Source organism: Brassica napus, chromosome C7, assembly GCF_020379485.1.
Source record: "Brassica napus cultivar Da-Ae chromosome C7, Da-Ae, whole genome shotgun sequence".
In the NCBI taxonomy this organism is placed as follows: domain Eukaryota; kingdom Viridiplantae; phylum Streptophyta; class Magnoliopsida; order Brassicales; family Brassicaceae; genus Brassica; species Brassica napus.
Window position 1 is genome coordinate 49077940 of NC_063450.1, and position 134435 is coordinate 49212374.

A 134435-nucleotide genomic window follows, 5' to 3' on the forward strand; every position below is an offset into this window, starting at 1 on the left:
AAACGGAGTCTTTAAACCAGTTACCGGAACCTGTTGCAAAATCAAGATATGGTTTAAGAGGAGGTGTTTACTAACTGTGGAATAAGAGAGAATGTAAATGTGGCTTGTATCGGTTTTACTTTGTTCCTTAGCATCTCTCTTTCTGCTGGAGTCAAGTCAGCTATCAGATCCAATACAGCTTGGAGAACGTCCTCATCATATAACAAACCCACCTGAGGTTTGAAGAAAGTATCAAAACAACGGCCGGTATAACTTGAAAAGCAAGGTAAGCTAATAGATGTAATTACCCAAAAAGCTGGAAGAGCGCACAACCTCCTCCAAGGACCTCCATCAGCACCTCTCATCTCCAAGTATCTCTTCAACCGAACCTATTAATGTAATGGCTCAATATACGACATGGAACTGAAAGTCATTGGCTTATTAATGGGCTCTTTGAGGCATAGATGATAAACCTCTGGGAATATTGTTGTCAGATGATTTTCCCAATCATTATATGTTGGCAGTTCACCTGGGAGACAAGGAAGCTTTCCAGCCAAAAATTGCTGCAGTATTAAGAAAATGATTTGGTTATAAATGGCTCAAGAAGATCCCATAGTTTTCAATTTGTTATTGTTAGACAAGACTAAGGATAAGATTTTGACCCGAAATGTCATTCCAGTACAGTCGACGTATTTCTTGTTTCTGTAGGCAAAGTACATAGGGACATCAAGTGCGTAGTCAACATACTGCTCAAACCTATACCAACCAGAGAAGAACACAAGACAGAGTAGTACAAGTATTAGCCAACGCTTTGAATGAAATATATCCAAAATCATCATACTGAGAACCCGCAGAATAGCATACTGTATTAATCGATAATGCGAAACAGAGTCTTATTATTTTTTACAAGGTTCTCATATTAAACTGACCAGTGTAACGTAATGGTTGTTCTTGGATAAACAGTTGCATACTCACCCGAAAGAGTCATCGAAAACAAAAGGTAGCATTCCTGTGCGGTCCTTGTCAGTGTCTGTCCATATGTGGCTGTCGAAACATAAGAGAGTTATAACGTGGAAGGGAAACAATAACTAAACGAGTATAGTGGATAGATATAGAAACCTTCTCATGCTGAGAAACCCGTTTGGCTTTCCTTCGGTAAAAGGGGAATTTGCAAATAAAGCCGTTGCTATCTGTTCAGTTTGGATAATATTGAGGCAATGGTTAATCATTAATCGTTTAAGAAAACAAGTTTTTGGTTATGCCATAAAAGAGCTCGAGCTTCTCACAGGTTGCAACGCAAGACCAGCACGGAACTTCCTGATCATATCGGCTTCTGAGCTAAAATCCAGATTAACCTGTCAATAAGTTTCAGTACAAGTTTATTGGTGGAAGCTGAAAGTTTAGTTGAAGGAACTTCTCAGTAATGAAAAGTCAGAATGTTCATCTAACCTGAACGGTACACGTTCGAAGCATCATATCAAGTCCGAGGGAACCAACTTTCGGCATGTAGTTTCTCATTATGTCGTATCTCCCCTGCACATATCACATTATATTAAGATCTCACTGCAAGATCCCACAAAAACATGATACTAGTATAACCTTATAGAAACAACAATAAGATTAACATAACGCTGAACATGTAGAATCAGAGATAGCTGAATTAGCTAAAAAGATAGAAACCTTTTTAAATAATGAGAAGAGAGAAATGCTTCATACCTTTGGCATGATGGGTATATCCTCCCTACGCCATTTGGGCTGGAAACCGATTCCCAAGAAACCAATTCCCATCTCCTCAGCGACAGCTTTTACCTGTTAATATCAATATAGAGAGTTGGTTTGTTTATCACATCTTAGGGGTAAGAGTATTGGCAACTACTATCTCTCAAACTACCTGATAAAGGTGTGAATTGACTTCAGCACACGTTTGATGCAGAGTTTCAAGAGGAGCACCACTAAGCTCAAACTGACCACCAGGCTCAAGTGAAATGCTTTGCTTCCCCTGATACAACAAAAGAGATAAGAATCATTTATATCAAAAGGAAGCAGCTGAGGGAGATGTTTTACCTGCTTGAGACCAATGATCTTGTCACCTTCCATGACTTTCTCCCACTCAAATCTCTCAGCGATACTGTTAAGCAGCTCAGCTATCTGATCATACTTCATAGGGCGCAGAGTGTTGACTTCAAACCCAAACTTCTCATGTTCTGTACCTATTCTGCAAAGTTAGCGAAATGGATAAAACAATCTGAGGGTAGCAGCAGTATACATCATAACAAACAAAAAAGTACCTCCATTTATCCTTTGATTTGCAGCCAGAGGCAAGATAGGCAATGAGATCATCTCTCGTCAACGGCTCAGCTGCAACAACAGCAGCCTCATCCGTAGGAGGGCTAGCCGCAACAATCAACTGATGATTCCTTCTCTTACTCCTGGAGTAGAAGCTATCTTTCATCCTCAACACATCCACACCACCAGAAACTGCTAAAGCTCTAGTCTTTGAGCATAGAGTTCCAGAAGGAACAGTGTACGCTCCTCCTCCCTGAGACAAGAGCGCCATGTCTATATAGAAAACTTCCTGTAACAACTATTACGTTTCATCATCATAAGTCATCTCGGTTTATTATAATTACAAATCAAAAATTTGGATCATTAAACCGGAGACGACAAACACAAACCAGAATCAGAGCAAAAACAATTCCGCAAAAATTCCAACTCCAAATTAATCAAAACAACAATAATTATGCAATCTGGGAATCAACGAAGAGAAAGAAAGACGAATCGATTCGTCACACCTGAATTCGTCAACGATGATGGCGATTTGAAAGAGGAGAAAAGAGATGGAAGGTAGAGCTTTTCAGCAGCTTCGCATCGGCGTCGTCTCCGTTTATATCCGACTGTGAGTGTCTGAGAGAGAGAGAGAGAGAGAGAGAGAGAGAGAGAGTCAAATAAATTAATAAATAAACAAAGTAAAAGTGTTGTTTACTCTCTCTCTCTCTCTCTCGAGCACGAGCCGATCAGTGGAGCTGAGCTGTCTAAATGAAGATTCTTTCGCATTTTTTGCCTCCTATTTCTCTTTTATTTATAAAATTGACCCCTTTAGTTATCAAACTCGATTTTCATCGTGTTTGAATTTGGATTGTGATAATAGTTTTTTTATATTTGTTAATCATATGCTGACACTTTATGAACTTATCACCTCTTATCAAATATTTTAGGTAGAAAAAAAAGTAATGGAACAAATGTGTCACTAACCACATCCTCTCAAATAAAATACTCCAAAACAGATTAACCATGATTAAGGAAAAAGACTATAAAAGCGTATCACTATTATCGTAACGCTTTTGGGTTGATTCGGTGGACAACAAAAGATTTTGTTTGATAATATTTCATACTTTGTAGTTGGTGGAATCAAACCAGTACTCTATATAGTTTTTCAGTGCGAGTTTTATGGAACTAAGGCAAATTTTAAAAATAAAGTTATTTATAACTGTAATAAAAATAATTTTCTAATAAGATATATCACTTTCACTAAATACACAAGTCTAACACTATAAAAAAAATAAGTTTATCATATAAATATGCTATATTATGTTATATATGAAAATATACATGAATTCAGAAGGTTGAGTTAGTCGACTCTCATGGAATTTTTGTTTTCAAATATAATTTTAAATCATTAGACTAGAAATTATTTTAAATTTTGGGACAGTAAAAGATCATATTAATTAGGAGCATGAAGCGAATGCTTTTTTCAATACATTGTAGGCACACCTCTATATATAGTCTATCATCAACACATTAATGAAAACATGTGAATGATATATAAAAAGTAAAATCAAATTACACAAATGATGATTGGTTGGACTTTAACTTAGGACTTTAGCTTTATTTATTTTTAAAGTATTAATCCTAAAAATTAAAATCTTGCTACAGCATCTACCGTTTTATTTTATTTGTTTGTTCATGTTTTATTTTTTTATTAAAACAACTATTAAAGTGCTTTAAAAATTGTAGTATTTTTCTACAGCAAAAACATAAAGCTATAACAATAAAAACTACTGCCTAAATCTTATAGCTACATTTCTACTTCTACATTGCAACCAATCATTCAACAATACAAATACTAAAATAGACTTACCTTTAGTTTTAATAATTTTTGGAACGGAGGACACCGGTAATGTGGCCTATTAAACACTTTAATGTAGACCTTAATGTGGCCTATTAAACACTTTAATGTAGACCTTAAATGAATAATGAATCTATATAGTTAAAGTCTTTTATAAATGTTTTCGAGAAAAATCAAAATTCAGTAGTCTCTAGTATTTTTTTATAGCTAAAATAGAATGCCTGATATAAAACCCGTTAATCCTAATACTTGGGGAAACCAGTCTTTCAATCCTGAAAGAAATATGAAGAAAATTTTGATTTTAAAATAATTAGAACCTAAACTAAAAACTATATCGATCAACGCCTAACATATATTATCAATTAAACAAACCAAAACATGTGAAAACTTTTTTTGTTGGTGTAAGGAAGCTCAAATAAGGATAAGCATTATCGTGTCAAATGGAGTATATATCATACGAAGGTTTGTAAATGTGTTTTTCACGCAGGCAAAAAAAAAACCTCAAAGTAATATTTATCTGAGAAATGTTGTACCATACGATCCATAACTGCTTTGCATATCGATGTTTTATGAAAATGTGCTGAAAGAACATGTGGTGTTGTTATAATCAGCAATCTACTATTTTATAAAATTAACTAGGGCTTGCCGGCTTAACTAGGGCTTGCCGGCTGCCACTAAAATAAAAAGCAAGTAGTGGCAGACTGCCTGCGTGTGCATCTACGTAAGTGAAAAAAAAAAAACTCTTTCTACGTAGCATATTATTTTATTTTTGTTAACATCATATTTAATTTCCCTTTTCTAAAACGCGCCCGTAGTAAACGATTACGCGCCGCTACAATGCTGATCGGAAGAGTTCCGTGGCGAATACACTCTACGCGGCCAGAAAAATCGGAGTAAGAAGAAAAAAATCTGTTTTTGACTTTTTCAAACTTGAAACGATGTCTATATCATAGATCTATCATAAATCGATACTTATAACAAGAAAACGAAACTGAAACGAAGCAAATCATACCAAAATTTGATGAAAATTGTTGAGGAATGAAAAAGCTGCGTGAAACTAGGTCTGGAGGTGAAGGAAGAAGATAAAAGCGAAATTACGATACCGGCCTTTATTAAATAAAAACAGGAAAAAAAATTAAAAATAGTGATTATGGTGTTCGAACTCAAGAAGGAGCAGTCATTATAACTTACCAAACCGTTAGGCTACATTGACTTTGTTGTCTTTTTTGCTAAAGTAAATATTTCATAGATCTAATAGTTAAATATATCAAAAATTTCGTCCCGCGTAATCCCCGAATTTATCCCGCTTTTATGTTAACTCGCTAGGCCTAGGCCAGCTGCACGCGTTGCGCCTAGCGAGTTTCCGAACAGGGTTTAATTTAATATCACATGAAATAGCTAATACTATATCCAGAACGAATGAATGAACACGATATAATGTTATATATATACCCATAGGAAAAGTAGGTGGACACGTGAGTAAAATATATGGCGGGCGGCCATGACTTTTATTCTCCACACATCAAGGCGTAAACGGAACCCACTTCAGCAGTTTCTTGCTATTCCTATCAAAACTCGTCACCAATTGTTTTTTTTTTTTTTTGATAATCCAGGTATCCGGACCTCTCACTTAGTCCGACTATCCCACCGCATCCAACCGGAACTGGCGATGAAAATCCTGGAGGTCAAACGGAAACCATGTTAAATCCGCTGTGGCCGGGGTTCGAACTCGTGATGGCGGACACCTCAGCCGAGGTTCTTTTACCACCAAACCACGAGGCCCGGTTACGTCACCAATTGTTTCACAAAACTTATCTTAATATATAGTTTTTAACATTTAACATTTGACGCAATCGAAATTTAAAAAGAAATATAACAAAAAAAAAAGAGATTGAGACAGCCAGTGGCAGAACCAGACAAAAAATTAATCAGGGGTAACATATAATTTGAACATAAAATCATGGGGGGGGGGGGGCATTAGCATAGATTTTAATACTTAATCATAAAATTTTCAAAAAATCAATGAAAATAAAATTTATTTGAACAATTCATACGGGGCAATTGCCCCCCTTCCCTCCACTCTACCTCCGTCACTGGAAACAACCGTAAGAATGTGAAGTCAGAAATACTAAAATGATACGAAATACTTTCAATCTTTTTCTCCTTTATACCAGAACCTCAACAGTTTTCAGTATATATTGGTTTACAGCGACAAGTGAATTAGAATTTTGGAAATCAATTGGTTTTGGTCTTTCAACTTAAAACTTAAATGGTTATAAGTGAATTGGTTTAAAGCTCTTACATATATTACTTATCTTTCATTGAAACTCTCGATATGGAAGCTTATATTATTACATACTCTTTAAAGATCAAGGCACATGGTCAACTAATGTATCCATAATCATAATAGCATGACCTATTAATTTCTACATAATCCCAATATCTTAACTCAAAATAATAGACCTATTCACCATTAATCTCATCGACCATCATTTTCGGGGTCGGAGAGCGGAATCCTCTTTTTGTCTCGGATTATAAAAGTGTAGATAGATGTACTAAACCTTTTTTAGTAGTAAAGTCTAGAAGCTCTCTAATACCATAGAACTGGGATGAGATCTACACTTTGCATGGGGTGAGTTAGGCATAAAAATTATATATTCAAAGTAGAATTGTTCAATCCGGATTTTGGTCTGGTTTTGGCTCAGTTTTTCGATCTTTTGATTTATAAAATTAGATACCATATTAAAATCATATTTATTTTGGTTCGGTTCGGTTTACATATTGTCGGTTTTTGATTTATTTAATTTTATACCAAAAAAATTAAACTATATTTATCTTCTATTACATTTTGTCAATTTAATTTTATATGATTAAAAATAAATTTATTAAATACTAATCTAATTCTTAAATAGAATTTTTTCTATTATATTTAACTATTAAAAATAATTATTAAATAAATTATAGTTATTACAGATTTATAAGAAAAAAGAAAAATGATTAATAATATATTAATTTGAAAAATAATAATATTTACCTCATACCAAATTGTGTATCAAAGCAATTATATTAGATATTTGTGCATACAGTATTAAGTTAATAGTATTTGTTTCTCAACTTTTTAAATGTTTCTAAATTAAATACTATTAACTTAATACTTGTCTTAAATATAGTATATTATTAATCATTTTTATTTTCTTCTTATAAATCTGTAATAACTATAATTTATTTAACAATTATTTTTAATAGTTAAATATAATAGAAAAAACATTCTATTTAAAAATTAGAGTAGTATTTAATAAATTTTATTTTTAATCACACAAAATCAAAATTGACAAAATGTAGTAGAAGATTAATATACTTTAAGTTATTTTTGGTATAAAATTGAATAAATCAAAAACTGACAATATGTAAAATGAACCAAAATAAATATGATATCTATTTTTTATAAACCAAAATATCGAAAAACTGAGCCGAGACAAGACTAAAATCTAGATTGAACAATCCTCCTTTGAATATATGATGTTTATGCATGTCTCACCCCACCCAAAGCGTGGACTCTCCTAGTGATACATTAAAAGTCTGAACCATAAAAGCAAATTAATTATTATGTAACCATAAAATTACTCACAGCATTTGGACGAATTATTTTATGCTCTTCCACAAGATGTAATAGTACTATTTAAAATTATTTTGTAAAATTAAATAAAAACTGGTTCGCAAAAATTCATTTTCCCTAAAACTAAATATTATTTTAACTCAGGGAATTCATTTGAAAACTGAACAATAATCGCCTAGGTTAACGTAGGCTTAAAATTGATGCCTAGGTTAACTAAATATTATTTTAACTTAGAGAATTCATGTGGAAATTCATTTCCTTAAAATTGATGCCTAGGTTAACTAAATATTATTTTAACTTAGATAATTCATGTGGAAATTCACTTCCTTAAAATTGATCTACGTACTCAATTTCTATATAGTTTGGCATATTTAGGTTAACGTAGTTAATTTGCTTTGGTGATAAAGATTTTTCTTAATCCCCTATTCTCGAAGTCTCTATCAAATCTTATATATTTGACATTTATTTCTTAATTGGTTTAAGGTAATAGTCCTTTATTATTTCTTTTAATAAGTTAATAGTCATTTAGTCGAATGGTTATTTTCTCACCCTATGTAGCTTACGGAAATGGCAGTAATGTGCTTTATTAACCTAGGTAAAAATTAAATATATCCCTAACGAAATCACCACCTATATTTTGGGCCAACTTTGTTCTTCAACTGAGTATGAGACTGCCACGTCATACTGATTGCTATGCTAATTAACTAACACCTAAACTGAGCAATTTTTTAATTAATATAACCTTCGGGTTATAACTTTTCAAATGTTCTTCTATTAATATACAGGGGATAAGATGTAAAAGAGCGTCTTATTTATCAACCAAGATAGATAGAGTATTTATACAGCATAAGTAACATAAGCCAACCAGAAACATGAATCTAGTAGATTAGCCTAAATTCTTAAGTTATACAATTCTATCCTTTTCATTATACATTTCATTAGACATTTTAAAACCCCCAATTGTAAGCATACTGTACCTGATGATCACACATTCATTAGTTAATTGCATTATAATGAGTTGAAGTTACCAAAAAATTATCCCTAGGAATTGAAATAGCCAAGTCTCAACACAGGTTGATTGTTGAACAAAATTATTTTCTAAAAAACAAATAACAAAACACCTCAAAAATGAAAACATAAACTCGACGATGTAATAAAAGGAGTTTCAGTTTGAAAAACAATATATGGGCCAGTCAAGTGACATACACAAAACCAAATTACATATGTCTCAAGTGACATACACAGGCCCATGATATATACATGTCCAGTTCAACAGAAACTATGCGTCTAGCCTTGAAGAAGCATATATATATATATATACCCTATATTATTAACCCTACATTATTTGTAATATTCAATTTACAAGTTAAAAAATAATAATTTCAAATTTAAGTAAAATATCTTAAGGATGGCTGAAACTTATTCGTTCAGACTACATACAGTGTAGGAAGAATTATCTAGTCATAGTCTCACATAAGCATCAAAGGGAAATATAAGATTTGACAACTTTTGAAAATATTTTTTTCTTTTTTTAATTATAAGAACAAATGGAAGTTTTCTTAAAATAAAATCTAAAAATATGAAGTTACATTGAAATGTATCTGAAATAAATATATACAGAATCTCTTAGTTGGCTAATTACCTTCAAATAAAACAATTATGGAAAAAATCTTATCCAGCAAATTTTATCAAACCTATATAGAAATTTTATTTTCTATTTTAAAAATTTGATACTATATTAGTTTATTGTAAAATTTGGTTTTCAGTAATAATTTTGAAAATATTCTAGAAATATATTTTCATAGCTATTTTGGACCTTTTTAGATAAATATTAAAATCCAAAATTTAAATAATTTTCAGAGAGGCACCAATGAAAGGATAACAAGATTGTATATAAATTTTAAACCTCTAGAGTCCTCCAAAGACACTTCTGTGCCCTCATTAACAATATTTATCCCTCTTTTCTCTTATAGTTCATTCTTTTGATATTTCAATACTCCAAGATCAATGAGTGATAAATTTATGCCTCCAAGGAAAACAGTTCGCAGAAGATCTCCGTCAACTGAACCATCTGGGGAGAGTTCAACAGATGATGACGCAAACGAAGTTGAGAGAAAAGTCCCCTTCAACGTTGCTCTCATGAGACCTCGGCCATTTAAACAATTTCTTGAGGATGATTCAACGGACAGTGAAGCAACGGACAGTGAAGCAACGGACAGTGAAGCAACATACAGTGAAGCAACGGACAGTGAAGCAACGGACAGTGAAGCAACGGACAACGAAGAGAACGAAGTTGCGAGAGAATCTCCCAAAGCTCCTCGCATGAGAGTTAGGGCACGAGAACCATCTGATGAGGATGATTCAGCGGACAGTGACGCAACAAGTCAAGAGGAGTTAAAAGTGAGTCCAAAGAAGAACAATGATGCAGTAAACGAGCCGCCGAACAAGAAGAGAAGACTGCATAGGAGGAAGATGTATACCCCTCGAAGATTTATTTCCCCAGAGGCAGAAGTTAACCAGACTGATGCAAAGCCGTGCAACAGTGGGGGATCAAAGGAGGGCCATTCTGATTAACATGTCGCCCCAGAAGAACCATAACCAAGACGAATCAGAAACAATGGCTTATCCAATATCTATGTTCTTATCTTTTATTTTATGGACTTTATTTCGTAATTTGAATTTTGCTTTTAAGTTATCTACATGCTGAAATATAATAAAATTTTTCATTTCAACCTCAAACGTCTTGATTGAATCTGAAAAATATTGTTTGGGTGTAATATCTCATCTTCAAACCACAAAATCAGCCCATGTGTTGTTCCTTCCTTTTCTGTCTTCTAAAAAAACAAGATCAACACTAACCAAACATGTGATTGCAAAAACCCCAACCCCTATCCAAATCTTCCGATCAACACCAATGTTTTTGTTTTACACAACCTAAAAACTGTCAAAATTTTCTTATCTTTAAGAGAGTTTTCCATTCACCTAACTCACCAACTCTCACAAACCCTAAAGAGTGGAAAATCTCTTGAACCTTCAATCTTAATAAAATCAATTGAAGTATCTGTGTCGTTTTTTTTTTTACTTTAAAAGTTTCAGTGTTTGCCTTTTCATAATCAAACTACATATTGACATTTAAAACCCCCTAATTTTAAGCATATTGTACCTGGATGATCACACTTGCAGGGGCGGTTCTAGAATCTATTTTCATCCAGGGCAGCAAGGCATAAGACAACACATCATAAGGGGCAACATAAAAATTCTTTGAACAATTACACTGCTTTTCACAAAATCATGAGAGGAGGGGGGGGGGGGGGGGGGGGGGGGGGCAGCTGCCCTACCCAAAACGTATATAGATTCGCCCTTGCACGCATGCATTAGTTAATTTCACTATAATGATTTGCAGTTACCCATAAAATTCTCCCTAGGAATTGAAATAGCACAGGTTGATTGTTCAACAAATTATTTTTTAAAAACAAATACAAAAAACACCTGAAGCTTGAAAACATAAACTGGAGAATGTAATAAAAGGAATCTCTGTTTGAAAAACAATATATGGGCCAGTCAAGTGACATACACAAAACCAAATTACATATGTTTCAAGTGACATACACATGCCCATGATATACACATGCCAAGTTAGGGGTGGGCGTTCGGGTACCCATCCGGGTTCGGTTCGGGTTTATTCAGGTTTCGGGTTTTCGGGGTTAAAGATTTCAGTCCCATTCGGGTATTTCTAAATTCCGGTTCGGGTTCGGTTCGGATCTTTGCGGGTTCGGATAACCCATTTAAATGATTTTAAAAATTTTAAAATTCAATATATAGTTTAAATTTCTCAAAATCTGTAAATAAAATAATATATTACATATAAATTTGAATAAAATATGTTAAAATACCTAAATTTAACAAATAAATTGGTTTGGTTTGAATATTTTGATAGAGAATCAGTAGATATTTCAAATATTTTTGGTATTTTGAGTATATTTTAGCTATTTTAGACATTTACTTCTAACTATTTATATATATTTTCAAGTATTTTAAACAACTTAAAAGTATCTTATATATTTTGAATGTTTTTAATATACATTAAATCTAAAAATAATTAATATATGTAGATATATAAATCTATTTCGAATATATTCGGGTACCTGATATACTTCGGTTAGGGTCGGATCTGGTTTCGGTTCTCTGGATACCAAAATTTTGAACCCGTTCAGATAATTAATCAATTTCGGTTCGGGTTCGATATTACTTTTTCGGATCGGATTCGGTTCGGTTCTTCGGATTCAGGTTTTTTGCCCAGCCCTATGTCCAGTTCAACAGAAACTATGTGTTGAAGCATAGATATTATTTATAATATTTAATTTACAAGTTAAAAAAACAATTCAAATTTAATTAAAATATCTTAAGGATGGCTGAAACTTATTCGTTTAGGCTACATACAGTGTAGGTAAAATTATCTAGTCATAGTCTCACATAAGCATCAAAGGGAAATATAAAATTTGACAACTTTTGGAAATATATTTTTCTTTTTTAGTTATAAGAACAAAAGGAAGTTTTCTTTATGTAAAATCTAAAATTATGAATTTACATTGAATTGTATCTGAAATAACAAGATACGTAATATCTTACTTGTTTAGCTATCTTCAAATAAAACAATTATGGAAAAAATCATATCCAGCAAATTTTATCAAACATATATAGAATTTTATTTTCTATTTTAAACATTTAATACTGTATTAATTTACTGTAAAAATTTTGTTTTAGTAATAATTTTGAAAATCTAGAAATATATTTTCATAGCTATTTTAGATCATTTTAGATAAATATTAAAATCTAAAATCGTAAATAATTTTCGATGTTGGAGAGAGATTACACCCCTCAACAAGGCTATTCAAATGCAATTTCCGGCCTAATTTGAACATGCAAATCAGGGAGAACTCGGGCCTATATAATCCGGCCCACTACATTGGGTCCAACCGGATTAGGTCAGCGCAAAGTGAGGGTTTAGAAGCGCCGAGTATAAAAGAAAAAGGAAAGCACAAAAAGAAGAGATATTCAGAAACCGGACATGACTAGAACGGCTAGAAATATGGTTTATCATCTTTAATCCTTTATTCTAGCCAGAAACATTGTCTTTTATCTTAATCATTACCAAAACTCTCTTGTAATATCCCACCAGATTGTTTAACAAAACGTCTTTCAAATAACTCACCATCGTGTTCGCTCACTCTCTAATTACACACCTAACACTGATTAAACAAGAGACATCAATGAAAGTATAACAAGGTGGTGAGCGAACAATAAAATTCTCCCTAGGAATTTTAATAGCACAGGTTGATTGTTCAACAAAATTATTTTTTAAAAACAAATACAAAAAACACCTGAAGCTTGAAAACATAAACTCGAGAATGTAATAAAAAGAATCTCTGTTTGAAAAAAAACAATATATGGGCCAGTCAAGTGACATACACAAAACCAAATTACATATGTTTCAAGTGACATACACAAGCCCATGATATACACATCTCCGGTTAGGAGTGGGCGTTCGGGTACCCGTTCGGGTTCGGTTCGGGTTTATTCGGGTTTTAGGTTTTCAGGATTAAAGATTTCATCCCCATTCGGGTATTTCTAAATTTCGGTTCGGATCTTTGCGGGTTCGGATAACCCATTTAAATGATTTTTAAAATTTTAAAATTCAATATATAGTTTAATTTCTCAAAATCTGTAAATAAAATAATATATTACATCTAAATTTGAATAAAATATGTTACAATACCTAAACTTAACATATAAATTGGTTTGGTTTGAATATTTTGATAGAGAATCAGTAGATATTTCAAATATTTTTGGTGTTTTGAGTATATTTTAGCTATTTTAGACATTTACTTTTGACTATTTGTATATATTTTCAAGTATTTTAGACAACTTAAAAATATCTTATACATTTTGAATATTTTTAATATACATTAAATCAAAAAATAATTAATATATGTAGATATATAAATCTATTTCGAATATATTCGGGTACCCGAAATACTTCGGTTAGGGTCGGGTCTGGTTTTGGTTCTCTGGATACAAAAAATTTGAACCCGTTCGGATAATTAATCAATTTCGGTTCGGGTTCGATATTACCTTTTCGGAACGGATTCGGTTCGGGTTCGATATTACCTTTTCGGATCGGATTCGGTTCGGTTCTTCGGATTCAGGTTTTTTTCCCAGCCCTATGTCCAATTCAACAGAAACTATGTGTCTAGCCTTGAAGCATAGATATTATTTGTAATATTTAATTTACAAGTTAAAAAAAAAACAATTCAAATCTAATTAAAATATCTTACGGATGGCTGAAACTTATTCGTTTAGGCTACATACAGTGTAGGTAAAATTATCTAGTCATAGTCTCACAAAAGCATCAAAGGGAAATATAAAATTTGACAACTTTTGGAAATATATTTTTCTTAGTTATAAGAACAAAAGGAAGTTTTCTTTATGTAAAATCTAAAATTATGAATTTACATTGGAATGTATCTGAAATAACAAGATACGTAATATCTTACTTGTTTAGCTATCTTCAAATAAAACAATTATGGAAAAAATCATATCCAGCAAATTTTATCAAACATATATAGAATTTTATTTTCTATTTTAAATATTTAATACTGTATTAATTTACTGTAAAAATTGTGTTTTAGTAATAATTTTGAAAATCTAAAAATATATTTTCATAGCTATTTTAGATCATTTTAGATAAATATTAAAATCTAAAATCGTTAATAATTTTCAAAGAAATATTGGAGAGAGATTACACCCCTCAACAAGGCTCTTCAAATGCAATTTCCGGCCTAATTTGAACATGCAAATCAGGGAGAACTCGGCCCTATATAATCCGGCCCACTACATTCGGCCCAACCGGATTAGGTCAGCGCAAAGTGAGGGCTTAGAAGCGCCGAGTATAAAGGAAAAAGGAAAGCACAAGAAAAAGAGATATTCAGAAACCAGACAAGACTAGAACGGCTAGAAATATGGTTTATCATCTTTAATCCTTTATTCTAGCCAGAAACCTTGTCTTTTATCTTAATCATTACCAAAACTCTCTTGTAATCTCCGACCAGATTGTTTAACAAAACGTCTTTCAAATAACTCACCACCGTGTTCGCTCACTCTCTAGTTACACACCGAACACTGATTAAACAAGAGACATCAATGAAAGTATAACAAGATTTTATATAAACTGTAAGCCGCTAGAGTCCTCCAAATACACTTCTGTGTTCTCATTAACAATCTTTATCCCTCTTTTTATCTTATAGTTCATTATGTTTGATATTTCAGTACTCCAAGATCAATGAGTGATAAATATAAGCTTCCAAGGAAAACACTTCGCAGAAGATCTCTGTCACCTGAGCCATCTGGAGAGAGTTCAACAGATGATGAAGCAAACAAAGTTGAGAGAAAAGTCCCCTACAAAGCTCTTCTCATAAGACCTCGGCCATTTGAACCATTTGATGAGGATGATTCAACGGACAGTGATGCAACGGATAGTGATGCAACGGACAGTGATGTAACAAGTCCAGAGGGGTTGAAAGTGAGTCCAAAGAAGAGCAATGATGCAATAAACGAGCCGTCGAACAAGAAGAGAAGACTGCATAGGAAGAAGATGTATACCCCTCGACGATTTATTTCCCCAGAGGCAGAAGTTAACCAGACTGATGCAAATCCGTGCAACAGTAGGAGATCAGAGAAGGCCCATTCTGATCAACGTGTCACCCCAGAAGAACCATAAACAAGACGAATCAGAAACAATTGCTTATCCAATATCTATGTTCTTATCTTTTATTTTATGACTTTATTTCGTAATTTGAAGTTTGCTTTTAACTTATCTGCATGCTGAGATATAATAAAGTTTTTCATTTTCAACCTCAAACGTGTTGATTGAATCTGAAAAAAAAAGTTTCGGTGTAATATCTCATCTTCAAACCACAAAATCAGCCCATTTGTTGTTCCTTCCTTTTCTGTCTTCTAAAAAAACAAGATTGCACTAACCAAACATGTGATTGAAAAAACCCCAACCCCTTATCCAAATATTCCGATGAACACCAATGTTTTTGTTTTACACAGCCTAAAAACTCTCAAAATTTTCTTATCTTTAAGAGAGTTTTCCATTCACCTAACTCACCAACTCTCACAAACCCTAAAGTGTGGAAAATCTCTTGAACCTTCAATCTTAATAAAATTAATTGAAGTATTTGTGTCGTTTATTTTTATAATTTGAAAGTTTCAGTGTTTGCCTATCATAATCAAACTACATTTTGGACAGGACATTTATGTGAAAACTGAAGTGCAGTGGTTAGTAATACTAAATCCAAAGATGCAAGGGATCTCTTTTACAGTTTCCATTATGATGAAGTGTTTGCTGACTCAGTAAAGCACAGTTGCATTGTGCATTTCGTGCCAGAGAATAAGCAAATTCCAAACCGTAAAGAGTACCCTGGCCTTATTGTGCAAAAGGTTTATAATATCGCTTTAGAAGAAGCTGTGGAAGTTCATTCATAATGATTTAAATGAGGATCAAAGAAGTGAGATTGATTTTCTTGTGGAAAAGACGATTTCATGAATTGGTGATCATCCGGATATTGAGAATAAGCAAATGGCTTAAAAAAAGAGTCCTAGAAGCTGTAATGTGGCAAATGCACCTTGTTACTGATAGCAGGAGTAAGTATCATGGAATGTAAGCTTTTTGCTCTATTATTTTTCTTGTTCTTTTTTTAATATATTAAGCAATTTTGTTTTGTTTCAAAAAAAAAAGCAATTGTGTTTATACACTATTATAAATAGGGTTTTCACTTGCAGGTTACATCATCGTGTAGAGGAGCAAAACTGTTTTTTTTAATACATCAAGCAATTTTGTTTATACACTATTATAAGTAGGGTTTTCACTTGCAGGTTACATCATCGTGTAGAGGAGCAAAACGGTTTTTGATGAGGACTGGCTAAGCTAGCGTTGATGGTGACAGTATGACATTTGTCATAAAACAGTATTTCAAAAGTTAAGAACAGCTCTTACACGAGAAAATGCTGGTCTCTCTCACTTATTTTTGTCTTTTTCTGATTTTTTTATACTTCACATACTGTCTTAGAGACATGCGTTGCGGATGCTCTTATGAGTCTTTTGCAATATATATACCAAAGTACTGGAGGTGCTAGTTCATAATATCAAGGTTAGTTTAAACACTTCTTTTTCAGTTTTTGGTATATATGTGGGCATGATGAACTTCTTAGAATCGTTAGGTATTGATAATATTTCACCCTTAGGATGTTAAATAGGGGTTTTAATCTCAGATTCTCAGCATTTAATTTAAGTTCAGCCGTAAATGAACCCTACTCCTTTTTAGAGCCCACCAAAATTTGCAAAAGAGGGTTAAACCCTTTTAACTCATTAACCCTTTATTTTTTTCATGTGAATATATTTCATATAATTTACAGCAAAATATATATATCTTCACAAATATAAAATTAGTTAAATCCATGTATACATAAATCAAAATAAAATATTCAATTCATCTATTAATCAATGTAAAAGTCTATTTTTTTTATGAAATATAAGATGTAATCTTTTAAAAGATAATTCACTTTTTCGGAAAACAAGATTATACGTTTTTTACGGGAAATTTACATTTTGCAGTTTGGACTTAAAAACCAATTTTGCAAATCAAACAAAAAAATCAATATTAGGGTTTTGTGGCCTTGGCGGGAACACTTTTTTTTTGTGGGTTTTGCAGAAAAACTCAGTTGTTCAGTTTTGGCGAAAAAATCAGTTTTAAGATTTTGGCAAAAAAATAATTTTCTTGCAGAATTAGCGAAAAATTCAATTTTCTGGTTTTGATGGAAAACTAAGTTTTTTTTTCTAGAGGGAAAAACTCATTTTTTCGATTTTGCCGGAAAGCTCAATTTTGCAATTATAACGGGAAACTTGTTTTTGTGGTCCAAACGGAAAGCCTCACTTTTACAATTTTGGTGGGAAAACTCAATTTTGTGGTTTTGGAGAAAAAAAAATAGTTTTGTGTGGGTTTTGGTGGGAAAACTCAATTTTGTGATTTTCACAATAAAACCTCAGTTTATGGTTTTGATGGATAACTTTAAATTTACGGTTTTGATGGAAAATTTTGATTACGGTTTTGATGGAAAATTTTGATTTTGCGGTTTTGGTGGAAAACCTTGATTTTCAGCTTTGTTGAAAAACCTGGATTTTTCTTTTTTTAATGGAAAACTTTTTTTTGTTGTTTTAGTGGAAAAACTTGATTTTGCGGTTTTGGTGGGAAAATTAGAGGGAAAGCTCAATTTTACAATTTTGGCAGGAAAACTCTATTTTGCGGTTTTGGTGGGAAAATTAATTTTAGTGTTTTAACGGGAAAAACTTATTTACGGTTTTGAGAGAAAACTTGTTTTTATGGTTTTGACAGGAAAACATGTTTTTACGGTTTTGACTGTTACGGTTTTGACAGTAAAATGTGTTTTACGATTTTGACAGTTAAACATGTTTTTGCGGTTTTGGTGTGCCAGAAAACCATATTTTACGCTATTGGTTGAAGAGATTATTTTTGCCAAACAATTCAATTTTGTTGTTTGGGTGGAAAAAATCGATTTTACTGTTTTGGTGAAAAAAATAAATTTTGTGATAAGCTTCAAATTTAGTATAAAATTATGTAAAGCAAAATATATTACATGGCTAGGATAACCATCTAAGCCCAATAGCTAATTATGTTAAAACTTTTTTTTGTCATGTTTTAAGGTTAAGATTTTGATAAATGGTTAGGGTAACCCTATTAGGTTGAGCTCATTTTAACATCCTTAGTCTTGGAAGTTAAAAAAAGACATTAATGTGTGACTAATCGATGATAAAGGTATTATATGTTATGCTTTATAGAGAGAAAAGACAACTGATTGTGTGAAATACTACATTGATATGTGATTATTAAACTTCACGATCCAACTTCCAAGTAAGGTTACACTAAAATTCTTGTTTATACTAAGTGTTCTCAGTTTGCTCCAAATTATCATTTTAAAGTAGTCCTTGTTTGGGTTGTTCAAAAAAAAAAAAGTAGTCCTTGTTTGTGTTTGTTTGTCGAACTCGTGAATGCTAGCTGAACGACATCTAACTGGCGAAACCTGAACAACTGATAAACATGAAGCGCTAGCTTTTTTTTTTTTAACAAACCTCAACTTTTATAGATTCTTACTCTCCATTCATGGAGAGAGTGTTTATGGAACATGAAAACAGAGCCATCCACGCTAAACAAACAAGCTATTACAAGAAAACAAATACAACATAGAAAGATAGGAGCATACAAAACGTTTAAACAACTAATGACGTCGAGAAGTCCTCTGATCTCAACGACCATCGAGCTGCAAAGTGAGACGAAGCCTTGGAAATTAGAGACCACAATCAGTGATATAACTCCCAGGATTGAAGCAACAACAAGTGCACAATCAACAATCTTCAACATAGCTACAAAGCCTTTGACTAGAACTTCAGTGTTAGAAGTATTTCTAATCTTCAACATTAGACTCCCTGCAACAAAACCACACAAGGTAGATGATGAAATTGGGAGAGGAACAACCTCCATAAAGGAGGAAACCAGACAATAACTGTCCAACAAAACCCGATTCACATGATGAATGGATATGTGAGGCATCACTCCATTAAGCTGCCACAACTGAACATATAATGACTTGAGTACCACAAAGGTAGAACTGCACAAAGCAGTAAAAGGACTGCATACTGCAGTAAAGGAGCACACCAAGGCCAAGCCGAGACACAGAGACAAACCACAAGAGAGTTCAAAATACCAAACTAAGGATATCAATTCATCACCTAAGGTTAAGTTAGAAAATCTCTGAGATAAAACCTGGATTAATGGACGAGAAAGAGAGACCAGTGTTGCAGCAACAACCAAAATGACAATCATGCTGGGAAAGGAACATTTAGAACTCCAGTCAACGCACCAGCAAAGAATCATATTACCAACGACGGGTACGTCAGGAGGGTCTGGTGGTTCTGGCGGAGAGCGAGCTTCAAGCGGCAGATCTGGTGGAGAGAGAGCTTCAAGCGGCTGATCTGGCGGAGAGAGAGCTTCAAACAAGTGTTCTAGCTGCTCCCTCGGAACCAGATCTGGAGGTTCCGGCTTAGAGGGTAGTGAAGGAGGGCTCTTCGTCACTGAAAGGAAAGCAGGGCCTGAGACATTGGAAAGGCGAGTTCTCACCGGAGGCAACAAACTAGGCGTGGAAAACGCAGAGACAGGTGAAAAGCTTGACCTTTGAGATTTCAAGAGTTCTTCACCTCTCCTTGAAATGCTTCGGGTTAACCTAGGTGGAGTCCTGACGAGGAGAAGCATAGCTTCTTAAATGGAGGTTTGGACGGAGACGATGACAGAGAAAACCTTGCAGTGTGAATCCATGGAGATCGGAGGGTGACCTTGAAACGGCGCCTCGGGCGGTGTGCCAGAGAGAAAAGGTCTAGGGCGAACTCTCGTTCGTTTCGAACTAAGGTTTCTTCATGAAGCGCTAGCTATGAGCAGGCAGTGTATCATATTCACACATTTCTTGATATGATTGATGGTAGAAGCTCATTGTATATTTTTTCGTTAAAGTAGAATCTTATTAGTTTTCACCGGTTGTGGCAATAACATAAAACCTAAATCTTCATGTTAATTAGCTCATAAATTGTATATAATCATATCTTCTGTGATTTTACGTGTTATAAGTAACTAATTTTGTTTTTCCGAATCAGAACGGCCACACTCTTGATGAAATGGCGGCTGTTATCGAAGAACCAAGATTAAAGATGAATGATAATCTACCTACCTCCAAAAAGTGCTAGGCACCGTTTTTTCTATTGACGATCAAAGAAGTTACTAAACCGGCCTGAATTGACAATCAAATATGGGTAATGGTATTTTTATCATCCTTGTTTATATAATTCTATAAAGAAGCCTTATTAAAGTTTCCTTTTCAAGGTGTGATGCAGATCATGACTTCTTATCTTCCTTTTTTTTTGCTTTGTTTCATCCAAATAAAGATAGGAGAGTTGGTTACATAATACCTTAGATAAAACTTGTGAAATTAAGTTACAAAAAAAAAAAAAAACTTGTGAAATAGTTAAGAGTCTTTGCGTTTGTCTTTACATCGTCTTCGATAGTGGGTTAATGATCTGGTTGCTTTGTGTTTTTTCCTCGTGGACCCATTTTTGTTTGTTGCAAATGTGAGTCTCTCTTGTCTACGAGATTCTCTAGTCTATTTTTTTGGGCTGCCATAAAATTGCAACATCCAGGGTTGACTCAAGATAAGTCTGCACACGAATCAATCCAAGAGACATTGATGGGATCGGTAGTAAATATGTATACTTTTATTTGCAGACCAAGTGAAATGAGGGACCAGGTACATTAGAAAATATTGACACACAATAATGCATATTGACCTCAAAGAAAGTAACATTATCCTATATTCTGATGTGAATCCAAAATTTGCAAGCTACTGTAATTTCCAAGATTTTGGGTTTATGAAACTTAACGAGGAGCTAAAGAAGTAATGGATGCTTGATTAATCGAACAGAGAGAAGACTTGTCCACTGATGAACATGCTTGTTCTTTATTTCTTCGGAAGAAAAATCCAGGTGGTCGAGGCACAGGGAGGGCGATCGAGCTAGTAGTAAGCATTTGGACGATTGCTGACATGGTTGGGCGATCCTCAGTATCTTCTTGGACACATAATAAGGCGATATGGATGCATCTAATTATTTCGTTGCTTTGATAACTCTCTCGAAAGGATGAGTCCACGAGTTCTAGTGGCGATCCATTGTTCCATACCCTCCAAGTCTATTCAACATTTTAAGACTTAATTATCTTTGTGATTGGTTTAGTAGAGAAGAAAAATTTGCAGATTTAAAGTTTTTATACTCACATATGTAACCAAGTTTCCTAAACTACCATCCATCTCATGGAGGCTGCTGTTCTTCCTCCAGCTTATAATCTCAAGAACTAAGACTCCGAAGCTATAGACATCTGACTTCATTGAGAATTGGCCATACATCGCATACTCAGGGGACATGTAACCACTGAAACAATACTATATTGAGTTATTAGAGGCATAATAAAGTCTGACATTCAATATATGGCAAGACAAAAACTTACTAGGTTCCGACTACTCTTCTCGTATTTGCTTCGGTTTGGTCCGTTTCGAATATTCTTGCCATACCAAAATCTGCAACTTTGGGGTTCATATCAGCGTCCAAGAGGATATTACCAGCTTTGAGATCCCGATGTATAATTGTGAGTCTTGAATCTTGATGAAGATATAGAATCCCTCTAGCAATTCCTCCTATGATCTTATACCGTCTATTCCAATCCAGCTGGCTCTGCATTCTAGAGTCTACACATCCATAGATAGAATGCAAAAACATTGGCTCGAAAATGAAAAATATTGTGGCTAATTAGAATTGGTTTAAGTTACCAAACAGGAAGTAATCAAGGCTTTTGTTAGGCACAAACTCGTAGACAAGTATCTTCTCTTCTCTCTCAAAACAATATCCGAGAAGCTTAACAAGATTTCTGTGCTGAAGCTTCGCCACAAGAACAACCTCATTCTTGAACTCTTTCTCGCCTTGTCCTGATGTCTTGGAAAGTCTTTTTACAGCCACTTGTGATCCATTAGGAAGTGTCCCCTAAAAAAAGATAGTGAATAAAACAGATCTCGTCACCTCATTTGAATCTCTTATGCACCTAATTAAGAAACATGGATTGGTAATATATACCTTGTAGACTTTTCCAAATCCACCTTGACCTAGTTTGTTACATATGGAAAACTTATCTGTGGCAGCTTCAATAACCTTAAAATCAAACTGCAGTGATCCAGCAGTTGTAATGTCATCTCCTTCTGTAAAAATATGAAAAAAATTAAAGGATCCAGCTTCATAAAACTTTAAGCAGCACACACATATTTATTTGAATTGTTACCATCATCTGCAGCTGTAGTATTATCAGTTTTCTTCACTTTCTTTGTTACTTGGTAGCTTGAAACAGCCACAAGAAAAAGAACAAAGACAGAGACCGGCACACAAGTTGCTAAGATTATCACCAATGAGTTTTTTACTTTTCCTGCCAAAGTATTATATCAGACATGACACATGATTCTCAAATCTTGAATGCAAGGCTCATCCTGAGATTTATGGGGCTATAAAACTTTTAAACTAGATATTAATAATTTTATTTTATTTTATTGTACAATTTGAAGACCATAAGATCCATGTACGTTATCTCTTTAAAATTATGGGTTAAGATGAATGTTTCATTAGGCTTTGTCCATCACACATGTCTGAACCCAAGTTAAATGAAAGAAAAAGACACATAGAGCTTTTTACCAGGAGGCGACGGAGTAGCTGTAACCGGAAGCGATGGAGAGGGAGTTGTCACCAAGGGTTCATTGTAAAAAGGGTAAATCTCGTACCTTGAGTTACAACTCGGGAAAACAACTCTCCCTCCAACTCTGCTGAAATTAAACTCCATCATGGATTGTTGCAGACAGTTTAAGCAACCTTCAGGTGAAAGATCAGGAATACACTGGACAAATGCATAAAGCGTCTGAGACAAAGTAAATCTCGATTTGTTAACCGCAAATCTCTTTTCCTTGCTATCAGCCGCTTCCACTGAAGACTTGTTCATCAGAGAAAACATTGCATCCTTGAACCGGTCTGGTCGGTAAATGTCTGGAACACTCTGATTGTTCCAAGTGATTATTGTAGGGGTAGACCATGTTCTTACACCATCCATGAAAATATTCCGGTCTGAGTATCCAAGCATGCACTCATCATACTGAATCAATAATTCTTTCCCTCTTAGACATCGACTCTGAGTGTTACTAGAAGCAAACAAGACGCACTCACGGCAAACTTCCGGCGAGAGATCGCCTCTGCAGAGAAATATTCCGAATACTGTACCGTTGTCTTGACCCTTTGCGAGAAAATTAAATCCCTCGGAGAATAAGGAAGCATGGCTGTTTGAAAAAGAGGTCAAAAGACTTTTGAGATTGGATAAGTAAACATCGTTTTTTGATATCTTGTTGCTGCAAATATGGCCGGCGTAAGTTGGGTCTTGTAGTTGCGCAGAAACTCTCAAGATTGCAATGAAGAAAGTGAGAAGGTAGATATCGTTTAATGAAGTATAAGCAGACATTATCCAACCTCTCCTCTTTTCCTCTCTGTTTTTTTTTTGTCTCTTTGTTTGAGTGGTGAGTACTAATGAATGAGTATGAAACCAGCCAGCCAGTCAAGAGTCAATGATTTTTGTTTCTGTAAAATATTACAGTGTCATGCAAGTCAAGGTCAACTAAACGAGTGACATGTAATTTGATGAATTGTTCTGTTAGGCAGGAAGACTTTGAGTGAAAAAGACACCACCGTTTTTACTTCCTTACCTAACAAGTAACAACTGAAGAGTTTATAGAAGACAAAAGAGTAATTTCACATTTCTACCCTTCATTGCTTCAGAACCAATAAACACTCTTAATGGAAGGTTGATTTCACATGGTAGTCGTTGACTTACTCAATTTTTGTATTTTACTTTGTAAACTTTAAAACTCTGCATTAGATGTATATCAACGACTAGTGCACAATAGCAATACATGAAATATATTGTTATATTTGATCCCAGAAAAGAGAAATATATTGTTATTTATATAAGATTTATGTTACCATGATTGTACAACATCTCCGAGAGCAACTTTAAACTTCAAATATAAAATTTTATCTATTTCAAAAACAATTTCAAAATCTCAAATTTTAAGGTTTTAAACACTGAAACTTTATATTTGAAGTTTCATATTTTTTTCAGTCCCATAGTTATATACATTTCACGTAATTATGTTAATTTTTGTATTTATCATTCTAATCTTTAATTTTTTTTATATTTAGTAAATATGTTACATATAAAAACACTATTAAATGATATTTACATATTTTACTACATGTGTATTAGATTTTCAGAGTCCTACTGGACTTGCCAAACTCTGAAATGAAGACTATACTAAGAGGATAGCAGAGGAACCAAAACTTTTGGCTACTTACATCATTTTCTTCTTTCTGTACCTTACAAGATCTATAGCTACTCCACACCATAATTAACTAGCTTCCAACAAAACTAACTCACTGTCAAAGAACAAGCAATAACTCCACTGATTCTCCCCCACCATTTTGTATCTTTCTCCTATATAAAAAAAGTATTGTATACTTGCTTGCTGAGAACTAATTATAGGCAATGAACAATAATGGAAGCATTTCAACTAAGAAAACCTTTCTTATTTTTCGATGCTTACTAGTCTTTGTGAAACGTTTTATCTTCAACGAGGAGTTAAACGCGTAATGGAAGCATCATCGACAGAACATAGAGCAGAAGAATCCATTGTTGGACCTGCTTCCCTGATTTCCTCATGTTTCATCCGTAAGAAAAATCCAGGTGGTTGAGGAACGGGAAGAGCAATTGAGCTAGTTGTGAGCATCTGGATTATTTCTGACATTGTTGGACGATCTTCAACTTCTTCTTGAACACATAGTAAAGCTATATGGATGCATCTTCTAGTTTCGTTTTCTTGACAGTTCTCTTGAAAGGATGGATCCACAACCTCTAATGGTGACCCATTTCTCCATAGTCTCCAAGTCTATTCAACAAATTAATAATAACAGCATTGCAGGCCACAACTAAATGAAGCAAAAAAAAAAGGGTTTAAAGGTTGCATACTCACATATGTAACCAAATTTCCAGCATGATCATCCATTTTATAGAGACTGCTATTTTTTTTGCCGCTTATAATCTCAAGGACTAAAATACCGAAGCTATAAACATCTGACTTCATGGAGAATTGGCCGTACATTGCATACTCCGGAGACATATAGCCACTATGACAAAACTCAAAGCTTGAGTTAATAGAAGGTTGTTACATGTCTAAACGTATTATGTGAAAAATGAAAAACTTACTAGGTTCCCACTACTCTTCTCGTACTGGCTTCTGTTTGGTCTATTCCAAAAATCCTCGCCATTCCAAAATCTGCAATTTTTGGGTTCAGGGAAGCGTCCAAAAGGACGTTACTAGCTTTGAGATCACGATGGATGATTGTGAGTCGTGAATCTTGATGAAGATATAGAACCCCTCTTGCAATTCCTCTGATGATATTGTGCCTTCTTGTCCAATCCAGCTGCCTTTTCATTGTAGAGTCTGGACCATTGGTGTTTACAATGTTATAGAACAGTGGTCTCAAGAATGGTTTGAATAATGAAAATATTTGGCCTGAAATGTTGTAATATATTAACTGACCAAAGAGGAAGTAATCAAGACTTTTGTTAGGCACATACTCGTAGATGAGTATTTTCTCTTCTTTTTCAAAACAAAATCCGAGAAGCTTGACAAGATTTCGGTGCTGAAGCTTTGCCACAACAATTACCTCATTCTTGAACTCTTTTTCGCCTTGTACCGATGTTTTCGATAGTCTCTTCACCGCAACTTGTAATCTATTAGGAAATGTTCCCTACAAAGAATATATAGTATGATGTAATCTATTAGGAAATTTTCCCTACTAATCAGGAAGCTCAATGAACTGGTAAATTTACCTTGTAAACTTCTCCAAATCCGCCTTGACCGAGTTTGTTTCTTTCAGAAAAGTTATTGGTTGCTGCTTCAATAGCTTTAAAATCAAACTGAAATGAGCCAGCGGTTGTAATATCATCCCCACCTGCAAAATTAAAATGTTTTAAAAGACTAACAGCTTTAAAATCAAACTGAAATGAGCCAGCGGTTGTAATATCATCCCCACCTGCAAAATTAAAATGTTTTAAAAGCATTAGTCTTCATAAAACCTTCTAAGTTGCAAACACTAGTGTATTTTGGAATTTTCTACCATCATCTGCAGTTGCTGTCTCATAAGTATTCTTCAGTCTCGTTGTTACATAGAAGCTAGAAATAACTATAAAAAGAAGAACATAGACACCTAGCGGCACAACAATTGCTATTATTATAACTTGCATGGAGTTCTCTTCTTTTCCTGCCAAATACATGAATTCAACAAATCTTTGAATCACTCAACCCAAAAAAAAAAAAAAATACAGGGAGAGAGACAGAGGGAGATCTCTTACCATGCATATCGTTAGAGGCAACTTCTTGATAGGTTTCATTGTAGAAAGGGTAAATATCGTACCTTAAGATACAACTCGGCGAAAGAAGTCTTGCTCCGATTTTGTCACGAGGCAAGTTCTTGATGGTTTGTTTCAGACAGCTTGAGCACATCACTGTTGTCAGATCAGGCATGCACTGAACTAATACATAAACCGTTTGAGATGGTGCGTAGTTCTCCTTCTTAAACGCAAACTTTCTTGGACTAGCAGTAGCCTCGTCTGCAGCTTCGTTCATCAACGAAAGGACCACCTTACTGAACCTAACAGGGTTGTTTGCCGTAGCATTCTGTTGGTTTACTACCATCAGCTCTCCAATTTTTGTTACAGGATCCAAGAGGATATTCCGGTCAGTGTATAAAAGCATGCATTCGTCGTAATAAATCAAAGCCTCCTTTTCATTTGGACAATGATTCAGAGTGTCCTTGACGGCGAAGCTGATGCAGTCACGGCAGATTTCGAACGATACATATGCGCGACAGAGGAAAAGTCCGAATACCATGTCAGGGTTTTGTCCCTCTTTAAGTCTTTGGAATCCATAGGAGAAAGATTGATTGTAACTAGAAGAAAGAGAGGACAAAAGGGTTTCGAGGTTTGAGGAGTATGTGCTGTTTTTGAGGTAAGTTTTCTCTGGCTGACAAACATATCCGACGTAAGTCGGTCTGTGTTGCTGTACAGAAGGTCTCAGGTTTGTAAGGAAAGTGAAAAGGAAGAGGAAGCCATAACCAGACATTTTTCCTTAAATGTTCTTGTTTGATTATGTTTTTTTTTCCTTTCCCATAGGTGGTCTTAAATAATCTGAAGCCAAGTAAGAGTGTTGCTTTCTAAAAACATAAGATTTTTCTAAGTCCAAGTCAATGCTTAAAAACCACAAGACATGTCTACTTGACGCATGACTGCACATCAACTTTCTATATGTTGTTTTAACCAACAAGCAAATTTCTGTTTGGTGGATGCTCTTTCTTTCCGTAGGTTGAATGCTTTATTTAATTTGTAAGAACTCAAGTTTGTAAGGAAGGCGAAAAAGAAAAGAGAGAAACATAATCAGCAGCAGAAATGGTTAATTACATGCTCAAAAAGGGTTAATTACTACACAATTAATATTTAATTTTAATAGTTTTTTCTAAAGCCATGTTTTAAATGGCTATAGGATTTGTGTTCCTAATCTTCTAAAGCCTAGTACGTTGATAAGTCTTTGTATATTCACTTCGTCTTCAGTGGACGAACCTTTCATTTTCGTTACCATTTTCTTTTTCTTTATGTTCTACTTTTTTTCCTCTGCTTTATGTTCTACTTCGTCTTGGCTATTCCTCATCAGGGGGAATCTTCTTACTTAGTTTTATTATTATTTTTTGGAATATGTTTTATTTTGTGGTCCCAAATGTGGAAGTGTAACATCATTTCTGCGTAGGAGATTGTATAACGTGTTTTCCGGTGCTATATATTTGTAGAAATCCACCGAATAGAAATTGCACGGGTCAAGAGCAACTTGCAACCGAAATGTAATGGACACAAGAGGTCTCCATAAGATACATGCTTGATGTCCTAACCCCAAACAACATACATGTATGATCTTGAAAACTATCAAACTTGAAGAAAAAATACTTTAAACAAAACCTTACTAAGAAAATCATTTTGATACTAGTCTACGTTTTTACACGAATGGAAACAATAATATTTTTTCATCTGAGAAAATATTTTAAAAAAAAAATAAATGAAAAAGAAATTCTCATACTGGATAAAATAACTTTAGATTTTAGTTATATAAATTTTATATATTTTTGTAATATTAATTGGAACTTCAGAAAATGAGTATAACCCTCTGCATGACGTGGGATAAACATATACTATTTGCAGGGAAACTCTCAACCTGTTCCGCCAACATTTGAATTCATTCGACTACCCATAAGGCTGTACCAAGAATTCAATAATGAATATGGTTGAAGAAATTAACACACTTACATTAACACACTTATTTTGCATGGGTCTTAGTCGACAAAAAAAATCTAAATCTATATTGTTTTATCACAGTATCTAGATTTTATATTGTACTTTCATAGATGTTTTCGTTGTAATATTCATAAAACGAAGGATCAAATTTTCAGTTTCTGACTTACAAATAATTGCCTTAGGCCTTACAACCTTTGCACGTCACTGATTATGGTCGTCACAAACCAAGTGAGGGCTTTTTTATAAATGGGACCTTCATAGTCTGAATCCCAAATCAGGGAATCCGAACCATGTCTTCTCGTGCCTCTTTCATCTTCATGTTTCTTTTCTCCTTCCTCAGTGGCTTCAGAGCTTCTGCTCAAGATCACGGTTACAAAAATACCATTTCTGTGGCAATACAACAAGCTATTCAGCTAACAGCACTTACTTCACCAATCTCAAAATACTTTTAGCCTCTCTCTCATCTGGCAACGCCTCATGCTCCACCGGCTTCCAAAACGCTACGGTGAGACAATCCCCGAGTAGAGTCACCGGACTTTTCCTCTGCCGAGGTGATGTCTCGCAAGAAACTTGTAGTGACTGCGTCTCCTATTCCGTCAAAGATATCTTAATCAAGTGTGTCCCACTCAGGGAGAGGCCATTATCTACTACAATCATTGTACGCTCAGATACTCGGACTGTTATATTTTCTCAAACCTCACAGTCAATGGAACATTTTTGTGGTGTAACAATTACGGCAAGGGAAATTGCCACAAATATCACGTTCATAGTACCACTTTTCATATTTACATTAATCATTTTTACCCTCACTTTTAATGAAGGGTAAAAGACACTTATATCGCTAGGGTTAACTAATATAGACTTATGGTTTAGAGTTGAGAGGTGGAGTTTTTGGAATGTGAAATTTAAGATTCTAATAAATATATAATTAAATACTTAAAAATATAAAATTTTTTAAAAAAATAGTTTCAAACATAATTTTCGATTTTCAATAAAAAAAATTCGAAATTTTTTTTTTATAAAACAGTTCGAATTTGAAAAAGTATAATTCGAAAACATAAAACATTATTTATATTTATTTTTTATTTATTTAAATAATAATTTATTATATATATATATATATAGATAACAAGAGTATAAAAGTATTTTTGCCACGTAACGTAGAAGATATTTTTGAAAATGTCTTTTTATTGGTAATAAAGACGAAAAGTGGTACCACGAAAGTGGTAAGCATAAAAATTTTTAGTTACAGTATTGGGTCCAACTATGAAGACCAGTTCGAAAAATTGGTGTTGACCACGATAATCGAAGCTGCCCTTGAAGCAGCGAACAGTTCTCGATATTTCTGTACGAGAAATGCCAAGGGGAAAGAATACGTGAATTTGTACGTCCTGGTTCAGTTCACTCCTGTTTCTCAAAAAAATCATCAACAGAATGCCTTTAAGAAAAATTGGAGCAAGACTTTCTATTCCCAAGCTGTAATTCTAGGTATGAACTTTATCAATCTTAAAAATCGAAAAAGAAAAAGATTTAAAGAGTAAAAGGAGAGAATCGAAGAACAAAAAAGTGAAATAAAAAAAAAATAAGGAGAAGGAGAGCGGGATGGAATAAAAACATAAAGAGGAGAAAGGAATGAAAAAGTTGAATGAAAAAAAAAAATCAAAGAAAAATACAAACAAAGAAGAAAAAAATCGAAGAAAAAAATGAAGAAAATGAAAGAGGAAGAAGAGATGGAAAACAAGGAAAATACATAAGCAGGGTCCGCTTAGATAGGGAGTGAGCAGTGCGACCGCCCAGACCCAATCCATTGTCCCCCAATTTTTTAATGGATAAGGGCTTGATTTTTTTTTAAAAAAATACATGTATTTTTATATTAAAAATAAGAAAAGGGGCCTAATTTTTTTTTATATGAAAATATTTTTTTATTTCCATAGATTTATTTTTAAAAATACTTCTGGTATTTTGAAAAAAAAATATTTTATAAACGTATTAATTATTCTCTCTTTTATAAAACTCTTTTATAAAAGAATGTCATTTTTTTTGAATGAATGTAAAATTTTATTCAATCAAACTGTAGTACATCAAGTGCTACTTCTTTATTTTTTGTACAAATAATCAAAAAATGGAGATTTGATTCAAACTACCAGTCTCATCTAGACCCAAACCAGACCATCAAACTCTCTTCAAAATGTTAGTGCCCTGTTCCTTTGACTGAAAGGAGCTTGAGCCTGACTGTCTTGTCGATAAACTGGACCAAATGAACTGCATCATGTGGCTGTTCACCATGCCTACATAAGTTTCTTTCTCTCCATATCGCATGAAGAGTTGCTTGGAGAGTGTAGCGGATGAGGAATGTCATCGTTTGGTTAAGACAAGGTTTGGATATAATCTCAACTAACTCTGTCCAATCTGCAGTGTATCCCTCCTGCATCATTCCTCCTACTAGCTTCTTCCACACCTGTTCTGAGTAGCGACACTCGAAGAAGAGGTGGGAGCATGATTCCTGAGAGTCGTTACAGAGGACGCAGGTGGTGTTGAGTCCCGTTATCCACTGTTGCATTCGATCCAGAGTTTGAAGTCTACCACGCAATGCAAGCCAAAGAAAGAAGGAGTATTTCGGAGTTGATTGGGGAAACCAAACTCCTTTGCTCCAGGTACAGGTATGGTGGTTGCCTCGGATCTGTTCCCAGGTTCTATTTGAGGAGAAATTGGTTGCAAATTTGTCGTCGGCTTGTCTCCACAGTGTGATATCATCTTCCTGGCAAGCACTGCTTCGAAGGACTCTTAATTCCTCTTCCACTTCATTCAGAATACTCAGCCTATGGCGTCTTCTTCTACTGTGTCTTCCCAATGCCTTAGCCACTGTCGCGTTCTCAGAAATCCCTAGATCAATAACTCCCCAATCTCCTATTCTTTCTTTAAGGTTACCATACTTCGACCACTGATCAAACCAAAAAGAAGTTTGTTTCCCACTCCTTATCTCTTTCTTTAGAAAAGGCTTTGCAATGTCTTTGAGCTTGAGTAGTTTCCTCCACACCCAAGAGCCAGAGATTGTGCTTCCCTTAATCGACCAAAAGGACCCCTTGCGTATCAGGTAGCAGTGTATCCATTGTACCCATAGGGAGGGGCCAAATGAACATACTCTCCAGATAAGTTTGAGGTAGTGAACCATGTTGATTTCCTTCAGTGGCCGGAGACCCAAACCGCCTTCACTCTTGGGTAGACAGACATTCTCCCATCTCACCTTAGCTTTGGTTGTCTCTAAGCTCGGTCCAGACCACAAGAAAGCAGAGCATAGCCTTTCTATTTCTTTCAAGCAGCTGCCAGGTAATCTGAAGGCTGCCATCCAGAAGTTCGCAAGACTAGTTATGACTGATGTTATAAGCTGAAGTCGACCCGCATGAGACAGAAACCTCCCTCTCCAGTTACTCATTCGTTTCCTGACTTTCTCAACTAGAGGCATGTAGTCATTCACCGTCATGCGTTTGGTTAGAAGAGGAAGCCCGAGGTACCGAACTGGTAGATCACCGGAGGAGAATGAAAAACTAGACAGAATGTCTGCTTCGACCGCTTCAGATATGCCTGCAACATAGAGAGTGGATTTCTCCAAGCTAATGTTGAGGCCTGAGATGGCTGCAAGCTCAGCAAATACTTTCAGCACTCCTTCGACAGATCTTTTGGTGCCATCAGTGAACACCAGCAGATCGTCTGCAAAACACAGGTGAGATAGGAGAATGTTTTTGCACCTTTGGTGGTAGCCAATGTGCTTGTTGATGTTAGGAGTTTTCAAGGCTTCTAAGACAAATAATGTAGTATAAAAGATTGCCGAACCAATTCTAAGGGATTTCAAAGCACTGAGAATGCAAGTACTCACTTAATCTAAGTGCAACCGGTGATTTAAAAGATTTCTAAACTAATGATTAATGCTAATGCAATTGCAGAATAATAAAAGCGATAAATGAAGTAACTTTCTTGACTAAGGGAAAAGAGAACCCATGGGCATAGGGATTAGACCTTGGGTGATCAAGTTTCGAACTAAGGATGACAAACGATCAATCAAACTATCAACCTTAAGCTTAGACACAGTTCTAAACAAGCTCTATGTCTAGATGAATGTTCATTTACTAACACATTTCAAACATCAAATGTCTTTGGTTGAATAATATGAAAGCAATCATTACTAACAAGTCTAATGGCTATCTTAGCACCTCTAACAACAAATGTCTTTGGCAAAGTATGCTAAAAGCTTAGAAGAGTTGTCTCAGGCATTTCATCAAACACCTTTTGGGTGGAAAATGCCTAAAGATCAACTTTTGAGAGGCCAACTCAGAAGATGCATTATGAATACTCTACTAGCAAGGACTAAGAATGATCTACACCTAAAACATCCTAGCTCTAACCTAATAACCCTTAATCTCCCTAACCCATGAATTCAAAAGGTGATTACTCACTAATCTCCATGATTCCTCTTAAACCCATATTGGATTTCAGATTAATCATGTAGAGAAATACAGAGAATCGATATGAAAACAACAGGACTGCAATAACAGAAATGACCAATTGAATCAAAGAGATGAACTTTCCAAGAGGTTTTTGGTGGTTTTCTTAAGATCAAAAGATGATCAGCCTCCAATGGCTTACAAAAGGTACTTAAACATAGGTTTAGAAAGTGTAAAACATGCATAACAAAATGACCAAAAAGCCCTTGATAAATCATAAGTTCAAGCAAATAGACGACGCGGAGCGACCTCGGCACGTCGCTCCGGGAGGTCGCTCTGGGTGCTGGGAGCGACCTCAGGTAGTCGCTGTGGGACGTCGCTCCCGGCTTGTAAGTCGCTCTCAAATCGACACAACCCCGAGCGACCTCTGGGTGTCGTTGTGGTGAGGTCGCTCTGGAGCTGGAGCGACTTCGCCCTGTCGCTCTAGGAGGTCGCTCCGAAGCGAAAATGGCGAGCGACCTCGTGTTGCCGCTCTGGTAAGGTCGCTCTGAGAGGTAGGGCACAACGAGTTCATGGCGTCGCTCCGGTAGGGTGGCTCCCATGCACTGCTCGTCCAATGATCACCTTTATCACCTCTTTTGAGCTCCAAACGCACCCAAATGTCTCCAAGAACTCCATGTGGTACTCCAATACCTAATAAAGACTTATGCATGCAAAATGCAACCTAAACATGGCTAAATCCTAGTCTATATGATCAAAATGCACATGGGTGAATGGATAACACAATGGAAATATGAAAGATATCACTTGTTCTCCACCGCCTTATCTAGCATCAGTGAGAGAACGTTGATGCAGATGACAAATAGGTATGGAGAGAGTGCACAGCCTTGCCTCAGACCTCTCTTGTTTTGGAAGAATCCCGCTAGCTCGCCATTGACTTGCACCGAGAAAGAAGCCGTGCACACACAGAGCTCAATCCAGTGAACAAATTCCTCAGGCATGTTTAGTGCCCTTAAGGTGTTCAGCAGGAATGGCCAGTGTACCGAGTCAAAGGCTTTTGCAAGGTCGGTCTTCATAGCGCATCGAGATGAGATGTCCTCTTTGTGATAGTCTTTGACTATCTCCATCGCAAGAAGCAAGTTCTCCACTAGTAGCCTGTCTTTAACAAAGGCTGACTGGTTATAGGAGATGCATTGGGGGAGTGTGCTCTTCAGTCTGTTTGCTATAATCTTGGAAATGACCTTGTATAGGACATTGCAGCAGGAGATTGGTCTGTAGTCTCGCATCTCCTGTGCATTGTCCATCTTTGGGATGAGTGCCAAGATTGTTGCATTGAGACCTTTGGGGAGGAAACCTTTGCTGAAAAAGGATTGAACCGCAACTGTAAAATCCTTAGCAATGATGGGCCAAGATGCCTTGAAGAACTCCGTGGTGAAGCCATCAGGTCCAGGTGATTTGTCGCTCGGCATTCGAAATACCACCTCCCTGATCTCGCTCTCTGTTACTGGCTTTATCAGCATTGCCCTTTGCTCATCATTGCAGCGGAAGGGTATGAGATCTTGGAGATCAGCAACTGACTTCTCCTCCATACCCGGAGGTTCCAAAGACAAGAACTCGTTGAAGAATCTCTCAGCCTCGTTTTTGATCTCCTCTTGGGAAGTGACAATGTTCCCTGAGGAACACTTGATTTCTCTGATAGCATTTCTGGTTTCTCTGACCTTTGCAGCATTGTAGAAAGCTTTGTTGTTTCTGTCTCCTACTTGCAGCCAGTGGAGTTTAGAGCGTTGCTTGAGGACCTTCTCCTCAATATTTGAGACCCTCTGCCATCTCTTAGCTGCCGTTTTCTCTGTTAAGATGTTTCCTTGGGTAGGGTCTAACATCACCTTCTCTTGTTTCTCGCATAGGTCCTGGTAAGCTTCTTTCACCCGCTTCGTAAGAGCTCCAAGCTTGTCTTTGCTCAATCTTCGGATCAAAGGTTTAAGGCCTTTGAGATACTTAGAGAATCTGAAGAGATCAGTTGTGGACTGGAACAGAGGTGTTGTATCTTTCCAATAGTCCGAGACTGTGTCCAAGAACTCCGGAGTTTCTGCAATGACATTTGAGAACTTAAAAGGTCTGCGCTTACCCACTGCCTCAGCCCGGAGGTGAAATCTTTCCCGAAGGTGATCTGAGCATCCTCCCGCCTCAAAAATGCCATAAGCTTGGGTTCGTTGGTTGAGCCAGGTCTCATTTACCAGAATTCTATCCAGTTTTTTGCAAACCGTTCCTTCGCCCCTCCTGTTGCACCAAGTAAACTTCGGACCCTGATAACCCATGTCGAGTAGTTTGCAGTGTTGAATAACACTTTCAAAATCCCGCATCCCTGGAGTAGTCAGACCCGAATCTTGGTAGCTGGAGTGCTCATCCCCATCTAGTATCTCGTTGAAGTCTCCCATTATTACCCATTCCTTGTTTTTGAACATTGGTGAATTCTGATGAGACTTGATATCATCCCACAACTCTTTTATCTTCTCTGCAGTGTTTTCCGCATAGACAAAGGAGCAGAGAATCTCCTCGTCTTCTCCTTCCACAAGAACTGAAACCGTAATTATCTGATCAGATTTGAAGACCGGAGTCACTCTGACTTGCGAACTCCAAAGAACCCATATCCTCCCTTTTCTACTAAATTCGTAATTATTTACAAATGACCAGCCTGGAAAATTTGTTGAGACAATTTGAGCTGATTTTCTCTCCTTGACTCGAGTTTCCAACAGACCACCAAACTGCAATCCCTTATTCTGTATCCATTGACGGACGACTTTGTGCTTAGCTTCCTTGTTAAATCCTCTCACGTTCCAGAAAAACCCAGTCATTGAGATGATTTGCGATACCGTTTTCCCTGAGTTCCAGGGTCAGTGTCCTTGTTGGTGTGCTCAGAAAAGATCTTGTGGTTTGTGTTGGAGCTCCTCGGAAGAGAAGGCCGTAGACAACTCCCTCCCCCAACACCAGTTCCTTGACGTTCCTCTTTCTCAGTATTGCTCCCATTCCCTTTGTTTTGCCCCACCGCCAAACTCTTGGTTTCTAGAGAGACCAACTGATCCTCGATCAGAGCGGTTTCTCTAGGTGTATTCTCTTTATCTCCCCCCCCCCCCCCCTCAGAATGTTTTTCCCAGACTCCTTGCCTTCTTAAGTCTCTTCTGATGTGGTATTAAACTTTCTTGCTTATGTGTGTCATATGTTGAAGTCTGTAATTTGTAAAAAAATTAAACTGTATGTTTTTTTTTTTTTTTTTTTTTTTTTTTTTTTGATAATCCTAGTATCCGGACCTCTCACTTAGTCCGACTATCCCACCGCGTCCAACCGGAACTGGCGAGGAAGGTCCTGGAGGCCAAACGGAAACCATGTTAAATCCGCTGTAGCCGGGGCTCGAACTCGTGATGGCGGGCACCTCAGCCGAGGTTCCTTTACCACCAGACCACGAGGCCCGGTTATTAAACTGTATGTTGCGTATGCATGAAGTCTTACCTTTTCTGTGAATGTATAAGCTTATATATTAGATATGAATTCTCATAAATATTTGAATTGTGATTCATGTTGAATTGTTGAAATCGTAATTTTCGTATAACCTCAAAGCTAGGATTGAGGTATGTACATCTCCGTACCGTGGGTCAAAAAAATAGATGGTTGATATACTATCATCTCAAAGTAAAATGAGCTTACGATATAAGGAAACCACTTTCTTGCACTAATTAACCATTAGATCATCACTAACATTGTTTGTTGAAACTGCAATGCAAAGCATCGAGTTCTATATTATCATCTTTTGCCAAAAAATGCAATATAAAATTATATATTATTATAACAAATTTTTTTTTTCAAATGTTTTTAAAGTGGAACATTAGTCAAGGTTGAATTTCCAACAAGCAAGATACCTACGAAACGACGTCAATGAAAAAGTAGTATGTTGACCATATGATGTCTAAGAACTTTCCGGATCAGCGGCAAAGCTTTTCTGCCTAAGAACGTTTCTTACAAGAATAATCAACAATTATTCTCGCATAATATTCTTTTATACAGTAGATGAACACAAGTTTGACAAGAATTATGAATACAAGAACCTTGACTTTTTCATCTGTTACTAATCACAAAACCATCCTCTGTTTCATTGTAATCGAGAGAGAGAAAGATAGAATCAATACACAAAGCTTGACGAGAACCTAGTTATGTCTTCTAGGGCCTCTTTGATCTTTCTCTTCTTTTTCTCCTTTCTGACTAGCTTCAGAGCTTATGCTCAGGATCCCAATTACGTATACCACAACTGTCCAAACACGACAACTTACACCAGAAACAGCACTTACTCCACCAATCTCAGAACCCTATTGTCCTCTCTCTCTTCCAACAACTCCTCTTACTCCACCGGATTCCAAACCGCCACCTCCGGACAAGGCACCGACAGCGTCACCGGACTTTTCCTCTGCCGAGGAGACGTCTCGCCTGAAGTTTGTCGCAGATGCGTCCGTTTTGTCGTCAACGACACCTCAAATAGATGTCCGAACGAGAGAGAGGTCGTGCTCTATTACGATGAGTGTATAGTAAGGTATTAATTGTTGATTCATTCACATTAATCAAAATATATAACCCTAAAACGGGTAAATGCTTTAATATTGTAAGTTTTTTTGTTTTATTCGAGATTAATTCAAGTTTTTTCACAACAGATACTCTAACCGAAATATTCTCTCGACGTTGAGCACTAATGGAGCATTAGTCGCTAGTAACGGCCAAAATATTACATCTAACCAACAAGCCCAGTTCAGAGACTTGGTCTTGTCGACGATGAACCAAGCCGCCAGTGAAGCTGCGGACAGTCCTAGAAAGTTTGATGCGAGAAAAGCTAACTGGACTGCACCACAGAGTTTATACGGGTTGGTTCAGTGCACTCCTGATCTTACAAGACAAGACTGTTTGAGTTGTCTGCAACAGGGCATCAATCAGTTACCCACCGATAAAATTGGAGGACAATCTCTGGCTCCTAGCTGTAGTTCTAGGTACGAGCTTTACCCATTTTACAACGAATCGGCCATTACAACACCACAACCGCCGGTTTCAGCTCCTCCGCCACCTGGTTCGAACTCTGTCTTTAACTGCTCCCACTATCTGATCGATATCAAAGCTAATGATGTTTGAATAACAGGGAAAGGTGGGAGTTCAAGTGTACTAGTGGTAGCCATTGTTGTACCTATTATAGTGGTTGCTCTGCTTTTCATAGCTTGTTATTGCTTCCTTGCCAAGAGGGCAAAGAAGACTTTTGGCACAGCATCTGCATTTGATGGTAAAGATGTCAAATGATGAATAATCTTTAGTTGGGTTTGGATTTTGATTTATGTCAGTGTTCAGATTCTCTTTGCTGCTTCTAAGATTTTTTTTATGCACCAGGGGATGATATAACAACGGCAGAATCACTGCAGCTTGATTACAGAACGATCCAAACTGCTACTAATGATTTTGCAGAAAGTAATAAGATTGGTCAAGGTGGATTTGGAGAGGTCTACAAGGTAATTATAGTTCCTTAACTGCCTTCAGATATGTTTTTTCTTTTCATTACCATTTTGGGCCAACATAATGGTGGTGAAAAACGGTAGGGTACATTGTCGGATGGCACTGAAGTTGCGGTCAAGAGACTGTCAAAGTCATCAGGACAAGGTGATGCAGAGTTTAAGAACGAGGTTATTCTTGTTGCAAAGCTACTACATAGAAATCTAGTTAGACTTCTCGGATTTTGTCTAGAAGGAGAGGAGAGGGTACTAGTCTACGAGTACGTGCCCAACGAAAGCCTTGATTACTTCATCTTTGGTTAGTTGCCCTTCTCAATGACCAATTCTTGGAAATATTTGAAGCTAATGCTAATCTATGGATGTATGCAGACCCTGTAAAGCAATGTCAGCTGGATTGGTCTAGGCGATACAAGATTATTAGTGGAATTGCTCGAGGGATTCTGTATCTTCATCAAGATTCAAGGCTCACAATTATACACCGTGACCTTAAAGCAAGTAACGTTCTTCTGGATGCAGATATGAATCCTAAAATTGCTGATTTTGGAATGGCTAGGATATTTGGAATGAACCAAACAGAGGAGAATACAAGCAGGATAGTGGGGACCTAGTAAGTTTTGTCTTTTACATTCCTTCCATTTAAAGAACTTCTTTTGGAAACATACTAAAGTCTTGTTGTGTGTTTAAGCGGTTATATGTCTCCTGAGTATGCAATGCATGGTCAGTACTCAATGAAATCAGATGTCTATAGCTTCGGAGTGTTGGTTCTTGAGATTATAAGCGGCAAGAAGAATAGCAGCTTCTACCAAACAGATGGCGCACATGACTTGGTTTCATATGTAAGTGTTGAGCCAATCAAGTTCCATATATACTTACCTAACCATAGTTTCAAGTGCTGATTGGTTAAAATAATATTCCAGGCTTGGAGGCTTTGGAGTAATGGGACACCGCTAGACCTCGTGGATCCATCTATTGTAGATAATTTCCAAAGGAATGAAGTTTTTCGATGTATCCATATAGGTCTTTTGTGTGTTCAAGAAGATCCTGTTGAGCGTCCACCCTTGTCAACCATTGTTCTGATGCTCACTAGTATTACCATGACATTACCCATCCCTAGGCAACCAGGTCTTTTCTTTCAGAGTATACTCGGAAAAGACCCTCTTGATTCAGACAAATTTACAACGACCAAGTCTCTTCTACGGTCTGTTGATGATGCCTCGATCACAGATGTATATACTCGATGAAAACCAAGGTTTACATTCTTGCATGATTTCTAAGTCAACCGGTGTTAAAAATAAGCTGATTACTAACTGTTTGTATTGTTATTGTAACAACGAGCGTGTATGGTTGTATATTATTTACACATTTCTTCTTGTCTGATTAGTTTTGCCAAATTAAGCCTCTAATTAGCCTAATACAGTGATCAACAACATCCCGAAAAAGAAGTGTTGGAGTAGCGGACAAGGCAACCGTGGGGTATTTGTGGGGTCCGTTTCTTACCAATTTAAACAGCAATCAACGTTTCTCTCCTAAAATATTGTTGAATTCGTCAAACACATAATTGCTGTCCTTAAACCTGCAAATACGGTCACGGAAATGAATCTCAAAAGTCAAAAGTCAATGCCAAAAGTCAAATATATTTTTCTTTGTTTAATAAGGCCCCATACAGATAATTCATATTGAAAACTAAACGAACGATGGAACTTGCATCAGACAACACCACAACCAAACTGGCTTACAAATGGTGTTATTTGATTTCAGTTTCTATAATGAACAGAAAAGACAAATTAAAACTAAACAACATTCGACAGCCACAATAGTTGTCAACTAGCTTGTTTACAATAATACCGGTAGGTTCAAACTTTAAGGTAAAAACACCATATTCAACGAGAATATATATCAGTGAGGGACGCATCGTCAACAGATGTTGGATCAGACTTGGTTGTAGTAGACTGCTCTGGATCAAGCGGGTCTCTCCCAGGTCTGCTCTGAACGAAAAAACCTGGTTGCCGAGGCACTGGCAAAGTCACAGTCTGACTAGTGAGCATTACAAAAATGGTTGAAAAGGTCGGACGCTCTACAGGATCTTCTTGAACACATAAAAGACCAATATGGATGCACCGAACCACTTCACTGTTCGGGCAGTTATCAATAATAATAGGGTCTGCGAGGTGTAACGCTCTACCGTTACTCCAAAGCCTCCACGCCTAGAATATTAATCAATCACTCAATTCTTGCAAACATCGCTTATTATTGAAAGAGAGCTAAATACAAAAAACACGATTGCCTAAAAAACTTACATATGTAACTAGGTCATGTGCGCCGTCTATCTCGTTGAAGCTGTTGTTCTTCATACCGCTAATAATCTCAAGAACTAACACTCCAAAGCTATAAACATCTGATTTCATTGAGAACTGGCCATGAATCGCATATTCAGGAGCCATGTAACCGCTGGAATCAACAACAAAACTATGGTAAATTGGCAAAATCATGTTTAACAAATTTCAATTAAGAGAAGTTAAGTGAAAGACTTACTAGGTGCCAACTATCTTGCTTGTGTTATCCTGGGTTTGATCCATTCCAAAGATCCTAGCCATTCCAAAATCAGCAACTTTCGGATTCATATCCCGATCCAGGAGAATGTTACTTGCTTTGAGGTCACGGTGTATAATTGTGAGCCTTGAATCTTGATGGAGATAGAGAATTCCCCGGGCAATCCCTTCAATGATCTTATATCGTCGAGTCCAGTTCAGCTGACCATGCTTTGCAGGGTCTGTGTGTGCACATCCATGGTATTATAGTAAATTCTAATAATTTGTAATCCCAAGTTTCAAGAATATGGCAAAAGAATAAGTACTGAAACAAAACAACAAATGTAACTGACCAAAGAGGAAGTAATCAAGGCTTTTGTTGGGCACATACTCGTAGACCAGTATCCTCTCTTTTTGTTCTAGAGAAAATCCTAGAAGCCTAACCAAATTTCTATGCTGGAGCTTTGCAACAACAGCAACCTCGTTCTTGAACTCTGTGTCACCTTGTCTTGATGATTTCGACAGTCGCTTCACCGCAACTTCAACCCCATTCGCGAATGTTCCCTGTCCGTTTTCATTAGCACCATCTCGTTATTCAAATGTGTTGACATAATTTTTCAAGAAAAAGTACAGAACGTCATGCAAAATTAAGGAAAATAGTACCTTGTAAACCTCACCAAATCCACCTTCACCAATTTTATTATTTTCAGAATAGTTATTTGTTGCAGCTTGAATAATTCCATAATCAAGTTGCAGTGACTCAATGGTTGTAATATCATCCCCTGTTGCACAATAAGTCGTAGCAATCAGATGAGACAACAAAAAAACTGATCAGTGACATAATCTAAACCTAGTTAAGGTTGTTATCATTGGAATCTTTACCATAAAAGGCTGGTGCATTATCTGAAGTATTTCTTCTCCTCTTTGCAAGGAAACAATAACCAGCTATGAAAATTAGAACAGCCACTACAATACCCACAACGATGGCTACTATTAACACTTTTGAATTCTCATGATGTTTACCTGCGTATTAAAAAAAAAACATTTTCTTGAGAACGGATAGTATTGAATATTTTGAGAAACCATAGTAATAAACAGATGAAGATAAAAGAGTTCACCAGTTCGTGTAAGAGATGAAACCGGGGAAGTAGAGGCGGGAGGAGGTGGTAGCAGTGATGGCGGAGGTGGTGGCGGTGCCTGTTGTTCTGGAGGTGTTCTAGTGTCGTTTTCGTTGAAGAACAAGTAAAGCTCGTACCTTGCATTACAACTAGGCCAGAAAAGTCTACCCCCAATTTTGTTAAGAGGAATTCCATCGATGGATTGATGCAAGCAACGCAAACAGTCATATCTTGTCAGATCAGGTGTGCACTGAACCAGGCCGTATAAACTCTGGAGTGCGGTCCAATTGGCTTTTATCGTATAGAACTTCCTAGAACTGTTAGCTGCTTTGTCGGCAGCTTGGTTCATCGTGGTCGACACCAAATCTTCGAACCGGTCTTCTTGATTAGATGAAATATTGCCGTTGAACATGAAAAACCCTCCTTCGTATACAAGGGTCGATAGAATATTTTTGTGAGAGTATCTGAGCATGCACTCGTCGTAGTAAAGCACGACCTCTTTCTCATTCGGACACCGAGCTAAGGTTTCGTTGACTGAGAAGGCGACGCAGCTACGGCAAACTTCAGGCGAGACATCTCCCCGGCAGAGGAAAAGTCCTGTGACCCTGTCGGGATCGCGTCCCACCGTGGCGTTCTGGAATCCTGTGGAGTAGGAGGCGTCAGGGGAAGAGAGAGAGGACAAAAGGGTTTCGAGATTGGTGAAGTAAGTGCTGTTCCTTGTATAACTTGTTGTATTTGGACAAGAATGGAATGTGTAATGAGGATTTTGAGCATAAGTTCTGCAGCTAGCGAGTAAGGAGAAAAGGACAAGGAAGATGAAAGAGGTGCAAGAAGACATGGTTCTGACTTCTGTCAGTTTGTGTTTACATCATGAAGCACTCATTTATATAACGAATATATTATTTCTCTCTTTGTGGTTTTTGTAGATTGCCGTGAAACGGAGTAGCGACGACGGCAAGTCAATCAAAGTCAAAGTAAACTCTTTTTTTCTTCTTAATGTAACTTGTTATACCACAAAAATATGAACGTATAAAGTGGGTTTTAGACGAAGTCAGACAAGCACAAGACAAGAAAAGCATAGCCTTTTGAACTTTCTTTTCATGCTTTCCCACTTCTTTCCTATACTCTTATTCACTAAATGTATATATGCCTCTTCTTATTTTTAATGTTGAAATAACACATTACCTGGAGAAAAAAAAAGCACTTTACCTGAAACATCGACAAGTTATTGAGAGTTATGAATTGGAAGAAATATTATTAAACTCTCATGAGAAATAAGTTACAATATGCTTAGTTTATATAGTTAATGATCTAACATAATTTCCTAAACTAATATAGGACTAGATCTTGACCTGTGCTTGCAAAGCGCAGATTATAGAGATGAAACGATGAAGATTGTTGCGACTCGTGATGCATAGAAGGCCCACGGTTCTTAGCTCGCAGCTCAGACCACACGGATCAAGCCTCCGGCTCAGATCATTTAGAAAATGTACTTAACGACTTCTTCCTTGCTAAAACATCTTGAGCAGACGTATCATATACATAATTGATAAGGAGGAATCAAAATTCTTTTGTAAACTAATTATTTTTTTAAAAGATTATTGCTAACGATCCGATTTGTATACCTTATAAGATATAATGTAGTAAGATAAAATGTTAATATGTACCAATGGCAGAAATTGTAAATTTTCTAGTAATCTAAAGGTTGTTAACTAAGATAGCTCAGAAGGAATGTGAGCATGCCACATAAGCTATAATGGCAAAATTGTTATTAATTTACCAAAGCAAAGTTTATTATTAAAAATGCTTGTGGATTAATATATCTATACTATTAAAGTAGGATTCTATTTTAAAAAAAAAAATGGATTTTGCGCTTCAATTTTCATTATATTTACATCTAATGTCATTTCTTTTTCACTTATAAATATAATTAATTTTAATAAATGAATTTACAAAAACATAATGAATATGAGTTTCCTTATAAATCATAGGTATTATATTAAATTATCTAATATTTAGCCAATTTAAAAGATTGCAATCTTTCAATTTAATACTTAACAAAAACGATTTTATAAAAAGCATATATATATATATATATAATCATATCTAATTTAAAATTTATTGAATATTCTCAAATCTAGGTTATAAATTATTGTGAATAATTTTTTGATTTTGTTTGATCTATGTGGAGGCCGGTTCACTTTCACAATGTAAATTTCCACATGTATTAATTTTTTTTACTAACTTTTCTTTTATGGTTTTTAACTAAATTTACATTATTTTGAACCCACTAAACTTGACAACTGTAGATATTAAGTTTTTTATTCATGAATTACATTGATTTAATTTTCTATTTTTTAAAAATAAAAAATCGAAACATTGTTTTCAATTTTTAGAAATGAACTAAACATTTCTTAAGAAAAATACGATACAAATATATATTTTTTAAAACTAAATGATTTTGGTCACTCAAAATAAACCCAAACCGGTCTAAATAGATGATCAATATCATGAATCTAAATATATAATATTATTGAAAACTTAACAGTAAATGGTTCAAACGGTCGAGACGTATATGTTTTCGTCGAATATGAGACGGATTTAAATAAGGTGGATCTACCATTTATCATTTTTAACAAAGCATTTGATGAATTTTTATTATACTTTTACAAAGTATAATATCCCGCAAAGGAAAATGAGACGGATTTAAATAAGGTGGATCTACCATATTTTTCTCAGTACTTCAAAGGCAAAGGAATATGTGTTCAAGTGACATTTTTTCTTTCTAAAAATGTGTTCAATTACGTTAGCCATACGTTGACTGATATCTCATATTTTTCCTTGGAACAAAATGATAACTGTTTATTGAAATGTTATCTGTCAGTGTAAACTTGATTAAAACTGGTGTAAATACTCTGTTTTTTTTTTTTTTTTGCGGTTCGAACGTGAGATTATATTCTAAAACTTGTATGATTTCACAAAATCAAATTATTAAAAGATATTGACAATTAACTCATTTGTGTTCCCTCGGCTCTATAACACTGACTTGAGTGACTTCGGCATCCTATCTCTCGTAAGGAAGTTGATATTGGCTCCAATCAAAATCTCTAGAAGTCTCTTGACTCGGACTGAGGATCTAACCACTAATATTTTTAACAGTACATCTCTTTTAGCTTCGCTTGGAGTCATTTCGTGTTTGACAGTAAGCTATACTGATGCATTGCAGCGCATACTATGGACCATGGGCTTACGAGATAAATGTGTTTATATTGTTTCTATTTTATTTAGCCATTATGTTAATTATGAGGATAAGTATAACTTCTGTAGATTAGTGTGTGGAGAGACGGTTACGATCTCGTTAGCCTAGTATATATAGTTTGATCTATAGCTTTGTAAACATTATTGATATATTGAATAAGAAAAACCCTAGAACTTTCAGTTCTTCTTTCTTGTCTTCGGTATTCTCCGATTACCAAGAACCCTCGTTTGAACGGCTATTCTTCGAAATCAACGGTCATCGTCGAACCGCCATTCCTCTTGGAATCAACGATTTTCGAGCCTATCCGACGCTGCCCCATATACACTTTGTTCTTTACAAAAAAATGTGACAGGAGATGCAATGTTATTTAACTCATAAAATGTAAACATACTATGTGAGTTAAACCTTGTAAGTTGTAACATCGTCAGGTGCTTTACCATAATCCTGAGTGACAATTGTGTTGGATTTATTAAACACCAGAAGAAGAAAAGAAAAACTCTGGAAACTATTGACATACAAATCTTCACAAAGTCAGATTCTTGACATTTAATATTTCAGCGGCTAATTCTCATACCGTAAGAGTCCGCGAATCAGTTACCAAAGAGGATGTTGAACAAAGAGTCCTACAAAAAGTGAATCATGCCTTATATTGATGATGAACATTATTTTACCTCTATCCACCCTTTTCTACTCCTGTAACCTGAGAATCCATCGTGATGGCCATGCTGCTGTATAGCAGCGAGTGCCATTTAAAGCTTGAGACGTGTAAGATCTAAGTCTATTCGAAAAGTGGAAGAGAAAAGGAAGTGAGAGGAAGGAAGAAAGGGGTTATCTGTATGACCTAATTTAATGAGTAACCGACAAAGAACTCCGAAGGAGAGAAGACCAATTCAATTGACCAAGTGGAGAAGACAGAGAAGGTTCTTGTAGTAGGCACAAAGATGAAAACGAGTTTTTTTTTTTTTTTACTTATACCGAAGAAAATAATGTTTGAAATAAATGCCAACAACTAAATTTATAGTCTCGTCAAAATGCCAACTACGAATAGTTTCTTCCTTTGCTAACCAATCTTGACGTGCATTTCTACTAATGAACCGATCAAAGGCTATGCATAAAATTTCTCGCATTTAATATTTTTTATACCATATTTTAATAGTTTAGTAGATGAACACAAGTTGGACAAGAATTTTGAATACAAAAACCTTTGACTTTTCGTCTGCCACTCTTCACAAAACCATCCCCTGTTTCATTGTAATCTACAGAAAGAGAGAGAGAGAATCAAAATTCAAAAAAATTATTTCAACAGTTATGTCTTCTTGGGCCTCTTTGATCTTCCTTTTCATTTTCTCCTTTCTCACAAGCTTCAGAGTTTCTGCTCAAGATCCCACTTACGTATACCACATCTGTCCAAACACGACAACTTACACCAGAAACAGCACTTACTCCACCAACCTCAGAACACTTTTGTCCTCTCTCTCTTCCAGCAACTCCTCTTACTCCACCGGATTCCAAACCGCCACCTCCGGACAAGGCACCGACAGTGTCACCGGACTTTTCCTTTGCCGAGGAGACGTCTCGCCGGAAGTTTGCCGCAGATGCGTCGCCTTTGTCGTCAACGACACCTCAACTCGGTGTCCTAATGAGAGAGAGGTAGTGCTCTATTACGACGAGTGTATAGTAAGGTATTGGTTGATCCATTCACATAATCAATATACAATTCTAAAACGGGTATTTGCTCTCTTGAGTTTCTTTAATCTTGTTTTGTTCACAAACAGATACTCTAACCGGAATATTCTCTCGACGTTGAATAGAAATGGAGGTGTAATCTTGAGGAACACCCAAAATATTACATCTAACCAAAATGACCAGTTCAGAGATTTGATCTTGTCAACAATGAACCAAGCCGCCAGTGAAGCTGCGGACAGTCCTAGAAAGTTCGATGCGAGAAAAGCTGACTGGACTGCATCACAGAGTTTATACGGATTGGTTCAGTGCACTCCTGATCTGACAAGACAAGACTGTTTGAGTTGTCTTCAACAGGGCATCAATCAGTTACCCACCGATAATATTGGAGGTAGATTTCTTGTGCCTAGCTGTAGTTCAAGATATGAGCTTTACGCCTTCTACAACGAATCTGCCATTACTACACCTCCACCGCCACCACAACCGCCGGTTTCAGTTCCTCCGCCACCTGGTTAGAACTCTGTCTTCACTGCTCCCACTATCTAATATTAAAGCTAATGTAATGATGTTTGAATAACAGAGAAAGGTGGGAGTTCAAGTGTACTAGTGGTAGCCATTGTTGTACCTACTATAGTGGTTGCTCTGCTTTTCATAGCTTGTTATTATTTCCTTGCAAAGAGGGCAAAGAAGACTTATGGCACATCATCTGCATTTGATGGTAAAACATTTTAAAATGATGAATAATCTTTAGTTGGGTTTGAAATTTGATTAATGTTAATGCTCAGCGTCTCTTTCCTGCTTCTAAGACTTTATTTATGCACCAGGGGATGATATAACAACCGCAGAATCACTGCAGCTTGATTACAGATCAATCCAAACTGCTACTAATGATTTTTCTGAAAGTAATAAGATTGGCCAAGGTGGATTTGGAGAGGTTTACAAGGTAATTATAGTTCCTTAACTGCCTTCAGATATATATTTATTTTCATTACCATTTTGGGTCAACATAATGGTGGTGAAAACGGTAGGGTGCATTATCGGATGGCACTGAAGTTGCGGTGAAGAGACTGTCAAAGTCATCAGGACAAGGTGATGCGGAGTTTAAGAACGAGGTTATTCTTGTTGCAAAGCTACAACATAGAAATCTTGTTAGGCTTCTCGGATTTTGTCTAGAAGGAGAAGAGAGGGTGCTAGTCTACGAGTACGTGCCCAACGAAAGCCTTGATTACTTCATATTTGGTTAGTTGCATTTCTCAGTGATTTTTTCGCCAAATCTTGACACTTAAGTTGCAAATCTTTAAAGCTGATGCTAATCTATGGATGTGTACAGACCCTGCAAAGCAAACTCAGCTGGATTGGTCTCGGCGATACAAGATAATTGGTGGAATTGTTCGAGGGATTCTGTATCTTCATCAAGATTCACGGCTCACGATTATACACCGTGACCTTAAAGCAAGTAACGTTCTTCTGGATTCGGATATGAATCCTAAAATTGCTGATTTTGGAATGGCAAGGATCTTTGGAATGAACCAAACAGAGGAGAATACAAGCAGGATAGTGGGGACCTAGTAAGTTTTGCCATTTACTTTCCCTCCATTAATGAACTTTTTTTTGGCAACACACTAAAGTCTTGTTGATGGTTGCAGTGGTTACATGTCTCCTGAGTATGCAATGCATGGTCAGTACTCAATGAAATCAGATGTCTATAGCTTTGGAGTGTTAGTTCTTGAGATTATAAGCGGCAAGAAGAATAGCAGCTTCTACCAAACAGATGGTGCACATGACTTGGTTTCATATGTAAGTGTTTAGCCAATCAAGTTCCATACTTACCTGACCATGTTTGCAAGGTGCTGATTGGTCAAAATAATATTCTAGGCATGGAGGCTTTGGAGTAATGGGACACCGCTAGACCTCGTGGATCCAATTATTGTAGATAATTGCCAAAGGAATGAAGTTGTTCGATGTGTCCATATAGGTCTTTTGTGTGTTCAAGAAGATCCTGTAGAGCGTCCACCCTTGTCAACCATTGTTCTGATGCTCACTAGTAATACTGTGACATTACCCGTCCCTAGGCAGCCAGGTCTTTTCTTTCAGAGTAGACTCGGAAAAGACCCGCTTGATTCAGACCAATTTACAACGACCAAGTCTCTTCTACGGTCTGTTGATGATGCCTCGATCACAGATGTATATCCTCGTTGAAGACAAACGTTTATATTCTTGCCTGATTTCTAAATCAACCCGGTGTTAAAAAATAAGCTGATTTGTAACTATTTGTATTGCTATTGTAGCCACAAACATGTATGAGTTGTATATTATTTACACGTTTTTCTTGTTTGACTTGTTTTGCCTAATTAAGCCTCTAATAAGCCTAACACGGTGACCAATAGCATGATCTTTGTCATCTTAACCAGTGTTTGTGAGCTTGTTTAGATCTGCTAATCCTGAAAAAGAAGTGTTGGAGTAGCGGACAAGGCAAAGCGTGGGCGATGTGTTGGATCCGTTTCTTACCAGTTTAAACAGCAATCGAAGTTTCTCTCCTAAAATGTCTAATGTTGAATTCGTCAAACTGGCTGTCCTTAAACCTCCAAATACGGCCATGGAAATGAATCTCAAAAGTCAAAAGTCAGTGCTAAAAATTAATTATATTTTTCTTTGTTTTACAAACCATACATAATGCAAAAAAAAACCCATATGTAATGCATATTGAAAACTAAAGGAAACTTGGAACTTGCATCAAACACCACAACCAATCTGGCTTACAAATGGTGTTATCTGATTTCATTTTCTGTAATAAACAGAAAAACCAAATTAAAACTAAACAATATTGAAAAGCTACGAAAGTTATTTAACTTGTTTTCAATAGTACGATTAGGTTCAAACATTAAGGTAAGAATACCATATTCACCGAGAATATATATCAGTGATGGACGCATCGTCGACAGATGTTGGATCAGACTTGGTTGTAGTAGACTGATCCGAGTCAAGCGGGTCTCTCCCAGGTCTGCTCTGAACGAAAAAACCTGGTTGACGAGGCACTGGTAAAGTCACAGTCTGACTAGTGAGCATTACAAAAATGGTTGAAAAGGTCGGACGCTCTACAGGATCTTCTTGAACACATAAAAGACCAATATGGATGCATCGAACCACTTCACTGTTCGGGCAGTTATCAATAATAATAGGGTCTGCGAGGTGTAACGCTCTACCGTTACTCCAAAGCCTCCACGCCTAGAATATTAATCAATCACTCAATTCTTGCAAACATCGCTTATTATTGAAAGAGAGCTAAATACAAAAAACACGATTGCCTAAAAAACTTACATATGTAACTAGGTCATGTGCGCCGTCTATCTCGTTGAAGCTGTTGTTCTTCATACCGCTAATAATCTCAAGAACTAACACTCCAAAGCTATAAACATCTGATTTCATTGAGAACTGGCCATGAATCGCATATTCAGGAGCCATGTAACCACTGGAATCCACAACAAAACTATGGTAAATTGGCAAAATCATGTTTAACAAATTTCAATTAAGAAAAGTTAAGTGAAAGACTTACTAGGTGCCAACTATCTCGCTTTTGTTATCATGGGTTTGGTCCATTCCAAAGATCCTGGCCATTCCAAAATTGGCAACTTTCGGATTCATATCTGCCTCGAGGAGAATGTTACTTGCTTTGAGGTCACGGTGTATAATTGTGAGCCGTGAATCTTGATGGAGATAAAGAATCCCCCGAGAAATCCCTCCAATGATCGTGTATCGTCGAGTCCAGTCCAGCTGACCTTTGTTTGAAGGGTCTGTGTGTGCATCCATGAATTACAGTTAGATCTACAGATTTTTAATATGAGTATTCAAGAATATGGCTAAAGAATAATTGAAATAAAGAAATAAATGCAACTGACCAAAGAGGAAGTAATCAAGGCTTTTGTTGGGCACATACTCATAGACCAATATCCTTTCTTTTTGTTCTAGAGAAAATCCTAGGAGCCTAACCAAATTTCTATGCTGAAGCTTTGCAGCAACAGCAACCTCGTTGTTGAACTCTGTGTCACCTTGTTTTGATAATTTTGACAGTCTCTTCACCGCAACTTCAACCCCATTTGGGAATGTACCCTATATGTTTTGATCAGCATCATCTTGTTATCCAAATGTATTGACATAAAATTTCAATAAAAAGTACAGAAGTTAAGGCAAAGTTAAGGAGCTAAAAGTAATAATAGTACCTTGTAAACCTCGCCAAATCCACCTTGGCCAATTTTATTATTTTCAGAATAATTATTTGTTGCAGCTTGAATTATTCTATAATCAAGTTGCAGCGACTCAATGGTTGTAATATCATCTCCTGTTGCACAATAAGCCGTAGCAATCAGATGAGACCCAAAACAAACTGATCAGTGACATAAGCTAAACTTAGTTAAGGTTGTTATTCACTGAAATCTTTACCATAAAAGGCTGGTGCATTATCTGAAGTCTTCTTTGTCCTCTTAGCAAGGAAACAATAACCAGCTACGGAAAGCAGAACGGCCACTACAATAGCCACAACAATGGCTACTATCACCATTTTAAAATTCCAATGTTTACCTGCATATAAAAAAAAAGACACTTGCTTGAGATTGGATAGTATTGAACATTTTGAGAAAACATAGGAAGACGAATTAGTTCACCAGGTCGTGGAAGAGATGAGACAGGAGAAGTAGAGGCGGAAGGAGGTGGTAACAGCCGTTGCGGTGGCGGCGGTGCTTGTTGTTCCGGAGGTTTACCAGTGCCGGTTTCATTGAAGAACAAGTAAAGCTCGTACCTAGCATTACAACTAGGCCAGATAAGTGTACCCCCAATTTTGTTAAGAGGCATTCCATCGATGGACTGATGCAGGCAACGCAAACAGTCGTATCTTGACAGATCAGGAGTGCACTGAACCAGGCCGTATAGACTCTCGAGTGCGGTCCAATTGGCTTTTATTGTATAGAACTTCCTAGAACTGTTAGCTGCTTTGTCGGCAGCTTGGTTCATCGTAGTCGACACCAAATCTTCGAACCTGTCTTCTTGATTAGATGAAACATTGCCGTTCAACCTGATATACCCTCCATCGTATATAACTGTCGATATAATATTCCGGTTAGAGTATCTGAGCATGCACTCGCCGTAATAGAGCACAACCTCACTCTCATTCGGACACCACCGAGTTAAGGTTTCGTTGACGGAGAAGGCGACGCAGCGACGGCAAACTTCTGGCGAAAGATCTCCTCGGCAGAGGAAAAGTCCCGTGACCCTGTCGGGATCGCGTCCCACGGTGGAGTTCTGGAATCCGGTGGAGTAGGAAGCGTCAGGGGAAGAGATGGAAGACAAAAGGGTTTTGAGATTGGTGAAGTAAGTGCTGTTTCTTGTATAAGTTGTTGTATTTGGACAAAAATGGTATAAGTAACCAGGGTTTTGAGCATAAGCTCTGAAGCTAGCGAGTAAGGAGAAAAGGACAAGGAAGATGAAAGAGGTGCAATAAGACATGGTTCTGACTTCTGTCAGTTTGTGTTTACATCATGAAGCACTCATTTATATAACGAATATATTATTTCTCTCTTTGTGATTTTTGTAGATTGCCGTGAAACGGGGGATGATTTGTGGAGTAGCGACGACGGTAAGTCAATCAAAGTCAAAGTAAACTCTTTTTTTTCTTCTTAATGTCACTTTTATTATGCAAAAAAAAATATGGACGTATAAAGTGGGTTTTGAGGAAGTCAGACAAGAACAAGACAAGAAAAACATAGCCTTTTGAACTTTCTCGTCTTTCTTTCCCTCTTCTCATATACTCTTATTTATGATGTATACATAGACAAGTGTATATATGCCTATTCTTATTTTTTAATGTTGAATAACACATTACCTGGAGAAAAAGAACACATTACCTGAAACATATTTTAACAACTTCAACGAGGAGCCAGATCTCTAATTATTACATCATTTATAGTATGGGATTTGGGCCGTATCCTAGACTGCCGTGAATTTTGGTTGCGACTAGTTAGAAAGAAGAATCCAAGAGATAGAGAAACAGATAAAATGACAGAGTCGATAGTGAGCATCGACATGATTGTTGACAATTTGGGACGACCAATGGGATCTACAAGGAATAGTGATAATTAATTATTGTGTGTGAGTGTTTAGTTATTGTGTCTCTTGTCAATTTAATAACGTGAACTTCGGTGTACATTAACAATGAAATTACTATTGGGTCTTGGCTTATGGAAAGACTATAATCTCAACGAGGATTAACACTTGTAATCGATGCATCATCGACAGAACAAGCAAAAGACATGATACTAGACTGACCAATTGTTAACCCCTCGGCTAATGGGTTGGCTCCATCCCTGAAGAAAAATCCAGGTGGTTGAGGCACATGCAGAGTAATTGAAGTATTAGTGAGCATCTGAAAGATTGTAGACATGGTTGGACGATCAGCTGGATTTTCTTGAACACATAATAACCCGATATGGATGCATCTAGTGACTTCATTCTTATCATAATTCTCTCCAACGGCTGGATCTAAAAGTTCCAACAATGATTCATTGTTCCAAAGCCTCCAAACCTATTTATTCATTTGTAAAGATATTAACAACCATGATCATAGTGAAAAAGGAGAACAATTTTTTTTGAGTTTACGTGTTGGCGTACTAGAACTCACATATGTGACCAAGTTTCGTAATGAGCCATCTATCTGATGGAAGCTACTATTCTTCTTGCCACCAATAATCTCCAGAATCAGTACTCCGAAGCTATACACATCAGATTTCATCGAAAATTGCCCATTAGCCACATACTCAGGAGGCATGTAACCGCTGCAAAACATATCAAAAATCACTATCAATGTTACCAAAAGGACAGACAGATTATCACTGAGTATGTGCAATTACTTACACTGTTCCGACTACTCTTCCTGTATTTGCTTCAGTCTGGTCCATTCTGAAATTCCTTGCCAATCCAAAATCAGCAATTTTTGGATTCATATCGGCATCTAAAAGAATGTTGCTGGCTTTGAGGTCACGATGTACAACTGTGAGCCGTGAATCTTGATGAAGATATAACATCCCTCGAGTGATTCCTCTAATAATGTTGTGGCGTTTTCTCCAATCCAGTTGACTCCTCTTTACAGGGTCTGCACATCCAATTTATAGAACCAGTAGAGTATATATACCTATGAGACTAAGAACTAAGATTAAATGAATATATTGTTTCTTACCAAAGAGGAAGTAGTTGAGACTTTTATTGGGCACAAACTCGTAGACAAGTATCCTTTCTGCTTCTTCAACTGAAAACCCGAGAAGCCTAACCAGATTTCTGTGTTGGAGCTTTGCGACAAGAAGCACCTCGTTCTTAAACTCTTGTTCACCTTGACCAGAATTTGTAGAGAGTCTCTTCACAGCAACTTCGGTTCCATTCTGGAACGTTCCCTGTGAATTCGTTTGACCTTAACACACTATCAGAATTTATTTTCTTTTTTGGCACCTGAGTGTATAACGTAAACAAGTAATTGAAGGTTTAAGAACATTATGCCTTGTAAACTTCACCAAATCCACCATGACCAAGCTTGTTACTCTTTTGGAAGTTACATGTTGCAGCTTCAATTTCTCTAAAATAGAATTGATATGAGCCTGAGGTTGTAATGTCATCTGCAACTGAAATCATAGATAGTGTTAGGTTGGATCAACTGTTTTAGCGGAAATATCGGTAGCCTCATACCAATATCTGGTGGTGCAGTACCATAAGTCGTCCTTGACCTCCCTTCAAGAGAGAAATAATTGAGAAAAACAGAGACAGAAGTAATATAAATATATAATTAACATTGATGTCGAAATATACTGAATCTGAAAACATTCAATTCATACCCTGAACTCATAATTTTATAGCGAGGTTATGGCTTCCAAGTTAAAACTAATTAAGATAGGCATAGGCTCAAATCTTTATATACTAGTGTTGAAATCATTTCCACAATTATGTGTCTTTGTGCCAAATAGTAAAGAACTCACTTTCAGTTTGCGTTTTTCTCCTAATACAAAGAGCAACCCCTAATGAAAGCAGCATACTGATCACGAAGGTGAGAACACCAGTGATTCCCACCACAACTCCAATAGGTATCTTTCTGTCACCTGAACAAAGCCCAAATCACCTATCATTATAGACGTTATGGCGAAAAATATGTTGCAAGCTATTAACGTATTGCTCAACCTACATTAATGAGTGTAACTCACGGAAAGTGACAACAAATTCAAGCATGGTTAACTAAGAAATTACAAAAACAAGAGTTTTTACCTTTTTCAGGAGGGGGAGTTGGATCTGGCGCTGCGTTATCCTCAAAAAGTCCAAAGAATGGATCAAGATCCCATCGCATGAAACAGCTCGGTCTCTCAGTAATGCCACGTTGTCTCCCACTGCAGCACGATCTGTAGTCATCCAGGTTCTTTCTTAAACATTGTTCACAGTTCGACGGAGAAATATCTTTACTACATTGCACGAAACCGTATATACTCCGCGAAGTACCAAGCTGTTGTCTGTCCGCCCCATAATACATGGTGTTGGACCCTGACGACGACGAGGTAGCTTCGGCTATCACACGACGCATCAAGGCCTCCCATGCATTATCAAAGTCTGTCAAGGTGACTTGGATAACTGGCTCTGCCTCTAGCGATTGAATAACTGGTACCACATCGAGCGATCCAAAGAACGAACGGTTGGAGTAACGTACCATGCAAAAAGTATCAAATTCTGCCCAAGCGACACCTTCTGTCTGGTTAGAGCATCTGTCTATCAACCCAACAGAAGCAAAGTAGATACAGTTGGAGCAATTTTGTCGATCAGAACCTGGGATGCACATCCCCAGACCATATGCCCTGTTCTGGTCTTGTCCCATCTGATCAGTGGTGTATAAGTCGTTATTAGCGGGGACATTCGAAGAAAGAGACGAGAGCAAGGCTCGGCGGTTTACGTCGTAGGCATGATTGGGTGTGAAAGAATCAGAGAAATTAAAGCATTGCAGTGCAGAGACAGAGACAGCACAAGAGCTTATGAGCACAAACCAGAAGACTACTGACAAGTTAACGGCCATCTCCCACTTTCCCATTGTGTTTTGTTTGATGTCTGAAACCTCCTATTTTGAGAGATTTAATTTTCACACATAATTGAATATTCAATCCTAGTGCGGATTTGACCAATCTTCATCGATTTTTTCTACGGAGACTTTGCATAATCAATCGATGGATGTGATGTTACCGTGAGACGTGAGTAGACCATATTCGATAAAGGTAATTGGTTTTATCATAACCGGTTCAGTGAAGACCTAGTCTAATGGTGACCCATTTCTTAATAACCGGGTCTAATGATGACCTGTTTCTCCATGAAGTAATGTTTTTGAAAGTGCAATTTATAAGCCATGCCATTGGAAGGAAGAGAAGAGAAGGTGAGACGGCGGTTTTTTTTTGTCCTAAGTACTATTGGGTCTGAAACTCCCCATGTCAGTCATGTATTATTGTGCTGTAACTGTAGATACAATGAGACTTATGAGGACAAAAACAGAGGATTGAGAAGGAACTCATCTGGATCATTGTTTTTTTTAAAGAGATTGTAACTATAATATTATCTTAGTATTTGTATTTTAGTATTTACACATATAGGCTACGCATGTTCTCATTTTTTACCAACTTAAACAGCACTTAAATTTCTGATGTTGACTTCCTCAAAGTGGTCCTTGAACCAGCCTACACGGTCATTAAATATACCAGGGTTGAATAAAAATGTAAGTTGGTAATTGTACAAAGATTGTTACAATTATATGAAAGCCAGCAAGATTAAGACGTTATAGATGTGCATTGACCAAATCTAAGAAAAGAGAAGGCCATATGACACATGGAAACGAGCAAAACGAATCCAGCAATCTGAATCCATGACAACCAAAATGCTAAATCCTAATTCCTAAATTGAGTAGAGCAAAGACAGAGAATGCACCGAGGGAGAACACTAATGGCATCTTCATGCTGATGCTTGTCTCAAAAAAACAAGCTAGTGGTGCTTTCTCTTTCATTTTTTTCTTTCTCTGGGAGCCATTTGAATATTCACTTACGTTGAATACAAGGTTGAAGATGTGACATATCACTCATTTGGCTTATTGTTCATCTTGGCTTTTTTCTTGGAATGTGACAACGAAATAACTGCTCATTAGCTGCTTGCTTCATATTTATTATCTCTTTAGTAGTTTCGTAAAAAGGTCTCCATTACTTGCCTGACCACTTTCTTTGAAAAACAAACAAAAACTAAATTTACAATGCGACAAATACGGAGAGGAGCACGCTGGTCAAAGATGAAGTATGTTTAATTTATTTCAATAAAACCAACTTAATACAAACCAGATCTGCAGCAAATGAATTATAAGGCCTTACCAGTTGTAATGGAGCCGAGAAACTCATATTTTTTTTTATCATACAAGAGGCGTTAGAACAGATTTTATTGTTCAGCTAGGCTTAAGATCGGTAACGAGATTAAAAACAGAGAAATTAGGGAGAAAACAGCAAATCTGATCGGTGCCAACGCACCTCTAGGACTATGAGGCAGGAAGGATACAAACCTCAGTTAAACTAAAGTTCTTGGGGAACTGGTAAAGTAACTGTGGTACTAGTGAGCGTCAAGATGATTGATAGCAACATTTTGTGTTATTATTAAACAATTTGGTATATTGATAAAACTATGAAGCCATTCCTTTCATAAAATAATATTACAATGTCGAAGGGATAAAGAGTTTGTATGACCATACCTTTGATCATTATCTCACTATTCAACATAAGTTTTTGAATCATTACATTACAGTTTCAGCTTAAATTATATTCATTAGAAGTTCCAATGACCCAAGGGAACATCTTCAACGAGGATCGAGGTCGGTGATAGTTATATCATTAATGCTCTGAGAATATGACCTGATTGTAGATTGGCTCGACTCAAGTTCCTCCAAACCTTGTTTCTGGTTGCGTCTATTTTGAAGGAAGAATCCAGGTGGCTGAGGAACAGGCAAGATGAGGGTATTGCTAGTGAGCATCAACGTGATTGTCGACAAGTTGGGACGATCTGTTGGATCTTCCTGAACACATAGGAGCGCAATGTGGATGCATCTTGTCACTTCCTCGATCTGATAATTCTCTACAATGTTTGGATCAACTAGCTCTAATGGTGACCCGTTTTTCCAAAGCTTCCAAGCCTGAAACAAAATGTTATTATCTGTCAAATTTCCATCGTAGGTTAATTTTGTTGTTGTTCAGTTTAGGTACTAACTTGGGTGACAAAATTCTCAGCTGTTGCATCTGACGTCTGGTGGAAGCTGCTGTTCTTCCTGCCAGATATAATCTCAACTAAGACGCCGAAGCTATACACATCAGATTTCATTGAGAATTGGCCATGAATCAGATATTCCGGGGGCATGTAACCGCTGCAAGATTAAATTTATATTGTGGTCAAGAAAAGATTGTTGAAACTTCATTTCATAAGCCATCAAGGGTATTAAGTATTTACTGTGTCCCAACTATCCTGCTTGTATTAGCTCCACTTTGGTCCATACCAAAGATCCTTGCCATCCCAAAATCAGCAATCTTTGGGTTCATATCAGCATCCAAAAGGATGTTACTCGCTTTGAGATCACGATGTATGATAGTAAGCCGTGAATCTTGATGAAGATAAATAATTCCTCCAGTGATTCCCCCGATAATGTTGTATCGTTTCTTCCAGTCTTCGAACTGTCTTTTCTCTGCACATTCAAAAGTAATTAGATACTCATAAAATATATTCAGAGAAATATGATGGATATAATCCATGAATCTATACATAAAGATATGCTTTTTCCACATACCGAAGAGGAAATAGTCGAGGCTTTTGTTGGCCACAAACTCATAAACAAGAATTTTTTCTTCCCCTTCAAGACAATACCCAAGAAGCCTAACAAGATTTCTATGCTGAAGTTTTGCGACAACAACAACCTCGTTCTTGAACTCTTGTGCACCTTGTGATGATGTTTTTGACAGTCTCTTCACCGCAATTTCTGTTCCATTAGGCAGCATACCCTACAAAATGGATTACAGCTTACTTGAAATTGTCCATTCTGAATTTTTCAGGAGATGTAAAGAACCAGGTAGCTAAATTAACTACATATAAGTACCTTGTAAACTTGGCCGAATCCACCTTGACCGACCTTGTTACTCATTGCAAATTTGTCTGTTGCAGCTTCAATTGTCTTGAAATCAAATTGCAGGGAGTGTACACTCGTAATACCAGCTGCATAATCAAATAAAAAACACACGCATATCTGATATCAACAACTTCTCATCATCTGCTAGTGTAATAATTTGTTCTTTCTTTTTAGGTTCCGGGGCGTTTATTAGGGAAAAGTAAAGCATATGAACAACACTCACATTGATCAAAATCAATTTCTTGAGTTGATTTTTTCCTCCAACAAAGTACTGAAAATCTGCCAGCAATCAATCCCAAGATGATGATGATGATGATGATGATGACAACAACAATTGGAACAAAAAGCGCCACAGTCTTCCTCGTTGACATTTTTCCACTACCTAAAAGAAGTACAAAACAAAACATTACAAGTTACTGAATCTTTCTATATTTATTATGATCATAGTCATGGCTTCGTAAGGACTTACTTGACTTGGTGACGTTGGATCTATTGGCTAGAGGTGGTGTTGGAGGAGTTGGGGGTTTAGACACCGGTTGTGACAACGGGGATCTTGCAACAATATCTTGAAAAGCTCCGAAAAACGGATATAACTCGGTCCGAAGAAAACAGCTTAGCCTCATTATAATCCCTCCTTCCTGCCCAAGAAAAAACTGCTGGTAGAAATTAACACTTTCCTGGAGACAAAGATTACAGTCAGCCTTCGACAGATCAGGCGTGCACTGCATTAGGCCTTAGAGAGTCTGAGAATCAGGCAAGGCTGCTACATCTGCCGCCTAGTATCTGCCACCAGACCATGTTGTGTCTTTATTTGAGGAAATTGCTTGACCCATACGGAGAGTTAATCCCTTCCATGCTCTAGAAAAGTTTGTTGCATTCATTCTGAGATCCATAGGGTTGGACACATCGATACTCGGCTCTAACTTGAGGGATCCAATGAAAGAAGTATGGGAGTATCTGATCATACAAAGAGTTCGGTTTGATTGCCAGAACGAAGCTTCTTTCTGGATCAGGCAGTTCTCTACTAAAGCATAGGATCCAGACATGATACAAGCTGAACAAACCTCTGGTTCAGTACCTGGGATGCACATCCCCGTGGCATAAACTTTGTTAGGAGATTGGCCTATTGAGGCGTTGTAGAAGCCTCGGTTAGCCGGGACATTAGAAGCAAGGGATGTGAGGACAAGGCAACAGTTTGTGTCGTAAGTAGAAAATGGTGTAAAGAAGCTGGTGTTCATGCAAGGAAGCGCAGAGACAAGACCAGTACATGTGAGGACAGACCAAAAGAAGAGTAAGGGCATGTTCATGGTGATTCTTGTTTTAGTATAGCATAAAGCTAATGAGAGATGAATTTTTTTGTTTTCTAACCAGTTTCATTTATAGGTAGGGACACAAGGTTCAAGATGACTGATCATTCCTTTGACTGACTAGTCGAGTCTTCTTGGCCTTTGTGAAGACTCTTTAGCTGCTTCACAATTGTTATCTCTTTGGTATTATCGTAACCACATTATTTGTGAATAGCTTAGAACAAATAAATATCAAATTAAAGAACAAAATTTGTATAGGACAAATACAGCGAGGATGAACGTGATGGCCAAAAACGGATTATTAGACATGAGAACTGATATCCACGAAACCAATTCTTCCACATAACAAATCTGCTATAAATATAAAGTTGTCATGGAACTGTCCCTTTAAACATATACTGTACAAACGAAATTTTAAATATACAACAAGGGTCTAGATCAGTAAAGAGAGTAAGCAGATAAAACAGAGAAATTTTCGTTGGGCTAACGAACTAAAACAGAGTTTCTGTACTTCGTCGTGAAGAGACACGGGAAGACAATTAGACAAACAAGGGTTACCTTAATCATTAACAAAAGTATTACGAGACTTCCAAATGAAAAAAACAAAAACAAAAACAAATGGCACAAATGCAACAAGCTTGTCACTTTCTCAAAGCCTGAACTTGTCAAGCGTTTCAAATTTATCAAACGTAACATCATTTCAAGGGCAAACTCGAATGCTGTACTGATGATCATTTGTATACTAAAAATGGCACAAATGCAACTACAACAACAAAAATCACGAATGATGGAAAATTTTCATTACGAGTCTTTTATGTAGTAAGATTATTAAATGATAAAAGAAAAAGAGAGAAACACTCATTAGGATTCACATGATCCCCATCTTGGATTTAAATCTCCCATTGTCAAGTTCTTAGGCCGAACTGGCGTCAGCGGAAAAATCTCAGGCGTCGACTCATTCTGATGGTAAGCCTACCCTGGTGGTGGCTGCGTATGAAGCTGACGTATATATGGAGGTGGAAAAGCACAACTTTGTTAGTTCGGTGGAGGTTGATACATCCAATATTTTTTGGAATATGATAAATGTACTGTTGATGATGCTATGGTTTGTAACCATTAGGAGCATTTATGTATCCCAACGAATAACATTTGTTCCATCAAATTATCTCTTTGACTGCCCAGCGTTTTTTGCGTGCTTAAATCGCTCCATACATTTTCAGCGTTTTGTCCGCTTTTATAATCATTTTGAGTATTGTCTTAAACCATCCTCTTGGAGATCCCATTATTGATTTGAAACAAATCACAATATGTTGGTAGCCAGACGCATTTGGTATATTTTTCGAAGAGGTAACTTCAAAAAAGTGAAACAAATAAATGAAAATGGGGTAACGGACACACCGTTGATTCTGTAGCTGAGTTTAAGTACCATTAGGGCTGAAAAACATAGTGTATGGACATCGTTTTACCGTAAATAAGTTGGAGTACCCTTAATCATTAACTAAAAACTTCCAAAATTCAAATTACAAAACTTGATTACAAATTTACAATCACACAGAATAAAAGGGAGATGGAGGTCTAATCTGAGAAAGAAAACGCAGGGAGATTCAAGTCCTAGCACCGGAAAAAGGACTTCAGAAGTATTAAAAGGACATCAAGATTGATCTTCAACGAGGATTTAACTCACTAATGGTTTCATCATTGATAGAGAGAGGGACAAATTTTCCAGTAGATTGACCTGACTCCAAATCTTCAGCTGATAAGTCTTGATCACGTGTGCTTTTGAAAAAAAATCCAGGTTGGTGAGGCACAGGTAAGGTAACTGTGTTACTAGTGAGCATCAAGATGATTGTCGACAAAGTTGGACGATCAATAGGATTTTCTTGAACACATAACAATGCGATATGGATGCATCTGGTAACTTCACTGCTGTCACAACTCTTTCTAACAGTTGGATCCACAAGTTCTAATGGTGAGCCATTTCTCCAAAGTCTCCATGCCTACACAAGGATAGATCGATTAAATACCTTGAAATATGATTGTAGTCAAAAGAAGATTGTTTTGATGTTTACTTACATATGTTACCAAGTTGCTACTATTACTCTCTGTTTCGAGGAAACTACTATTCCTCTTGCCATTAATAATCTCCAGAACTAAGACTCCAAAGCTATATACATCAGATTTGGTGGAGAACTGGCCATGCATTGCATACTCGGGAGACATATAACCGCTGAAACATAGAGTGGATTTTAGCATGTAAATGACAATCAAAGACTTCAATTCGTAGGATCTCAAAGAGGATGATAAATTACCATGTTCCAACTATTATTCTTGTATTTTCAATGGTTTGGCCAACGCTAATAATCCTGGCCTTGCCAAAATCCGTAATTTTCGGGTTCATATCTGCATCTAAAAGAATGTTACTGGGTTTAAGGTCACGGTGTATAATTATAAACCGTGAATCTTGATGAAGATATAGAATTCCTCGAGCAATCCCAAAAATGATCTTGTATCTCATTGTCCAATCCAACTGACCTTGCTTTTCAGGGTCTACACATCCATGCATACGCATAAAACACAGATTTCAAGAATAGTTATATCATTATTATTCCGATAAAAAATAGTACTAGTATTGACCGAAACCTACCAAAAAGTAGATGATCAAGGCTTTTGTTAGGAACAAACTCGTAGACGAGAATCTTTTCTTCCGACTCCAAACAAAACCCAAGAAGCCTAACAAGATTTCTATGCTGAAGCTTTGCAACAACAAGAACCTCGTTCTTGAACTCTAGTAGTGCACATTGTCCTGATGTTTTGGACAGTCTCTTCACAGCAACTTCAGTTCCGTTTGGAAGTATACCCTAATGGAATTGACATTTTTACAAACCCATATTGATTCGAAGTTTCAAACTTTCAAGTGAAGTAACAGAAAAAAGAAGTTGAACAAACTTAACTATACCTTGAACACTTCACCGAATCCACCTTGACCTAGCATGTTACTCCTCGAAAACTTATCTGTTGCAGCTTCAATAGTCTTGAAATCGAATTGTAATGAATCTGTATTTGAGATATCATAACCAGCTGCAAAGAAAAAGTGTACTAATGTTAATTAAGCTGAATGCTCAAAAACCCTTATCCCCCCCAATCATTGTCAACCATAATTTCACGGATTTTGAAAAAGACTTTTTATTTGGAAGATTGATTTGGAACCAAAATGGACATGGGTAGATACCAAGTTAACAACTATAAACTCACTTTGAAAATCAACTTCTCGGGACGATTTTCTCCTCCGGTAAAAAGCAAACGCAAGAGCGAGCAGCACCAAGACGATGGCAATGACACTCGCAACCACAATTCCAACGATAGCTCCCACTGAAAGGGAATCTCCATCTACACAGTCACCAGTTACCAAGTTAAAGAAGATTACAAATAAATAAATATATAAAAAAAGTTAGAGGATTTTTCTTTTTGGTCAAAAGTTAGAGGATAACGCCAAGTGAAAATAACATAAAAGATTACAGATTTCTTTCTTCTCTACATTTTTTGACAAATCATCTTCTCATCTTTTTACCTAAATTATGATTACATAAAAACTGAAACTTAGTACTCCTTAATCACACGTTTAGGAAATATTTCGAAAGTGTCATGTTCAATATTTTTTTAATTCAATAGTCATCTAAACGTTGTCAAATGTTTTCGACATGATATCTTATTTATATTCCTCTTTAAAAAATTAGTTTTATATAACGTTAAAAGGGTATACCTTTCTTTGCCGCACCGTCTCCGTCGCCGGTCAAAGGTTGCAGCGGAGGTGCTCCGGAGATAATATTATCAAAAGCTCCCAAGAACGGATAAAGATCCCACCGGAAAAAACAGCTCGGCCGCCTAGCAACGCCGCCTTGATTCCCACGGCAACAATCTTGATACCTCCTAACATTTGCTCGGAGACAAGCCTCACAGTTCCCCGGAGACAAATCCGGAGTACACTCCATCAAAGCGTAAACTCGCTGAAACGTCGTCAACGACGTGATATCCGCTGCATAGTACTTACCACTAGAAGACGATGAAGCTCCACTGCGTCCCGATGAAGCCGAATCTATCATACGAATCATAAACGCATCCCAAATTCTTTCGAACTCCGACATGTTAATGGTGATGTTCCCGGTGTTGTACCTTAATGAGTTCGGCTCAAGATCCATCGATCCGTAGAAGGAACTGTTCGCATAGCGGACCATGCAGAGAGTTTTGGTGCCTGGCCATGAGAACGCCTCTGTTTGGTTAGGACAGTTTTGTATCATCTTCGTAACCGCTTCAGTTATGCAGTCTGAGCACTCTTTTGATTCAGCTCCAGGGATGCACGAGGCCATCGCGTAGACTCGGTCTGGGTCTTGTCCGAACGAGGAGTTGTAGAAGAAACCGCCTCGAGCCGTGACGTTCGAGGCAAGAGACGAGAGGATGAGTCGACGGTTTGAGTCATACGTAGTGTTTGGTCTGAAAGTTCCCCCAGTGTTTCGGCAAATCTGTCCGGACACTGAAATGAAACAAAGGGCCACAAGGACGGATAAGAGAATTGGAAAGAGACTGGTTCGACACATTTTTTCAAGTCTATGTTTACTCTTTTGGTTTGTTGAATAGGTAAATGTTAAATAGGCGTATATGTTGGATTTGTCAATAGTGGAGGCTCCAAAATATTTCATGAGATCAACATTTGACTAGAATGTTTTTGGAGCCGATCATTAATTTGGGAAGTCAATGTTAGCGTTAGTTGAAATCGAATTATTTACATAAAAATTTGGAAGGTTTTAGAAGATGTTAACGTGTGTTACATTTTGTTCACTGGTTATTAGCGTACAAAATAAAGGACCGCAGTCACATAAACAACATTACTTCATTTTGTTTCTTCAAGTGGCATTAATTCATTTTGTTTGTTTTGGCTGAGAAAACGACGTAATATTTTTGTCAAGCGTGACGTAAATACACCAAAATTAGTCTGATTAAAATACACTGCATAATTCAGCAATTCTTATTTTGCGAATGAGATAAAGGTTTTGTCCACTAGGGCTTGACATACAAGGAACAAGTTTCAGGTCTTGTAAAAATCAGGTTCAACTGGAGTGTGGTAAGAGACTCCTCTGTTTTATTCATGTTCTCAAAGGCTATATTTGTAAAAAAATTTCTTTGTTATATAATACCTGAAGATAATCTGCAAATATTATTGAGTGGCCCTGAATCTTTTTTTATCCATAGACATAAAACAAATGACACGCCTTTGTCAAAGAAACACAATAAAACAGAGCCATATGACCTTTAAGCTTCGGGGTTTTTCGGTTGCTTATTTTCCAAGTTACTCCCTCGGTTTCAAAAAGATCCATATTTTAGAAAAAAAAATTATTTCAAAAAGATATATATTTTATATTTTCAATGCATAAATTAATTACAAATTGTAAACTTCAAAAAACATAATAGTGTTTATAAAAATTTTATTGGTTAAAAGTTGTGGGGAATGATTGATAACGGAAAATAATGCATTGGTAATTAAAATTTGATATGTTTTCTTATTAAGCGTGAAAAACTTAAAATATACATCTATCTTTCTGAAACCCAGAGAGTATGTGTTATTTGTAAAGTTTCTTTTATAACCAAACTTACTCTCTAAATTTTAATATCGAGTTTTATGCTAAATCAGTCAAACTGAAAGCGAACGTTCAAACTTTTACATATGTGGACCATGATTAACTCGGGTTCTTAGAGTGGGGTTCTTAACGAAAGTTAAGAAACGATTTCTTAATTTTTAACTAAAAAAAACTAAGAACTGGTTCTTAAAGTAGAAACAGTTTCTTAACTTCTGCTAAGAACCCCACTCTAAGAATCCCGGGTTAATCATGCTCTAAAACAATGTGACAATCCTTTGTGGAAACTAAAAACAAGTAAACCAAACAGAACATCTTGACTATTCAACGAGGATTAACATCAGTGATTGTTGCTTCATCTACAGAACAAGTATAAGACTTGCTGCTCGATTGACTCGGGTTCAATCCCTGGGATAACGTGGTCATTCCTGGTCTGTTCCCGAAAAAAAATCCAGGTGGAAGAGGTACAGGCAGAGTAATAGAGCTGGTTGTGAGCATTTGGTGGATCGTTGACATAGTTGGACGATCTGCAGGATTTTCTTGAACACATAAAAGTCCAATATGAATGTATCTAACGACTTCATCGATCTTACAGTCTTCTTTGATACCAGGATCTATGAGATCAGGCAATGATTTGTTCTCCCAAAGTCTCCAAACCTGTAGAAGTTACACAAAATATATATATTCAGAACTTTGATCATTTTTTTAAAAGAATCAATCAAAGTTTGAGACTTCCACTATATATGGTTATAGTTACTCACATATGTGACTAAGTTGTTAACTAAACCATCAGTCTGGCGGAAACTGCTATTCTTTTTACCACTAATGATCTCAAGAATCATTACTCCAAAGCTATATACATCTGATTTCATCGAGAATTGGCCATGTATCACATACTCAGGTGGCATGTAACCGCTGCAAAAATACGTTCTAATTAGCTGCAAAAGCGTATGTTTATCGAAATTCATCAGGTCCAAATAAAGTATATACTCACAAGGTTCCAACTACTCTTGATGTATTGTCTACAGTTTGGTTCATTCCAAAGATCCTTGCCGTTCCGAAATCAGCAATTTTTGGATTCATATCCGCATCTAATAGAATGTTACTAGCTTTGAGATCGCGGTGTATGATCTTGAGCCGTGAATCTTGATGAAGATATAAAATACCACGACTGATCCCACCGATGATGTTGTGTCTCATTGTCCAGTCCAACTGAACTCTCTTACTAGCGTCTGAATAGTCATGCATAATCACAAGTGGCTATGTATAAGAAGAAACAACAAAGAAAAACTATATAGAATTTATAAACAACTGACCGAAGAGGAAATAATCAAGGCTTTTGTTAGGAACAAACTCATAGACGAGTAACTTTTCTTCTCCTTGAAGTGAAAAGCCAAGAAGTCTAACAAGATTTCTATGCTGAAGCTTTGCAACAACCACAACCTCGTTCTTGAACTCTCTTTCACCTTGTCCTGCTGTTTTTGAAAGTCTCTTTACTGCAACTTCAGTTCCATTCATGAGGATGCCCTTCGTAATTATTACAAATAAGACATAATCATTAATTTCATTATTTCCTCAAGAAAGAAGCAATATATAGATGTGAAAACAGCTTATAAGTACCTTGTAAACCTCACCAAATCCACCTGCACCAAGCTTGTTCAGCTCAGAAAAATTGCTCGTGGCAGCTTCAATTGTCTTAAAACCAAATTGAACAGATTCCGCTTCATTTACGACCAACAGTAAGCTCGTCAAAAAAAAATTCCTAAGCAACAATGAGATTCTTATGATTACAATACCAATTGAAGCAACTCACTTGAAAGTTGTATATCTTGCTTTTTCTTTCTCCTCTTGAACATAAACATGCCTACATAAATCAATACTATGATAACAACAATAACTACAACTATCGCTGCGATAACTCCTCGAGAGACATTTTTATCTGCACAAAAAAAAAAACATTACACAACAAAAAAAATACATTACACAGCGAAAAAAAAACAAAACTGCTCTGGCATTGTTTTTAAAGTGACTTGCCTTTTTTGGTAATATCGGTCAGATTAGGTACAGAAGGACTGTTTGAAAGCGGAGGTGGATCATTAATATGATCAAAAGCACCAGAGAAATTATACAATTCCCACCGGAAAAAGCAACTTGGCCGCAACATAATGACACCTTTTTTCCCATGATACAATTTTTTATAGTAATCAACGCTTGACTTTAGACAAAGACTACAATCATTTGAAGAAATATCTGGAGTGCATTGCATCAGCATCAATATGTTCCCGTAAACCGGCACTGGAGCTACATCCTTTGCATAGTATTTACCAGACAATGATAAGGAAGTAGATGAATTGTTTCTCACCGAGGAAGAAACTCTTGTGATCATACGAAGCTTTAACCCGTCCCACACACTATCAAACTCCTCCTGGTTTTCTTTTCTTATGTCCATTACATTATGGAACGGTGTAATAGGCTCCAAGGCGAGGACCCCATAGAGGGACTTACTAGAGTAGCGAACAAGGCAAAGGAACTCGTCACCTGACCACACGAAACCATCTGTTTGGTTCAAACAGGTACTTAGTAAACTATCTGAGGCGTCCTGGATACAGTCGGAGCAAGCTTGTGGTTCAGCACCTGGAGCGCACATCCCCAAGGCATAGACTCTGTCAGGGCCTAGCCCGATGGAGCCGTTGAAGTAGCCGGCGTAAGCCGTGACGTTAGAAGCAACAGTAGAGTTGAGGAGACGGCGGTTCTTCTCATATGGACTATTGGGTTTGAAAGTCCCAGCAGCTTCATCACAAGTTTGTGCAGAAACAAAAATGGGACTGAAGCTTATGAGTATGAAGCAAAGGATTGATACAGAGCTCTTCTTTCCCATTTTTTTTCTTCTTTAAATAATAATTCAGATCGTTTGTGTGTTTTGGAATGTATGGATCCTTATCAGTTTGTCCTGAACTTTGAATATTACACCTCACTGACAACGCGCTATACTACTTTTTTCTTTTCTTTCTGTTAGTAAAATACAACACGCAGGACTACAAGATTGACTTTTTTTAGATTTACGTCGGTGACTTCTCCCACTAATATTATATTGGGTTCTGGTTAGAGTGAATTTTTTTTTTTGTCAAGACTAACATTTAATATATATTATTGGAACAAAATCGATGTGGAAACCATTTTCTTAAATAACATCTAATCTTCTATTCGTCAAAAAGCGACAACTTTGAATTTATTGGAACAAAAATGTGACAGCTCTGAATTTTTGGGGGAGACTTGTCAAAAAATGATGTATGTGAGTTAAAGTGAAACTCTAACACCTTAATATAAAAATAAAAATATTTTTGTTTAATAATAAATAGTTATGGTAAATATGTGAAGTAAATGACAGATTAATCATAAGAAATTAATTTACATATCATATTACAAAAGTTAATTGAATAAAAAATAATATAATCACTAATAACATTATAAAAACTAAATAGTAATATTTAAAAAAATCTTAATTAGTTTGGATGATATTTTTTATTTAACAAATGTTTTAATTAATTTGGATAGGTATATATGTTATTTGTAAAGTTTCCTTTTTTAACAAAATTTTACTCTCAAGTTGTGTTTTAAAAAAAAGAACTAATCTTTTCTCTCCAAATTTCAACAGTGAGTTTTTTTGCTGAATCAGTCAAACAGAAAGTTAACGTTCAAACTATTTTACATGTGGACATAAAACTGGTGACTAAATTATTCGTTTCGAAACAAAAAATCCGGATATATGTAATTCTACGAATAAAAACAAATATTAATATGAAATATCGGTAAAAGACAAAGCAAATCACAAATACTATAAAATTTAGGAACGAATATCCGATCCGATCAATTATATGTATATATATACATATATTTAAAAAATTATATATGAAAATTATATAATTATTTTATTTTATGTAACATTTTATTTATTAAATTAATTAAATTTTTAATTTTTATGTAAATATTTTTAATTTTTCTAATTATATATTATTATTTATATTATTTTGAACCTTTTTTATTATGTAATAATTATTAATTATAAAGCGGAGCGGATAATCCATGAATCATTTAAATAGTCCCGGATATTCAAACTAACGAATACTTAAAATCTTACAAAGCCAAGCCGACCGAAAACTCAAGTATTTGTATGGGGCAGAACAGATCACAGATACCTGAGATATATCCAGATATCCGCTCCATGTCCATGCAGCCTTTGTGGAAAAACGTAAACCAAACAGATCATCTTCACTATTCAACGAGGATTAACCTCAGTAATTGTTGCTTCATCCACTGAACAAGTAAAAGACTTGCTGCTCGACTGATTCGGCTCCAATCCCTGGGATGAAGAAGTCGTTCCTGATCTGTTCCCGAAAAAAAATCCCGGTGGCAGAGGTACAGGCAGAGTAATGGAGCTGGTTGTGAGCATTTGGTGAATCGTTGACATTGTTGGACGATCTGCAGGATTTTCTTGAACGCACAACAGTCCAATATGAATGTATCTAACAACTTCATCGATGTTACAGTCTTCTTTAATACCAAGATCAATGAGATCAGGCAATGATTTGTTCTCCCAAAGTCTCCAAACCTGTAGATGTTACATAATATGTATTCAGAACTATGATCATCATTATATAAAATAACTAATCAAAGTTTGAGACAATGTTAGATTCTAATTGCTCACATAAGTGACTAAGTTGTTAACTAAACCATCTATCTGGTAGAAACTGCTATTCTTTTTGCCACTAATGATCTCAAGAATCAGTACTCCGAAGCTATACACATCTGACTTCATCGAGAACTGTCCATGTGTCACATACTCAGGTGGCATGTAACCGCTGCAAATAAATACAAGTTAAATTAGCTGCAACAGAGTCTGTTTATCAAACTCCATCAGTTGCATAGAAGTATATACTCACAAGGTTCCAACTACTCTTGATGTGTTGTCTACAGTTTGGTCCATTCCAAAGATCCTTGCCATTCCGAAATCAGCAATTTTTGGATTCATATCAGCATCTAACAGAATGTTACTAGCTTTGAGGTCGCGGTGTATGATCTTGAGCCGTGAATCTTGATGAAGATATACAATCCCACGACTGATCCCACCGATGATGTTGTGTCGCGTTGTCCAGTCTAACAGAATTCTCTTACTAGCGTCTGAATATTCATGCATAATCACAATTGGCTATGTAAAATAAGAAGAAACAAAAAAAAAAAAAACTATATCTTAAGAGTTAAAATTTAGAAAACAACTGACCAACGAGGAAATAATCAAGGCTTTTGTTGGGAACAAACTCATAGACGAGTAACTTTTCTTCTCCTTGAAGTGAAAACCCAAGAAGTCTAACAAGATTCCTATGTTGAAGCTTTGCAACAACAACAACCTCATTCTTGAACTCTCCCTCACCTTGTCCTGATGTTTTGGACAGTCTCTTTACTGCAACTTCAGTACCATTCATGAGAATGCCCTTTATAAATGAGGCATCATCATTTCATTATTTCCTCAGGAAAGAAGCAATATAGGTGGGAAGATAAGAGTATATATACCTTGTAAACCTCACCAAATCCACCTGCACCAAGCTTGTTGGCCTCAGAAAAATTGCTCGTAGCAGCTTCAATTGTCTTGAAATCAAATTGAACAGATTCCGCTTCATTTAAGAACCAACATTAAGCTCGTTAAAAATTGTCCCTAGGCCGTGAGATTCATCATATCACAATACCAATCAAGAGAACTCACTTGGAAGTTGCATGTCTTGGTTTTTCTTTTTCCTCTTGAACATGACAAGGCCTAAAGAAATCAATACTATGGTAACAACAATACCTACAACTATTGCTAGGATAATACCTACTGAGACCTTTTTATCTGCACAAAACCACCAGTTCACAAGAAAAAAACATAAATACACAAAAAAAAAAATTCAATAAAAACAAGAACTGCTCTGGAATGGTTTCTAAAGTGACTTGCCTTTCTTGGCTATATTAGTCAGATTAGATACAGAAGGACTCTTTGGAGGCGGCAGTGAAGGCGGATGTTGACCATTAATATTATCAAAAGCACCAGAGAAATTATACAACTCCCACCGGAAAAAGCAACTTGGCCGCAATAAAATGGTGCCTCTCTTCGTATGAAACCATTTCTTATAGTAATCAACACTTGTCTCTAGACAAAGACTACAATCCTTTGAAGAAATATCTGGAGTGCATAGCATCAGCACCAATATGTTCCCGTAAACCGGTACCGGAGCTACATCCTTTGCATAGTATTTACCAGACAATGATAAAGAAGAAGTAGATGAATTGTTTCTCACCGAGGAAGAAACTCTAGTGATCATAGGAAGCACTAACCCGTCCCACACACTATCAAACTCCTTCTGGTTTTCCTCTCTTATGTCAATCTCATTATGAAACGGTGTAATAGGCTCCAAGGCAAGAACCCCAGAGAAGGACTTACTAGAGTAGCGAACAAGGCAAATGATCTCTTCACCTGACCACATGAAAGCATCAGTTTGGTTCAAACAGGTATTTAGTATACTATCTGAGGCGTTTAGTATACTATCTGAGGCGTCCTGGATACAGTAGGAGCAAGCTTGTGGTTCAGCACCCGGAGCGCACATCCCCAAGGCATAGACTATGTCAGGGCCTAGCCCGATGGAGCCGTTGAAGTAGCCAGCGTGAGCCGTGACGTTAGAAGCAAGAGTAGAGTTGATGAGACGTCGATTTTTGTCATATGGACTATTGGGTTTGAAAGTCGCAGCAGCTTTGTTACAAGTTTGTGCGGAAACAAAAATGGGACTGAAGCTTATGAGTATGAAGCAGAGGATTGATACAGAGCTCTTCTTTCCCATTTTTTCTTTCTTTTGATGATTCAGATAATGTGTTTTGTGTTAAAAGTATGTGGTTCTTATCAAGATATATCAGAAGTTTGAATTGTCTTACTTGAATGGCCCATGCACATTAATGAGAATGTGACAACTTGGAATTTTTGCGGGAGACTTTGGGACGCTTTAATTTCAACTTAGATTTTAGGCAAGGGAAACTAATAAGAATAAATATAGTGGAGCCTACTACTAAAACATAATAGGACATTTATCTTTTACCCCTTCATATTAACAGTAGCATCTAATAATAAAATACTATCGGTCTATCAATATATGAATTTGTTACCATAGTAATATCCTTCAGGGCTCATCAGTTGCTTGTCACTTAAGAAACAACTAGGTAATAATATGCGCTTTTCGCGGGATGTGATTATTAGTTTCATTATTTTTAATAAAACACATTAAATCTGTTTAATCTGGATAGCGGTTCGGTTTTAAGTTATTTTTTTGTTTTTAATCTCCTAAAATATAACTATTATTTTAAATTAATATTTATTTTGGTTTATTCGGTTAGAATGTTTGATTTTTTAGTCTTTTCGGTAAAAACCAAAAATTACTATTATTTGTTTATTTTCATGTTATGAATTTTAGATAGTCGTCATGTCGAACCAATGGTTTCATATCATAGTTTGTAAATGGATAATAATTCAAGAAAAAGAAAAGAAAATTATTAAGACAAATCATTTCACTACAATTTGGTCGGTAGTAAAAGAAGCATTAAGAAAAAAATATTTCAACATCCAAAAAAAAAAAAAATTTCAGTTGTGGTAATACTTAGTTACAAGTTGCTCACATCAAGGTTCACATGTATGTATATGTAAAAGTATATAGAAATAGTTGACAAATATATAAAGATATTGTTAACTAATATTAAATGACATTTTTGTTCTAAATAATACATGAAAGATAAAACTAAAATTAATTAAAAATTAAAAGGGCCTTGACATTAGTGAATTTTTTTCATATAAAGAAAAATCAATTATATCTGTAAATAGAGGTGGGCACAGATCGAATATCCGGGTATTTGGAGGTATTCATGTCGATTCAATTTTTAGCCACCTGAATAGTCGGTGACTCTGATATCCAAAATGATTTATAATTTTAAAGAATATCCGATTTGATCCGTAAATAAAATAAAATTTTAAAAATAATTGAAATTTTTAATAATAACAATTAATTACAAAAGAAATATTATTTAACTTTTTTAATTTTAATACCTAATATAATAAATTTAATTCATAAAAATATTGTAAAACTTATAAAAACTATAATATATATAACATATATATATATATAATTCTGTACATATATGTATATATATGCATATAACAGATCAAATTTAATATTCGTTCCTAAAATATTGGTATTTGTGATTTTTTTTTAATTCTATTTTAGTAATTGATTTGTTTCGTAGAGTTACGGATATCCATATTTTTTGGTTCAAATCAAAACGGATAACAAATCGAATCAAAATTTATAAATATTTTGCTCTACTTTATCCGTAAACAATAAAAATAATATATATATATAGTTTAGCTTTTTATTCGTTATTTGTTTTGATTCGAACCAAAAAATCCAAAATTTTATTGGAACCATGCATGTGAGTTTTATATTAAAAAATAGAAAGTATATAGTGTGAACACATTTATGAATATAGTGTGAACGCGTTAACATATTTATTATCAAATCATTGTAAAACTGTCACGTGTCTATTATAGTGTGAATGCATTTATTACAATGTTTTTCCTTTAATATATAAGGGATTTATCAATATATGAATTTGTTACCATAGTAATATCCTTCAGGGCTCATCAGTTGCTTGTCACTTAAGAAACAACTAGGTAATAATATGCGCTTTTCGCGGGATGTGATTATTAGTTTCATTATTTTTAATAAAACACATTAAATTTGTTTAATCTGGATAGCGGTTCGGTTTTAAGTTATTTTTTTGCTTTTAATCTCCTAAAATATAACTATTATTTTAAATTAATATTTATTTTGGTTTATTCGGTTAGAATGTTTGATTTTTTAGTCTTTTCGGTAAAAACCAAAAATTACTATTATTTGTTTATTTTCATGTTATGAATTTTAGATAGTCGTCATGTCGAACCAATGGTTTCATATCATAGTTTGTAAATGGATAATAATTCAAGAAAAAGAAAAGAAAATTATTAAGACAAATCATTTCACTACAATTTGGTCGGTAGTGAAAGAAGCATTAAGAAAAAAATATTTCAACATCCAAAAAAAAATAGATTTCAGTTGTGGTAATACTTAGTTACAAGTTGCTCACATCAAGGTTCACATGTATGTATATGTAAAAGTATATAGAAATAGTTGACAAATATATAAAGATATTGTTAACTAATATTAAATGACATTTTTGTTCTAAATAATACATGAAAGATAAAACTAAAATTAATTAAAAATTAAAAGGGCCTTGACATTAGTGAATTTTTTTCATATAAAGAAAAATCAATTATATCTGTAAATAGAGGTGGGCACAGATCGAATATCCAGGTATTTGGAGGTATTCATGTCGATTTAATTTTTAGCCACCTGAATAGTCGGTGACTTTGATATCCAAAATGATTTATAATTTTAAAGAATATCCGATTTGATCCGTAAATAAAATAAAATTTTAAAAATAATTTAAATTTTTAATAATAACAATTAATTACAAAAAAAATATTATTTAACTTTTTTAATTTTAATACCTAATATAATAAATTTAATTCATAAAAATATTGTAAAACTTATAAAAACTATAATATATATAACATATATATATAATTCTGTACATATATGTATATATATGCATATAACAGATCAAATTTAATATTCGTTCCTAAAATATTGGTATTTGTGATTTTTTTTTAATTCTATTTTAGTAATTGATTTGTTTCGTAGAGTTACAGATATCTATATTTTTTTGGTTCAAATCAAAACGGATAACAAATCAAATCAAAATTTATAAATATTTTGCTCTACTTTATCCGTAAACAATAAAAATAATATATATATAGTTTAGCTTTTTATTCGTTATTTGTTTTGATTCGAACCGAAAAATCCAAAATTTTATTGGAACCATGCATGTGAGTTTTATATTAAAAAATATAAAATATATAGTGTGAACACATTTATGAATATAGTGTGAACGCATTAACATATTTATTATCAAATCATTGTAAAACTGCCACGTGTCTATTATAGTGTGAATGCATTTATTACAATGTTTTTCCTTTAATATATAAGGGATATAAAGTTGTGTATGAAACGGCTTGAACGGTTGAACCACTATTGGAACTTGGAAGCAAGGGAATGGTACAGATGATGATGGACTCTTATCCTTATTTTTCTCTATAATTGTAGCAAATTGGATTTTTATGGAAGACTTGGATCAATCTTTTATTATGGTTTTGGGCCTTTTGGGTTTATGAAAGAAGATAGATTTTAATCATTAACATCAAATTCAACGAGGACTAACACTCGCGATCGATGCATCATCGATAGAACAAGCAAAAGACACGATAGGAGACGGACCAGGCAGCAATCTCTCGGCTAATGGGTCTGACGCAGATCTCTCCCTGAAGAAAAATCCAGGTTGCTGAGGTACAGGCAGAGTAATTGAAGTATTAGTGAGCATTTGAAATATTGTGGGCATGCTTGGACGATCTGCAGGACTTTCTTGCACACATAATAACCCAATGTGGATGCATCTAATGACTGCATCCTTATCATAGTTCTCCCCAATGGCTGGATCTACGAGTTCCAACAGTGATTCATTGCTCCAAAGCCTCCAAACCTATATATTCATTTGTCAAGAACAAATATTTAAAGCCATAATCACAGTTAAAGGTGTATGAAAAGTTTTAAGATTAAATTGGATTTTTAAGACTCACATATGTGACCAAGTTGCTTGCTGAACCATCTATCCGATGGAAGCTACTGTTCTTCTTCCCACCAATGATCTCTAGAAGCAATACTCCAAAACTATACACATCAGATTTCGTCGAGAAATGCCCATTTGCCACATACTCAGGTGGCATGTAACCGCTGCAAATATACCACATCAGTTTCAGCTTTATTGCAACAATAAAGGCCCATCATGTTTCATATTATTTTAAAATTCCAATGACTTACAATGTTCCAACTACTCTTCCTGTATTGGCTTCTGTTTGATTTACTCTGACACTCCTAGCCATACCAAAATCCGCTATTTTAGGGTTCATATCAGCATCTAAAAGAATATTACTGGCTTTGAGGTCACGGTGTATGATTGTGAGTCGTGAATCTTGATGAAGATATAGCATCCCACGAGTGATTCCCTCGATAATATTGAGCCGTGTTTTCCAATCCAATTGACCCCTCTTCAAATGGTCTTAACATCCCATATAGAACAAACAGCTTATGAGTTACGGTTTTAGTGGATTTAGTACAAACTAATCATTTATTTCTTACCGAAAAGGAAATAATCGAGGCTTTTGTTGGGCACAAACTCATAGACTAGTATCCTTTCATCTCTTTCCACAGAAAACCCTAGAAGTCTAACAAGATTTCTGTGTTGAAGCTTAGCTACAAGAAGCACTTCGTTCTTGAACTCTTGCTCACCTTGACCTGAAGTTTTAGACAGCCTCTTTGCAGCAACTTCTGTTCCATTCTGGAACATACCCTGCTAAATGATCATTACAATGAGAAGTAGCACAAAGATTATAATACAAACAAAGTAGTTGAGAAACATTATGCCTTGTAAACTGCGCCAAATCCACCATGACCAAGCTTGTTACTCTTCTGAAAATTATTTGTTGCAGCTTTAATTGCTCTAAAATTGAATTGATGTGAACCTGAAGTTGTAATATCCCCATCTGCACGATGAAAGCATATATATTAATAGTGTTATGCTAGAGAGAAAGGGACATTGATACATCTTAAAGCCCTTAGTCTTACCATCATCTTGAGGTGCCGAATCAGAATTGTTCCTTTTCTTTGCAGCCGAAAAGTATCCCCCTGAGAAGAGACAGAGGAGGCAACAACTGATTGAAGATCAAAGTCAATATATGTATATTAGAAATCTTCTTTTAACTTTCTACTCATGATAGTAATAGAATGTGTCTTCCTAGCAGACCATGAAAAAGCTTACGTTCACATGTAAATGCTTGATAACCTCTTCTTCTCCTCGAACAAACAAATCCAAGAGCGAGCAGTCCAGTGACCACAACGATGGGAACAACGACAATTGTCACAATTTCTCCGGCCGAAATATTTATGCCATCTGCGTGGAAAAGCTTGTCACTCAAATTTTGTTTTATCTTTTTAACAGGCACAATATTATTTATTGCAAAAAGGGGGAAATTTTCAAAATAACACTTTTAAATTTATCAAAAAAAAAACACTTAATGATTTTTTTTTAAGTTCCAGTCATTTGATAAGGAAAAAAACACTTAATGATAATTTTTTTAAAGTTCCACTCATCTGATATGGAAAATTATTCATCCTCTAAATTCTAAACCCGAAATCCTAGTTAGGTAACTCAAACCCAAATAAACAAAAAATGTCTTTTTAATTTTTAGTTAATGATATTTTTAATATGTACATATATATATATATATGAACTATTTTCTTGAGCAAAAGTTGTTTTCGTACTAGGTATTTCTAAAATACTGCACAGCAAAAGGTAAACAAATAATCGAGATTTAACTCAACGTGGCATGAACAGAGCCGAGACAATTCAGATGAAGGTTTTTACCTTTCGTGGTTGTGTTGGCTTGATCTTCAGGTGAAGCTGGAGAATCAAAAAGTCCCAAGAAGGGATATAATTCCCATCGCATGAAACAGCTAGGCCTCGCTATAGAGCCTCCTTGACTCCCGCGGCAGCACGACCTATATTCATCCACGCTCTGTCGTAGACATCCCGTGCAGTCCCACGATGTTAGGTATTTAGTGCATTGCATGAAACCGTATATATAGGTGGATACATTAAGTTGTTTCGTGTGGGCCGCGTAGTATTTGGGGTTGGACTTTGACGAAGCAGTGTCTATCAAGTTACCTATCAAATCATCCCATGTATTTACAAACTCCGTAGAGTTAATGATGGTATTACTGCTCTGCTTCCACATCGTTTCTTCGTCGAGATATCCGTTAAACGATCGGTTTGAGTACCGTACCAGACAAAGTGATCCGCTGTATCTCCAGTCTGTAGCTTCTGTCTCTTCAGGACAGTACCGTAATAACATGCCAGCTGAGGCCATGATACAATCAGAACACGTCCGTGGTTCAGTACCTGGGATACACATCCCCAGACCATATGTTTTGTTTGGCTCTTGCCCAATCGAAGTTTTGTTGAAGCCGTCATTAGCAGAGACAATAGAAGGAAGAATCGAGAGCATTGTTTTGCGGTTTAAATCGTAAGTATCATTGGGAGTGAAAACACCAGATCTCTTCTTGCATGTTTGAGCCGAGACAGCACTAGAGCCTATGAGCACAAACCAAAAGACCATTGACAAGTCGATCATCTTTTTGTTTGAATGTCTGAAAGCTCCAGTGAAAGATTTTAACTTTAACAGAGAATTGTATTTTCAAAGCCAGTCTCTTTCATGGGAAGCTACGTGGAATTACATGCACCCTTCATCTAATATTCAATGTAGTATTTGCATAATCAGTCAATGGCTCTATTTCGTGGTGTCATTCAATCTTCATCGAATTTTCTACGTAGACTTTGCATAATTCTCGACTATGCGTCATATTAGAGCTTATTCTTAGACTAGTCCAGTATGATTACATACTTGTCCTGTAACATGCCAGGTTCCGTTTCAGCACAAACATGCATGAAAACTGGAAAAGTCAATTTATGCATGTGAAAATTCAAAACTATTGACATTTGATTTCTGTTTTATGACAATCTCCGGAGTTTAAGGACTACTTGTCGGTTTGACGAATATACATCGAAAATTGCAGAAGAACTTCAAATCCTGACACATTAGCCTAATACTATTCTAACCTTCTCCATCTGCCTTTTCTTGGTCCAAATTTGACATTCAACATTCAATGTATTTGCAGGTTTGGGGATCCCTGGTATCAGTTTGACGAATTCAACATTAGAAATTTCGATTTTCTGTTTAATAGTAATAGTAAGAAACTACCAGATGCGAAAACATTAGAAAGACAACATTTTTGCTTTTTTGCTTATAATTTTCAAGGGAAAATGAAGCAGATGAGTTTGTTTCCAATACTCAGTTTTGTCGTCATAAGCTTTGGCGTTGCTTCAGTTTCAGCACAAATATGTTTGAACAATGGGAACTTCAGCTCCAACAGTACCTTTAACGCAAATCGTCGTATCATTCTCTCTTTTCTTCCGTCCAATGTCACGACTCAAGACGGCTTCTATTACAACGGTTCCATTGGAGAAGGACCGAACCGGGTCTACGCAAGAGGGATGTGTATCCCTGGATCAACTGCAGATGACTGTTCTGATTGTATCAAGACCGCGTCTGATGGTTTGGTACAGAGTTGTCCCAACCAAACAGAAGCGTATTCATGGCCAGGTGATCCCACTCTCTGCCTTGTCAGCTACTCCAACACTTCTTTCTCAGGATCTGTAGATTCAGACGGGCGTGTAATATTCACTAACACTGGAGATATAACCTCAAATATAACAAAATTCACGGAAATATGGGAAGACTTGGTTGTTCGTATGATTGATATAGCTTCTGCACCAAAAGACACACCATCCTCAAGTAATAACTATTATACAGCTAATATTGCAGCCTTAAACCCTTTCCAAGATATATTTGCATTGATGCAATGCACGCCGGATCTTTCTTCTGGTGATTGTGAATATTGTCTGCGACAAAGCGCAAGGGACTACCAGTCATGCTGTGGTAAGAAGCAAGGAGGCGTTGTTATGCAGCAGAGCTGCTTTTTCCGTTGGGATTTGTATGCATACTCTAAGGCTTTTGATAATATTATGGTGGCTTCTCCTCCTCCTATGACTATACGGTCCACACCACCATCCGCAGGCGCGCCGGCTAACCAAAATGACAATAGTAAGTCTCTTCCAAATGGAAAAAAAATATGATTGTAAGAAGAAATTCATTTACATATGTAATTAAGAGATGATGAAACAATAAAATACATTAAATAATAAGTTCATACACACAAATTAATTAAATTAGTATGAAATATAGATTTCAAAACAAAATTATGTTTCAATTGTTTTTTTTGTTCCAAAGATAAATATGTAATTGTTATAGTAAAAAATAATTTTAAAAAATTAACTTTTTTATTTTCTGTAAAATTTTGTATAGGGCCCAGTAATTCTCATGACCGAAATAGAAGAGGAATCTCTACAGGAATTGTTGTGGCGATTACGGTTCCAACTGTTGTTATCGTTTTGATATTGTTCTCTCTTCGATTTGTTCTTTGTCTGAGGAGAACGTCACTGCAAAGAACTAAATACGAATGTTAGTTTCTTGTGATTTTAAGCTCTCTATAATCTATTGTTTCCATTCCTTATACGCATATATTTCCCCTTAGCTAAGAGAGGAAAACAGAAGCATAACTAAAACACCCTTGCTTTACAGCTGATACTGATATTTCAACTACAAATTCGTTGCAATACGAATTTGAGGCAATTGAAGCTGCAACTAATAAGTTTTCAGTGAGTAATAAGCTCGGTGAAGGTGGATATGGTGAAGTTTACAAGGTATATAATGCTCTCTGTTTACTAGATTTGCTAAGTTAACGTTATGATTAGTTATGAAAGGAGACTGTTTAATTCAATGCTATGTAGGGTAAGTTGCCAAATGGAACTGAAGTCGCAGTGAAGAGGCTCTCTGAAATGTCAGGACAAGACACAAGAAAATTCAGAAACGAGGTTGTACTTGTATCAAAACTTCAACATAAGAATCTGGTTAGGCTTTTTGGGTTCTGTTTACAAGGAGATGAAAAGATTCTGATCTATGAGTTTGTCCCAAACAAAAGTCTTGACTATTATCTATTCGGTATAGTTCCCTTCAACAATGTGCTTATTCAAAAATTCCTTTAGCAGCTTTCAAATAATTGATTGTACATGGAGATGTGCAGATCCTGAAAAGCAAGGTCAGCTAGACTGGACTCGGCGATACAAGATCATTGGAGAGATTGCTCAAGGGATTCTACATCTTCATCAAGATTCACATCCCACAATCATATACCGTGACTTTAAAGCCAGCAACATACTTTTAGATGCAGATATGAACCCAAAAATATCAGATTTTGGAATGGCCACAATTTTTGGAATGGAGGAGACTAGAGGCAACTCCAAATGGAATGCTGAAACCTTGTAAGCTGTGCTAATAACAACCGAGTTAATTGATGTTCGTTGAATCCTTCGTTTTTTTTCTACTAACCCCAATTGTACTTTCAGAATTTACATGTCTCCGGAGTTTGCTATGCATGGCAAATTCTCCATGAAAACTGACGTGTATAGCTTTGGAATCTTGATTCTTGAGATTATAAGTGGCAAGGAGAATAGCTATCTCTATCAGATAGATGAAAATACTACTGCTGGAAACTTGGTCACCTATGTAAGCACAAAGATATGAACTTTAACCATTTTAATTAACTTAAAACACTTGACCAGAGAATCTTGTATGTTAATTCATTCTTTATTGTGCCAGGTTTGGAGGCTTTGGACAAGCGGTTCACAACTAGAGCTAGTGGATCCGGCCATGCGAGGGAATTATAAGAGTAATGAAGTCGCGAGATGCATCCATATTGCGCTCTTATGTATTCAAGAAAATCCAGAAGACCGCCCAATGCTATCAACAATCATCACAATGCTCACCAGTAACACAACCATTCTTCCAGTTCCTCGCCTACCAGGATTTTTCCCGCAAATCAGGCACAACTAAGTGATTTAGAGCCAAGCCAATACATGAAGTCTTTTCCTAGCTCAGTTCACAAAAGATGATATGAAGAAAAGTCATCATATTAGAAATGTTATAACATATATATGCTCAAACGATATTTGATTTATTACCCCACTAATAAGAAGCATTGTACGTTTTTATGCAGTGATTTGTAAACTTTATAACCCTACACACATGTATGTAACTTGGTTTTATAATAGCCGGTTCAGTGGGATCAATTTTTAAATTTAGGGCATATATGCAATGATAAAAGATTAGTGGGGTGAATTTGTAATTTCTTAATACATATAACAGAACAGATACAATGTTACTGACGCGAGTAGCCACCGGAATTAACTATTGGGAAAATGGACGCCGGAGCTGAAACTGAAGTGGATCAAACGGTGGATGGAGATTCTTCGGCGGCAGAAACGGTGGATCCCTCGCCGTTGAATCAAGGGGAGATTCTGAGAACACTTGCTACGGTGGAGAAGGATTCGAAGGCAATCGCGGAGAGCTTCTCGTCTCTCTTCGTTTCCCTCCGATCCACTCTCTCTGAGGTTACAATAAAGAACCAAATTTTGGGTTCTGGGTCATAGTTAATTTCATCAATGCCTTATTGCAAAGTTTGATGCTTTTGATCTGTTTGTGCTCTCATCATAAAGACTGTTTCTTTCCTTCTTTTTCAGGATGGCTTATTTTGCTTAAAGTTGTTTGTTTGTGTAGCTAATGAGGGTTCCTTGATGGTGGTTATAGGCTACAGGAAGCTCTGTTGATCACATGACTTGCTTTGGAGATGCAGCTGGACGCCTTCAGGAAACCGGTAACGTTAGAGAAAACTAACTGCTTTTCTTTTGTATGAATGAATGAACAATCATCTTCGAACTGCTTTTCTTTTCTTGTATGAATTTTGCAGCTCTAGATGCCTCCACTAAAGGGAACCGCTACATCAACTCTTGCCTCAGGTACTTTTCCTAGAGAACACCGAGCGTATGTTTCCATATCGGTTGTGATTTGTGAACAAGTTCTTCTTCGGTTCAAAATGTGCAGATTAAACGAGGAAATTAAAGGCCTTGAGACTCTGGCGCCTCGGTTGTATCCTTGATATGGCTCTTTGTTGCGTGTTAACCATGTAGTTGAGTGTTGTACACAAAGAGACAAGTACAAACCATGTTTAGCTCAAAAGCTTTGTTAATTCTGGTTTTAGTTTGGAATCTGTTGTACAATTCCTTGATAAATTAATCTGCAGAAAGCACCTGCGGAGAAATGTGGATGTTCTTGACACGGCTGTGAACAAGCTTATCCGTCCTCCATGACAAGTCATTATTAGCTTTCATGGACTTGGATCAATTATCTCTCGTATATAAAGGTTTTGATTACAACTGATGTTTTTCTTTTTCTTTTGTGACGCAATGTTTTGTGGTGAAACGTTTTTTTTTTACTTTCTTATGTTGACAAGCAATACGGTCCCTTCATTTGAGTTTTGATTATTCACTTGTCCAAATAATTTAAGAAATTGTTATGATTACTTTATTTATTTTTATCTTTTTGAGTGACAAGATTCTTTTTAGTTTATCAAAAATAGTTTTGTAATTAGCTACTATAAAAATTAAACATTTTCCAAATAATATCATAGAGATATTGAAATAGTAACATACGATATTAAAATATTTTTGAAATGCTTACATGTTTAATGATAATATCTACATTTTTTTTTTGTCAGAATTTGTGATATGAAATTAATGTATGTGTATATTGCAAATCTTGGTTCATTTTATAATAAGGAACCTAATTTTTCTTGTTATTTTTCTGATTGAGTCATCATTATAATAAATTGGGTTTATATGAGATTTGTAAATGATTGCACAATTTTGAAAATTTTAATTGGAGGATAAAATAATACATTATTTACCCTTTTTTATCAAATACATTATTTACCCTTATATTTTAGTAAAATTATCCTTTCCAGAGTTTGACATACTTTTTAAAAATTATATATTTTATTCTCTATTTTCTTTTTGTTTAAGTATTTATAATTTTCCCTTTTTATGTTAACATGTCAAAAATTAAGTATTTACAATTTTCTCCTTTTTATGTTAATATATTAGGTTAGTAAAGGTTACCACAACAGTCGAACAGACAGAAAGGTAACTCTGAGACATCAAAACCCTAGAAAACACGTTATAACTCTATAAATAAGAATCTCTGTGCCGCATAACTTATTGAATCCTAGCTTCTTCAGATTGATTTGGTTCGTAAATTTTGCATCGATTATAGACTACTTTCTGCTGAGTATGTGCTCCACTCCTCGCCCATAAACTTTTTTGATATTATGAATTGAGCTTCATGAATTGATCATAGCTCATGTTTTGTCCAAATTTCAACTTCTTTCTCTTTAAATTGATGTCGTTCTTACAGGTCTAAGTAAGAGCTTGCTGGTTAAACCCTCTAGTCCGAATCATGGCGATTTTTTTCAATCCGGAGAACGCACTAAAGCGTGCAGAAGGTAACTTACACATTGATACCTTGTAGCCCACGTCTTATAATATTTATTTAATCTTTGTTTGACCATGAAGTTTACTTCCGGCTGTATGAACTGAAATTGTGTTGCGCCATTGCAGAACTTATCAAAGTTGGGCAGAAACAAGATGCTCTCCAGGTACTTCACGATCTCATTACCTCAAGGAGCTTCAGATCTTGGCAGAAACCCCACGAGAAGATTATGTTTAGATACGTGGAGCTTTGTGTTGACTTGAAGATGGGACGGTTCGCTAAAGATGGATTGATCCAATACCGTAATTCTTGTCAGCAAGTGAACCTGACTTCCTTTGAAGAAGTAACCAAGAAACTCCTACGTCTTGCTACTGAGAAAGCTGAGCAGACCCTTGATAAGGAGACTCTTGATGTAGATGATCCATGGTTCAAGTTCTTGTGGGAGACATACAGAACGGTTCTTGAGATATTGCGAAACAACTCCAAGTTGCAAGCCTTGTATGCGGTTAGTTAATAGTACTCCTTGGCCATTACCATTTTTATTTGATTAGTTCATTGTTAATTATTGTTTCTTGTAGATTACGGCACATAAAGCCTTACAGTTCTGTAAGCAGTATAAAAGACCAACAGAGTTTCGTAGGCTCTGCGAAACTATGAGAAACAATTTGGCTAACCTTGAAAAATACAGAGACCAGAGGGACCGTCCTGACTTGACAGAGCCTGAGACTTTGCAACTTTACCTCGACACAAGATTTGAGCAGTTAAACGTTGCTACTGAGCTTGGACTCTGGCAGGTATGTTCATGTCTTTGTGTAATAGAGAGGATGTAATCGTTATATATTCATGTACCTTTCTTTTGCAGGAAGCTTTTCGCTCTGTTGAAGATATATATGGATTGATGTGCATGGTCAAGAAAACTCCCAAGTCATCTTTATTGGTGGTTTATTATTCCAAATTGACTGAGATCTTCTGGACTTCTTCTAGCCATCTTTTCCATGCTTATGCATGGTTGAAGCTGTTTAGATTGCAGAAGAGTTTCAATAAGAACTTAAGCCAGAAGGATCTGCAGTTACTAGCTTCATCTGTTGTCTTGGCGGCACTCTCTGTTCCACCGTTTGGTCAGGCTCATGGTGCTTCCCGTTTAGAGTTTGAAATTGAGAAAGGACGCAATTCAAGGATGGCCAACATCATAGGTTTCAATCTTGAACCTAAACACGAAGGCGGAGATACGGTAACATTGTTAAACTGTTATCATGTTACATACTTTGTTGCTTGCTTGCGTACTCTAATTCTATCTGTTTCATTTTTTCAGCTTTCTAGGGAATCACTTCTGCAAGAGCTGGTGAGTATCTTTAAATGGATAAATGGAATTGTTTCTTTTGTGACATTTTTATTTTATTGTGGTGTTTTGATATGATTTGTCTCTCAATTATTAGGTTTCAAGTGGTGTTTTGAGCTGTGCAACTCAGGAGGTCAAAGATCTTTACCATCAACTAGAACATGAGTTTCAGCCACTTGATTTCGGTTCCAACACTAAGCCTTTGCTGGATAGAATCTCCAAACTAGGTGGGAAGCTGTCAGCAGCTCCTTCTTTACCAGAAGTACATCTCTCCCAATATGTTCCCTCTTTGGAGAAGCTTGCTACCCTAAGGCTACTTCAACATGTAAGTTGCACTCATATTTTTTTTTTGACCAAGTGTGTATATGTATCTCCATCTAACCACAAATCTAATGTTACAAAAAATTTCAGGTGTCTAAGATGTATCAGACGATGAAAATTGAGTTTCTAGCTCAGTTGGTCCCATTCCTGGACTTCTCAGACGTTGAGAAGATATTAGTTGACGCTGTGAAACACAATTTCGTAGCCATGAAAGTTGATCATGTGAAGGGTTTTGTAACTTTTGGAAATCTGGTTAGCCTATTCTGAATTTGAGATAGTTTTACTATAATTTTTTGACGGTTTTTGATTGATGTTATTTTGTTTCATGCTTCAGGGTATTGAGTCTGATGAATTGAGAGATCCCCTGACTGTTTTTGCTGAGACTATGAACAAAGTAAGAGCTATGTTATTCCCTGCTTCAAGTAAGCGTGGTGACGTAGCACCAAATCTAGAAGAGACTGTTGAAAAGGAGCATAAGAGACTGCTTGCTAGGCAATCAATCATTGAAAAGAGGAAGGAGGAACAAGAGCGTCAGCAACTAGAGATGGTATGTTTGTTTCTTACATGTGTTAAGGTCGGTAACTTGAGGCAAAGTCTCATTGTTCTGTGTTTTTTATTTTGAAGGAACATGAAGAGGAGATGAGAAAGCTTAATCTTAGGATGCAAACCGAAGTGGCGGAACAGAAGAGACTTGCCTCAGAGGTTGAGGATAGGAGGAGACAAAGAATCCTTAGGGAGATAGAGGTGAGGGAGCTTGAGAAAGCTCAAGCTTTGCTAGAGAACACTGAGAGACGCTGGACAAACAGAGAAGAAAGGGAGAGGAAGCTCCTTAAACTTGCTAAAACAATGGATTACCTGGAACGAGCAAAGAGAGAAGAGTCTACCCCTTTGATTGAAGCTGCATATCAGCAACGACTCGTAGAGGAAATAGAATCTCATGAGCGTGAGCAACAGGTGAACTATTTTCTTAACAGTGGTTTCTGAGTTGAGGCATACAACGGTCCTTATAGTGTCTTCTCTTTTGTATAGCGCGAGGTCGACCTTAGCAGAGAACGTCATGAGAGTGACCTGAAGGAGAAACGTAGGGTGACTAGAATGTTAAGTTCAGAATCTTTTGGGGAGAACATGGTCAGTGATCATGTCTTCATTATTGCTAATATCATGTTTTGTTCTTATTGTCATGCAACTCAAATCAAAAATCTTATATTTCCAGGAAATATTCCAAAATAGAGTGATTAGGCTTCGAGAAGCTGAGTTTGAGAGACAAAAGAGTTTGAAGGAGGAGCATCTTCAAGCCAGGAAACAAGAGAGGGATGTTAAAAGAAAGCGGATATATTATTCGAAATGTGAAGAGGAAAGAATAAGAAAGCTTCAGGAAGAAGAGGAAGCTCGTAAGCAGAGAGGTAAGCAAACTTTTGTAGTCATGAATATGCAATGACATTTGATGCGTCTGTTTGAGAATGTGACCAAGTATTCTTCAGATGCTGCAGGTCCTTCACAATCGTCTGCAAAATACATTCCTAAGTTCAGGCTTAGCCAAGCCACTGAAGTTTCAGGCTCTGCAGATGACCACCAGTGGGGAAGCAGAAGACCACAACATAGTGGCAGGGGCAATGCTGCACCTCTGGTCGAAGGAGACCAACTTGGAGATGGAGGTGAGCGACCTGGTGGTGATTCTTGGCGCAGTGAAGAAGGTAGATATTCATTTAGAAGTAGCGGTCCAAGGTCTTCCTTCTCATCAAGAACCTCTCAACCCTGATGCCTGTGATGTGATATTTTGGCCTCAGTTCCCATAAAATAAGAGAGCTCAGTGAAGAAATAATTTTAATCTGTTTTAAGACTCGTTTTGCTTGCTTCATCATGAGCTTGTTCTGTAGTTCATATACTTTTCAGTTGATTTTTATCTATTAAGTATTTAAGCTGTGTTAGAAAGCCTTTTGCATATCTCTATCTGTCACGTTCTCACTTGTGTACAAAGCCATAACTTATTTGATTAATGTCGAATTTCAAATTTTCTAATAACGTGATCAGCAAGTAAACACTTAAGATTATTATTATATATATATATATTATTAAAATCGAAATCATGACAGTTTTTCATGTGTGATTTTTTTATTTGGATCATTCCTAAAAAATATATTAAATTTTACATAACTTAATTATAATATTTTTTAAGATATTTATTTTTATTTGAAATAGTAATAAATATCTTAAAAACAATTATGACAAAATTTTTAAATATCTTTTCGAATCTTTTAAAAATATATTTTCAAAATTAGTTAATTAAAATTATAATTATCACAAAGTATAATTAGAAACTAAATTTTAGTTTAGTTTTGATTGTAAACAAAAATTAATAATTATTTAAAATACTTTTAATGATAATAACAATTTTAAATTGATTTAGTTATTAAAATTTAATTTAATAAATATTTTAAAAGATGTTTTTTAAAAAATATTCATTTCTATTTCTAATTTAAAATAAAAATATTTTATCACATAAATTATGGCTTATTTCATATGTGATTTTATTTTTAGTCTAGACCACTTAGAAGTCATACTTTTAAATGCTTTTACCATGTAATACAATAAGTTTACACATCCTTTCATAGATGAAACATTTGATTTTTATTCATATCTTATATATAAGACTTTAATCTACTATTATTAACGTTTGTATATTTTATTGCATAACCTAAAATATTTTTGTATCAAAGAAACCCGCAGGGTCATGCAGACAAAATCTAATTTTTCCTTTTAATTACGCAAGGAGTCCAGTCAAGCGTTTAATATTTCTCATAGTTTGTAATATCATAATTATCTAGCTTTAGAAGAAAAAAATGTCTACAATTTCTTTTATCAATTAGGTTAACTATAATTAAGTAAAGTTTAGAGGAGAGCAATATGATATCCCATCAATATCAATAATAATAATTTTCACTCTTTACTTTCTCGTCTGGAAACCGATTTCTAGGGCTTTCGTTTCTGTACCACAAGTTCAAACCATTCGAACTCAACATGAGTAGAAGAGAAAACTCATATTCTATCCCCATTGATCTCATCATAGAGATACTCTCTAAATTGCCATTCAAATCAATAGCTAGGTTTTCGTGCGTGTCAAAGCCATGGAGGTCCATGCTTGCCAGTCCATATTTCAAGAAGTTGTTCTTCACCAGCTCCCCGGCACGGCCGCGTCTCTTATTCTCCGTTCAACGAGATGGTAACGATTTGTGTTTTTTCTCGTCGTCACAGCCTCATAATCTATATGAGAAGTCGTCATCTCTTGTAGTAACCGCAGACTTTCACATGAAGTTACATAAAGACACGCTTACAAGTTATTGCAGACATGCCTTTGGTTTGGTCTATTTCTGGGGGCCTATGGGGATGGTAATATGTAACCCCAGCACGGGACGGTCGGCTCTTTTACCCAAAGAAGGGATGCTGAGTTCGATAAACTATTTAGGGTTTGATCCGGTTGACAAACAACTTAAGGTATTGTCCATTAACTTTGACAGGTCAGGTCTAATTTTGACACTAGGAGGAACTGGAGACAATTCGTGGAGGGAGATCTCTTGTCCCTTAAACCATTTTTCTACGGGTGGTTTGTCCGAAGGGATATGCATCAATGGGGTTTTGTATTACTTTGCTACACTAAACAATGGACGTTTTTATCGGATTGTTTGCTTTCATGTTAGGTCTGAGGAATTCAAGATTACCTACAAATATTTCGTCCAACGAAAAACTAAACTGATAAACTATAAAGGTAAACTAGGCGTGATTACTCTAGAGTATGATTATAACCCTTGGGATCGGGATCGTAATAACCCCAAGGGTAGAAAGTGTTCCCTTAAGTTGTGTATGTCGGTTATAAAGGATGTTGAAAACCCAAACTCGGAATGGTCCGAACATTTCTACACTTTTTGGAAGACGAATCAATTCTTTGAATGCAGTCATGTTTCCGCTTTATGGGGGAACCAAGTCGTTGATGGGGATGTTTCTGTTGTTGGAGTGACTGCCACAGGTGACATTGTTTTGTATATGAATGAAGCATCTAAGCCGCTTTATGTTTTCTACCTCAATATCGAAAGGAACACTCTCCAACGAGTTGAATTCCGAACTGCTACCATGAATCTTTCGAGAAATGTAGTGGCGAAGTTATACTCTCTGTGGACCATGTAGAGGATCTTAACTTTATTAATATGGAGACGACATATGCTGCATCAACATATAAGTCAATGGCGTAAAGCAACGACAGCACTACAGCAAACATCATCTTAGGCTCACATGTTTTGAAGGCATTTTTGGTCTCAGTTCCCATAAAATAAGAGTTTTGTGAAGAAATAATTTAAACTATTTAAGACACGTTTTGTTTGCTCCATTTTGAGCTTTCTTGTTCGCTAGTTTATAGACTTTTCAGTTGATTTTTATCAGTATTTAAGCTGCGTATGAAAACCTTTTGCATTAAACAGCATTTAGTTTCTAATATCTCTTTTATGTTTTCACTTGTTACTCATAGAACCCAAAAAAAAAGAGATTCATCAGGCAACAGAAAAAGTTGCTAAATATCTAAGTTTATTCAGTGACATGGCTCCACTTATTAAGTAATAATACTGATTATCTTAGAAGTGGAAGCATGATTTAGGTCAATTGTGGTTCTTATAAAGTATTTGGTGAATGAAACAGTTAGGCTCAAGAAAGTACAAGAGAAGATAATCACCTTTAAAGTTTAAACCTAAGGAAGAAAGTTGTGTTTAGCGTTGCTCAAGTCTTTTTCAGGACGCAATCACTTATGGGCCACACTTATGCTTCTTTGTTCACCACTTAAGCTGAATCTAGCTTGACTACTACTACTCCCACTTTGAATAAACATATGATAAAATAACCTTTGAAACATTACTTTAGATGGTTATAGAAAGACTCAGTCAAAAGGTTTTCCACATATAAAAGATTATAAGAATCCAAAAGCAGCTTTGGATTCCACTAGCTAATATTTTGATATTGCATGACACTCACAAGTCACAACAACTGTATAAGCTCTTTCCCCTTTCTTAACCAGGAACCGGTTTAGTGATCTCTAAACCGGGATACTAGTTTGTTTTCTCTCTCAAGGATCATCATGTTCTGGCAGTGTTAGTCCAGCAAAGTCTTTGACAGTGTAACCAATCCTCTCAAACTTCCCTACTTCATTACTCTGTCTGAACTTCAGATACTCCGAACACTTGAACGACTTGTATCTCCTGCAATTTCCCTCCCCAACTATTTCTTGCGGCGCAAGTACCACTTTCTCATCCTCAAAACAGAGGAAAAACCCTAGAGACACTCTGTTCACCAGCTTTCTCAATACAACTCGATGTTCAGACGATCTCAGCCGTCCGTTACTCCACGCCTGCATAAGATCTCCAATGTTAACAACAAGCAGATCATCGCAGGGATTTATATCAATCCATTTCCCTTCCTTTGACCTCATCTGAAGCCCACCAACTGAATCTTGATACACTATAGTTATGCAGCTCATATCCGTGTGCATCCCAAGACCTTCCACGAGCTCTTCTTGCTTCTCTACATCTTGTGGAGGCGTGTAGTTCACTAATCTTAAGTATCCATGACAATTGCTAAACTCATTTTGGTAGAATCTCTTCCCAGTTTCCTCTCCTAAGGTCATCATCAAGAGTATCTCCACAAGTCTTTTGGACAATTCCGCCATTTTAGCACCATATTCCTGTAGCGTTTCTCTAAACAACAACAGAGAAGTAAGAGGGTTAACAAGTAAAGACAGAAAGAAAAAGACATAAAATATGTCTAGTACTGACAACCTTAACTCTGGTTTATCATGATCTTGAAACAAAACATCAGCAGAAGCTTTAGCAGAGCCGGAGAAATCAGGTCCAGAAACAACGAGGCTTTCGAAATAAGGAGAGGCGATGTGCCGAGGGGTATAAGAAAAGGGACCAAGCTTGAGCTTTGAGTCAAGAGGAGCACTGAAAACATCTCTGGACAAGGAATAGATTTTGCTGAACATCTCTTTAGAGATTCCATGATTGGTGACATAGAAGAATCCCCACTCTTTGCAGGCCTGAGAAAGAGAAGACTGAACAGAGGATTGAATCGGTTGTGTTAAGTCTAACACTGGAAGCTGCAGAGAGCTATGAAGTTCAGACATTATATTCTGTATTTAGTTGTCTTATAAGATTGTAGGGGTAATGGAGTAGGGGTAAGCTATGCTATGCATAGGGGTATATAAATTAATGACATGATAAAAAGAGGCTTTTTAGATATAATCTATCAGAGGAAGATGCTTAACAGTGAAATCCACATCTGGTTAACTAATCATTTTTGGTATTATAAAATAAAAAGGATAATAGTTTACAATAACTTGATTGTGACATTTAAAACTTTGGCTATAATTTCATTACTTTCAGCCTCTGAAGTCAGACACATTTAAGCTGTTGCTGAAAGTTGTGAAGATCATATTTTCTCAATTTATGTGAAACGGGTGAATAGATTCATGAAAGAAAATTAGTTATTCATAAAAGCATACAAAAAAGTCATTTTGTAACACTTCAGATCATGGATCATGTCGTCTCTTCTGAAAAAAAAAAAAAAATGAATCAAAAGGTCTTTAGTCTATAAGTTATAACATACAACTTACATTAAGTGGTGTTCAGATCTCCATTGAATTTTTTCGTTTTTTGGACAGATTTCTCCATTGAATAAAATCAATTAAATCTGAGTGCATTAACGAAGTTTATTACTATGAAAATTTGATACTTCTGACCTTTACCTATGCATACTTAAAAAAAATTAATGAAATCTGACTGCATTCATGAAGTATAAAGTAGCTTTCACAATCACTTGCAAAATAATCAATTGAATTATTCCCAGTTAAACACACACCAAAACATTCTTGAAACTCTGCTAAATCTCATAAAAGAAGGTCCAGGATCCGAACATCCATTTTATTTTCTTATACTTAAACTGAAGAAACAGAGGATACTCGGAAAGAAGAGATCTTAAATACATCCTCCTGGCCCTCCATAGAAGAGAGAGTCGAACCAAACTCTAAGTTGACCTCGACCAGGCATTACTCTATAACATTTTGGGGTGTTTGCAAACATCATTACAGGAAAACTTGGCTCTGAAAATATGCTATCATTATTACAGACCACTTCAAAACCATTCACATAGGCTGCCTTTGTGTAACCTTCAGCCGGGAAATGCCCACTCCCCATGCCTGGACTCTTCTCATTCACTGGACTGTATACTTCTCCTCCATACGAAACCAAACCTGCTCCATGGCCTAAACCTGATTTTGTGAACAATGAGTTTGGCCAGTATCCAACCATTTCGTCGTGTACAAATAACCACCAATTTCCTGTGACGACATCCTGATTAAACATGCAATATCACATATACTTTTACCATAGATAACCATTCAAATGAGACTTCTACTTTCACATCTGTAGGAAGCATTATGAGTGGGATTGTTACCTTATAGATGACGATCCCTACTTCACTTTGGTGGCCATCGTAAACAGAAACTGGTTCAAGAAGAATGCCGAGTGGGACTCTTTTGCTCACTTGCACAAAACCAGGACATAATGTATTATAGCAACCTGTCTTGGTAAATCCATCTGCCTGTTTTGAGTCAAAGAATACAAGACATACCATGAGAATGGAAGAAAATTCAAAATGTTGTTATTCAGAAACCTCTTAGAGTTTAGAAAACATACAGTCCAATAGGTGTATAAGCGACTGTGATTCCGGTTCAACCATTGATAAACCTGAGGGACATTTTAATATAAGAACTTATGTAATTTGATAAGTGCAATATAAAAAAAAATCAAATCAAAACACAGGATCCTTCCTGACTTACTATCCATCCAGCTCTAATGCTTTGAAACTGTTCTTTAGAGCCTCCGCCAATAAGCATACTCGCAGAACTGAATTGAGTGGGTGAAACTTTTGGTTCCCAGATGCTAAGGTTTACCTTTGCTCCATAATTGTTATGTCCGTACTCAGCCATTGCAAACTAGAATTCGATGAGAAGAAATAATTGATTATTGTAGGTGAGATACTGCTCTACATGAAGTATAAAAGAATGTATTAGCATTAAGTACATGAAAACCAGTTAAATCAATGTTCTTATCCTTTGAAGTAACATATGTTAAATATTTGGACCCCGTGGATTTTAAACGCTGAGATAGTATAAGATCTTCATGTGTAGTCCTCTTAACAACCACTGTCCCAAATGGACAACTTATGTCATCTTGTCGGAACGGCATGGAACCACCATTCTTTGAAGTGCTATTGTTTACTGTCCATTTAGGTATATTTCTAGGCCTCAACTGCACATCGTATGTCAATCCATATAGAAACTTAGATCCTTTAGGAATTTCTAGTATAGAACTTCTTATATATAAAAACTAAAACCTGAATTGTATGGTTCTTGAGGAGAGGATGATCAAAGGCAAGCTGCTTATTAATGTCGATGCAATCCAGTATATCACCATGCTCGGTCTGTGAGAAATGAAATGCAACAAACTTGATGTGATCCAAAAAGAAATCATAGTGATTCTGGTCGCATAAACAACCAAAACCATACATGATGTCTATCATATTTGTAGAAAGGCTAACTTTTACCTGGAAACTGGTGACTGCAGGTTTATTGATAGAGTTGAGTAAACTCACGAGTTCATTTTCCTCCATTTCGACTGGCATTGTTCTGTCACTTTTGGCAACTACAATGAGAGCTACTGCTGAAAAAGTCAGCAGAAGAAACGTTGCAGAGGAACTCATGGCAGTTAGACAACGAATCTTTCTTTAAGTAGTCTTTCCAAGAAGATATAATGAAGCAAATCAACTGTCTATGTGGTGTCACACTACTCAGAATCAACTACTTAAAGAATCAATAAACAGTGACTGGCAAATGGCTCTAATGGAAAATCAAGGATCTTAAAGTATCTCATAAGAGGAAGGAAGCATAGCCATTATATAAAGATGTCCCTTTTTTTTTTGTTCAAAAGATGTCCCATATCTGAAACCATTAATAAATAGATAATGAAAATCTAAGAACCATTAATAAAAGGGTAAATTAGCCCAATAAAAAGAGACAAAAAAAAAAAAAAAATAGCTCTCTGTTTTTAATATAACAAGCAACCAGTAAATTGTTGTATAATTGAAATTGCCTTTGCCTTTTGCGTATGTTTACAAACACTAAGAAAAAATAAATAATAATATGTGTTTCAAAAATAACACTAATAAATTTGTATATAAACACTAACAAATGAGACTTCTATTTTTAATATAATAGACTTGACATAAACATTCCATATATTATAGGTAGATTTACTATACGTAACCGATAAAAATAATCTTCATAGCCTCATAGGATTAGCATTTTATATGAATGATGGTGATTCATAGGAAAAAAGTAAGGCAGTTTAGAGGATATGAATAATCTATTTTATATTCCAGGTGAGTTTGCACTCAACTCAAAATACACATTAAAATTGGTGCTTGATTATTAATAAACCATATGTAATGCTTGGATACACTTCAAATATCTAAAGATCCTGTCATAGCTTATCTAAATTCTTAAGACCTTCTGACTCTTCGGATGATAATTGCCCTGTGCAACCTCCAGGACCACCATAGAAAACAGCTCTTATCCAAGGATCATCATCATCATGAATAAACTTGGCCTTATAACAATTTGGACTGCTCTCATGTGTCTTTATAGTATAGATCTGTGGAATCAAAGTTTCTCCCTTTCCATCAATGATTTCAATACCGTTTATAAATGCTGCTTTTCCCATACCTTCATTTGGGAAATGCCCACTGCCCACAAATGGACTTTTCTTTGTCAGTGGACTGTACACTTGACCTCCCCGCGATGTCTTATCTGTTCCTTTAGCTAAGCCTGAAGCTATGAATAATGACTTTGGCCAATACCCAACGTTCACACCACCAAATATAAACCACCAATCTCCTGTAGCATGATCCTGTTCCCGGTTTTAAAAAAAAGAGAGATGAATATCCAAATGACTTAAAGGAAGAGATCACTAGAGACTATGGAGTCTTTTTTACCTGATGCAAGCTTAATTCCATCTGGTACTGTGTACCATCATAAATTGAAACTGGTTTAAGGACACCAAGTGGTATCCTCTTACTGACTTGCACAAATCCTGGACATCTTATGTCGTAGCAGCCGGTTTTCTTATATCCATCGGCCTGTTTCAACCAACCACCAAATACATAGCACTAAGACACCATGAAGGTTATAAATATTAGCCTAAACACTTTGAAGAGTTTCTCAAAAACTTACAGTCCAGTAGGTATACAAGTGAATGTGATCTTGGTACAGCAATGGATTGACCTATAGTATTCCAAACATTTTTATCAAACTTGTAAGAAACTAGTACCGAACAAAGAAGGCACTAGGCTTACCATCCACCCAACTGAAATGCTGGCGAGGTTTTCAATAGGACCTCCAGCAATAGCCATGGTTGCAAGACTAACTTGATCTTGTGACACTTGTAGATCCCAGAGGTTAATGTTTCCTTTTACTCCAGAAACAGTACTATATTCGTAATCAACTGTTGCAAACTAATATCCATATAGAACAAAGACAATAAGAAAACATAAGCAGAAAAATGGTCGTTGTGACTGCATAGTAAGGTTCTTACATGATGTCCAGTTAAATCAATGGCATTTCCCTCTGTATGACCATGTCTATGTCTATTGAATCCAATTGACATAGACATGGTCATACAGATCAACTTTTAACAGATCTTGCATTGTAGTCCTTTTAACAATTACGGTTCCATCTGGACAGCTTATGCCCCTTGGCAGAAGCTGCAGGGGATCAACTTTTTGCGAATTATTGTTGCTTGTGTTCCATTTAGGTACACTTGTGGGCTTCATCTGCATAGACGCCAATACGTTCACAGATTCAATCATTCACTAACAAAACTTTAGTTTTTTATAAGTCATCTCTGGTAAAAAGAAGAGAATAATCTGTAGTAAGTAAAAAACCTGAACAGTGTGGTTTTTGAGCAGATGATGATCAAAGGCTAGTTGCTTGTGAATGTCGATACAATCAAATATTTCATCATGTTCAGTCTGCTCCAAATGAAAAATTGAAAAAAGGTGTATATAAGTTAAGGTACGCAAATAAGATCATGTCATGTTTTTCAGCGTAATGGAAAGCATGTATGAAGAAGGCAACCTTGAAACTCTTGATTGCTGGTTTGTTGATAGCTTTGAGTTGCCTCTCAAGTTCTTTTTTCTCTTCTTGTGATAGTATTGCTCGTCGAGCTGCTTCAGCGACTAATATAAGAGTGATTGTTTTTTGAGAAAGGGTTTTCTATTAAAATTCAAAAGTTTGATACAAATGATTCACACTTGTGACCAAAGAGATTTAGATTGCAGAGTAGTAAGAGAATCAGAAAAACTAATTGAGAAATGCATATAACATGGCAGAACAGTTGAAAAAGGTTGATGAAGGCAATGATGATGGTTCTAATGTTTAGGACCACGACCACGTCCCTTTTTACCTCTTCCACCCACCAATGTCCATTCAAACTCTGTACCTTTAAGAGATGGTTTAATGAGTCTACCTCCCCGAGTTCTATGGATCAAGTCGTCATCTGAAGTAAAAGAAGCACCGGCTGTACCAGGTCCTGTTACAAAAATTGGTGGAGAGGAAGCAAATACTTTATCCAGAGGTAAGTTTACAGCATGGGAGGAGGCAACAGAGACAATGCCGTTGGCAGAGGCAATCTCAGCCGCTTCCTTAGACGAGTCAATCTCATTTGTTGGATCCGACACTTCTAAACCCGCAGTATTATCCAATTTGTTTTTATCACATCTTGAATCAGTTGTGTTTACCGAAGACAACACTAAGCACATGTTGTTATCTTCATCAGTAAGAGTAGAAGTCTCAGTACCTTGCTTAGGAGCGGTTGGAGATTTATTTAAGTCTTGTTCATCAGCAGAAGGAGAGAAAGTAGCAGTCTCAGTTGATGTCTCAGTGTTTGTAAAAGCAGTAACTGAATGAAGGTCAAGTAGAGCAGATGTGATGTCCGCCAGTTGGTTGGTATCGGCCTCAGATGTAACTTTAGGTGGACTTTGCTCTATTGCCAATGAAGGTGGAAGTGCAAGGTAGGTAGTAGTAGCAGTGGAGAAAGTAGGAATAGGAACCGTTGGTGCAGTGTTTTGAAGCAAAGCTGAATGAGTAGAAGCGGCATCAACCTCTTTACTTGTAGCTAAGACTTCTGGGACAGTAACTTGGGTGTTCTTTGGAGCATTAGTTGCAACCTTTGCTGATTTCACTCCTAAGCAACGATTAGCTTTATGTCACAACTGTCCACAAGTTGTGCAGCTAGAGGGAAGCCAAGAGTAAACGATGTCAACCAAACTTATGGTTCCTTCTTTGTCCTGTAAAGCCACACGCTTAGGGAACGGCCTGTCTAGCTTTACCTCGACTAAGATTTTTGCTTCTCCAATAGATGTTGGATCTAACCAAGGCTTGCTAGTCAACATTGGTTCCCCGATGGCTGAAGCAATCCAATCAATGCCCTCAATGGAATATAGCTGGAAAGGGATGTTCTTAAGGGTCAACCAGATTGGAATTGTCTTGATTTCGGGGAGAGAGATTGTTTCTGAAGGGTTCCAAGCAGAAACAAACATTAAGCAGTCATCAACATACCAGATTCCTCGCGAAATAGCCCAATTCCTAGTCGACTCGTCGGGTATGTGAAACAGAAAAGAAGATTCACCAAGCTGTTTAGTGAAAATTTTACACTTTTTACCCCAAATTCGGGTAGCCATTCCATGGATTAACCCTCCAGACGGTGCTGAACAGTTCATGAATTGTCCAACAATGAATTCACGTTGATGATCTAATCCTTTCAGAAGAACAGATGGCGGAATGCATACCATTGGAGTGCCGTCTTCCAAGTAGGTGGGGTGGTGACCCTGTGGAGATTGCATTTTGATCGCATCTTCGCTGCCCATGGATACTCGCTTGAGATAGCATGGAGATCATCTCCTACTGCAGAGGATGGAGACGAGGCATCTTCCAAGTTTGCAGCCTGAGAGGAAGAGATGCGAGCCCTTTGCTTACGAGAGATGCTGGGATTAGCAGCCAGAGCCGGCCAGTCTTCAGACACAGGGTGTTTCGAGAAACCGCTACTAGCAAGAGTCTTCATTGGTACCTGTTTACCGGCAGAGCCATTAAAGGTATCTGAGAACTTAAGCGGCAATGCCCAAGCTCCTAGACGCGCTTGAGAGACTTGGCGCGACAATCCTCCGACATCCAGTGCCTCATTCCCAAACAAAATACTAGAGATCGACTTTGGAGATGAAACAATCCTGGTTGTTACCTTTGTCGTAAAAAAATGGAAGTTGCTCACGAAGAGGAGCACGAACAGTTAGGGCATCTTCTCCAAACAAAATCGATGAAATTGATGGCGAGGAAGGAAGCTCCTTTGTTTGTTGAAAGCTCCTGCTAGATGAAGGCATTAGAGAGTCCATTTTACACAAGTGGAGAAGCTCAGGCGAGGCTTTGAAAGTCGGAGATGACGCCGGATCTTCTGGGAGATCCGCCATGACTGAGATGAGAAGAGGAGAGAGTTATGGAGTATCTCGTCGCGAGCGTGACGGAGAGATCAGTGGCTGAGCCACCGAAGGTAAAGACGGAGACGGTGGTTAGGGTTACGAAGCGGAGCGCAAGGGGAGAGAGAAAAATACAGGTGTTATTATTAATATACTTCAAAGTTATATAAGAGTGATTGTTAACAGAAGTTGTAACACAAAGTTGTTGAAGCTAGCCATTGATTCTCCAAATTAGGATCTTATCTTTTCTTCTGCAAATAAATGATATTCTTTATAGTGAATCAAAAGAATCTGTTATAATGAGTAACTTAATATCTATATTATTAAAACTGAACTACCTTTTGGTACGGTATAGAATTTAATAATTACTAACTTAAAATTTAATAAACAATTCAAAAAAATGTCAGAATGAAAATTAAACTTATAAATATTGCTTGATCTGAACTGAATATAAGCAAACTGATGGGGTGAAAACATATGAGTTTTTGGTGTAACTATCTTATGAATCAATAATCAATACTAACAAGCTTATTCTTATTTTAGTCTAATTGTAATAAAATCTTTTGATTCATTTGAAAAAAAAAAATAGAACCCAATATACCAAAACATAAATAAACAAACTAATCAAAATATAAAGAATCAAATAAAACAATTGTTATGATTTAATTATTTTATATATCCATAAATGTGCCTGAATTTTTAAAATATTACAAGTTATGTTTATTTATGGAATCTTGATTTAATATATTTTTCCTATTTTTTCTAAAACAACATATATCAAATATACGAATTTTACAAAGTATATGTGCAAATTAAAGTTTATACCTAGCCTTGGGTAAAAAACCGGAACCGAAAAACAGAACCGGAACCGAATCAAATTACCCGAAACCGAAACCGAACCCAAAATCTCAAATATCCGAATGGTTCTTAAATTTCTATATCCGAATAACCGGAACCGAACCGGAACCGAACCGGAAACGAACCAAAAACCGAACGGGTACCCGAATATCCGAAAAACAAGTATCCACTTTCTAATATAAGGTAAAATGTCATCAACCCCACTTGAACATGAAGAGTGAGAACATTGCTATCACCAAACCATGTTATCTTTTATGTACTCTCTTATATTATAAACTAGGGCAAACCCGCCCTACGGGCGGGCGAACAAATAAAATAATAATACAAATTGATTCTAAATGTTTGATTTATTTTTAACTAAAAGTAGAATTGACATTTACAAATTTCTTACAACAGTTACACAATTTATTTTACTATAGACTTAAAAATATAATTATTTTCTTTTAATTTTTATTCTAATTTAACTATAACAATAAGATACAAAAAAATTGGTAAAATTATAGTTTATTGGATTAAGTACAGTGAAGTTACTTTTGCTCTCAATTATATATTTGTTTCATGAATTAAATTGTTTTTATGCATTGTTTCTTAGAACTAATGATATACAAGATATAAAAGAAGTAACTTATTCATTATAACTAAAACTATGTAAGGATATATAAATAAATAATATGAAAATATCGTTTATATAGTACATGTTTGTTAGAATCTTATAGGTATTATAATGGGAGAATTGCCAAGTGTGACTCAAAACTTGGAGTCAAACCCAAAACAATACCCCAACTTGGGTCAAAGGCAAAAGTAACCTAAAAGGCTATTGAAATTACAACTATCCCCTTGTGACCAAACAAAAAAACGGAATTTTTTTTACGTTTCTACCCCTCGCAAGTCGTCTGTTTAGACGACTTGAAAATAAGTCGTCCAGACGACTTAACTGAAAGTCGTCTGGACAGTTAGTCTTAAACATAATTTAAAAATTTTGTAAAAAATATTTTGATAAGTGAAAAATGGGAATTATGTAATTAACATATGTCTTAGGAGGTATAAATTAAGATATAACAAATTTCAATTGTTTTCAGCATAGATGAGTGAAAGTAGTGAGTCATGATATTCTTTAGTTTATGTTTCATCAACATATGTTGTAGTATTGTATGTGTTCTTAGGGTTAGATTTTGGAAAGCATTAAAACCGTTTTTGAAAATTTTTAAAATTACTTATGCGTGTTCATTTATGTGTATAGTAAACACTATTTAAGTATAATTTGATTTTATAACGTGGTTAGTTAGTTAATCTAGTCATTTTAGTTTAGGGGTTCATTTTAGGGTCTAGGACGACTTAATATTTTGTCGTCTGAAAACAGACGACTAAATATTAAGTCGTCTGTTGTACATTATCAGCCAGAATAAGTCGTCTAAACCGGACCAAACCTTAAAGTTTACCAATGTACTTTTAAAGCTAACCGGATTATTTACCCAATATATAAGGTGATTTTTTTTTTTTTCATTTTTCGCGAAATTCAGAAACCCTAACAGTTCTCCCTCTCAAAGGCGATTTCGAATTTCCAGGATTTCCGAACAAACCATCGTTCTCAACGTCGGCTATCTATCTCACTTCATTCTCACCGTTGTCGCCGCAGCTTCTTCTAACCCTAGCGCCGCCGATTCCTCTAAACCCTAGCGCCGCCGATTTCTCTAAACCCTAGCGCCGCCGCTTCCACTATTTCCGAACAAACCGTCGCCCTCGCCACCGTGGTCACCAACGTTCTCACCGCCGCTTCCTCTAAACACTAGCGCCGCCGCTTCTTCTAAACCCTAGCGCCGCCGCTTCTTCTCTGTAAACCTTAGCGCCGTTTCTCTGTAAATCCTAACGCCGCTAAGTCATCAATCTCGAGGAAAAGATGAACATAAAACGTTGTCTCTATCAATTTACTCATTCTCACCGTTTCACGTTTATTTTTTCAGATCTATAACCGCAATGACGAGTACTCCAACTCCTTCTGCGACTGGAAGACTTGTAAGTAATTTAAGTCGTCTGGAAAGTCTTCCAACTGGACGACTTAGTAGATGACTTAAATATAAGTCGTCCATTTGGAAGACTTTCCAGACGACTTAAATTTAAGTCGTCTACTAAGTCGTCTGGACTTATATTGTTGTCTTTGATTATTTTGCAGACAAAAAGGATGGATATTCCAGAACTCCCCCGTAGGTTATACACATCAGGGGAAGAGCCAGAAGCCCACAATAGCATTTCGTATCATACGGATAACAGCAAGTTGCATACTGCTCTTAGGAAAGCTCTTACTGATGACGAATTTGAAGAGCTCAAGGAGTCGAGTTTGGGAGTTTTCATCAAGTTCAAGGAGCAGGGATTTGGTTGGGCTTCAAGGCTGGTTCACTACATGCTCAGTTTCAAGCTGGACATTAAGAAGAAGTATGAGATGTGGTCTCTCGTTGGTCCAGAACCTTTGAGGTTTTCACTGTTAGAGTTTGAAAACCTCACTGGTCTAAACTGCGAGTACATCGAGGACCTTGAGACACCAAAATGTGACGTTACCCCAGAGATGGTTTCTTTCTGGGGGATGCTGGGAGTTCATCTGGAAGCTGGGCCAACTACTGATCAGATAATAGCAGCACTGAAGAGATGCGGGGATTGGTCCAGGGAAGATCGCAAGCGGCTCGCGTACCTCTCCATCTTCATTGGATTCATTGAAGGGAGAAAGTTTTCAACCGCTACACGATCTACTCTGGCAAGGCTAGTGATGGATTTAGAACGGTTTGAAAATTATCCATGGGGGAGAGTCGCGTTTAAGGTGCTGATGGACTCTTTGTGGAACAAAGAAATTGCTGGCTGTTACACCGTGGATGGGTTTATACAAGTTCTTCAGGTCTGGACGTACACAGCTATGCCGGAATTGGGTGCTAGTATTGGTGGTCCCAGAGCAGACAGTCCGTCTCCACCGATACTGGCTTACGAGGGCAGCAGAGGCCGCAGATCAATGAAAGCTGCTATCTTGAGTCAGGTATTTACTTCAATCCAAAAGACTGCGCAGACGACTTATTATAAGTCGTCTGGAAGGTCGTCCAGCTGGACGACTTATCGGACGACTTATAATAAGTCGTCTGGAAAGTCTTCCCAGCTGGACGACTTATCGGACGACTTAATTAAGTCGTCTGGAAAGTCTTCCATCTGGACGACTTATTAGACGACTTATTATAAGTCGTCTGGAAGGTCTTCCATATGGACGACTTATTAGACGACTTATTATAAGTCGTCTGGAAGGTCTTCCAGCTGGACGACTTAGTAGACGACTTATAATTAAGTCGTCTATTTAGTATTTTTTTTCAAATATCTAACTCGATTCTTCTATTTACTGCAGACCCGCGTGATCAACTTTGTTGAGAAGGACATTAGTGAAATGTGGCCAAAATGGGACTCTGAGGTTGAGGACCTGCCCGCGGAGACCGTGGAAGTGGACCATGGATTGCTGGGAAGTCACTGGTACTAAGGTCAATACAAAACCTAAGGTTGTGACTCCATCGAAGAAGGCCAAAGAGATGGTTGTGTTGGAGGAGGAGGAGGAGGAGGAAGACAATCCAAGACCTCGGAAGAAAGCTCGTAAAGAGGCTCCTAAAGTGGCTAGTGAAGAGGCTAGAGAAGAGGCTAGAGGGGTGACCAGAGAGGAGTTGGAAATTATGTTCAAGGGCGTAGCTGACTGCATGAAAAAAGGGTTTAATAAGTGCATGAGGGAGTTTAGGAAGTTGTCCGATAGATTGGAAGCTGTGGAGAAGAAGGTTGGTGTCACCAATCAGGCTACCCCTCCACCTCTAACCAATCAGGCTACCCCTCAAGATAAACAGCCTACCCCTCTTGCCAAAGAAACCGGGGGTAGAAACAAACAGGCTACCCCTCATGCCAATGAAACCGTGGTTAGTAATCAGCCTCCTCCTCATCAAACCAAACAGCAGCCTCCTCCGCCTCAAAAGAAACAGCAGCAGCCTCCTCCTCCTCATCAAACCAAACAGCAGCCTCCTCCTCCTCAAAAAAAACAGCAGCAGCCTCCTCCTCCTCAAAAGAAACAGCCTCCTCCTCAAAAGAAACAGCCTCCTCAAATCAAAGAGGTTAGTATCAAATCCAGGGTTAACTAGTTATCCAGACGACTGTAAAAGTTGTCTGGACGACTAGTTGACCCTGGACGACTTAAACATAAGTTGTCTGGACGACTAGTTGACCACGGAAGACTTAATTTTAAGTCGTCCAGGGTCAACTAGTCGTCCAGACAACTTTTATTTAAGTCGTCCAGGGTTAACTTGTGTGCAACTTTTATTGCAGAGATGGTTGTCGGAGGATACAGCAACCGAGGCGAACTCGGTAAATAAGATCTTACCGGAGGATAAAGCAGATGGTGTCACCTCCAAAGAGATTGTTGCTGTCACTTCCACCGATCACCAACCGAGCCTCGCTTCCACCGATCAACAACCGAGCCTCGCTTCCACCGAGCCAAGCGATCCAGTTTCAGAACAGAGCCTGGTTGTATTGGACAAGCGTGCAAAGAGTAAACGAGCGAAGAAACCTGCTCCCACTGTGAGATCTCCTTATACGGCAGAGAAAAAAAAAGATAAAGTGGCAGCCTATAATCCATTTCCGCCCGTAAACAAAGATAAGTTGAAGGAACTCGCTGATTGGTTGAAAACTGATCCGTAAGTGATTGCTTTACCCATAATAGCTTGATTTAGTCGTCCAAAACTGATTGCTTTTTTGTTTGCAGTCATTATTTAACTAAGACCGAGGACAAACCACGTACATCACCAACAAGGTGGTACCACTTCCTCCGGACAGCCAGAGGATGGCTGGAAGACTGCGTAAGTCTTCTGCACACGACTTATATTTAAGTCGTCTGGTAACTTCTAACTTGTTATATTTAATATGCAGCATATAGATGCTTGGATTAATGTGCTAAGGCAGAGGTATCAGGAGAACCCACAAGCTTTCAGGAGCGAGCGAATGTGCTTCCTGGATCACAACTTTTCCCAGTCTTGGAGAGAGCAGTATCAGCTCTTCAAAACATCGGAACCTGATCACAAAGGTTTAGGAAGACTTCTACCTGGTGGGGCGTCGAATTTTTATGACGGATCAATACCTTCATTTTGCCAATCAAACAAGAAGTGGGTGGAGGACATTGATGATATCTATGCGCCGGTGAACTTGGACGACAAGCATTGGGTTGCTATTTGGATATCGATCCCTAAGAGGCACATAGTCGTCTGGGACAGCATACCTTCATCTAGTGTACCAGACGCATGGGATGCGATAATGGAGCCTTTTCTCCAGATGGTCCCTTATCTGCTTGTTGAGTGCGCAGCCACCGACGAAATACGGGTCAAATACGGGTTGGAGCCATACACATATGAGAGACCGCTGAAAGGTGTACCCACGGCCAACAATGGTGATTGTGGCATGTACGCTGTAAAGTACATTGAATGTCATGCTCTTGGGGTCTCCTTTGACCCTAAAGACTTTGCTAGGTGCAACGCAAAGAAAATGAGGGATAATATGGCGGTGGATATATGGAAGGAGCTTGTTGATCAGCATCTTAAATTAAGTCGTCCAGCTTTGTTTGTTAAAAAAAAACACTCCAGACGACTTATATATACGTCATCTACGAGAAACAGGCTAGTTTTGCATTTGACCGAATCGTGTCAGATCTTTGACTATTTCTGGACGACTTATAATTCAGTCGTCTCTGGGAAAGTTAAAATTTCAATATTTTATGAAAACTTGACGACTTACGTGTAAGTCGTCCTAGGTTAGTTTTGTAATTGAAAAATAAAACTTCATAATTTAACTTTAACCAGACGACTTAATATAAAGTCGTCCCTCCAGAAGTGTATGTAGTTGAGTGTAGTTGATTATGGTTTATTGTTGAATAAAATTATTTCTTTTGTTTAATAGATATCTCTATATATGCAAAGTTAAATTATGTAAATTGACTATGATAATGATTTAGCATACATGTATCAGATGTAGATGATAAAGACTAGGCCTGGGCAAAATAACCGGAATCGAAGAACCGAACCGGAACCGAACCGAAATACCCGAAACCGGAATCGGACCAATACTCTCAAATACCCGAACGGTTCCTATATTTTTATATCCGAAATAACCGAACCGAACCGGAACCGAACCGAGAACCGAATGGGTACCCGAATATATAAAAATATTAATTATATATACATATAACATCACTAAATATGTATTTTTAATTTAAAATTCTATTAAAAGTATCTGAAAATAGTTGAGGATAACTAAATTATTATAAAGTATCCAAACTACCCGAAAGTATCTGAAAGTATCCGGATAGTTTTATCCGAAATGTCCAAAGTAATCAGAAATATCCAAAATATTTATGTAAATCATCCTAATTATTTAATATTTTACCCTAAATAACCGATATTTTATCCAAATTATCCGAACTACCCGAACTATCCGAACCCGAACCGGATCCAAATGAGAACCGAACTTTTTCCGGATATTTTCCGGTTCCTATATTTACTATCCGAACCGAACCGAACCCGAAACTATCCGAACCGAACCGAACCGAAAATAGGTCAAATACTAAATGGATCCTCTAGCCCCTATCCGAACTATCCGAAACCCGAAATACCCGAACCGATACCCGAAATGCCCAGGCCTAATAAAGACGTTTGTTACAGAAGACGGTTGCTTGGTGTTAGACAATTATTACAAAAGACGGTTTATTGTTGTATATAATTATTTTTTTTGTTTATTAGAGACTCAAGGCAAGAAATCTCAGAGAAAGAGGAATTAATTGTTCTGCTTCATTGCCTAATCAGCAAACTTCATATGAGTACTGATGCAGTTCATGAATCTCAAATGTCGTTTTGGATAGGATTTAGCAGAGTTTTCTTACATCACAATACATGTCCTCAGCTATCCTCTCGTAAACCTCATAATCCAGCAGATGACCAGCATCATCAGCCCGGATATTGGTGAGCTTTGTTATGTCACCATAGAAACTTAACGAAAACAGCTTCGTCCGGGTAAGCAGCAACAGTCATCTCCACACAATACCTAATAGACAGGGTACAATGTTTTAGATACATTGTTATAAGGAAACAACTAAAACCGCTGTGTACCTGAAAACACCAAGGGCATTACTCTGATAGCAGAACATGCATGCAAACGATGAGGAATCCTCTGAAGTTTCCTTGCACACTTGGAGCAAGATATGTAGCACCATACATTTATATGAGTACAGATGACTTTCCCAGTGCAGATACATTCTATTTTATGCAATAATAAACAGAACTTAGAATGATGGTGGAGACAAACCTATTAAAGGTTGTAAGTGAACCTAAGGCTCGGCTGTGATGACAAACTGGCTAAGCTCAGCTATTGTCAATGGCTCAATCTTGAAGCCTCTCAACAATGAAGCTGTTGATGTAGTCCCATTGTCGTTAGTGACCAACCAGCAATGATTAGAGTATCCTGTGAGAGTATGTTCCATATATAATTTTACAGGACGTATAATGATGTAATAAAATATGAACACGATCAGTTCTTAATTGTAAAAGTAGCTCTCAACAAAAACTTATGGGGAATAATGTTACAACAATGATCATATCCCAAGTAAGTAACAAAAGCTTCAGGGGAATAATTTTTATAACGGAGACATGAATAAATTGATCTCCGGTGAAAACTATTAGGTTTGAAAGTTTTATAATATAAACATGGACAACACGAGAAAAGACTAAAAAAAACAGAAAACAACAACATAATCAAGCCAGAGTTACCTTAGCGTCCAGGAGGACAGAGGAATTACCTCACCGCCGCGCTTAATATTCATAGCTTCTCAGAACCTAAGCAAACGGACCGCTGCAAATCGGCCAGAAGGACAGAGGAATTATCCATTATGAAGATTGTTTATTAGAAAGCTTATGAATGTGAAGAAAGAACTAATGCATTTCATGGGGTCAAGCATACCTTTTTAATAGTTGAAGTTTCTGGCGGAGTCATTAAATGAGAAGCATTGAAGGATATATTGACGATGGTTGAAGACAGCGTTGAAAACGACCCTTCGCATGAGCGTAACCACAAAACGTTTCCATATTCTCCTAATCAGGATGATAAACAGAATCATCTCATTAATAAAGGATTAAACATGAAGAAGATATAAATGGAAGTGTTTCAATGTTACAGATGAAGATCACAAGTCACAGGAGGAAGAAGAGGGGAACCACAGAAGAAAAAAGGGAGACGAACCGTAAAATCCTTTCTGCGTGTAAAACACAGTTAGGCTTCAATCTGTTGAGCTATTGGGCTGTCTCGAAAGATAAGAACTGCAGTTTCCTGAGCCCAAAACCACAACGACCAGAGATAAACGAAAAAGCCCAAAACACATGAGAGTTAATGAAAAGTGCGGATTCGAGAGTGGACAGGTGTCGCGATGATAGAAGGCGAATCAGTGACATGTCGTCTTAGGTGGATAGGCTGTGACAGAAGTAAAAGCTTCTTTTATATATATAGATATATATATATATATATGGTATTTTTATATTAAAATTAAAATTCAATAAATACTTATAAAACTAGCACTTTATTGATTCGAACTCTAGTTGGATTGACAAATATACAAGTGTATAACCACTATACCACTTTGATTAACATATTAACTCATATATATTGTATATGTATATTTGATTCATTTATTAAATGGATACCCGAAACCGAACCGAAAACTCCTAAGTACTCATTGGGTATAAGAATGATTTATCCGATATACCCAGAACCGAATGGTTCCTACCCGAAACCGAACCGAATACCCGAATGTCCAAGGCTATTTATACCCGTGCATGAGCACGGAAAAAATCACCTAGTTATAATAAATTATGAAACTTATTTTATCTTGGAATTATGTTATTAACGGTCACAGAAAGTTCAAAGGAAAAAAAAAAGATCTGAAATTTAATTCTGTATATTAATACTGAAAAATATACGTTTCTCTTTCAGCTATAAAATTAGCTAATGCTAATCTATACAGAAAATTAAATCTTGTAAGAATTTCTACTTGCGTCCAAAAGTAGGGAACTTGCTGTATAGACTAGAAACGTAAATAGAATGGTTTTTGAGCAGAGGATGATCAAAAGCGAGCTGCTAATAAATGTTAATGCTATCTGTGTTCAAAAAACAATTTGTTAACAATCAAATACATCACCATGTCCAGTCTACAAATATGCAAAGAAATAAACTTGTTCTGATCAGAGAATAAACCAAATATGTTTCTGATAAACCAAAGCAATAAACTAGCCAATGCTCAAAAGCAAGCAGATGGGGCTTATTGGAGGAAATCATGGCAACTAATATAGTGCCAAAAAGTTTAACCAAACACATCAAAAAGTGCCAACAATACTTTTGTAATTCACTTCCTTCCTAAAGGGACATTTTGTGATACGAGCTCGACGGTAAACGTTAACGGAGATGAGTCTAAAAGAAGGAAATTACATAATTAATAGTCTAGAAGCATAAGGCTGTTAATTAAAGACATGTTAACGAACAGTGCATCCTGCAGGTCCTCCATAGAATATAGCCCTAGACCAATACTCACCACGACGTGATATCGTTTTGACGTTATAACAAGTTGGACTGCTTGCGTATACTACTAAATCTTTTGCTGGTGGCATCATAACTTTTCTTGAATAACGATCGATCACTCTAAGACCATTGATATAAGCTGCTTTTCCAAAATCATCTTGCGGGACAAATCCACTTCCCATGATTGGGCTTATTCTATTTTTATCTGCACTGAAAACTTCTCCTCCCCACCAAACATTATCTGCACCCTCGGCTAAACCATTATAACTGAACAATGGATTTGGCCAGTACCCAACTGGCTCGCCCTTTAGCACATACCACCAATCTCTTGTCAGACGTTCCTGTTTAAACCAAAACCAGTAAGTCTTCGTTTAACAAAAAAAAATTGAAACCACATTTGTAATTCTTTGTGGGTTTGGTTCGATTTAGTGCAATTTTATCTGATGAAGCCAACTCAAAACTCGTGATTTTTGGTTTATTCTAATTGGTTACACTAAACTAATTTTGTACATTTTAATTTTGTTGGGATTTGAGAAAACAATACTCATCGATCTATTGAGAAATTTTACTTCATGTTTTTGGTGAAAAATATCTAATTTCCACTTCCGATATGGGAAAATTTGAGAACATTGGTGCTATATACCTGATATATGCTGATTTCTAGATGATATTGTTTACCACCATACTTGGAAACTGGTCTGGCAACACTTCCTAGTGGGAACTTGCGGCTCACTTGTACGAACCCGGGACATAATGTATTGTAGCAACCTTTCTTGTTTGCCTGTTTTGAATAAAAAAGACTGATTTTACCAGTGTAGATGGACCATATGATGAAGTCAAAACTTGTAATATTTTTGAGAAACTTACACTCCAGGCTAGAAATAAGCTACTATGATTATGGTTCAGTTTCGGGGACACCTGGGAGATATTTTCTTTTTATGTCAAATTTATGGTTTTTATATTATTATGAAATTATTTTAAGTAAGAATTGGATTTGGACTTACAATCCATCCAGCTGAGATGGTCTCAAAGTCTTCTCTACGGCCACCTTGGACATATAAACTTGAAAGACTATATTGATCAGGCTCGACTTGGGGATCCCATACATTAATGTTTCCCTTTCCACCAAAATTGAGTGCATAGTACTGAGCAACGGCAGTCTTAATATAATCAAAAGAAAATAAAAAAAATTATAAGCACACGTTAGGGACCTTGGGGTTTTTCTTTTAGGAGGCCTCAGCTATGTGAACAAGAAATGATACTTACATAATGACCAGGTGGATCATCGTTCCTGTCCTTTGAAGTTGGTTTCAATCCTAAGGATTCTAAACGTTGGAATTGTATAAGATCTTCAAGTGTAGTTCTTTTAATAATCACAGTCCCAGGTGGACAAATTATGTCTTCTTCTTGTCGAAATGGAAGAGAAGTTGATTTTTGAGAAGTATTGTTATCTCTTGTCCATTTAGGTATAGTTGTAGGCTTTAACTGCATATGATATTTGAATCCATTAGAAGAAGAAAAAATCTGTAATAGGTTTAACTTGTGTTTTGTAGAATAAAACCTGAACAGAATGGTTCTTGAGCAAAGGATGATCAAAGGCTAGCTGCTTATGAATGTCGATGCAATCCAGTATATAACCATGTTTGCTCTGTCGAAATATAAAAGGCAAAGAAAAAGGTTATGTGCTCTGAAATGACTTCGATTGTTGCACTTAAAAGACACATGGTTGGTCCAAATATAACAGAGACCCAAAGTGAGGTTAAAAGTTATAGCCATTTAGTTTTTTTTTTCTTATACAAAATGCAAATATCTTTGGTTCTAATCAATTAGTATAGTTTTTTTAAAAAAAATAGGTATACAACATCAAAACTGCTTCGTTTAAAATATTGTATTGTTGAAACATGATTTTTTTTGTTCCTTCCTACAATGTAATTGCGCTAATTCATTAAATCTCTTACATAGATATATTTCCTAAAAAATTTATGTTTCCATTCCCAAAATCTGCTTTTATTTTTTTTGAACACAAACTTAGTTTCATTCATACTCAAACTTCTTCACTACAATAGAAAGAGGGAATTATACATCCTCTTAAGCAATAAGCATAAACTACAACATATATATAAGCTAAGCAAGATAGATCTTCAACCGAAGATAGATTTTATGTTTCCATTCCCAAAATCTGCTTTTAAACCGTGATTGTACATAGAAAGATAACATATGTTTCATGTTCAACATTTTCTTGGTAATTTTATGGAAAAAATATCAGAAGGTTAAGAAAACAAAGGGCTAAGTTTTACTTGGAAACTTTTGATCGCAGGTTTATTGATATGGTTGAGTAGTTTCTCCAACTCTCTTTTCTTCTCTTGAGATGGTATTGTTTTTCGACTCTCTGTAACTAAACTGATGAGAGTTATGGTTGACAAAATCAGCAGAATAAACTTATTGGATGACCTCATGGAAAATCAACAATTTTAAAATATATTTTACAAACGATGAATGAAGAAGCAGAGCAACTATGGTATGGATTTTTTTGGGGTAAAACTATGGTATGGACTTTATGTAGGATATATCCTACACTGATCTGAAACCATTAATAATATATGATAAAAATCTAAAAACTAACCAAATAAAATCTGAAAATATTGAACTAACCAAGAACCTATAAATAGTGTCTGACAAGTGGCTCCTTTCTTTTACGCTTTTGCGGATGCTGAGACGAAAGAGATGTACTAATAAACTGCAAAAAGATTTTTTTGCTGTATTTCGTGCCTATAAAAGTATTTCAAATAAATGTTTAAAAAAAATTTAAACAGAAAAAGAAAAATAAATAAATGATTATAAAAACAAAAATTAATGCAAAAGTGAATGATACAAAATTTAATATTTTTATTTTAATCATACTATTTTCAATCACACTTTTACTTTTTATTAATCATAATATCTTCTTAAATCTGACTTTAGTTTATGGGAACCAATCCAACCCCAAACTTTCACTAACAAGAGTTTCAATTTGGGTTTGCTTTATTCACATACTACAACATATTTCATTCATTTGCCAGATTAGGTAATAGTGATGAAGCATTGGTAGATAAGGCATCAACATTTTCGATGATGGCTACTTTGATTGTAAGCCAGTATTGACGATCGATATGAGGTGTATTCTGCGCTGTATGATAATAATAGGGAGAATTGGAAAAATGAGACACTTTGAACTTTTGTTTGTCACAATAAGACTTATCATACTTTTGGCAATTTTGGACATGTTTTATCCTTTTTTAATGGAAAAAATAGTAAATTAAATTTTAAAAATGTAAAAAAATATGAAAACTGTTGGAAACATAAGTAAGAGAATATATATGTTTAAACTTTTTTAAAAAAATATTGGAATCATATTTTATTTTATCTTCTAACTACAGTTAGAATACTCATTCTGGTAATCTACCTAGGTTACATGTTCGATTCTAAGTTTTAAACATAGATATATCAAGGGTATATACCGTAAACTAACATTTCTTGTATATTCTAACAAAGATAGAATCGGTTATGTTATAATCAAGAAAGATGTCTTCGGTATACCTACAGCTCGATAACGATATATAGCCACAACTCAATGATATAGGTCAGTTATATTACGTGACATAACTTGTTCTGCCTTTTACCTTATATGACGCCTAAAGGAAGAATACATTTCTCACCTACTATACGGTGTTCTGCTTAGGTAATGTACATATTCTAGGCAAATCGTGAAAATGTGGAAACTTTCATATTCGGTTAAAGAAGTTTCCTAAATCTAAACTAAATCTACCATAAATCTCTCAAAATATATTTGAGAATATTTTCTCCACGTTATTCTCCTCCTCCTCCTCCCACGATCTTTTTCTCTTCGTTTGTGTTTCTCTCTTCTTCATCCACAAAGTCACCTCTTCTCTCTATCAATACAACATGGTTCCAATCTATGTTATTTTGTATTGTTTATTATATCATTCTCTTACCAAAAATATCGAGATTGTATGCCTCTTTACTCTACAAAGTTAACGGTGAGAGTTTATGTAAGTGATGACTACTAAATGTTGCCACTTGCTTACCTTTATTGTCCAGTTTTACCATTTTCTTGTTTGTTTCTGTTTCTTGAAATATAATGTATGCCATGTATCGTATTATTTATGAAATTTATGTATTGTGTGAAGACGTCAAACAACTTCATGCCAACAAGAAAAGCAAGACAAACATTCAAGATCAACTTCATGCAAACAACTTAAACAATATGCTATGGAAAAAAAAGTGAATCAAGGCTGCAATGAGCTAACATTACATGGTAGGAGTAAAAACAAAAGCTTGGCACTGAACAAGAGTGTAATCAAGCTGATGCAAAACGCCAGATTTAAATTTCATAGCTGTCTTTATGTTCCAGATTGAGCTTGCTTGATCACATCAAGACCCTTGCATCAAAGCTATCACAAACTTCGGTTAAGCTCAATCTTGGTTAGCTATCACAGACATCAAGACCATTTCCTTCCTCACTGAGTCTGACTTGGATTGGTCCAACGTTAGGGGGATTCACCAATCCTTTGTCATCTCCATAAGTCAATATCATCACTCCAATCTTCAAAACAAATGTTAGAAACTTCAATAGTAAGTTCCATATGAGCAAGCACAAATACTTTTATACAAAACTAAAAAAGGATTTTCAAGATTTTCTTACTGTTCTGGCACTATAAGCCCAAGAATTCCGCCACACCTTTTATTTTTTCCTTCTTTATTTGTGAATGTGATGTCAAACATCTTTGCACCTTGTATACCACGACCAGTTTCTGGTATGAAAGCCTAAAACATAATCGCATTTACTGATTTGTAAATAAAGAGATTATGTGACAACTTCTTAATACATCAGTCCAAGTTTTTAAATGTAATTTTTACCTCTACGCTTGTGGTATAACGTGCACCTGCAAACTTCTTCTCACTCTTCATACCTTTTACAACTGGGACTGCAAAATACTCTTCATAAATGTGACGGTAATGGTCCAAAGCCTCAAGAACCTAAAAAAATTAAGCACAGAAATTAACATGTTTTTCAAGTATAGAAGTGCTTAAGGTTTAGATCACGAAGGAAAAAACTAGTGTTACCTCTTTATCTGCGTCTTCTTTTGTGGCGTGAGCAGTGTGTCCTTGCCAGAGGAACTCTCGGCTCCTGCGATGATTATAATTCAAGATTCAAACACACTTAAAACTATTAAGTGCCTTAACTCAAGAACTTATTAATCTACGAACACTTTGATTTTGTAATGAACTGTCGAAACTCGTACGATTTCGTTTTTTCGTATGTGAGAACGAAGAGGAGGATGACGAAAACGAGATTAAAGATGAACCATCTGACGAAACACCGATGAAGAACAATGATTTTCCAAGAACCCTAAACCGCCATGGATGAAGTCAAGAATTACGGCAGAGAAAAGAAGATTAAAAAAAAAATTAGGGCAACTTTACGTGTTTTACCTCAACCGTATCTTTTTTTCCTTTTTTTTATTTTTAATACTAAATCAATTACGAAAATCATTGTTATAATTATAATCATATTAATTGGTTTGTTTTAAGGGTATTATGGTATTTACAAGAATTAAAATCTTATTTTCCTAAATAATCTTCTAAAAATTCCATTGAGACAAATCTAAGGTGAGAATGTCCTTTTTTCCAATTTTCCCATAATAATATCATTTAAATAAATTGATAGAAACGTAATGTTGGATATGTCCATTTCATTTGAGCTGTAATATATTTGGTTTTTAACAATTATATAGATGTTGCGGTTGCTTAATCTTATGTCCATTCGTTTTCGCTGTTGTCCAGTCCATTTCATCTACCTACATCCACTGATTGTTGCCAAATGATTCTAACTTTCTAAGCTTAATAATGTTCAAAGACTAAACAAACCATTTATCCCCAAAAAACAATTAAACGTGTTTAAAGTCTTACATGTTTACAAAAAAAAACAAATAATGATAGCTAAACAGTCTTTACGAAAATGCAAAACATCGAAAACATACTTGTGTGCAATACCATTACCATATTGCAAATTAACATGGACTACCATGAATCTTAGGTAGATATCAGTTATGATAGACTAATTAAGTTATACTTCATCAGTTTCATTTTTATTGTCTATCTAATGCTTATGCACACTGATAAAATGGAAAATCTTATTAATAAATTTTGCATTGAAATTCTAAAACAAAACTTATTTTGAAACGAATTTTTTTCTTTACAATGACAATTAAATTGAAATGGAGGGAACAAGAACTGTCTCCAAGACACTGCATTTTTCTCAACTTATAAAAAAAAATGGTAAACCATTACCCGGAAAGAGAATGTGAAAGCCCCAATGACCACGCGCTGTGAAAATCTGGTGTGGTGCGGATTCGAACTCGGGTTCCTTGGGGATCCACAAAACGCCTTGACCACCCAACCACTGAATTAACTCTTATCAACTTATGTTAATAAAAAAAACTCTTATCAACTTATATAAACATTTGAAAATAATATATAGAAAATAATAAGAGAAATTTTCATGGTTAACAACTACATAGAAGATTTGTAAATTACTCGATTAGCAAACGATTAGCTGTGGAAGCACTGTAACCTACTGGTTAAGGTTTAAAGGCTTCTACACCTAGGTCTGGGGTTCGAATCCCAGACTATACAATTTATTGCAGATTACAGGAAATCCAGGTTTCAAGTTCCGGAAAAAATGATTTATTAAACAATTATGCAAACTACGGAAGAAAGGCTTACAAAAGATCTTCAGGCATGGTGTAAGTAAATCTGGTCAGGCGTGGATCTTCATAGGACGGCTCAGGTGAAGCAGTTAGGGCGTAGCTCTTCGTAAGACAGGTAGTATTGTCGAATCGTCTATGTAATCTTTCTCATATCATAATTGTAATATCATAATAAATCAGCTTAAAAAAAAAAAAGCAAACGATTAGCTTATAAATGAAAAAAATATTAAAATCTAGATATTTAATTGTTTGTTTAAATGGACCGGACCCGGCTATAAAAGCAGAGCCTCAACGTTTCACTTACTTCCATTCCATAGTGAGAGAGAAGAGAAACAATGGAGGGAAAAGAAGAAGACGTGAATGTGGGAGCAAACAAGTTCCCGGAGAGGCAGCCAATCGGTACGGCGGCGCAGACGGAGGGAAAAGACTACAAGGAACCACCTCCGGCTCCGTTCTTCGAACCAGGCGAGCTCAAGTCGTGGTCCTTCTACAGAGCCGGCATAGCAGAGTTCATAGCCGCTTTCCTTTTCCTCTACGTCACCGTTTTAACAGTCTTGGGGGTCAAGAGAGCTCCCAACATGTGTGCCTCCGTGGGTATCCAAGGCATCGCTTGGGCGTTCGGCGGCATGATCTTCGCACTTGTCTACTGTACTGCCGGAATCTCGGGAGGACACATTAACCCGGCGGTGACATTCGGTTTGTTCTTGGCGAGGAAGCTTTCTTTGACAAGAACTGTCTTCTACATAGTAATGCAATGCCTTGGAGCTATCTGTGGTGCTGGTGTGGTCAAGGGTTTTCAGCCAGGGCCGTATCACGCTAATGGAGGTGGAGCCAACTTGGTGGCTCATGGATACACAAAGGGTTCAGGTCTTGGTGCAGAGATTATTGGCACTTTTGTTCTTGTCTACACTGTCTTCTCTGCTACTGATGCTAAGAGAAGTGCTAGAGACTCTCATGTCCCTGTATGTTGCTAAAACTCTTATTCTTCTTGGATATTTTTGTTATTGATTCTGATTTATATTCTTGGCATAGAACCTAACTCATGTGTCTTTTGGTCATTGGACATTCTGAAGATCTTGGCTCCGCTTCCAATTGGGTTTGCTGTCTTCTTGGTGCACTTGGCCACTATTCCAATCACGGGAACTGGAATTAACCCGGCCAGGAGTCTTGGAGCTGCCATCATCTACAATAAGGATCATGCTTGGGGCGACCATGTAAGTTCCTTGTTTAATCACATTAACGGTTATACTAAGTGTGATAATTATGACACGCATCAAATATTGAGTTTTATGGGGAAAACTGTTACTTAAGTTGGTAATGTTATCGAGTTTGAGATTCTTCTTTTTTCTATATCTGCAGTGGATCTTCTGGGTCGGACCATTCATTGGTGCTGCTCTTGCTGCTCTGTACCATCAGATAGTCATCAGAGCCATTCCTTTCAAGTCCAAGACATAAGTCTTCCCACATATTATTTGATCATCATCAAGCTAAAATATGTATCAATATTTTATTTTACGTGCATTCCTCTTAGTGATCTCATATATATGTCTCTTGTGTGCTACTACCTTATTCTGCCACTGGAGTTCGATCTTGTAACATTGTAAATGTGTAATTTATTATGTACCAATGGAATTGTATCTTGTTACATTGTATTATTGTATATGTGCAAGTAACTATGTCAATGGAATTGTATCTTTGTTGGGCTACATTTTGAAAATCTGATATATCTTGGTTGATTCGAGGTTGGAAATGCAGAGTCTATATCAGGCTTGTAAGAAGAAAGACATAATTTATCTTTCTTTCTTTTTTCTTACTTTGTCATGTAGATAGTACGGAACATTGTTAGAAGACGCTCAATTTCTTACCTTTCATTAGGTTCTAATTCTAGTAGGTGCATGCATTAGGTTCTTGATCTTTGAGCTTAAGCTCTCAATGTTCAGATGCTTGTTTCTGTTCCACATGTTAAATTTTCAGTAACAGAACCAAAGAACCAGAACTAGTTGCATCAACTGTGCCACGAAGGTGTGTGAGTTCAGCTTGAGCTTGACAGTAAAAGCTAAGATAATAATTACTTATTGCTTTTCTCCTATATTAAGTCGAGCCATTTATACTTATCTGACAAGTAATGATCAGAAAATTTAAGCAAAAAAAAAAAAAAAAAGTAATGATCAGAATTGTTTATTGTTTTATTCGTGGAAAAAAACACTAACTTTCTACCTAATCCCGAGAAATGAGAATTAACAATGGTAATCTAGTGGATTAAATGGCTGATATAGACAAGAAAAAGAAAGTTGATTAGCATCGAATATCTGGCAATTCAAAGACAAAACCTTTAAGAAATGAATTTAACGATGATGATGTAATTGATAAATATAAAATATTTTTGATGATCAAATTTTTATCTTACATGTTGAAAGTTGGAATTGTTGTGTTCACGTATATTCAACTTTAGATGAATTCATGAACCAAAGTGATATAAAGTTGGGCGGGGAAGTTACTTAATGGTTAAGAAGTTTGGCTTATGATTATCCCACTTTGTGAAGTATGGACTTCTTTATCGATATTGGAGCTGAGAGATGTTTCTTAATGGCCAAGTTCTAACCAAGAAACATAAAAGCCTATATTGAAGAAAAAGTCTCCCAACCAACATTTTGAATTGTTATGAGATAAAGCTTCAAAGATCCTAATCTACGAAATAACAAAAAAAAAATATTGAGAAAAGGTAAAGCCACTCATCAAAATTCCAAAGTGGTGAAAATAAAGCAAGTGAAGACACATACATTATCACATAAAAAGTAGCATACACCAAGAAGTTAGATAAAAAGTTAAGAGAATAAGTTTATCAACTTTTTTCTTTTGTTTTCTCTCTAAGTTTTTTATTTGAAATTTGATCATAATGTACGTGTGAATGTGTATATACCAACAGCAACTTTTTATTAGTTATATATTAAAAATGTCTAATATAAAGTGGCTGAAGCATATGTTATTAAGATATATATAGAGAGAGACAAGCCAGCAAGAAAAATTGAGTACAAACTCACACACACACACAAAAGAATAACTCCAAATTTTTAAACAACAGTAAAAGAGGGAGGGGAAATGAACAAAATGAGCAATACAGTGATAGGATTCTTGAACATCCTAACACTAATCTCCTCCATAGTTATAATAGGATCAGCTCTGTGGATGGGTAGGAGCAAGACAACATGCGAGCATTTCCTTCAGAAGCCACTTCTGGTTTTAGGACTAGCCATCATGGTCTTGTCACTAGCTGGTCTGATAGGAGCATGCTGTGACGTGGCTTGGGTCTTGTGGGTGTACCTCTTCTTCATGGTCTTCATCATAGTTGCGCTCATGGGTTTGACTCTTTTTGGGTTTATTGTAACTAACCATGGTGGTGGTGTGGGTGTGACTGGTAGAGTTTATAAAGAGTTTAAACTTGAAGAGTATCATCCATGGCTTAAGACAAGGGTTATGGATGCTAATTATTGGTTGACTATAAAGACTTGTCTCTTGGGCTCACTCACTTGTTCTAAGCTCTCTTTTTGGACTCCTATTGATTATCTCCAAAAGGACTTGACTCCTCTTCAGGTACTCCTTTTATTTATGTTGTAATTAACATATTACTTATTTCGGATATTAATCACTGTTTTATATATAGTCTGGCTGCTGCAAACCACCGACATCGTGCGTGTACAACACGGAGACGCCGATACAGCAAGAATCGGATTGTTACCGGTGGAACAACGCTGCGACGGTGCTCTGCTACGACTGTGACTCGTGTAGAGCTGGCGTTTTAGAGACGGTGCGGCGCGATTGGCATAAACTATTTATTGTTAACGTCGTCATCGTTCTCTTCCTCATCGCTATTTGCTGCGTTGGTTGCTGCGCGTTTAAAAACGCCAAACGCCCTCAACATTACGGTTTTCCTTACGGACGTTACGGCATGTCCAAGTCTCGACCCGGATGGGATCAGTCTTGGTGAGATTTAAAATATATTCTTTACATCAATGTTTTGTTTACTAATGCAACCAATGATTTTTTGTTTCGTGGAATGTGTAGGGCGAGGTGGTGGCGCGGTGGAGATCGGTATTAGTGAAAAATTATGTAATGTATTTTCGAGTAATGTATTTTCGAGTTAGTGACTCAACTTAAGTCTTAGCCTCTTAATTATAAATACATACTGGATTTTGATCTGCGCTTTCAAAGCGCGGATTTATTATTATTATTTTTTTCAATTGACAAATATTTAGTAAATGTCATATTTTCATATATTTGTGTTTTATTTTATAAAAGACTTAAACTTTTTATCTTTATTTATCGTATTTCATTTTAAATGACTATTTATGTTTAAAAAATTAAACTTTATTTCTTTAATGAATTAAGTTGGTATAACTTTGATAAATTAATTTTATTATGTGGTTAATATTTTAAAAAAAAATTATATACTTTTAAAACAGACTTATACTTTTCAATGAAAAAATTCAATTTTTTTTATGAATGCTTAAATTATATTAAGAAAAGAAAAAAATAATAATTAAGAATAGTTGAAAAAAAAATTATTTGAACTTGGACTCAATGGCCCGAAGGAAAAAAAATGTGAGAATTGGATCTGATTTCTTAATCGGCCCAAATGACCCAAGAGAGATCTGATGTGGGCTGGATCCAAAAAAAATGACCCAATATAGATGTGTTATTAATATTACTTGATTGCCCTTAATGAAACATGCAATGTTAGTAAAGAAAGAGGCAGGTTAAGGTAAAAAGGACAATAGAATCTTGCTTTAATAGTATAGATTGTACAAGAGAGCCTAATTTTCATTTATGATGATGTTGAAAAGAATCAGATTAACAAAGAGATGGTAGCAACGAAACATAGTTAAAAATCGCATAGTACTGCAACATGTTTAATTCAGCATACCATGGCTAAGACATTGATCATGAGTATCATGGTAAAATGGGTTATCTTTGGGCAAGTCATGAGGAGGGCCTTAAGTTGAGGCCCATCTAGGTATAAATTTAGGGTTATTAATAAAACCACGAAACCCTGCCTTGTAGATAACGTCTGCAAACATTTCTCCCAACATCGGAAGCTTCACTGTATGACACTCGTCCATGGCGTAGTATACAATAAGAAGATGGTCGAACTTTGAAAGATACTTACCCGGACGGGGTCGACTCTTGATCAAGAAGAAGAGTGGCCTAAGCTAGTGACTCCCATTGCACATTAAGGAAGGGTGTTTAGCTTAAAGTCTTCCCAAGTGGAAGAGCTTGCGTCATAATTTGTGGCAGTGGAGGTCTGCGTTCGCGCGGCCTCTTCCAATTTTAAAAGTTCAAATTTTGATCAAGAGGTCTAAAAGATTGTCTGGAGCTTAAAATCCTCAGTTTCTACCATACCGAGAGACTGGTGTTTATTTTTGTCAAGCAAAGAGGCTGATGCTAGAATAAGTTCTTATCTCAGATCTAAAGAAAACAAATTTCGTTTCTCTGATTATGAAATGCTTGACAGCTACTTGGTTTGCATGGTTAGTTTGTAATACCAAAATGACTTAATTGTAAGATTTTTTTTTTTGCTAATTTCAATACGATTTGTAACTCTTAAAGCTTGATGAGCTCTCTGTTTAGTATCGGCGACCCAAAGAATGCCAAAAAGTTCTGTGACACATAAGTAAAAGAGTATCAAAAATGAGTTCATTCCCTCATCTCCTTCATCTAATCATTACCCACGAGCTAATTAAGCATTGGAAACATGAAAATCACTTGTTGTAACATGTTATATTCTTTGGCTAAACCATTATCACTTTACCTTGATGGTTTTCACGTTTGAATGACTGTGATTTCTATTTCAGGCTTTGCCAGAGAATATAAAATGTTACAACAAATATGAATCATTCCAACTCCGCAAAATGTGGTTTAGTTCTGGTTCTGACCTATTTGGTTCGTGGCTTTTAAAAAGCTTCCTTGGTTTAGAGAGCAGAGAGACTCAAGAAAAGGAGAAAATGTTTTGTTAACAACTATGCGAAAGTTTTAAATTCGAATAAAAGAAGCCACGAGTAGACAATACTGACATTCCATTAATAAAGTAACATCAGAAATGAACATCAATGAGGATGGTTCAGTTTAAATTACACTCTATTAATTTTTCTTTAAAAAAAATAACTTTAAAGTTTTTAGTTAAACTTTTGTATTTGGACTTCGGTGCATAACGTGCAGTTTTGTCGACATGGAGTGTTTTTATTTATAGAAGAGAGCTAATTGGATAGTCTCTGTAGTCTGCATTGAGATGATACTTTATTATTTGGACCAAACGATGTTGAAATTATTTGAACCAGCTGATGTGCATTATCTAAATTACACTACTACACATGCATAGACGAGAACAATTTGATTTAGGAATTATGATTTTAATTTATATGTTGGAACGATGTTGAAATGTTATATAGTATTTGTGACTGCTAGTGTTTCAAAAAAAAAAAAAAAAAAAATTGTGACTGCTATAAGTAAATCTTAAACCATAGAAAATGGGACATAGTAAAACTGTTCATAATAATTATCAGCTGTACAAACTGTTTGCAGTAAGAAAATGTTTCCATCATATTCACAGGCTCCAATTTAAGGTATCATATTTGTGACTAGATTCAATGACAATGAAATGAATACAATTCATTGCTATATTGTCAGCAACATCAACCAATTAAATTCTGATAAGTCCAATCAATATGTTTTGTAATGAAAACATGAAGTAAGTTCAAACCTCTTTACATTTTGGGTGTGATTTGTGTCTAAGTTAGTGAGAATATATATATTATAGAAAATATCGTAACTTAACTTTATTTATCTCTTTTCTCTTTTATATATTTGTATACTTACTAGATTTAGAAAAAGATAAATATATTCAAAATAACATGGATAAAAACCATAGATGGATCGTTGTGGTTGGGCTAATAATGAATATACTATAGTAATGTTTCAGAACTCTCTGTGCAGAGCAGCCACCAAACCACATAGAAGAAAGGATCTTAGTTCACACATTTGTTTTACTCTATTTCAAACTAATCCGTGGTACTACAAATGTAATTTATTTATTTGGTAATAGTAAAGTTTCATATATCTTTTCTGTATTATTTTAGTTCACTATTACCAAAAAGTCAATCATGCATGTTGTTGATGTTGTATTTATCATAAGGTACATGTACAATTCGGACGCATTCGTTGTATGGTTCTGCCGTGTGTGCAGTATTCATTTTACTATAGAATAATTGCTCTTCTCGCAGATGCGTCCTTTTCAACATTTCAACAAGAGATGAATGTGTACTTAAAGTTCAATTAAGCTCCATAATTGATATGACTCATTTGACGTTATCCTTTTTGGTTTAAACCAGTTTTCTTTCCTCTTTTGGATGAAGCTAAAGCATTTTGTTTTCAAAATTCTTTAACCTAATTACGGATTCATAAGGATTGTGATGCGAGTGTTGGAGACGCGTTGATTTGGAGCCGTAGATGAGTCGTGTGAAATTGAAGTTGTGGAAGGAATCAGGACAGTTTGTTTAACATCACGTGAGGGTACGTGGGGGTGGGGGGAGTGAGCATGTACATACAAAACTGTGTGTTTGGAGCGACTTGAGAAGCAACAAGAGATGCATAGAACATCATTCGGTGAACCATTAAAAATAGCACATCCTTTAAGTTGTTTTGTTACTACCAAAAAACACACGACTATTGCCCATTATTGATTTCATAAAGTATCTCAATTTTGTAAGCATATTAGCCTTTTAAGATTCGAATTATGGTAGACATTAGTTCATTATCATACGTTTAGTATTCAAAACCTTTTGCAGATTGAGCCAAAACCAGATTATTCGTTTTCTTTGTTAATCAAAATTTAAGCACTGTTCCCAATTTTAAGGCTTTTCACAAATGCATACATCAATAAGACAGCCCTTTAATAAATAAACTAGGTGATAACCCGCGCTTTGCACGGGATCAAATTATTATTTTTGGTATTTTTAAGATAAAAACACATAAAGTCTGTTAAATGTGGACATCGGTTTGATTGTATGTTGAATTTTATTGTATTTTACTCCGTTGAAATATAAGAACCATTCGAAAGTCTTATTTATTTTGGTTTGGAGAATGCACAAGTGATGGAGGTTAACGATGAAGAATATTGTAGAAGAAGTCTTATAAATAAAAAGCTCAATTTTATCAAGACGCATAAAGATAAAACTGATAATACGATTTAAATCTATTGCCATAAACTAAGTTTTTGAAATATATTCAAATCCCCTATTCATAATTAACTCAATCACGCATATTAGCAAAATATGCAACCGTCATATACTAAACTTGAAATAACCGAACTGAAGCGTGGTTTATCTTCGTTGATTTCAATAGACGTTCCAACTCGGACCCGACCGGTTCAATATGGTAAACTCACAATCAGAAGTTTCAACTTGGAACTAATAATCGCGTCTGAATATAACTTTTTTTTGGTTTTTACGTGTCTCTCTTAGCCATTCATCGTGTCTCTCTTAGCCATTCATCTACAACAAACTGCACAACACAAGAAAAAAAAGGAGACTCTTCTAGTTTAGTTTGAAAGTTGTGTGTTTATCCTATAGATCATGTACCAATTATCAACTCTGTTGCAAAATCTCCATGATCTCATAAGACTTCGATCCTTTTTGCCTTCGTATGCACCACCTCCATTAATTTATACGTGATAATAAAGAATAAACAGTATGCTTAAAAGAACATATGGTAGGTAAGAGTGTGCTGGCCAGCCATGCAAACGTAAAATTATTATCATTGGTAATGTAAAAATGTTATCATTTGTGTTCGTGAGCTTGACGAAAGAAAGGGGAGAAGAGTTTGTGAGCTGCAGTAGTTTGTAATAACGATAATTCTAAGCTTGACGAAACAATGGGAGAAGAGTTCTCTTTTTGACAGTAATAATCAACAGCTACGCACAAAGATGCAAAAGAAGTCGCCTAGCAAAGCCGATCTAATGAAGAGAAACTTACAGGTTCTCTTCTCCTCTTCAAGACTTCAACAATTGACTAATGGATGCGTTGGATTTCTCACAGGTTCAGTCGAGAAACACAGTTCTTTTCATCTCAGTTTGCGTGACGCTTGTCCACGACTAAAGTCCCCATCTCAAGAACCTCGCCGAGAATAACCTAGATGGATCGTCGTGTAGGTCATGCGAAGAAGGAAGGGGAGACTTCTATGTTCAATAGACTTACGGATGTGTTGGATTTCTCTATTTTTTCTTAAAACATAGCTCTTTTCATCTCAGTTTGCAATTTATAATCCTTTTTGTCTATAAAAATTGTCATCACCTAATGTCTGATGAGATATGTTAAAACCTCGAAGGTGTGAAGAAGATTACAAACTGTTTAGGAAGTGTTTCAATTCTCAGGCTAGTTTATAATCAAAAGCTCGTTAAAAAGATCACACAAAAAAAACGCCAAGATGCTCCAAAAGATGGAAAATAAGGAAACAAATATGTGAGAGTGTCTCTCTAAACGACACGTGCCAATATTGGTGTGAACACATTAACTGCAATGTTCCTCTTTTAATATATAAGGGATACATTAATCATAAACATAACTTATTGGACTTTATTTTAGAAATAAGACAGCCCTTTAATAAATAAATACATTAATCCAAAACATAATTTATTGGACTTTATTTTAGAAATGTAATTATTGCTTGGAAAAGCAGAGAATTAAACTACGTTCATGGGATGGTCCTACGTCTTCAATCATTCAAACCCCCCCTCACCCTCCTCTCTCCCATAAAAACATTTGTCGTGAACACGTCTAATACTAATTACGAACCGAATTTCATTTATTAAAACGTCGAAACTTATTAGTTGCAAGGGATATGAATAGTAAAACTTCATTATTAACAATAGACCCAAAATCAGTTCTTAAATCACCTTTGCGTGTCAACTCCGAACTGGCTTGAACGTTAGTTTTAGGATAACTAACATGAACTAATCCAAATGAAACGGAATCTATAAATTTCTTTTTTTGTTACAACAGCCTTTAGTTAGCACTATATATTTACAAAACAATATTTGATTTGACATTTATTTTATATATGAATTAGTCTAAGTAAAACAAAACACAACGATTTCATCTACTTCATGGCTTTTGGTCTACCACTTGCACGTCACAAAACGATTCCTTTTGTTGTGTCAACTATCCATCAGCATTTTAAAACTTGTATATCATTTGTCATTTTTTATGTGTTTCAAAAAAAAAATGTATACTCTTTACATTTAAACACAAAACAACTATGTATATCCTATTTATGGTTAATGAAATACTCTTTATGATGGAAACATATAGTATACATTATCAACAATATAGCAGACACAAAAGGTTAGTGACGTCCATATCCTGGTAAGTGGAGGGACGTGACTATGATGAACGGTGAACCACTGTGTTTCCTCTAAAACAAGAAGACTAGATTTATGAAATTTTCTTACCAGAATCATTGTTCATCAGAATCAAAAAAGACTGTTCAATAAGAAAATGACTTGTGATGTGGAGCCCATAAGCCATACCTAGTTTGAGCTCTCTTCCGTTTAGGTCTCAGTTCTTTTTATTTAAAATTCTTTTTAAGTTCGAAATTTCACTTCTCCCAATCTCTGTCTCTTCTCTTCCTCCTATGAACAAATAATATTTCAAGAAAATATATAAGCAAATCTCTGAAAGAGAGAGAGAGAGAGAGAGAGAGAGAGAGAGAGAGACTCTATGTGTGATTCTTTTGAGTGATTTGACAGTGCCCATGTTTCTGTATATTGGATAAGGACCCTTTAAAGTTTACTACTTATTATTCAAAAAAATAACTTACTCATTATCTTATCTACTTCACTTGCTTCAAACACAAAACGGTAAGCCTCCTCTTCTTGGTATTATGAAACATTTCATCTTCTCATCTGGGTTTTGATCAAAATTCAATCTTTCTTTGAATAATTCAATTATAAAAAAAAAAAAAGATCCCAGCTTTTGTCTCCTCTGTAATTTTTTTCCTAATAAAAACCCAACAAAGAAATGAGAGTCCTTATCAAAGTCTATCTGTAAATGGCAATGCATTGGACTACTATTACTCTATAAAAGCTTCTAGTGTTCATTCTCTCTTCAAAGCTTTCTCATTGACTGATACACTCTCTTCAACTGAATCCACACACGTAGTCGTTTTAATCCAAACTGTTTTCTTCTTCTTCAGGTGGACTTTTTAACCAAACCCTATATAGATTCCAGTGGCTTCTCACATTACTCATCCCCCACAATTTGAAAAAGTTTCAGTCTTCTAGTAGTGTTCATCATTCATTCTGGAATAGAAAGAGCTCAAGATGGTCTTGTTGATGGTTTACTATTCAAGACGCCGAGCTATGTAAGTTTTTTCAGATCTAAATCACTCTGTACGAATAAGCACAAATAAAAATGATTATTTTATTTCCCCTTCTGGTTAGATCTGCAATGTTCTCAATATCAATTATTTGGCAAGTGTTAATGTGAAAACCATCCTGTAAATTCAAAAAATAAAGCTTTATGGGTGTATGTATACTCTGAGGCTGTAATAAACTTTCCTTGTAGGCTTCATGTTCTGTCTAAATCTTGCATCTTCTCATGATTTTGACTTTTTTTTTTTTTTTTTAATATTCCTTATCAGATTAGCTTTGATGGATTTATAGGCTGCATTAATGGGATTTGATAGATTGTCAATCAAGGAAATATTGTGGCTATGGATTCTCGAGGCGACAGTTCCAGGCTCGGACAGTATCCGACAATGTCTTCTAGGAACATGTCTTCATCTTCCTCAACTGCTTTCTTCTCAGCTAACCAATCTCCTTCAAGATCTCCCAAAATCCACCAAGAACTATCCGAATCAACTCGGTCTGATGCTCATTGTGACAGCTTCGATCCTCTTACCTCCAGCTCTGGCTTTCAAGACCCTGAGCTCGAGTTGCAGCCTCCTCAATCTCAGAATCTTGAACCTGATCATAACGCTTACACACCTTCTAGGTATACTCAGACATCTTCTGCGTCAGTTTCTTACAACAGGGTGAGATGTTGCGACGTGTTCTTGGGGGTGCACGGTCAGAACCCTTCTCTCCTCCGTTTCGTGGACTGGCTCAGAGCCGAGTTGGAGCTTCAAGGGATGAGCTGCTTCATGTCGGACAGATCAAAATGCAGAAGCTCTCGGAAACAGAGGATAATCGAGAAAGCCATGGACGGCGCTTCCTTCGGTGTCATCATCTTAACGACAAAGTCCTTCAAGAGCCCTTACACGATCGAGGAGCTTCGGTTTTTCGCCAACAAGAAGAATCTAGTTCCCGTTTTCTTCGATCTCTCTCGAGAGGACTGTCTCGTGAGAGACATAGTCGAGAAGAGAGGAGACTTGTGGGAGAAGCACGGAGGCGAGCTGTGGGAGTGCTATGGAGGGATTGAGAAAGAGTGGAAAGAGGCGGTTAACGGGCTATCGCGCATGGACGACTGGAAGCTCGAAGCTCGGGAAGGTAACTGGAGAGACTGTGTGTTCAGAACGGTTGAGTTGTTGGCTACGAGGTTGGTTGGGAGGAGAAGCGTGGTCGAGGGGGTGGCGAAATGGCGAGATAAAGCGGAGAAAGAGGAGTTTCCGTATCCGCGGAACGAAAGCTTCGTTGGGAGGAAGAAGGAGCTGTCAGAGCTGGAGTTTGTTTTGTTTGGAGATGGAGAGGATTACTTCGAGTTACCAACGAAGAAAAGGAAGAACAAAGGGAAAGAGAAAGTTGCGTGGAAGGAGTGGGAGAAAGAGATTGAGTTAGTTAAGAAGACGAGGAAGAAGAAGAAGAAGAAGAGATCGATGAAAATCACCTGCGGGAAAGGCGTGGCGTGCGTCTCTGGAGAAGCAGGGATCGGCAAAACCGAGCTGCTTCTCGAGTTTGCATACAGGCATCACCAGAGGTACAAGATGGTTCTCTGGATAGGCGGCGAGAGCCGTTACATCAGGCAGAACTATCTGAATCTTTATCGGTACCTGGACGTCGACGTCGGGGTGGAGAATTGCTCCGATAGAGCGCGGTTCAAGAGCTTCGAAGAGCGAGAGGATGCCGCGGTTTCGAGGATCAGGAGAGAGCTGATGAGGGACATACCCTTCTTGCTTGTTATCGATAACTTGGAGAGCGAGAAGGACTGGTGGGACTCGAAGCTTGTGATGGATCTTCTCCCTAGGTTCGGAGGAGAGACGCATGTTTTGATATCTACGCGTCTCTCCAGAGTTATGTACATGGAGCCGTTGAGACTCCCTTACCTCTCTGCCGCTGAAGCGATGGCATTGATGCAGGGGAACGTTAAGGAGTATCCGGTTCAGGAGATGGATGCGTTGAGAGTGATTGAAGAGAAGCTAGGGAGGTTAACGCTGGGACTAGGTATCGTCGGAGCTATATTGTCAGAGCTTCCTATAAACCCGACCCGGCTTTTGGATACTATAAACAGAATGCCGTTGAGAGAGATGTCCTCGTGTAGTAGTGCCTTGAGAAGAAGGGTGTTTCTGTTGCAGCTGTTTGAAGTGTGTTTTTCGATCTTCGACCACGCGGATGGACCGAGGGGTTTAGCTACTAGACTGGTTGTCGCGAGCGGGTGGTTAGCTCCGGGGCCTGTTCCAGCCTCTCTATTAGCTTTGGCTGCTTATAAACTCCCTGAGAAACATAGAGGATGTCTGTGGAGAAGACTGAGACGAGCTATAAGCTGTGGTTTTGCGTCTTCGAACTCCAAGAGATCAGGAGCTGAAGCTGCTTCTATGTTGCTTAGGTTCAACATCGCTAGAGCTAGTAACGTCAAGCTAGGGTTTGTACAGATACACGAGCTACTGAGACTCTACGCAAGAAATAGAGTGATGGTGAACGAGACTGCTCCCGCGATGGTTAGGGCTGTGATAAACAAAGGCTGGAGCGTTGAAACCGCGGATCAGATATGGGCGGTTTGTTTCCTGCTCTTCGGTTTCAGCAACGAGGCTCCGAGTATTCAGCTGAAGATAACAGAGCTGCTGTTTCTTGTGAAGCAAGTAATCTTGCCTCTAGCGATTAGAACCTTCGTGACGTTTTCGCGGTGCGGTGCAGCCGTGGAGCTGCTCAGGGTCTGCACAAACGCGCTAGAAGCGGCTGACCAAACGCTGGTGAAGCCGGTGGAGAAGTGGCTAGACAAGTCGCTTTGCTGGAGATCTGTTCAGACAAGTGCACAGCTAAACCCTATTCTATGGGAAGAGCTTGCATTAGCTCGAGCCACCGTGCTGGAGACGCGAGCTAAGTTGACTCTACGTGGAGGGCAGTTTGGTGTGGCTGATGATCTTATCAGAAAAGCAATCTTCATCAGAACTTCTATCTCGGGTGAGGATCATCCTGGGACTGTGTCGGCTAGAGAGACATTGAGCAAGTTAACGAGGCTTTCTTCTAATGTTCATAACAGTTCACCGTAATAGAGAGAGATAGGTCTTTAGGGCTATCTTTTGTTGTAAAAGTTAAGAGGTTAGTATCTTGTTTTTTTTCATAATCATTATTTTAGGCATAGGAATTAGATTTATACAGAGGGTTTAGTAATAAAATATAAGTTTCTGCCTGCATCCTAATGTCTTCTTGTCTCTGATGTAAATTAATCAAAAGATTGGTAAAGAAAAGAACAATCAAAAGGAGAATTCAAAGCTTATGAATGTAAAGCAACAATGTTCAGCATGTTCCACAACACTATCACCTAATGCTAGTCTAAATCAAATCTTATGTACCTAGTCTTCACACTTTTTGTTCCATTCTCTATGTTTCTTGTGTCTTGATTATGACTCAGGGAGTACCAACTCCTGCCAAAAGAAGAAAAGAAACAAACTCTATAGTCATGTGACTCGAAAAATTCGAAAAAGGCGGTTTTTGATACTGAGACAAACCTTGTTACAAACAGGACAAGCTTCGCTTCTTTCCATCCATTCAAGAATGCATGCCAGATGAAAATCGTGGCGACATTTCGTGAGCAGTCTTGGGTTCTCTGTTTCATATTCTACAAAAAAAAACAAAAATCAAATGAAGAAGGAAGACATTTAACAAAATGTATGTAACTTTGAATGTACCTTCTAAGCAAATTGGACATTCGTCGATGGTTTCTCGATCTTTTTTCTTTAGATTAATATCACTTTGATCACCAACATGCCATGTTTGCTTCTCTGGAAGAGTGCGTTTAGCTTCTTGGCTCGGATTGCTCTGAGTTGTTGGCGATTTCGACGGATTTCTCGGCGAGAATGATACAGGAAGAGGAGGTTGAAGCGGTGCAGTGTATAGATTAGAGGCCAAGTTTCTATCTACTGATCCAGTAGGTACCACAGAGGAAGGAGAGGTACGAGATAAAGGAACATTCTCATCTATACCTCTTAAATTCTGCATAAAGAACAATAAAACATCAAGAAAACAAAACAAAAATAACAATTTTTTTAGTGAAAAACATTTAGAAAGAAGCTTTACTTCAGGTAGGATAGGGAAACAGCAGCAGCAGCAGCCCATTCTTTAGGTTACAAACCTGACCAAATAAACCAACATTCGTTACTTAAAACTCTCATGATCGAACATGGTAACTGAGAAACCACATTTAAACACTTCAATGTAACTTAGCTTTGCACTAACAAAAGGAGATATTATAAGATTAAAACAATAGAATTGTACCTACATCAATACTCTCAAGCCTTTATAAACTCTTGTGTACTAAAATTTGTTGGACAAGTCATGCAAAATCATATGATCCAATTAAGCTTGATTCAGCTTCAAGTAGGTTTACTATAAACAGAGATACTTTCCAAAAAAAAAATCTAAACCCTAATAAACGAAGAACAGAACAGACACGGAGAGATCATAAAAAGAGACAGTTGAACCAGAAACTAAACAAGTTGCTTAAAACAAAAACAAAAAAAAACACCTTTTTCATAAATCTACCAAACAGAGCAAACCAGTAGAGAAAGAAGAAGAAGCGAACAAACAGAGTTCGTATACCAAAACAAATATAAAGGTACTTATTTTGTAACGTAGAAGAAGAAGAGCAAGTTA

At 36.4% G+C, this 134435-nt stretch overlaps 23 protein-coding genes, 4 long non-coding RNA genes, 1 other non-coding gene and 3 pseudogenes across 48 annotated transcripts in view; 13 read left to right on the plus strand and 18 right to left on the minus strand.

The window, feature by feature from the left end:
- Positions 1-2969, minus strand: part of LOC106440458 (glutamate--cysteine ligase, chloroplastic) — a 3480-nt gene extending 511 nt beyond the window's left edge. The window contains exons 1-14 of one of the 2 annotated variants that reach the window (XM_048763050.1): positions 2772-2969; positions 2268-2563; positions 2044-2194; positions 1871-1978; positions 1696-1788; positions 1429-1512; positions 1266-1334; positions 1099-1169; positions 955-1023; positions 642-735; positions 453-542; positions 288-368; positions 120-212; positions 1-30 (exon numbers count right to left, since the gene is read on the minus strand). The exon at positions 1-30 is cut by the window's left edge and continues 51 nt beyond it. In XM_048763050.1, coding sequence (XP_048619007.1) covers positions 1-30; positions 120-212; positions 288-368; positions 453-542; positions 642-735; positions 955-1023; positions 1099-1169; positions 1266-1334; positions 1429-1512; positions 1696-1788; positions 1871-1978; positions 2044-2194; positions 2268-2536 — 1302 coding nt within the window. In that variant the 5' untranslated portion in view covers positions 2537-2563; positions 2772-2969. The remainder of the gene's footprint in view (positions 31-119; positions 213-287; positions 369-452; positions 543-641; positions 736-954; positions 1024-1098; positions 1170-1265; positions 1335-1428; positions 1513-1695; positions 1789-1870; positions 1979-2043; positions 2195-2267; positions 2564-2771) is intronic. The other variant, XM_013882130.3, reaches the window with a different exon arrangement.
- Positions 2970-9728: 6759 nt separating this feature from the next.
- LOC125590665 (germ cell nuclear acidic protein-like) lies at positions 9729-10295 on the plus strand. The gene has a single exon (XM_048764338.1). It carries the CDS (start codon positions 9729-9731, stop codon positions 10293-10295), a length of 567 nt encoding a protein of 188 aa, XP_048620295.1.
- Positions 10296-13910: 3615 nt separating this feature from the next.
- On the plus strand, positions 13911-15708 carry LOC125590079. Its single transcript, XR_007326286.1, has 2 exons — positions 13911-14951; positions 15048-15708. It is a non-coding gene; the product is annotated as an uncharacterized LOC125590079 (long non-coding RNA).
- Positions 15709-18878: 3170 nt separating this feature from the next.
- LOC125590080 (WAS/WASL-interacting protein family member 3-like) lies at positions 18879-20747 on the minus strand. 2 transcript variants are annotated; one of them, XM_048763053.1, is made up of 2 exons: positions 19719-20747; positions 18879-19284 (listed from the first exon to the last, which is right to left on the minus strand). In XM_048763053.1, the coding sequence occupies exons 1-2, from the start codon at positions 20105-20107 to the stop codon at positions 19263-19265; spliced, it is 411 nt and encodes a 136-aa protein (XP_048619010.1). In that variant the 5' UTR covers positions 20108-20747; the 3' UTR covers positions 18879-19262. The 2 variants fall into 2 exon arrangements, with proteins under 2 accessions (XP_048619010.1, XP_048619009.1); XM_048763052.1 differs by having other exon boundaries at positions 19622-20746.
- A 348-nt stretch (positions 20748-21095) lies between these two features.
- Positions 21096-23938, minus strand: LOC106440457 (cysteine-rich receptor-like protein kinase 5). The gene is made up of 7 exons (XM_013882127.3): positions 23128-23938; positions 22724-22864; positions 22522-22643; positions 22221-22431; positions 21902-22139; positions 21672-21825; positions 21096-21586 (listed from the first exon to the last, which is right to left on the minus strand). The coding sequence occupies exons 1-7, from the start codon at positions 23936-23938 to the stop codon at positions 21278-21280; spliced, it is 1986 nt and encodes a 661-aa protein (XP_013737581.2). The 3' UTR covers positions 21096-21277.
- LOC125590081 lies at positions 23015-23573 on the plus strand. Its single transcript, XR_007326287.1, has 2 exons — positions 23015-23200; positions 23288-23573. It is a non-coding gene; the product is annotated as an uncharacterized LOC125590081 (long non-coding RNA).
- A 754-nt stretch (positions 23939-24692) lies between the features above and the next one.
- On the minus strand, positions 24693-28754 carry LOC106440454 (cysteine-rich receptor-like protein kinase 5). Of its 5 annotated transcripts, none has more exons than XM_022707041.2 (7): positions 26888-28754; positions 26653-26796; positions 26366-26487; positions 26073-26283; positions 25736-25973; positions 25503-25656; positions 24693-25418 (listed from the first exon to the last, which is right to left on the minus strand). In XM_022707041.2, exons 1-7 carry the CDS (start codon positions 27654-27656, stop codon positions 25101-25103), a joined length of 1956 nt encoding a protein of 651 aa, XP_022562762.2. In that variant the 5' UTR covers positions 27657-28754; the 3' UTR covers positions 24693-25100. The 5 variants fall into 5 exon arrangements, with proteins under 5 accessions (XP_022562762.2, XP_013737575.2, XP_048619008.1 ...); XM_013882121.3 differs by having other exon boundaries at positions 26366-26568; XM_048763051.1 differs by having other exon boundaries at positions 24693-24967; positions 25077-25418; positions 25736-26283; positions 26366-26568.
- Positions 28755-37214: 8460 nt separating this feature from the next.
- Positions 37215-40234, plus strand: LOC106398281 (cysteine-rich receptor-like protein kinase 10). Its single transcript, XM_013838867.3, has 8 exons — positions 37215-37888; positions 38007-38413; positions 38483-38620; positions 38725-38843; positions 38931-39141; positions 39213-39450; positions 39529-39679; positions 39761-40234. Exons 1-8 carry the CDS (start codon positions 37515-37517, stop codon positions 40082-40084), a joined length of 1962 nt encoding a protein of 653 aa, XP_013694321.1. The 5' UTR covers positions 37215-37514; the 3' UTR covers positions 40085-40234.
- Positions 40235-40468: 234 nt separating this feature from the next.
- Positions 40469-43478, minus strand: LOC106398227 (cysteine-rich receptor-like protein kinase 15). The gene is made up of 7 exons (XM_013838817.3): positions 42490-43478; positions 42254-42394; positions 42035-42153; positions 41725-41935; positions 41376-41613; positions 41141-41291; positions 40469-41047 (listed from the first exon to the last, which is right to left on the minus strand). Exons 1-7 carry the CDS (start codon positions 43325-43327, stop codon positions 40724-40726), a joined length of 2022 nt encoding a protein of 673 aa, XP_013694271.1. The 5' UTR covers positions 43328-43478; the 3' UTR covers positions 40469-40723.
- Positions 43479-45876: 2398 nt separating this feature from the next.
- Positions 45877-46727, minus strand: LOC125590082. Its single transcript, XR_007326291.1, has 2 exons — positions 46420-46727; positions 45877-46079 (listed from the first exon to the last, which is right to left on the minus strand). It is a non-coding gene; the product is annotated as an uncharacterized LOC125590082 (long non-coding RNA).
- A 119-nt stretch (positions 46728-46846) lies between these two features.
- LOC106398274 (cysteine-rich receptor-like protein kinase 10) lies at positions 46847-49768 on the plus strand. Its single transcript, XM_013838859.3, has 8 exons — positions 46847-47430; positions 47524-47942; positions 48012-48149; positions 48256-48374; positions 48460-48670; positions 48762-48999; positions 49078-49228; positions 49307-49768. The coding sequence occupies exons 1-8, from the start codon at positions 46913-46915 to the stop codon at positions 49628-49630; spliced, it is 2118 nt and encodes a 705-aa protein (XP_013694313.2). The 5' UTR covers positions 46847-46912; the 3' UTR covers positions 49631-49768.
- A 286-nt stretch (positions 49769-50054) lies between these two features.
- Positions 50055-52966, minus strand: LOC106398250 (cysteine-rich receptor-like protein kinase 15). 2 transcript variants are annotated; one of them, XM_048763056.1, is made up of 8 exons: positions 52090-52966; positions 51869-52006; positions 51649-51767; positions 51328-51538; positions 50985-51222; positions 50750-50900; positions 50328-50656; positions 50055-50216 (listed from the first exon to the last, which is right to left on the minus strand). In XM_048763056.1, exons 1-7 carry the CDS (start codon positions 52925-52927, stop codon positions 50333-50335), a joined length of 2019 nt encoding a protein of 672 aa, XP_048619013.1. In that variant the 5' UTR covers positions 52928-52966; the 3' UTR covers positions 50055-50216; positions 50328-50332. The 2 variants fall into 2 exon arrangements, with proteins under 2 accessions (XP_048619013.1, XP_013694292.1); XM_013838838.3 differs by having other exon boundaries at positions 50055-50656; positions 52090-52964.
- Positions 52967-53605: 639 nt separating this feature from the next.
- On the minus strand, positions 53606-57914 carry LOC106398237 (cysteine-rich receptor-like protein kinase 24). Its single transcript, XM_048763058.1, has 7 exons — positions 55724-57914; positions 55441-55560; positions 54968-55089; positions 54648-54864; positions 54332-54572; positions 54099-54252; positions 53606-54002 (listed from the first exon to the last, which is right to left on the minus strand). The coding sequence occupies exons 1-7, from the start codon at positions 56529-56531 to the stop codon at positions 53676-53678; spliced, it is 1989 nt and encodes a 662-aa protein (XP_048619015.1). The 5' UTR covers positions 56532-57914; the 3' UTR covers positions 53606-53675.
- Positions 57915-58136: 222 nt separating this feature from the next.
- LOC125575508 lies at positions 58137-61274 on the minus strand (annotated as a pseudogene).
- A 1041-nt stretch (positions 61275-62315) lies between these two features.
- On the minus strand, positions 62316-70467 carry LOC106398301. The gene is made up of 14 exons (XM_013838880.3): positions 68602-70467; positions 68381-68506; positions 68188-68288; positions 67884-68094; positions 67562-67799; positions 67329-67482; positions 66909-67224; positions 64701-65546; positions 64193-64327; positions 63897-64018; positions 63585-63798; positions 63250-63487; positions 63014-63167; positions 62316-62937 (listed from the first exon to the last, which is right to left on the minus strand). Exons 1-14 carry the CDS (start codon positions 69443-69445, stop codon positions 62605-62607), a joined length of 4032 nt encoding a protein of 1343 aa, XP_013694334.1. The 5' UTR covers positions 69446-70467; the 3' UTR covers positions 62316-62604.
- Positions 70468-70644: 177 nt separating this feature from the next.
- Positions 70645-73480, minus strand: LOC106398211 (cysteine-rich receptor-like protein kinase 17). Of its 2 annotated transcripts, XM_048763055.1 has the most exons (8): positions 73142-73480; positions 72554-73072; positions 72326-72451; positions 72136-72236; positions 71846-72056; positions 71508-71745; positions 71273-71426; positions 70645-71176 (listed from the first exon to the last, which is right to left on the minus strand). In XM_048763055.1, the coding sequence occupies exons 1-8, from the start codon at positions 73431-73433 to the stop codon at positions 70844-70846; spliced, it is 1974 nt and encodes a 657-aa protein (XP_048619012.1). In that variant the 5' UTR covers positions 73434-73480; the 3' UTR covers positions 70645-70843. The 2 variants fall into 2 exon arrangements, with proteins under 2 accessions (XP_048619012.1, XP_013694257.1); XM_013838803.3 differs by having other exon boundaries at positions 72554-73479.
- A 3146-nt stretch (positions 73481-76626) lies between these two features.
- Positions 76627-80188, minus strand: LOC106398264 (cysteine-rich receptor-like protein kinase 21). Its single transcript, XM_013838849.3, has 8 exons — positions 79213-80188; positions 78607-78738; positions 78414-78473; positions 78213-78331; positions 77928-78138; positions 77610-77847; positions 77369-77522; positions 76627-77271 (listed from the first exon to the last, which is right to left on the minus strand). Exons 1-8 carry the CDS (start codon positions 79976-79978, stop codon positions 76939-76941), a joined length of 2013 nt encoding a protein of 670 aa, XP_013694303.1. The 5' UTR covers positions 79979-80188; the 3' UTR covers positions 76627-76938.
- A 288-nt stretch (positions 80189-80476) lies between these two features.
- Positions 80477-83600, plus strand: LOC106398291 (cysteine-rich receptor-like protein kinase 11). Its single transcript, XM_013838875.3, has 7 exons — positions 80477-81508; positions 81770-81925; positions 82046-82167; positions 82255-82465; positions 82548-82785; positions 82870-83029; positions 83123-83600. The coding sequence occupies exons 1-7, from the start codon at positions 80668-80670 to the stop codon at positions 83354-83356; spliced, it is 1962 nt and encodes a 653-aa protein (XP_013694329.2). The 5' UTR covers positions 80477-80667; the 3' UTR covers positions 83357-83600.
- A 77-nt stretch (positions 83601-83677) lies between these two features.
- Positions 83678-86197, plus strand: LOC111198049. 4 transcript variants are annotated; one of them, XR_007326290.1, is made up of 8 exons: positions 83678-83913; positions 84110-84176; positions 84270-84318; positions 84404-84448; positions 84603-84722; positions 85462-85500; positions 85596-85645; positions 85772-85853. XR_007326290.1 is itself a non-coding variant. In XM_013838795.3 (5 exons), exons 1-5 carry the CDS (start codon positions 83722-83724, stop codon positions 84667-84669), a joined length of 420 nt encoding a protein of 139 aa, XP_013694249.1. In that variant the 5' UTR covers positions 83678-83721; the 3' UTR covers positions 84670-84909. The 4 variants fall into 4 exon arrangements, 1 of the variants encoding a protein (XP_013694249.1); XR_007326288.1 differs by lacking the exons at positions 85462-85500; positions 85596-85645 and adding an exon at positions 85975-86197 and having other exon boundaries at positions 85772-85859; XR_007326289.1 differs by lacking the exon at positions 85596-85645.
- Positions 84603-89525, plus strand: LOC106398180 (eukaryotic translation initiation factor 3 subunit A). Of its 2 annotated transcripts, none has more exons than XM_022707129.2 (13): positions 84603-84722; positions 85772-85859; positions 85975-86351; positions 86425-86640; positions 86709-87077; positions 87159-87188; positions 87283-87510; positions 87597-87758; positions 87841-88053; positions 88131-88460; positions 88536-88634; positions 88720-88909; positions 88988-89525. In XM_022707129.2, the coding sequence occupies exons 2-13, from the start codon at positions 85814-85816 to the stop codon at positions 89263-89265; spliced, it is 2538 nt and encodes an 845-aa protein (XP_022562850.1). In that variant the 5' UTR covers positions 84603-84722; positions 85772-85813; the 3' UTR covers positions 89266-89525. The 2 variants fall into 2 exon arrangements, with proteins under 2 accessions (XP_022562850.1, XP_022562851.1); XM_022707130.2 differs by having other exon boundaries at positions 88997-89525.
- Positions 89526-89916: 391 nt separating this feature from the next.
- LOC106426418 lies at positions 89917-92149 on the plus strand (annotated as a pseudogene).
- Positions 92150-92377: 228 nt separating this feature from the next.
- On the minus strand, positions 92378-93723 carry LOC106422915 (gibberellin 20-oxidase-like protein). Its single transcript, XM_013863700.3, has 2 exons — positions 93320-93723; positions 92378-93238 (listed from the first exon to the last, which is right to left on the minus strand). Exons 1-2 carry the CDS (start codon positions 93664-93666, stop codon positions 92611-92613), a joined length of 975 nt encoding a protein of 324 aa, XP_013719154.1. The 5' UTR covers positions 93667-93723; the 3' UTR covers positions 92378-92610.
- A 684-nt stretch (positions 93724-94407) lies between these two features.
- On the minus strand, positions 94408-96467 carry LOC106398132. 2 transcript variants are annotated; one of them, XM_022707377.2, is made up of 7 exons: positions 96147-96467; positions 95937-96023; positions 95624-95851; positions 95380-95535; positions 95237-95287; positions 94995-95141; positions 94408-94878 (listed from the first exon to the last, which is right to left on the minus strand). In XM_022707377.2, exons 1-7 carry the CDS (start codon positions 96300-96302, stop codon positions 94804-94806), a joined length of 900 nt encoding a protein of 299 aa, XP_022563098.2. In that variant the 5' UTR covers positions 96303-96467; the 3' UTR covers positions 94408-94803. The 2 variants fall into 2 exon arrangements, with proteins under 2 accessions (XP_022563098.2, XP_013694184.2); XM_013838730.3 differs by having other exon boundaries at positions 94408-94891.
- A 482-nt stretch (positions 96468-96949) lies between these two features.
- On the minus strand, positions 96950-99416 carry LOC106398157 (annotated as a pseudogene).
- Positions 99417-108639: 9223 nt separating this feature from the next.
- Positions 108640-110427, minus strand: LOC106398166. 3 transcript variants are annotated; one of them, XR_007326293.1, is made up of 5 exons: positions 110197-110427; positions 109983-110113; positions 109793-109874; positions 109136-109487; positions 108640-109070 (listed from the first exon to the last, which is right to left on the minus strand). It is a non-coding gene; the product is annotated as an uncharacterized LOC106398166 (long non-coding RNA). The 3 variants fall into 3 exon arrangements; XR_001279930.3 differs by having other exon boundaries at positions 109136-109214; positions 109332-109487; positions 109983-110405; XR_007326292.1 differs by having other exon boundaries at positions 109983-110419.
- A 967-nt stretch (positions 110428-111394) lies between these two features.
- On the minus strand, positions 111395-114337 carry LOC106442652. Of its 2 annotated transcripts, XM_048763060.1 has the most exons (7): positions 113888-114274; positions 113152-113238; positions 112857-113075; positions 112595-112750; positions 112458-112508; positions 112234-112371; positions 111395-111931 (listed from the first exon to the last, which is right to left on the minus strand). In XM_048763060.1, exons 1-7 carry the CDS (start codon positions 114044-114046, stop codon positions 111545-111547), a joined length of 1197 nt encoding a protein of 398 aa, XP_048619017.1. In that variant the 5' UTR covers positions 114047-114274; the 3' UTR covers positions 111395-111544. The 2 variants fall into 2 exon arrangements, with proteins under 2 accessions (XP_048619017.1, XP_048619018.1); XM_048763061.1 differs by lacking the exon at positions 112458-112508 and having other exon boundaries at positions 113888-114337.
- Positions 114338-118635: 4298 nt separating this feature from the next.
- On the plus strand, positions 118636-120068 carry LOC106398102 (probable aquaporin PIP1-5). Of its 2 annotated transcripts, none has more exons than XM_013838703.3 (3): positions 118636-119322; positions 119434-119574; positions 119720-120068. In XM_013838703.3, the coding sequence occupies exons 1-3, from the start codon at positions 118696-118698 to the stop codon at positions 119813-119815; spliced, it is 864 nt and encodes a 287-aa protein (XP_013694157.1). In that variant the 5' UTR covers positions 118636-118695; the 3' UTR covers positions 119816-120068. The 2 variants fall into 2 exon arrangements, with proteins under 2 accessions (XP_013694157.1, XP_013694162.1); XM_013838708.3 differs by having other exon boundaries at positions 118645-119322; positions 119434-119578.
- Positions 120069-121316: 1248 nt separating this feature from the next.
- On the plus strand, positions 121317-123937 carry LOC106398116 (tetraspanin-5). Its single transcript, XM_013838714.3, has 3 exons — positions 121317-121951; positions 122022-122341; positions 122423-123937. Exons 1-3 carry the CDS (start codon positions 121460-121462, stop codon positions 122454-122456), a joined length of 846 nt encoding a protein of 281 aa, XP_013694168.1. The 5' UTR covers positions 121317-121459; the 3' UTR covers positions 122457-123937.
- LOC125590924 lies at positions 123517-123679 on the plus strand. The gene has a single exon (XR_007326923.1). It is a non-coding gene; the product is annotated as a U1 spliceosomal RNA (small nuclear RNA).
- Positions 123938-129118: 5181 nt separating the features above from the next.
- LOC106398068 lies at positions 129119-133057 on the plus strand. Of its 2 annotated transcripts, XM_013838672.3 has the most exons (3): positions 129119-129266; positions 129602-129769; positions 130049-133057. In XM_013838672.3, exon 3 carries the CDS (start codon positions 130121-130123, stop codon positions 132830-132832), a length of 2712 nt encoding a protein of 903 aa, XP_013694126.1. In that variant the 5' UTR covers positions 129119-129266; positions 129602-129769; positions 130049-130120; the 3' UTR covers positions 132833-133057. The 2 variants fall into 2 exon arrangements, with proteins under 2 accessions (XP_013694126.1, XP_013694124.1); XM_013838670.3 differs by lacking the exon at positions 129119-129266 and having other exon boundaries at positions 129281-129769; positions 130071-133057.
- Positions 132987-134435, minus strand: part of LOC106398081 (E3 ubiquitin-protein ligase AIRP1) — a 1652-nt gene continuing 203 nt past the window's right edge. Inside the window, exons 1-5 of one of the 3 annotated variants that reach the window (XM_013838696.3) lie at positions 134058-134435; positions 133860-133914; positions 133472-133775; positions 133292-133401; positions 132987-133207 (exon numbers count right to left, since the gene is read on the minus strand). The exon at positions 134058-134435 is cut by the window's right edge and continues 59 nt beyond it. In XM_013838696.3, coding sequence (XP_013694150.1) covers positions 133184-133207; positions 133292-133401; positions 133472-133775; positions 133860-133898 — 477 coding nt within the window. In that variant the 5' untranslated portion in view covers positions 133899-133914; positions 134058-134435 and the 3' untranslated portion in view covers positions 132987-133183. The remainder of the gene's footprint in view (positions 133208-133291; positions 133402-133471; positions 133776-133859; positions 133915-134057) is intronic. The other 2 variants (XM_013838689.3, XM_013838684.3) reach the window with 2 other exon arrangements.

Coding starts and splice junctions, on each gene's coding strand:
- LOC125590665 (XM_048764338.1), top strand. CDS start 9,729: ATGAGTGATAAATTTATGCCTCCAAGGAAAACAGTTCGCAGAAGATCT.
- LOC125590080 (XM_048763052.1), bottom strand. CDS start 20,107: ATGCTTCTCCTCGTCAGGACTCCACCTAGGTTAACCCGAAGCATTTCA.
- LOC106440457 (XM_013882127.3), bottom strand. CDS start 23,938: ATGTCTGCTTATACTTCATTAAACGATATCTACCTTCTCACTTTCTTC. Junction 22,644..22,723: donor TACTACAGCTGCAGATGATG/GTAACAATTCAA, acceptor ATATTTTTACAG/AAGGAGATGACATTACAACT. Junction 21,826..21,901: donor AGAAGAGTAGTCGGAACCTA/GTAAGTTTTTGT, acceptor GTATTGTTTCAG/TGGTTACATGTCCCCTGAGT.
- LOC106440454 (XM_048763051.1), bottom strand. CDS start 27,656: ATGTCTGGTTATGGCTTCCTCTTCCTTTTCACTTTCCTTACAAACCTG. Junction 26,569..26,652: donor GACAGCAACTGCAGATGATG/GTAGAAAATTCC, acceptor TTAATTTTGCAG/GTGGGGATGATATTACAACC. Junction 26,284..26,365: donor GATTTGGAGAAGTTTACAAG/GTAAATTTACCA, acceptor TATTCTTTGTAG/GGAACATTTCCTAATAGATT.
- LOC106398281 (XM_013838867.3), top strand. CDS start 37,515: ATGTCTTCTAGGGCCTCTTTGATCTTTCTCTTCTTTTTCTCCTTTCTG. Junction 38,844..38,930: donor GATTTGGAGAGGTCTACAAG/GTAATTATAGTT, acceptor GAAAAACGGTAG/GGTACATTGTCGGATGGCAC. Junction 39,142..39,212: donor CCTTGATTACTTCATCTTTG/GTTAGTTGCCCT, acceptor GGATGTATGCAG/ACCCTGTAAAGCAATGTCAG.
- LOC106398227 (XM_013838817.3), bottom strand. CDS start 43,327: ATGTCTTCTTGCACCTCTTTCATCTTCCTTGTCCTTTTCTCCTTACTC. Junction 42,395..42,489: donor TTCATCTCTTACACGAACTG/GTGAACTCTTTT, acceptor TTTAATACGCAG/GTAAACATCATGAGAATTCA. Junction 41,048..41,140: donor CACATGACCTAGTTACATAT/GTAAGTTTTTTA, acceptor TTAATATTCTAG/GCGTGGAGGCTTTGGAGTAA.
- LOC106398274 (XM_013838859.3), top strand. CDS start 46,913: ATGAACACAAGTTGGACAAGAATTTTGAATACAAAAACCTTTGACTTT. Junction 48,671..48,761: donor CCTTGATTACTTCATATTTG/GTTAGTTGCATT, acceptor GGATGTGTACAG/ACCCTGCAAAGCAAACTCAG. Junction 49,229..49,306: donor CACATGACTTGGTTTCATAT/GTAAGTGTTTAG, acceptor ATAATATTCTAG/GCATGGAGGCTTTGGAGTAA.
- LOC106398250 (XM_048763056.1), bottom strand. CDS start 52,927: ATGTCTTATTGCACCTCTTTCATCTTCCTTGTCCTTTTCTCCTTACTC. Junction 51,223..51,327: donor CCTTGATTACTTCCTCTTTG/GTCAGTTGCATT, acceptor ATGCACACACAG/ACCCTTCAAACAAAGGTCAG. Junction 50,901..50,984: donor AGCGAGATAGTTGGCACCTA/GTAAGTCTTTCA, acceptor TGTGGATTCCAG/TGGTTACATGGCTCCTGAAT.
- LOC106398237 (XM_048763058.1), bottom strand. CDS start 56,531: ATGGGAAAGTGGGAGATGGCCGTTAACTTGTCAGTAGTCTTCTGGTTT. Junction 54,573..54,647: donor CTACTTCCTCTTTGGTAAGA/AACAATATATTC, acceptor AAATTGGATGTG/CAGACCCTGTAAAGAGGAGT. Junction 54,253..54,331: donor GGAAGAGTAGTCGGAACAGT/GTAAGTAATTGC, acceptor TATGTTTTGCAG/CGGTTACATGCCTCCTGAGT.
- LOC106398301 (XM_013838880.3), bottom strand. CDS start 69,445: ATGGGAAAGAAGAGCTCTGTATCAATCCTTTGCTTCATACTCATAAGC. Junction 63,799..63,896: donor GATTCGGTGAAGTGTTCAAG/GTATAGTTAAGT, acceptor CAATTCCATTAG/GGTATACTTCCAAACGGAAC. Junction 63,488..63,584: donor CCTTGATCATCTACTTTTTG/GTAGGTTTCGGT, acceptor ATGGATGTGTAG/ACCCTGAAAAGCAAGGTCAG.
- LOC106398211 (XM_013838803.3), bottom strand. CDS start 73,433: ATGGGAAAGAAGAGCTCTGTATCAATCCTCTGCTTCATACTCATAAGC. Junction 72,452..72,553: donor GACTAATATAGCCAAGAAAG/GCAAGTCACTTT, acceptor GGTTTTGTGCAG/ATAAAAAGGTCTCAGTAGGT. Junction 71,746..71,845: donor CCTTGATTATTTCCTCGTTG/GTCAGTTGTTTT, acceptor ATGAATATTCAG/ACGCTAGTAAGAGAATTCTG.
- LOC106398264 (XM_013838849.3), bottom strand. CDS start 79,978: ATGATCGACTTGTCAATGGTCTTTTGGTTTGTGCTCATAGGCTCTAGT. Junction 77,848..77,927: donor CCTCGATTATTTCCTTTTCG/GTAAGAAATAAA, acceptor TGGGATGTTAAG/ACCATTTGAAGAGGGGTCAA. Junction 77,523..77,609: donor GGAAGAGTAGTTGGAACATT/GTAAGTCATTGG, acceptor GTATATTTGCAG/CGGTTACATGCCACCTGAGT.
- LOC106398291 (XM_013838875.3), top strand. CDS start 80,668: ATGAAGCAGATGAGTTTGTTTCCAATACTCAGTTTTGTCGTCATAAGC. Junction 82,168..82,254: donor GATATGGTGAAGTTTACAAG/GTATATAATGCT, acceptor AATGCTATGTAG/GGTAAGTTGCCAAATGGAAC. Junction 83,030..83,122: donor CTGGAAACTTGGTCACCTAT/GTAAGCACAAAG, acceptor TTATTGTGCCAG/GTTTGGAGGCTTTGGACAAG.
- LOC111198049 (XM_013838795.3), top strand. CDS start 83,722: ATGGACGCCGGAGCTGAAACTGAAGTGGATCAAACGGTGGATGGAGAT. Junction 83,914..84,109: donor TCCGATCCACTCTCTCTGAG/GTTACAATAAAG, acceptor TGGTGGTTATAG/GCTACAGGAAGCTCTGTTGA. Junction 84,319..84,403: donor TACATCAACTCTTGCCTCAG/GTACTTTTCCTA, acceptor CAAAATGTGCAG/ATTAAACGAGGAAATTAAAG.
- LOC106398180 (XM_022707129.2), top strand. CDS start 85,814: ATGGCGATTTTTTTCAATCCGGAGAACGCACTAAAGCGTGCAGAAG. Junction 87,078..87,158: donor AACACGAAGGCGGAGATACG/GTAACATTGTTA, acceptor TCATTTTTTCAG/CTTTCTAGGGAATCACTTCT. Junction 87,511..87,596: donor CCCTAAGGCTACTTCAACAT/GTAAGTTGCACT, acceptor AAAAAATTTCAG/GTGTCTAAGATGTATCAGAC.
- LOC106422915 (XM_013863700.3), bottom strand. CDS start 93,666: ATGTCTGAACTTCATAGCTCTCTGCAGCTTCCAGTGTTAGACTTAACA. Junction 93,239..93,319: donor CATGATAAACCAGAGTTAAG/GTTGTCAGTACT, acceptor GTTGTTGTTTAG/AGAAACGCTACAGGAATATG.
- LOC106398132 (XM_013838730.3), bottom strand. CDS start 96,302: ATGAGTTCCTCTGCAACGTTTCTTCTGCTGACTTTTTCAGCAGTAGCT. Junction 95,288..95,379: donor GCATTAGAGCTGGATGGATA/GTAAGTCAGGAA, acceptor AATGTCCCTCAG/GTTTATCAATGGTTGAACCG. Junction 94,892..94,994: donor TAGGGATCGTCATCTATAAG/GTAACAATCCCA, acceptor ATGTTTAATCAG/GATGTCGTCACAGGAAATTG.
- LOC106442652 (XM_048763060.1), bottom strand. CDS start 114,046: ATGAGGTCATCCAATAAGTTTATTCTGCTGATTTTGTCAACCATAACT. Junction 113,239..113,887: donor CTGCGATCAAAAGTTTCCAA/GTAAAACTTAGC, acceptor ATATTTCGACAG/AGCAAACATGGTTATATACT. Junction 113,076..113,151: donor TCAAGAACCATTCTGTTCAG/GTTTTATTCTAC, acceptor TATCATATGCAG/TTAAAGCCTACAACTATACC.
- LOC106398102 (XM_013838708.3), top strand. CDS start 118,696: ATGGAGGGAAAAGAAGAAGACGTGAATGTGGGAGCAAACAAGTTCCCG. Junction 119,323..119,433: donor CTAGAGACTCTCATGTCCCT/GTATGTTGCTAA, acceptor GACATTCTGAAG/ATCTTGGCTCCGCTTCCAAT. Junction 119,579..119,719: donor TGCTTGGGGCGACCATGTAA/GTTCCTTGTTTA, acceptor CTATATCTGCAG/TGGATCTTCTGGGTCGGACC.
- LOC106398116 (XM_013838714.3), top strand. CDS start 121,460: ATGAACAAAATGAGCAATACAGTGATAGGATTCTTGAACATCCTAACA. Junction 121,952..122,021: donor AGGACTTGACTCCTCTTCAG/GTACTCCTTTTA, acceptor TTTTATATATAG/TCTGGCTGCTGCAAACCACC. Junction 122,342..122,422: donor CCCGGATGGGATCAGTCTTG/GTGAGATTTAAA, acceptor TGGAATGTGTAG/GGCGAGGTGGTGGCGCGGTG.
- LOC106398068 (XM_013838672.3), top strand. CDS start 130,121: ATGGATTCTCGAGGCGACAGTTCCAGGCTCGGACAGTATCCGACAATG.